Here is a 144179-nt window from a genome sequence, read left to right as displayed (position 1 = left end):
CTTTCCTTCTTTCATTGCATTTAGTGATTATGCATTTTACCTGCTTGATTATTTGATTAATGTCTGCCTGCCCTCTGAGGCTATAATCTCAATGACTACCTGATGGGCACAAGGAAAATGCCTGCTTTGATCCTAAGTGTGTGTGTTTGTGTGTGTGTGTGTGAGAGAGAGAGAGATAGAAAGAGATGTATCTTGCACATAGTAGATGCTCAAGAAATAGTTGAAGCATGAAGGCACAAGAAAACAACTTGTTGCATGACTGAATAACTAAAGGTAGCTTACAATCTAGCAGAGAACAAAAATAAGTAGATAAATAATCGGCATACAGTTGGATTAGTGCCGTGAGAAGACAAGTCCAGTGTGCTATGGACAAACATAAGACGGGGCCTAATTTCAATTTTGAAGGGCTACCATAGTAGACATGAGAAGGAATCATAAAATCAGAATTGCAGTAGGCACATGCACAGAAATGGAGCAATTTGACATTTCCAGCCCTTGCAGGGCTATGCATAGTAGTAAATAAGAACAGAAATACAAGCCGGGAAAGTTCAGCTGAAACAAAGGGGTAAATTTTAAAGTCTGAACTCTAAAAATTGCAAACAGAGAGATGAAGAATTCTTCAATTAGCACATTTGCCCATATTTGTGGAAGTGACTACACTGAGGCTGCTCAACATAAAAAAAAGCACAGAGCAAGTCGGCCAATGATGACTTATTTATATTTAATTGTATTAAGTTTCATCATTTTCATAATGAAAATCTCCATACTCAGAGAATAAGAGAACAGGGGTCAATGCTGGTGTAGGTTTTTCCCTTTAATTGGTCATTGCTGGAAAGGAGGGGAGGAAGCACAAGGATTTCACTTTTGTTACAGCTGAGCTCTGTTTCTAGGCACTTCATATGTGGATGCATAGGTACAATTTATACACACATTATAGTAAATTAAATAAATTAAATACAAACAAGTTAAATAATTTATTTAAATTATATATCTAAGAAAATTAAATATGTAATAAGTTATACACACAATACAATAAATATACACACAATATAACAATTTAAATTTATACACACAATAAAATAAATTAAATACATCGAGCTCCTGATAGCTTAGCCTACCAGCCCACCTGTTAGACGGCCAGATGATTGTGCTGGATGAAGATGTATTCTGATGGAAGATGGGCCACATTGTACTCACGAGCAAACATCCCCTCAAACAGCTTTGCTGCGGATTTGCCGTGTAGCTTCCAGGGCTGGAGAAGTGAAGGGAAGATCGCTTGAGAGTCTTTTGATGACACAGCCCAGCAGCACCAGGGCAGAATGTAAATGTAAAGTCACAGAACCCATTTTTCCCTCACTGTGATCAACCAGATTTTGCTGTAGGGCAGCAAATAACTTTGGGGTCCGGTGGGAGAAGCCACACAGCTGTCACTACCTTGAAAAAAATGGAAATCAGAAAAAGCATTCAGCAATGTCACACTGCCGTAGGCATGTCAGAAGCTGCCCTAGGGACCTCATCCTCCTCCTCATTCTCAGTAAAGGAAATTAAATATCATTGGTGAGCGTGGAACTTCCCTGATTTCACCATTACCTTCTCATTTCCAAGGTGCTTTGTGTCTTCTTAAAGTACTAAAACAGTGTCTAATGAAATCTAGAAATAGTGTTTCATTCTTGCACAAAGAATTTTGCTCTTTGGGAAACTTCACTCATTCTTTCTGAATTAATATTTTCAGGGCAATGTGACACTTTAGTATGAAAATCAGATTATATATCAAGGTTAGTCTTCCTGAAATTATCTTAATACTTGTAAGAAGTGTGTGTCTTTGGTTAAAAGCATGATAATAATTAATGATAAATATAATGTGCTTTTTTAACATTTGGTATGTAATTGAAGAACGCCATAGGTAAGTACAGAAGATAAAAAGAAATAGACTTGTGTTCAGAATTACTGGCTCTAATTCATCTAGCGAGGTGTCCTTAAATAAATCACTTAATTGTCTGTGCCACAGGTACCTTACATGTAAAACATTAGTAGTAGCCAGAGTCTTAACTCCTTAAAGGGATAATATATTTAAAATATTGTGAGTATAAGTTTGGGAAACTTTAAGGCACTAATATGTTACTTATTATTATTATTATTATTATTATTATTATTATTATTATTATTATCATCATCATCATCATCATCATCATCATCATCATCATTAGAAGTTAGATAAATAATTGAGATTGTCTTTAGATACATCTTTAGACTTTATACAGTCATTCTTTTTCTTGGTTTGGAGTACACGGTGTTTTTCTAAAATGAGTTTTGCGGTGCATTGGTCCTCAGGAATGACAGCTTACTGGAGTATTGTTTTTGCTTTATTTTACATTAAAATAAACTTCTCAGACTTCATACATTTATGAGTTCACCGGGTCACCACGACTTTTGCAAGATGGTGTTGCGTTTGTATCAGATGGTCTCAGCGCTTTTCTGCATGAAATACTTTCCCACTGTTGTTAGTTTTCAGCACTTACACACAGGCCCTGGGCGTCTCTCTGACCATCCCCGCTCATCCCAGGTGAGCCCTGGTCTTTGCATAGGTACACCGACGCCCTCTGCTGGATTGACTGCGCAGGTAGCCTCGGAGTCCCTGCTCAAGCATGCATTTCCTCTCCTGCTTTATCAGAGCTGGGTGTACATGTACAATCCTCATTAGGGGCTTGGTGAAGTTGGTAATTACAGAAGTTTGGGTATGTCAGAAAGACGCTTTGAGTAACCCAATAAACAAGCAATCTGACTTTTTTAACTCGGGAGTAAGTTTCAACAACACTTAGCAGAAATTGACTCATGTTCACATTTTGGAACGCCCGTGCCTTTGGTTGATTCAGCGTACTTTGTTGGTGCATCCGCACATCCTGCAGACGGAGAGCTATTTTACCTCATGTGCATTAGAAGAGATGGTCCCTAACAGTGTAGGATGATCTACCAGTGAGATACATCTTCTCCTTCTGCGTTAGTTAGACACCGGTAAGCTATACTTCAGTTATTCTGTTATCAAATATTTATTGAAAACCTACTATGTACCTAGAAATGTTTTAAGACAGGGATACAACAATCTATAAAATATTTTTATGAAATTATTACCAGTAACCTTGTGTCTATTTCTGACCTGCTGAAACAGAAGTTCTAATAGGAACACAACTAGGGTGACCGGCTATACCGGTTCGCCAGGACCAAAGGCTGTCTGAGGATGCAGGAAATTTAGTGCTTAAAAACAAGTCGTAGGCAAACTGGAATGAGTTGGCCACTCTGAATACTTTTCCCATGATAGAAGATTGTAACGTATGGCAGTATTTATCGAAAAATAACCTTTCAATAGCATTAGGTTTATCACTAATACTATGATCCTGAACAGTTTCTTCTCATTTAAAACTTGTTGTCAGTTCTGTACACACTGCTTATGAATCAATCTATTGAATTGCCATTTACAAAGCATTTTCTTCTATAGAAAAGATGCTGAGCAAACCTAAAATCACAGATACAAATTTTCCCTGTGAAAGCCAAGGAAAATGAACACTAGAAAAGCCAAGTTCAACCTCATAAGATGCAAAAAGAGCTTCGGTCACGGAGGATGAAAGACCTTAGAAAGGGAAATTAAAACCAGAAAGATATTTATTAATGTATCTATGAGAAAGACAAGCAGTATTCATTAAACAGGTAATAAAAAAAAAAACCCACTGAAACTAAAAAGCTTAAAACTGAAAAGATCCAAAAAGCACCCAGCTCTTTCTGCCCAAACAAAATAGTTTCCCCTTGGATTTGGATGTCATTTATCTTCTGACATGTTATTCCAAAAAATTAGTCTATGTTTCTCATTGATAAAAGTTCCTCGCATTCTATTTAAATATGATCCTCTTAATTCTCATCATTTTGCTTTAGAAAAAGAAAATCTTCATAGATCCATGGACTGTCAGGACTGAAGATCTGGTTCAATATTATTTGCTGCTTGACGGCTGCTAAAATTAGGAGAGCCTTGAATGGCCGATTCCCAACTTCCCCTTTGCTCTCTGCTCCTGTGAATGAGGTCCCCCAGTCAAACCACCCTTCCTATTGAGGGGACCAGGGGCAGCTCCTGCTTATCCCTGATCCCAGCTTTCAGCTCCTTGCCAGACTGCATTATTCCAACAAGGCAATTACATCCTTCCGGGGGAAACAGAGTACCTCACTCTCGATACTACGAAGCTTGCCTCTCACAGCTTCTGTTGTTCACTCTGCTCCCACGTGGAACCCCCACATGTCCACCCACGGCATCTAGTGTCCTCCTCTCCCAGCCTGTGAGTATAGGTGACTGATAAACCGCTGACTGTCTCCTCTGTCCAGTGTCAGGTGCTGTGTGTTTGGCCATCCCCATAACCCTAGGGTTGGAACCCCTCAGTCACCAATGGGGTGAAGAAGAGGCAATTAAAACAATCCACATTTATGAATTCTTATCCAGTGCTACATAATTTTTCTTGGTCTTCTTTTCTTCAGTGATTTCCACCTTTATCCCACAAAAATCACTGCTTGGGTGAAGCCAGCAAATCGTTCCAGTATAATAAGACACTGGAATTGATGTGCTTTTAAATGGGTGTAAATGTGGATGTCATAATCACAGTCAAGGGGTAAATGAACAGAAAACTTTTAAGCAGCTAGTTGCTTCACAAGAACTAGAAGGAGTGATGACTACGTGGACAGTACCCAAATTACTGTAGTCAAAGAAGAAAGAAAAATATGCATCTGTTTAGCAACAATTCGATGAAAAAGACTATCCAATTCTACATTTCCCATAAAAACTTAGAAGATGCCATGTAAATTCACAAATCCACGGATAATTGCCTTTTCTATTTTCATTAATGGTTTAACTTTTCTTTCAAATCTTACCTCACATGCCAGACATTAGAAGGAAAAAAAACATGACCAGCTGAATTCTTTGTACCTTTACTTCACATCTGCTCCCTCCAGACATTGATAAGCAAGTGCATTGGATATAGGTGGACATTAAAGATGATTCACAGGGTGTGAGCAATGGAAAGGATTTAAGAAACTCCCTAATCCAACCGTCCACTTCTCACTGAATAAAGGGATGTGAAAATGAGGTTCAGTAAACTGTCTGCGGTGAGTGTCAGATGTCAGTGTTGGGCTTTCTAACACTCAGCCCAGTTCTCTTTCAGCCCACTGCCTCCCACCAAATTGACTGAAAATGGACTCGATAATTTGGCCAGATTCCTAATATGGTAGCCTAGCATATTCACTGAATGACAATGTAGTGCATTAAGAAAACAATTTCCTTTTTACCCTGAGTCAGACAACATTTTTTGGAGAATCTGGAAAACACATATTATAAGTATTAAGGAGACTCTAGAACTCATAAATGAACTGATCAGTAATATTATTTGGTGTCCTTTAAAGTTAACAAAATGTGAAATGATCTTACAGTTAAATATTAGGGAGACATAATTACACAAATAGCAAACTTCTGTAGGATCAGCGGAGACCAGGGTTTTCCCCCTGTTTGACCTGTATGCATGTGCTAGTGCAAACTACACAAGAGAATAAAGTCAACCAGCAGCAGCATGAGCTACAGGCCAAAACTGAACTAAAAATGGAGCCCTAGGAAACAGAGCCCTGAGAGGTAAGAAGAGATTCTAGAGGAATGATCTGAAGTTGAGAAGGGAGTTCTTTGCAAAGCCAGACTAGACCAGACCAAACAGCACAAAGAAACTGAATAAAAGGAGGGCATACTAAATAGCAAGGAAAATTTCAAACACACACATACACACACACACACACACACACACACACACACACACACACCTCTCTTCTAAAAATATGTGACCCAATCAATAGATTTCTAAATTTTAGGGACAGAAGAGGAAGAAGATACAGGTTTTGAGTATCCTCTTGCCACCTCAAGAAAATGTTAAGAAATGAAGTTGAGAAGTTCAGTTATTTTCTACCATGTAGATCTTTTTTTTTTTTTTTCAAAATTCATGTTGTATCATGAAATTCTGTTCTTTGCAGGGTTTTCCTGAAAAAAAATCACATTAGCATTTAAGTGTATTAAAACTTCTAAAATGTCTAAAATAAAGTAGTTAATAATTCTTCTAATAGATATAAGTCTACATGAAGGGTTGACAAGGTCAAGAAGTTTTTGCTGGGATTCTAGTTAAGAAAATGAGAGTAATCTCATATATCCCTTCAACTCCGATGAAGTCTCACCTTGAAAAACTAAGAACAGCAGAAAAAATGATTGAGCAGACAGGCCTCCACAAGTGGCAGACTTTTGCAGCCAAATATCAGTGACAGCCAAAAAGACGAGGCCATTTCCAAAAACCTAACTCACAAATTAATGGTGATTTATTACTCAGAGACCTGACATTAATTAAAGCAAATTTAGCAATATCCTTATCACTTCAGGCTGATGTTACTGCACTTGGCTGGAAAGAGAATACAAATTACTCAGGCAAGTGCTGCCAATCATGTCCTCCTAAAATGCCTCTCTACCCAAGTCGAGAGGCTTCTGGAACTCTAGAGCCCCCAAATTAAATTATGTTGGAAGGACCCTAGCCTAACAGTCCTCATAATCTTGGCTTTCTATACTCCTCCCAAATGCATGACTTGGCTTTTTAAAAAATTCCACAAGAAAATGCATATTGAAAAGAGAAATGGCCAGAAAAAGGATTTGAGGGCGGGAGCGTATTCAGATTGTGTAGCTGAACTTAACAAGAGTACCACAGACTTGATTTAATACTTACTGAGTGGTAATTATAGATACAAACTTTTAGTAGGCTATATTTTAATTAATTATTAGAGGAAGGTGATAATCTGATAACTACAATAAACTTATGTTATTTGCTTTTGTGACAAACATCAATCCTAATTCACAATTCTTGGCTGCCTAAAGAGTCTCTTGGTATTTAGGTTCTAGCCTTGTCACAGAAAGAATTCAGAGATGAGACATGGAGATTGAGAAAGTAAAGTGAGGATTTATTAAAGGATGGATAGTACACTCTCAAGGGGAAAGCGGGCAGGCTCAGGTTAGCCCTGAGTTTCTTTGGCAAGTGGGTTATATAGGATGTAAAAATAAATGGGTAGAACAGTCATTGGAGAAGGAGGGGTTTGGGGTCATATTCCCTAGTTTTCTTCCCAGTTCCACCTTCCTGAGGGGAGGAGGGATTTTGTCCTTATTTAGTCTGGATCAGAAGTGTCATGGCGTCGGTGCATGATGGGTACTTCTAATCTGCAAGGCTAATTTTATTGAAATGAGGGCATAATGAGCAAAAGGTTACATTTGGACACTGGAGATTCCTGTCTTTTCTCACCTTTGTTTTTTTGGCCTCCAGGCCACTTGTCACCCCAAAATGTGTGATTTTTTATCAGTTCTGAGGTTTCTGCTTTTCTCTTCTGTCCAAGGACTCCCTTGGTTTACATGATGTATGTTTTCCGGCCATTTGGTTTCTGTCCCCGTTTCTCTGCTCATATCTAGCTATCTGCCTGCTCTATCAAGTCCACAGGGCAAAACTAACGATAGGGGAAAATATTAAGTTCCTTTTATACAGTTTCTAATTATCACCAATATGGGCTTCCAGCTTCTGCCTACCTTCAAAGTGGGATGCCTACACCTTAAGAGCATAGTGTATCTGTCAGGTTTTACAATTATACTTTAAGCATTTTGGTTCTAAACAGGAAACTGAGCACTCAATTGCAGCATATTCTTTTTGTTTGTTTAAATTTTCTGATTTAATCTTTCAGAAACTATCGCATTCAGCTGGTAGTTACGTCAGAGGCCATCACTAAAGAAGTGATTCAGTCTCAGCTTGGTAAACCCTCCTGCCACAGCCTCTGCCAGGAGCTGTCACTTCAGTTCCCACACTGTTCCTAGGCCAAAGTCAATAAGAGTTAAGATGCCCTGAGCTCCTGCTGTGTGGTCCTACTATGGGTTAATTCACTGTATTTGTTTTCACAATCACTTTGTAAGGTAGGTGCTACTATTATCCTAAAGTTTACAAGTAACTAAATCAAGGCATAAAAAGCTGCAGTAATTTACAAACAATCACACTGCTACAAAGGCATGAAGCTGAGATTTAAGCCCAGGTGTATTAATGATCTATTGCTACATGAGAAGTTATCCTAAAACATAGCAGCATAAAACACTGATCTCGCAGTTTCTGAGGGAGGCTTCCTTGTGGTTTCTGGGTCTTCTGGCTCTGGTTTCTCATAAGGAGGGAATCACAGGAAATCCTCAATGTTCAACTGAGGGTGGACCTACTTGGGTGTTGGCAGGATTCCGTTCCTCACTGGTTATTGATCTGAAAGACTCAGTTCCTTGCAGGCTGTTGCCTGGAGGCTGCCCTGTGGGCCTTCCAGGATGAGCAAACAAGAGAGCCCCAGAAAGAATGTAGCAAAATGGAAGTCACGGCCCTTGAGAACCTAATCTTGGAGATGACGTCCCTGAGAAGCAAGGCATTAGGTCCAGCGCCCACTCGGGGGAGGAAATTGAACAAGATGTGAATAACTAGGGAGCAGCGATCATTGGGAACCCACTCAGGAACTGTCTACCATACCATGCATCCTTTTTACAAATGATTCTTTAAAATTTATCTTAAACCTTAGAATGATATGATTTACAAGTCTGTGCAGATGGTACATCTCTTCTACTTTAGTCCTTCTAATGAATTTGTAAAACCACCATTGCCAATCGTGTATATACAACCTTCCCACAATTTTATGCATTCTTGAATAGCTATTAAAGAACAACTCTGAATTACAACTTACTGTGACTTGGATAGTAAATAAGTCAAAAGTAGATTTTAACTCATGTCTTGTCTCTCTTCCTTGAAAAGCATCTAACTTAATAGGTATCTGTAAAATGTGGGAAGTGTTAATACTCTTTATCTGAGATTATATAAACCATATTAAAAAGCAACATTTTAGATACAGGGAATTTTAATGAGCTTAACATAGGAAAGACAAAAAAAATTTAAAAATACAGTGGCCTTTGCTATCTCATCTCCAGCCTTTGTCTTTAGACAGACTGATGAACACAAATTCAACACAGGTAAGTTTTAATCTGCTCTAAGAAACTGTGAAGGGATTTCTTCTGTGTTTAAATATACTCATATAACCAGTTACATACATCTAACTGTAAAACCAACCTTCCCTGCGTTGTGAGATGGTAATCAACACCTTTGTGAAAAATTGGACATAACTAATCCAAGCTAGCCTCAATTTCAATTCTGTCTTTAGAAGGGGAAATAGTGATAGCAGTTACTGAACCAGAATTACTATCAAAAACCAAAAAGCATGATTATATTTATTTAACCACCAGACAATTTTATTTAAATCGGGAATGTTCTACAAGAATATGCTATCAGTCATTCATGACCTGAATTCTGGTTCATCAGATCAATTGCAATATAGCACCTGGTTTAAAAATGTCATGAGACATTTCTATCTTGCAATAAATAAGGTAGTGGCCATTACTTGTTAGTAGCATTTTTTAAATTAGCTATCAAGTCTGCCCTTTCTCCTTTTTAATTAATGCCAGCTGGAAGGTTCAGAAGTCCCCATGACCATTTTCATTTCTAACACCAACTACAAGTTCGGGGGTCTCAGGTTTGCTAATTAGCTGGAAGGACTCCTGAAACTCAGAAAAGCCATTTTACTCACAATTCTGGATTATCACAACAAAAGGATTCAGACTAAAATCAACAGAGGGAAGAGTCACATGAAGCAGGGCCAGGAGACACCAAGGTGCAGAGCTTCTGGTTGTCCCCACCAGGGGGAGTGGTGTCCACAGGGCCTATTTCTCTATTTCTCTTAGCAATGATGTGTGACAATACACATGGTGTACTGCCAACTGGAGCAGCTCATCCAAGCCTTGGTGTCCTGAGTTTTGCTGGGGTTTTGACACATCGACGTGATTGACTTTCCACATGGTTAACCTTAGCATCCAGCCCCTCCAAGCGTTGGAGTGATACCATATTACCTAAGCCCCTCCACCATAAATCACATTGTTAGCCTAGACTATCTGGCATGGCCCAGGGCCTCCAGGTGAAAAAATACACTTTTTTTTTTTCATTGAAGTACAGTTGATTTACAATATTAGTTCAGGTGTACAGCAGAGTGATTCAATTATAAATATATAGTTTGTTTTCAGATTATTTTCCACTATATGGTACTACAAGAAATTGAATATAGTTCCCTGTGCTATACAGTGGGTCCATGTTGTGTGTCTATTTTGCATATAGTAATATGTGTCTGTTAATCCCCAACCCCTAATTTATCCCTCCCCACCCTTTCCCCTTTGGTAACCATAATTTGTCTTTTCCATGTCCATGAGCCTGATTTTGATTTGTAAACAGAGTTTGTATCGCTTTTTTTTAGATTCAACATTTAAGTGATAACATATATTTGTCTTTCTCTGTCTGACTTAACTTCACTCAATATAACAGCAAATACACTCTTATGAGGCAGACATTCCAAAGGATTGGAGATTACTTCCCAAAATTGAGGACAAAGGTCAAATCTCTCTTTGGGCAAGGTTAATTCTTTACTGCACACTGGCCAGGATAGTTTCTGTTCCAGGGACATACTTTCTGGGATTCTCCAAGTACTCCAGCTATGTCTCCTATTCCTAGGCGATGCCTTTGCCCTTGTTGGCATCTACATGAGAGAATCCAGGGCCAACCTGTCTGTCATTCCAACAGACCATGCAGACTCGGCTCAGTTTTGTGCTTGCCTCTTTTTTCCATGGTGTGGCACTAGGCACACTCCTGAACAAACAACCCCCTGCCCTTCTCAACATCACCCATTTTTAATTCACTCTCTGTTGCATGAACTATAAGGTTTCCACTTGGAAGCTAGACACACTGTTCTCTCCTGAGCATTTTTGGCCACGGCATTATTGCCTTAGCCTAAGTTGCCCCAAAAGTAGCACCTGAGCTAAGCACCTGCCTGCAAATGTTCATCTGGAAGATGATTCCAGGAAACAAGAGTGAAGTTGCAGGAAATGCAGGATGTATAAAGGGATAAAACCAATATGAGAGAGTGATTTTGAGGTTGCTGCTGTGGAGAATGGTGTCTTATTCCACTGGGACCTCCTGAGAAGCCAGAGAATGCCTCAGAATTTTCCACCCCAGTATGAAGAATATTGATCCATTGGCTTATATTCCCATTGGTCAAGCACCACCCTGCTGAAACTCACTCTGGCCACAGTCTTTGGCACTGGAGGAGACCTGGGGCAGAAGCCAAAGACTTTACTGTTAGATAACTGGAGTGCACTCTGGAACTCTACTCCAGAAGTGTCTGGAGCCAGAGGATAAATTTCAGCCACATCTACCACAACCACGTTACCTAGCAGTGGTTCACAAATGTTAAAGTTTATCCGAATATCTGGAGAGCTAACAAGGAACACAGATGCCCACATTCATAGAAGACAGATAGGATGTGGGCCTTTGTCTGCTTACCGAGTTCCCTGGGTGGTTTTACTACTCACACTGATATTTGATCACCATTTATGGTACTCTGTAGGACCCTACAGGGATAAGGCAGCCTTACCAGGAACTGACGAACTTAATCTTTCTACTCTTAACCTGAACTCTTGGCAGGGCCAGAGTGTGTTCCCTCACATCCTCCCTATCCCCAGTCATGTTGCCTCAGTCCTCGTAATGTGGTTCCTACCTGCTCAGCTAGTACCTTAACACTCTGATTCTCATCAACTCTCATCCTCAAAGGAAGGGAAAATTACATTTAATGAACATCTGCTGTGAAGCAGCCTATCTGATAGACATTTTAGAGACATGGCTCCCTTTCATCCTCATAGCCACCCTGGGAAGCAGGCGGTATTATCCCTATATTTCAGATGAAATTAATTAATTAATTTAAAAAAACTCAAAGAGATGTGAAGTCATACATCTACTATGGACTGAGTTAGAAAACAGGTCTACTCAACTGCAAATCTCTCACACGCTTGTCACTGTCAAGAATGAGTAACAAAATTCTGCATTAGCCTCACCCAGAACACATCTATGCTCTCCTGAACTTTGAAGAAGCAAACGTTTTAAGTTCTAGAGGTCAGACCAATTGTCCTATGTTAAAAGCAAACCTGATCACACTTTGAACGGGTTTAGATAATGGAAAGGGATGTGTTGAGAACCTGCTATGCACAGGCACAGCAATAGGAGCTTTGCACACAATGCATCTTTCCTTTACCGTTCAGAGTAACAGGGCATCACCATCTGCTTCCTGATCTCACAGGACAACATAGGTAACTCCCTGCAGCAAGTAAGTCCCAGCCATTTTATTAATCATCTTCGGGGAACCAGAATAAGACAACACTTATTTTTGAAGTTTGAAAATGAGGACTGAGCTTCATTTATTCATTATTCACATGCTTTGAAAGATTTTTTTAAATGTAAGTTTAAATACGTTTTGACAGTGTTTTTAAGATTTTTTAATTGTAAGTTTAAATACATGTTTACAGTGTTTTTAAGAGGGAGTTAAAATTTATGTTAGTATTTAATGGCAATTTGGGCTACATCTTCTAATATTTATTGTTGTTCTGTATATTCTGATTGGTTCTTTCTCATTTTCCATTAGTGCTTACTAGCAAAGGACATTCTTATGAACATCATGTAGCACGTCCACATTTAGCGCTTCCTGTCTCAAAAACAGCAATTCCATCCATTCCAGCATTCATATGTCCACACGAAATTGTTAATGTTTTTCAGAGCTGTTTCAGACAGTCTTCCAAGCAAATGTATTTGGTTTATTACTTCGAATTCCTTGAACAGACAGCAGCATAGTTTTTGACAGCTTATTTTCAACAGCTAAGCATGAAATCATTGTAAAACAGTCTAGAGGCATTTAGTCTGGTGTTAATGATCTGTTTTGACTCCTTCTTGTCTACGTGTCTGATATTTCTTTTTCAACTTCTGCCGCTGAAGATAAGATGACATTTGATAGTTGGGTTCATCCCATGAAAAGTTTAATTTAATTACAGAAGGGCCTGATTTGCTAGATTAAAAGGTCAAATATTATAAAATTCATTTGGGGGGTGGCAGAGATTTGAGAGGGCAGCACAGTGCAAAGTTCAGACAGTCAGATGGGAGCAAAGCACTGAAGAAATGAGGCAAAGTGAGAAACCAGTGACTTCTCATTGGAGAAGGAGAGACACATTAAAATACAAACGAAGGGTTACACATAATACTTAGAATCCTTTCCTGACAGTGCTGCTTTTTAGCTTTTTGAGAGTTTGCATCAGAGTGATTTGCAGGGGGGAAAAAATTGGCAGATTCAGAGAGTTAGACTAGAACTGTTTTTGTTTTAAAATAGCACAAGACTCTGAGAACTATTAAAATGATAATACTCTTAGATAGCCCAGGCAAGAACTCCATGTTTCCCCCTGCCCACCGTTTTGCCTCGACCACCAATACACAAAAGCCGCTCGATTTTTATTGAGATTAAATGTCTTAAGACCTGAAAAAGTGGCAGCAAATTCCAGACAGCTGCCTCTGCTCCCAGCCCTCTGAAGATGGGGGACCACAGGAGCCAAGGCTTCTGAACAACTTTAAGAAGGCGAGGTGCCTGAGTAATGAGGCTGGTGCACTAGGGTCGACTTGACCAGCTGACTTTTAAAACAATTTGAAACAGCTCAGTGGCCACCTTCTACCAAAGAACAAAGAAGTGCAGAGGTACAGCTGGTTGGAAAGGAGTCCAGGGCTATGGGAGCGTTAATAGCCTGGTGCAGGAAGAAGACAGGGAAGCAGGGCGCCAGGGAGAGGGACTTTGATGGACTCTCACAATTTGGCTTCGTTCCACAGATCAAATGTTGATCAAAGGATAAAAGAGGATCAAAAATGACTCAAAGATTCCTGGCTGGAACTGCTGAAAAGGGGGCCGCCTCGTTAGACAATCCAGTGCGAGGAATGTGAGGAGCAGCTGGCATTTCAGTCCCATTAAAAAAAAAAAATCCTCACTTCATCACCGATATTAAACTCGCGCCTTCGTCAATGCCTCCAGCCATGAATATTCACCAGGCACTGCCACAGCGCTGGAAGATCGCGCCGAAACGCGATCGCCTCCCCATCCTCACTTAAAAAAAATAAAATAAATCCAATTACAAAATCACTGTATGCAGGGAACAGATAGGTGTAATATGCTTGGACCTCCCTAATCCATCGGATGCAGCGCCTTGCGAAATCTGACTCGAAAAATTAATACAAATGGATTTGGACAGAAGTGCTATCGCATGGATTGAAAACTGGCTCAAGGACTGTAAACAAAGAATAGTGACAAATGGCAGCGCAATCAAGGAGCCGGAGCCGAGTTTTCCATAGGAGAGTGTCCGGGGGGCCTCCATGAGTCAGGATTTGAGCTCATTTTTGGTCAGTACGGGTATTATCTACAAAGAAATGAAAAAGCTCATGAACGAAATCGCGGCAGACTCAGTAGGAAGGAGGGTAAACATTAATAAAAGAGAAATCACATTGGGTCAACGGAATGCTGGAGCTATGGAAGGAGGAAACCAACTACAAATTATCATAAAGATGAGAAAGCAACAGGGAGACATTCTTCCCAAACTGAAAGATTTGGAGCACTCGTGCAGATAAATTCAAACGATTTAGTTTCCCTGACACTTTATCATCTCTCAAGTTTTCTATGGCTACTCCCGTGTTTATTTGAACACAGTACTGATAGACTTCAGGATAATAAATATTCTTCAATTTGAAGAGCTTTGTAAAAATATTTTTCTCCCCAGGCCTCCCGCTTTCAGGACCGAGATCTTTGGGTGTAGCTTAATTTGCATGCAGCTTTACCAGCTGAAAAATCAGAAAGGACAAAAACTTGGAAGCATTTGTAGTCAGACAGCTGAAGTAAAACACAAAGAGAACAAAATGATAATGCAAATACGATTTATATGATTTGCACCTGGACCTTACTTATAAAAACTGGTTACCTTCTAATGTGAAGAATAGAAATTTCCTGCCAATATGGCATGAATCAATTGATTACACATTGTTGCACTGTGTTGAGTCCTTTACTAAAAGGTTTCATTTTGTTTTTGAGAAAAGAGTTGTTCCAAAGTAAAATTAGAAAAACAAGGAAAGCATATTTCCTGATCTCAAGTTTTGTTCACAAGCAAGATTCTTAGAATTTCAGGGACAGAAGTGACCTAAGGGCTCATTGACTCTCACTCCTTTCATTTTGGACAAGATCGGGACCTTACAGGAAACTGACTCCCTTGCCCATGGTGATGTCGCCTGATAGAGGACCTGTGGGAGGATCTACCCAGATGCTTCCACATACTGTTCATCCATGGCCATAGAGGAGTCCTTCACTTGCCATACGATCTCATCATGTCTAAGAACTTACTTCACCACTGTCCCTCCAGCCAAGCTGGGCCAAGCTCAGCAGAAGCACGGAGCACTTTCCCAAGGCTTCCATTTTGGAACTCTGACCATGCCTGCTGACTGGGCTGGGCCACTGACTACATCACCGGTCATGACTCTCTTCGTGCCAGGGTGAACAGCACTCTAAGCCAGAGTCTTTCAGAACCTTGGGGCCACTTAATCCCACAAAGCTCTTCATTCCTGCCATCCTTGGCCTCCACCCAAAGTGCACGCTCCAACAGGCATCTGTCCTCTCACATCCTGATGCTCACCCTCTTTGTTCCTCTCTGATGAGTCATCCTCCTATTCCCACTCCATTTTCCGGTCAAACTCCTAGCCTTTGCTCACGGCGCTCCCTCTGCCTGTTCTGCCTTTCCCTACGTGTTTCATCTGGTGAATATCCATTCTTCTTTTAAGACTCATCTCAATCATCATCCCGTTCTTTGCAAAGGAGAATCTCCACCTGCATTTTCCTGGCTGCCTTGCTCCATAGAACTGACAAGTCCCTCCATTTTTGCTTCCTATGTAGGGTTTAATAGGAGCAAAGGTGGAGAAAATTGTCAATTCTAAGGGGCAAGGCAGCTATCATAGCTCTTTACATGGTTAAGGACTTTCTTTACATGTCTGCCTCCACTGGAATACAATCTTTCTGAGGGCCTAGGCCTTGCTTTGTGTCCCCTACTCTATCCTCAGTGCCTGGAACAGTGTGTCTTAGCACACAGTAGCCTGTTATTAAATATTTGTTAACTAGATGAGTATCTCTACCAGCCATTAGCTTCGTGGATGCTGGAACAATGTCTTCTTTCCCTACCACCCCCAGTTCCTAGCACATATGGCTAGAGAATCATATTAAAGTATTTCTGCGGTGCCATATGGAACCCTCATTCTACTATAAATAAATCCCCCCTTTCATTCAAGTGCTCCATCCACCAGCTTTCCCTCCATCCACCTGCTGTGTCTTAACCCTGGTTCTCCTTTACGATAAGACTTCTTTTTTGGTCTTCTTGAAGATAGGTTTCTCATCCACAGCCCCTTTTACCTAAAACTAAGGCCAGCCTACTTTCTAGATTCCCATTTCAGCACAGTATCTTTCCTCATTGACAACAGTATTGAAAGAATAGTCTATCCCTCTGTTACTAATCAGCCTACCATCCTCATCTCCACTGAAATAGCTCCTTACTAGGGTCAAATGCAATGCACAATTCTTAAGACTCTTTCTGCTATTTCCACTTCTTAGCACGTTTGGTTCTCAACCCCTCTGTAATGTCTGACACTTTCTACATGAAGCGTTTTCCTTCGTCACCTGCTTCTTCTCCACCCACTTCTCTGTTCTAACTTTTGCAGTCTTTCGGAAACTCTTGGTCTTCTGTCTCATTCTTTATCTTCCACTTTCTCCTCAGCTTTCTGAGTCCTATTCTCTGGTTGAACCATCATGTTTACGCTGATGAATCTCAAGTCCACTGTTCTAAGGCGCAGTCTCATTTATCCATCTGTCCTTGGAGAGCTCCTCTTAGGTAACCAAAAACATTTTAAAATCAACCTTTACAAAGATGATTTCATTATGCTTCCACTAACTCTTCTTCTTCTGTGGCATTCTCATGCTTAGTCAAAAGTACCCCTCAATGATCCCATTTCCTAGCTAGAAACATGGAGAATATTTCTAGCCAACCTCCACTTTTTCCACTTAGTATCCAATTTCTGTCATTCTATGCTGAAAGCCCACTTTCTGTGACTCTCTTTCCGATGTTACTTTCACATCCATCCCTCCTCTCTATCCCTATGACCACCATGTGATAATAGTCTCTAATTGCATTTCTCCTTTTTATCAAAGATAAAAATTATTCATGTATGAGTATTTGCAATATGTCCTCCTCCCCTTTGCAAGAAATACTTAAGAACAATCTACCATCCCCCTAGTGATAAGGGGTCAAAATAACTGAGAATTGGAAATAACCACAAACAGAGAAAAGGTAGTGGGGAGAAAGAACACATCTAGGAAGGCAAGGAGAAGTCTGCCCTTCCATCCCATGACCATCATCCTTTCCTCCTTCTCCAGAAAGCCAACATTACCAGTTTGATGGTTGCTTGCAAGATTTTTTTCAGAGCATTTATAAACCCTGTATGCCATGTATACATAAAATATGCATGTATATTTTATAAAATTGAATTACATATATTATAAAGTTGATCAAGAAGAATATAGATAGGATAAAAATCCGGATTCTTTTGAATGAAAAGGTAAATGAAGAAGACTTGCTATAACAGATAGTGAATTATACTTCTCATAATGGAAACAGTATTGTGGACATATATAAGGTTTCATACAGACCAGTGGATCTGTGTCAAGTCCATGAATGATACAAGGAATTAGAAATGCTCAAGTCAGTACTTGAAATCAGCAAATAAGAATGAGATAAAGGATCAGAAAAGCTAGTAAATATTTGAAAAATAAAAGTCAGACAAAGGAAATCTCATATGGTTTAAACGCTAGAAAGTAAAAATATTTAAGAACATAGGAAATTGTTTTTATTACTTTAGAGTAAAAGAAAAAACCCTCTTAGTGTAACCTGAATATTAGATGATCTAAAGGAAAATACTAAAGAATTTGCTTATATAACAGTATTTTTTCATGGTAGTTTTTTTTTTTTTTAATGTTGTGAAATACAGCTTTTCTGTTTTGCCTCCAGCCTTTTCTCAGTAAAAATAATGTGAGAGCTATTGCTTCAATCATAAAATTTGAGGACATTTTATAAGTCACCAACATTGTCCCCTGATTTTAAGCTTCAGTGTTTATTCTATATCCCAAGATATTGAGATCTATCTTGTTTACAGAATTTTTCCACCTTGCAATTTTATTATTCTTGGCAAATTTTTTTCGTACTGTTTTATCCCAATCCTCATGTTTACCAAATTTGTTCACACCTATCTTTCTGTGAATATACAAAATAATTGATTCCCTTTCCCCATATGGAACCTAGTTGAGGAACTTCAGAATTTAGCAGTCTTAATTTTCTATTTGCCCTTTCTTCTTAAGAATAAGTAATTTTAGTTCCTGTGATTTTCCTCTGATGACCTGTTAATACTATCTAATACTCACTGTCTCTTGTTTGATCAGGGAACAGAACAGGAAGAGCAGCCTGCGATCAGAATCTAAGAATCAGAAACTGAGGATCTACTGTATTGCACAGGGAACTATATTCAATTTCTCATGATAAGCTATAATGGAAAAGAATCTGAAAAATTATATATATGCATGTATATGTATAACTGAATTTCTTTGCTGTACACCTGAAACTAACACTGTAAGTCAACTACACTTCATTAAAAAATAAAATAGGAATCAGACACTAAACATGTAATTGAAATTTAAGGCTTAAGAATCAAGACTAAGAGTCAGAATCTCGGCACCCAGCAATGAGGGGCAAAGTAGCCCACGGAATCATAGGACACATCTAGGTCAAACCAGTGGACAAGTGCACCCAACTACACTTGGGTGAGAGAGATCACTTTAGGAAAGGAAGAAAGTCAGAAGGTCATGATGGAAAGAAATATTTTTGTTAAAGATAAGAGCTCATGAAGACTCATGTGTCTTAGGCACACAGTGGGAGGACTTAACAGAGGACAGAGGGAGAATATGGGGACGTGAAAGTGGCCAGCCTCAGAAGCTGATGTGGGCCAATATTCTTTCTGTCTTTTCCTGGTCAATTCTTACCAACTACTCACAGCCAGAAAACTCCGAAATTTTTCCAAGTTCTCCTTCCCTCTTTAGTGATAGAAGGGAATCTGAGGTTAACTTCAGTGTAAAGAAATATAAAAAGCTGCCCCAGTTTTTTATTTGTCTAAAACAAGGGGTCAGCAATTTTTTTTTTTCCTGTAAAGGGCTAGATAGTACATATTTTAGGTTTGTAGACCATACAATCTCTGTCACAGCTATTGAACTCTGCTGTTGTAGCACAAAAGAGCTACAGACAGTATGAAAAAGAATGGACACACATATGTTCCCCAAAATTTTATTTACCAAAAGAGGCAATAAATTTGCTAACTCCTGGTCTAGAATTTGGTTGCATTAGATATCATTACTTACAATTATTAGATCACAAGCCAAGGTTTGGAAATGTTTTTATTATATATACCTTTTTATTATAAAGATATTTTAGAAAGGATTCAATCTATAATGTTTCAATAAGGCTTTACCTAAGATGAAACACAAAGGAATTTGGTTTTGATTTTTATAATCTACTTTCTCATTTAAAACTTAGAGACTAATGTGTCTTTTTCTTTCTTTCTTCTTCATTATCATCATGGCTTTGTTTTACTATAACTTATTATGAGATCTCTGAAGGTCAACCTACATAGGTTAAAATAGGAGGATTTTGTTTAACGGAAAATATGATGAAAAATAATATGTACATGGGAAATATTTCATCTCAAGTTGATACCTAACAGTGGTTTCTATTATAATGTGAAATCTAACTACACTGTTAATAATTTCAAGATGAAGCCCAGAGGTTAAAAAAAGATGTCTTTAGCAGTGGATTTACTTACTGTAGTAATCATTTCACAGTATATACATACACCAAATCATTACCGTGTACACCTAAAACTAACACAGTGTTGTATGTGAATTATATCTCAATGGTAAAAAAAAATTCACCAATGTGCCTTTTTCTATTCCAAATCTATGATTTGATATTAATGCTGATATGAACAGCAACAGGAAGGATGAGAGGAAAAGCATCTTTCCTCCCAAGACAATGAAGACCAGTAAAATATATTTTTTAAAAAGGATGTTGGAAAGTGCCTTTTGCTGGTCAAATCAGTTTCATTTTGCACTGCGGCCAAAATAAGAAGCATTTACTCTTTTTTTTCTTTACATGGTTTCCAGTAAGAAATCTCTCTCTAATTTCATCACCCCATTCAGGATGCTAAGTAAACCTGTGAAGACATGCTCCGTGAAGGAGTTCAAGAGGCCAAATGATCAATTATTTGCTAGAGGAGTAGAATATTGCTTACTTGCCTACAGTCCTTTAAAGAAAACAAGAAAAATGAACGAGAGAAGAACAGTCAAGAAATTGAAAAGGTCCCAGAGTGTATCAAGCACCTACAAAATGGTTTAATTTTCTCAGTCAAGATGCTGCAAATGGTAATGAATAAATCATGGCCCTATTTGTTAATATGCTCATCAGTTTCCTTGTTTTGAGGGGAAATAAGGACTCTGCGGCTAGAGTGTTTTCCTTTATTCAGTAGTAAAACTTCTCAGCATTTTTACTTACTTATCATCAATATTTTGTTACCATTTTTCATATTTCAAGAGCTAAAGGGAAAATCAATTCAAGTTGTTCGCAGTTTAGTGCAGTGAATATTTACTGAGCACCTACTATATGCCTAGTAATGGTCAAGGTGATGGAGATACCACAGTGAACAAAGCAGAGATCCCTTCCTTATGGACCTTACAGTCCAATGGCAAAAGAAAACAAACCATAAATGCAACAAATAATAAGTCAGTTTTTTGTAGATCAGAAGATGATGACAAGTGATGTGAATTCTGAAGTCTGGGGCAGGGCATAGGGACTTACAATAAAGATCAAAGTGAGTCTCTTTGAGAAGCTGAATTGTGAATGAAGACTTGAAAGAGGTAACAAGTTAACCAAGAGCATATTTAAGCAAAGAACCCTTCAGGCAAATGGCTATCACCAGAGCAAAAGCCCTAAAGTGGGAGTGTCCCTGGAAAATGGGAGCAAAGATAAGGATGTAGCTGGAGGGAGATGAGGCCTGGTGATATAGACAAGAAGTTCATGGTTATAAGATTAAAAGATTGGACTTACATGTGATATCTAAAAAAAAGTGAAAAAAAAAAAAAAACCAATAGACTGACGGAAAGTAAGAGTAGAAAGATGAAGGCCAATTAGGAGGCTACTGGCATAATCTTGGTAAGTGATAATAGTGATTCTGGATGATGAGAAACAAATTCTCAATATAAACCAAAGGATTCGCTGTATTGCTGACTGATGCTTTTGAGGACCCAGCCACATATGAATTGTCCTAATTAACTACATCACCTAAGCACCCCTTAGCTCATAAATAGGTACTATTTTTTCCTGGCATTCTTAAATAATTGGAAGCAGACAGGAAAAAATATATATGTATTCTAATTCAGATTGGGAAGAGAGAAAAAGAGATTATTAAGAACATTGAAAAGATTATAAACAAGGCTAGAATAATGGGCCAATTAAATCAGGCTAACCATGTATGATCCAAGCATCAGAAGCTAGACCAACCTAATAGTGTAGGACTGGGGACAAGGAAGGGGAATAGAAACTAGGACAAGGATGTATACATGTATGTGTGTAGCTTTACCTAAAAATGTATGAAAATTATATGCAAACATTACTTTTAAAAGTTTATTATATTTGAAACATTTGGTAATGTATTTGTTATTTATCACTGTATAACATATTAGCCCCTAGTTTACCAGCTTTAAACAGGAGAGATTTATTATCTCATAGCTTCTGTAGGTCAGAAATGTCGGCACAGCTTAGCCAGGTGCCTGAGTCAGGATCTCTCTAAGACGTAGTCAGTGGGTGGCTGGGACTACACTCATCTCTACTCAGGGAGGATCCACTTCTGAGCTCATTGGTGTGGCTTTTGGCATGCCTTAGATCCTCAGGAGTTGTTACCTCCAAATACTACTTTCTTGCCACGTGGGCTTCTCCACAGGGTACTCACAGTACTACAGCTTGTTTCCCAGAGAAAGGCAGAGAGAGGGAAAGAGAGAGACAGATAGAGAGAGACAGAGAGACAGAGAAGGAAGCTATCCAAGATGGAAGCCAGTTTTCTTTTGCATAATCTAGGAAGCGACATCTTATCACTTCTACTATATTCTATTCATCAGAAGCCCACACTCAAGGGGAGAAGATTATACATGGACATGAAAAGCAGGAGACCAAGAGCACTGGGGCCATCGTGGGACTGCCTACTATAGGACATTCTACAGCACAAGAATTAAGGTGATGAGCACCTGTATAGTAGCTACAGTGACTCATGCAAATCTTAGGTAATTTATATTCTCTGACAGCTAAGTGAATCTTAAATTTCACTCTACCTACTTGGTTGACTAGTCAATTCCCATAATTGTTCTGAGTGTACTCATGCATTCATTGCTAAAATATGATTATAGTAGAATTCCATAATTCCTAAAAAACAAATATTGGAGTAAATATGGCTATGTTACTGAGAAAAATTATACACAATGCATCTTAAATAACATTCTACATTTATTTTCTGAATACCCTAAGGGAATAGTATCACAATCTTTTGTATCACTTATGGTAGATGTATACTAGTGCCCTTTAAATTTTTTCCTTTTTAGAAAATGATAAATCAATTAAGTTACTTACTTACTGAAGACCTGTAAGAAGAAGCAAAGGATATTTTTTTCTCCTAAAAATTCTATATTTTTTTATGGTGCAGTGGACACCAGGAATTTTTAATTTATTTTTAGTATCACCATACAATTCTTTGATATCTACATGTAATGTTTATCTTTAATAGGAAGACATGTTGATTACCATTCTGGGAATCCATAAAATATTTTTAATTATGTAATTTAATTTTTATTTAAGTAAAAACATATAACAGAAAATTTCCCATCAAACCTATTTTTAAGTATACAGTTCAATACATTCACATTGTTGTGCAGCCAATCTCCAGAACTCTTCATTTTGCAAAACTGATCCTCTGTATCCATTTAACAACAAATGCCCATTTCTCTTTCGCCCCCATGCCTCCCACCAACCCTTGGTAATCACCATTCTACTTTCTCTGTCTATGAATTTAACTATTCTAGGTCCACTTCATACAAGGGGACTCATCTAGTATTTGTCTTTTTGTGACTGGATTATTTCACTTAGCATAATGTCTTCACAGTTAATTCATATTGTAGCATATGTCAGAATCCCCATCTTATTCAAGGCTGAATAATACTCATTGTATGTATATACCTCACCCATAGATGAACAATTGGGTTGCTCCACCTTTTGACTATTGTAAATAATGCTGCTTTGAACATGGATGTTCAAATATGTCTTTGAAATCTTGCTTTCAATTCTTTTGGATCACATGATAATTGTATTTTTAATTTTTAAGCAAATGTTGAACTGTTTTTCATATTAGGTATACCATTTTACATTCCCATCAACTGCATGTGTATAATTTAGCCAGAGAAAGCATGTAATAGAGTGAGTGTGTGTGTGTGTGTGTGAGAGAGAGAGAGAAAGAGACAGTGTGTGAAAGTGTGTGTGTGTGCACCTGTGTAGTGAAAAATTCAACACAAAAGGAAGAGGCTGTACAAAGACCTGGAGGAGAGAAAGAGGAGAAGAAGGGTGGAAGGAGAAGAAAGAAGAGAGGAGAGGAGAGAAGAAGGAAGCTATTTTAAATTCTAAATGGTCGGAATATTAAAAAGCAAGAGGAAGAATGGTGAAGAGGGTCTGGAAGATAAGGGATCATGTGGGGCCTGTTCAAAAATTTTGATTTTACCTTCTGTGTAATAAAGAGTCATTAATTTGACTTCTGGGTATTTCTCTAAGACAATGAAACCACAAACTCAAAAAGTTATACACACCCGTATGTTCACTGCAGCACTATTTATGATAGCCAAGTTATGGAAGCAGCCTAAGTGTCCATCAGTGGATAAACAGATAAAGAAAATATGGTGTATATATACAATAGAATATTACACAATTATAAAAAATAATGAAATCTTGCCATTTGTGACCACATGGAGGGACTTTGAGGGTATTATGCTAAGTGAAATAAGTCAGACAGGGAAAGACAAATATCATATAATCTCAACTTATATGAGGAATCTAGAAAAAAATAAGCTCATAGATAGATACTGAGAGAAGAGTGGTTGCCAGAGGCAAGAGGTGAGGATGGGTAAAATGGGTGAAGAGGATCAAAAGGTATAAATTTCCAGTTATAAAATAAACAAATCATGGGTTGTAATATACAGCATGGAGACTAGTTATTTTAAAAAAAGAGAGTGAGCATTTTTGAACATAGTAGCAATACATGCTTAAGATTTGCATTTTGGAAAAATCATTGTCTGCAGTGTGGAGAGTAAGTTGAAAGGAGATCTGACTAGGGAAAGAAGATCCCTTTTGAGGCTACTAAAAATAAGATGATGGACTGAATTAGGTGAGTCACAGCATGGATAAAGAAAGAAGTAATGGTTTGATTAATACCTCGGAATTCTGAAGTAAAGGAAAAGGAGCAGACTGGGCAGAAATTCTCAGATTTCCAGTTTTAACCAGTGGGTGGAAGGAGAGATAGAGCAGGTTTATAGAAAAGGTGAGCTCAGATTTGCAACTGTTGATTTTGATGAGGTCATGGAACATCCAAGAGACATCTTGCAGGAAGGAGGAGTTTTAAGCCAAAAATTTAGGAGAGAGGTTTCCTCTAGAAAGACGAACTTGGGGGTCATCAACATAGAGACAGAGGATTAGTAAAGCCACAACAGGAAATGATGGAGACTTTTCCTAGAAAGTGTGCAAATTGAAATGAGAAGACAATCTAAGATAGAATCGTGAGAAATACCAAAGTTTGGGGATTATGCAGAGAAATCTGAGATTTCAATCAATGAGATGAAGTGCAACAAGTGTAGGGTTAAGGAACAAAAGAGGATGGTCAGCAGTGGGAAGAGGACCTCTCTGCAGAGGTCAGACAAGGGAAGACTGCAGTGATTTAGCAACAAGGAAGCCAGTCATTGCTGGCTTTGGCAAGGATGGTTTCTACGGATGGCAAGAGCAAAAGCCAAATTTAAGAGGTTTGGAGGATGGGTGAAGTTGAAACAAGAGGCAGCAAATATGGACAACTCCTTCAGTAGATTTAATTGTGAGGCGGTGGTTGTAAAGGACAGTGCCTGGTGAAAGGTACGAGGCAAAGTTTTAGAATGTGAGAACATTTAATTGTTTATTGAGTGATGACAAAGAGAAGAAAGGAAAGGGAAGCTTGAAGATAAAGGACAGGTTATTACCTTAGTCAGCTCAGGCTGCTGTAACAAAATATTGTGGACAGGGGTAGATTATAAACAAACATTTATTTCTCAGGGTTCTGGAGGCTGGGAAGGCAAGATCACAGTGCTGGCAGATTTGGTGCCCGGCCTCCTTCCTGGCTTGCAGACAGCAGCCTCCTTGTTGTGTTCTCACATGAGAGAAGAGGGGCGTTATAAGAGCATTAATCTCATCATGGGGGCTCTGGTCTCATGACCTCATTCAAACCTAATTACCTTCTAAAGGCTGTACCTCCTAAAACCAACACACTGGGAGTTATTTCCTCAACATATGATTTGGGAGGGACACAAACATTCAGGTCATATCAAGTATCCTAGGAAGCAGGAGATAGGATTACATGTACAGATACAGGAATTAATCTTCAACCAGGGACATAACTTCTCTTTCCTGGGACACCCGTTTGTAGGTTTGGTGGTAGGAAGTTGGAATTATGCTTTGTCTCTGAACAAATTGGCAAGATTATCAGCCAATGGTGAGTACAACAGAATGAAATATCTGTGGAGAAAGTGGAAAAAGCTCACTAGGGAAATAGAAAAGGTATTAAAGGCCAAGTTGAGTTTGGGCATCAGCGTGTATAGCTGTGGGATCATCTTCAATAAAGCTCAGCCGTCTGGGATAAGATGTAGAGAAATGGAGTGCTTGGACCGGGCATTTGCCAGAAGAATGAACAGAAAGGCAATGGGACTAGGGTGTAAAAAAAAATGACAAAAGATTGTTGAAATGAGATCCCATGATAGCAAAGCAAGACAGAAAAGGAAAAGATGACCAGAAGGAACCAACAGAGCAAGGGAGACGGATCACGGACTGCCAGCCCCAGGTAGTCAGAGAGGGATGCTGAGAATGACTAAGTGAGAGAGCTTGTGGGTGGAGAACTGTGGTCAGACCGGGGCATTCAGGTTTAATGTTTCAGAAGTGGTACAGTTCCAAGTGATGACAACATCTAGGTGTATTGGATTACGAGAGAGAGGTGTAGATGAACATGGCTGGAAATGAAGTAATCAAGGAATAGAGCAATTAAGGGTCAAACACAGTGTGAAGCAGAGAGTATAAAAAATGAGTTGGATGCTAAATCATCGAAGGCATGAGAGTAAGTGCCCAGAAGTTGGTACATGATGGTCACAATCAAGGTTAGAGGATGATGTTACCTGATGGAATAATCTCAAAGTCGTGGGAGTTTCTACATAAGGCTTATGCAATGCTGTTTAAAAGCAGAGAACTGAGAATAGAGGAAGATGGTCGGCATAAGTGGAATCTGGGAAAAAGCAAGCCTGACCTGAAAAGTCACGTTTATATGGAAGAGTTGGGTTTCTGTTGAAGCAGGGTAAAGAGGCCTAATGAGGAATTTGAGGGTGAAAAGAGAGATTTCTGTTTATGCTGGATAGGACACAGTAAAAGTGAGTTTATACAACAGAATTTGGGTCGGGGAGAAAAATGAGCCAAAAATAGGAAGAGGGGAACAGGAAAAATAGGAATAGGAAGATACATGATGAAGGACAACAAGGGTGGCAGGAAGGATGCAGGGTTTTCAAAAACATATTCTAGCAGTTTCGGGTGATCTGCTACCTGGTCTCTCAAGCCTGAGTCTGGCTGGGACGGAGGTCCCGGGACTAGACAGTTAATCTGTAGATACTGAAGGCTTCTCAAACTTCCTGTTAAAATGTATCCATTCCCTCATCACCTGGTATACGATGATGAGCTACTGAAATTTTTCCTTCTGCTCAAATACCCATATTTCTGGCTTAAACTTGATTAAGTCACTTTAGTTTCCAACTATTTGCAGTTTTGTTTGCTTCTCTTGACACAATACTCACTCCAATGACTAAGCATGCTGAGCTTTTTCTTGACATACTCTGTTGATATTTGTCCATGAGCTAATCTATGACCAAGTCATCTACTAAGAATAGTATAAATGTCTTCCATTCTTCTATTACCATCTCCAGCAACAATAGCCTACAAAAGTTTATTACTACAAAAGTGAAATGTTGCCTTCAGGCTAAGTTCCAATTCTGAACTTCATAAGATTAATTTTTTTTTAATTTTTCCAAAATATATGAAGGCATTTCAGACATAAAATATATTTATTTTTTTTAAAACAGCAGAGAAGACACAAAAATTTTTTTCAGAGATTCTAATTTTCCCTCCGGCTTTACTGATGTATAATTGACATCATGTAAGTTAAGGTGTACAACACGTTGACTTGATACATTCCTATATTGCAAAATGATTACCACCAGAGAATTACCTCACACCTCCATTACTTCATATAATTACCATTTTTTGTAGTAAGAGTATTTTAGATCTACTTTCTCACTAACTTTCAAGTATATAATACAGTATTGTTAACTAGAGTCATCATGCATTAGATCCCCAGAATTTATTCATCTACAATTGAAAGTTTTCACCTTTTGACCAACACCTCCCCATTTCCCCTAAACCCTAGGCCCATGTAACCACCATTATACTTACTGAAGAAATAGAAATTTATAATACTCAAAGCCTTAAGTATTTAGAAGTGTTCAGATGAAATTTGAAGAATTATATAAGCACTTTTTCCCCCAAAGTAGTTTAGTTGAGTATCTATGAAACTATCCATGGCAAAAGATTTATTTCTAATTTCTTACCCATCAAAGACCAGTACTTATGCAAAAAAAAAAAAAAAAAACTTGAAAAAAAATGAAATAAAAGACATCCATGAAAAATTGTCAAATTTTTATCACTAAATTCAACAGGCAAAAAAATTTTACTTTTTCAAATTGCTACGAACATTTCTAAATGTTGATTCTCAGTACTTATCTCACTGCAACTCAGTAACAGCTGAGGGACAGGCACCAGGCTGTGAATCACACTCTGAACCGCCCTGGCTTAGTGGTCTTCCTCCAACATACTTCTAGAATTTCACTCTTAATTCCTATGGAGACCTTTGTTTTGCAGCAGGAATAATAAAACTAAAGTGTAGATGAAAATCAATACTTCCCTTCCAAAGTAGAAATTTTGTTTATATGCCTCTCGCCTTTATATTTGTATCTTCCTGTACCAGGTAATTTTTCTGGGTCTCCAGGAGAAGAAAGTACAAGGAATGACAAAATGAAAAAGAAGGGCGTCCTAGGAATTATGCTGTATCATTGATTTATAGTCACATGTAATATCTGCATCCCATTTTCTGTCTGTTCATTCTAAGCAAGCACGATTCTTGCTAGTAATCAGCATCCTGATAGTCAAAACGGTCGGTAATATTTCCTTTGGAGCAGGAGTGTTCTTTTTCCCCAATTTCAAATGACAGACCTTTCGTTCTCTAAGGGATGCCATGCCTAGATTTTAAGACTAAACCAACAGTGTTGACAAACAGTGTAAGATTATTTTAGTGATTGATTCTAAAATTTGAGATAACCTGATTTTCTTCTAAAACTTGAAAGAGGCTAAATTGTCTTAATACCATATCTCACAGCAGAGGTCCCCTGGTACCTTAACATTCTAGGCTGTGCTTCTTCACTGAGATCACTGTCACCTCCTTTCATTCCTACTTGTAAGGTCATGCAGCTCTCTAGCCTTTCCCACAAGACTTCCCTCACTTGGCAGCTGTCCCTCCATGTATAGATATGGGATGGTTTGGAATCTTTCCCTTTTCTCTCATCCTCTGAATCAATTATCATCTTCCTAATTAAAGCACCTCTTTCATTAGCTTATGATGAACTGTACAGAGTAGTGTAGGGCACTTTGCATGAAAAGGCCCGTTAATGGCAATCTTATTAACATAGGCAGGACTCTCTCCAGGATTGGTCCATCTCCTTCTGCCTCTGTCTCTCTGTCTCTAATGGCCTAGCTCACTCTTTCTCTCTTTTTTTCTTTTTAGGATCCATTCTTACATGGAGCTGGGGAGTGGCTGCAGTTTACAGCTTTTCCATATTTACAGTCAACTTGAACCAGGGGAATAAGGTACAGAAAATAATGAAACCATGAAATTGTTAATATTTTTCTATGCTAGGCTTCATGCAGCTGGAATATAATGAGATGATCAAGCCGAAATCTTTTTCAATCTTATTTCTTACCTTATGCTACGTAGTTTTTATTTTATATCAACAAAGGAAAAAAAAAATCAAAGTTGAAAAAGGATGTACAATGTGTGATGAAGAAAATACTCTAACAGAAAAAGAAGTGCTCCAGTAGAAATAGTCATAGATAATGTTGTATTTGTTCACTTAAAAATATTTATTGAGCGCTCCCCGTGTTCTAAGCTGGGGATACAGTAGTTAAGAAAACAGATAAACGTATATTCTAGAAAATTGGTGCAGAGGGTACTATTAAATAATTCAGCATAGCATATAAAGTTTAAAAATATAATTTCAGGCCCAACATATTAAAAACAGAGTGATTTTGTAAAATATCATTAACATTATTTGACTACTCAGTAAATTGGAGTGTTTCCACTTGAAATATAAGAAAGTTACGGCATCCTGGAGTATGCTAGCTAGCTTCCTATTGGGGGAAAAAGTATAATTCAACAATTTTGTGCTTAATATTTTTAGGAATATACATTCTCTTTAATTCTCTCAGTGTGCTTCTAGGTGCTTAGGACTGTAAATCATCATAATAAAATGCCAGAATATGAGCATGGCATAATCATAATCATTACTTTTGGTCTAAATTGTTATGGAGTTAAAGGACTTATTCCTTAAGCAAGTATTTATTAAGGAAGACTTTTTTGTAAGTGAAATATAACCACAAATTAAGACACAGTGATTTTAATCATGTATGAGGTTATTTTCTAATGCCTATTAGATAATCACTACACCATATTTCACCAGCAGAAATTCAAGAACATTATGCAGTTGAGAGCATCACTTCTGATCAGATATGTATGTGAAGCCCAGCAGATTTTTAAATCAGGGATTGTATTCTTCTGGCCACCTGGGGAAATAAGCAGCCAGGAAAATCTGGCTTGAGCTGGAAGAAGACTAATGCACTAATATTATTTATGAAAGCATCATATATTCTGCTCTTCCAGGAATGATTGCAGTAAAGGTTTCACTGTGGTGTACATGAGAGGAAAATAGAACCTGGATTGTCTGACTCTGTGAAATTGCACAACCTACTCCTGAATAAACGTTAAAGACTTTGTCTCTAATTTTAAAAACAAACTTAAAAACAAATTATGATCTCACTAATTTTTGAGTTAAGATGGGGGCCTTTTCACAAGGTAATATGGTGTTACACAAGCAGATTTCTTAATATGCTATAGGACGGTTTGCTGAAGTTTTCTGAAAATTAATCAAGACTCCAGACAGACACTAGGTTAACAGTCTTCATATCCACTACAAAGGAAAGGGCTCGGCTAGTTTGACTGAACACTTTTCATCTTCCAATGGAGAGTAGTCATGTGAACATCCTTGGTGACCTCATTGTTGTCTGCACTGGAAGGTCTACATTTTCTTTTAGAGCTGTATAATCAAATGGCCCATCAAATTAATTAATAAGATTTTAATCTAATGCAGCTATCATGCTAATTAACTTGTCAAGTATGTACACAAATTTCCACACAAGTTATTTCTAAAATTCTTCGCAAGTGGGTATTTACAACCGTAAGTGCAGAGAGTACTCTGCAGCAATGCACAAGAGCCTCGGGTGGAACAATGGCTGCTCCCTCGAGGGAGGAGAAACGGGCAGTGAGGAGCAAGGGATGCAGAAGAGAGACATTTTTTATTATGTACTTTTTGCGTTTTGAGTCCTATGTCATGAGCATATATTAACTCTTCAAAACAACTTTTTTTAATTAAATCTTTGCACAAGATCCAACAAAGGAAAGTCAGTAAGGAGAAGGTAAGAGAGGGACAGGAAAAGGAAGGGGAAAAAAAGAGGATTTGAGAAGGAAGGATAAGAGAAGTAGGAGAAGATAAACATTCTACCACTGTCTTATTGCTACGAAATTACTCTGGTCTGAAATCGCCTTTTCTTCCCATCCCCACCCCCCGCCCCCAACAAAGTCTGGATCTAGTTCAAGTCCCTGTTGTCTCTCACCTGACTGACAACCAAGGCATCTCTCAGTCTTCTCTGATTCCAGTGTTATCTGCTCAAACCTATCCTCCACCCAACTGCCGCTCCTTAAAACCCATCCACAGAATTCAGTTCCCTGCCTGCTTCTCCACCACTGGCTCTCATTTCCTCCCACATTGCACTTGAAACTCTAGCAGCACTCAACCACTTGTTTTTCCTTTAACGCTATATTCTATTTCTTGTTCATTATACTATTGCTCGTGTCATTCACAGTATCTAAAAAAATGCTACAGCCTCCCCTCCTGTTAGTGACATTACTTTATAAGTAGCTGTTTGTGTAAGTGGTTTCCACCCTGGACTGCAACATGCCCTATTCACATTGGTATGATCAGGACCCACTATTTGACCTGGCACATTGAAGATGCTCAGTATATATTGGCTGAAATTTAAAAAGAGAATGCCCTTGACCCCACTTTCTGTGATCCTAAGAAAGGCATTTCACCTGCTACTTCTCTATTTGTTAAATGGAAGAGCATAATATACCTAAAGAATTCCTCTCTTCTGAGATTATCCATCCATTATGGTTTGCATTGTATCTAGAACCCAAAGGTGATAGTATCCACGTCATTGTATGTATCATAATCATCAACTTCCTCACATTTTTATTATGGAAATTTTCAAACATACTCAAAAGTAGAGAGAATACTTCAGGTGTCAACATCTTGTCAATTTTATTTCATCTATCTCCCGAGTCACACATGTTTAAAGCAAATCTCAATCATTGTAACATTTCACCTATAAATACTTCATGCTTCTCCAATACATACAGGCTTTTTTTTAACATAACAACCATAACAACCATGACGATGAGTGGCATTTATCTATGATAAGTATGATCTATCTTAACATTTTAAATAATTTTATGAGGAAGTCAAAATTCTAAAATCATTTTCAATATGTTTAAATAATTGAGGCATAACTCTACTTTGTGGACATTTCTCCTGACAGCAACTGGCAAAGATTTAGTGAAGATTAACAGTCTGCATTCTTGCAGAAAGCCAAGGACTGGGTGTTCAGGCCAGGCCTGAAGGGCATTAAAAGAAGTCAGGGCAGGAAGATCCAAACAGCCTAGCTATGACACTCAAACTAATGCTACTAACTCCAACTCTCATATGCACTAAATTTAGATCTAAATTTTTTTAGGAAATATTAGTCTTTCTACTTAAATTATCAAAGATAACCCTAGAGTAACAAAACAGCTTTGCTTCAAAACTATCATCTTTACATGATTGTCACAATAATCCTTTCCTATGTAAGTTGTAAGTTGTAATTTGGTGCGAATGTTTTCAGTACACTTAGCGTCAATATTTGTTCAATCCCGGAGCTCTGAAAAAAGGAAAGCTGATGTCAATAAATCTAATCATGAGCAACCTGATTCCCCGGGTGAGCCAGGGACACAGCAGTTTCACTCTTGGAGTTACCTGCAGCTACCTGCTGAAAAATGTATGACTGTCCCAGGAACATTAGCTAAAACTGCCATTTGGTGAAATGCTTTGTTGAGGCTGAACAGACAATTTTCCATACAGAGCAGTAAAATAATGGATCGCTGTAAAGGAGATAAACTCATTTCCTTAAAAAAAATTAGTGGGTTTGTTTATTTATACAGTTGATCCTTGAATAACATAGGTTTGAACTATGCTGGTTCACTTATACACAAATTTTTTCAATAAATGTATTGGAAAAAATTTTGGAGCTTTGCAACAATTTGAAAAAACTAGCAGATGAACTGGGGAGCCTAGAAATATCAAAAAACAAATTCAGAAAAAGGTAGGTATGTCATGAATTCATAAAAAGTATATATATTTATATACTTACACAAAGTATGTATTAATTGATTGTTATCAGTGAGGCTTCCAGTCAACAGCAGGCTATTAGCAGTTAAGTTTTGGGGAGTCAAAACTTACAGGTAGATTTTCACCTCTGGAGAGGGTAGGGAGGGGGTGGGTTCCCCAACCTCTGCGTTGTTCAAGGGTCAACTGTATATGTGTAAGACTGAGTACACGCAAGAAGAGAATGCATGCCAATAGTCCAATTAAATCCATCAATCTTCAAAACAATTGTACAGTTTTCCAACCTGCTGACTTGTTCTGTTTACTCAGATTTTCTTTAAGAATCCTAAAAATAAAATGTGATAATGATGACAATTAACCCTAGTTTAAAAAACAAAAACTAAAAAAATACCCCAGTACTATGCTAATAATCCTTAAAGAAAATAGCAACAACTGACTTGTCTTTGTTTTGTTTTTACTTTAAATTATGTCAATTTCATTAACCGCACAAGTCTACTGCTTGGTTTGTCACTGGTGGATGTTAATCATTTTTCATACTTTAGCAATGTTTTTTGTACACATCCAAACATGTATGCAAGTTGGCATGAGAAGAGAGGCAGTAATTAAATACTTTTAACAGCTTACACTTTATAGATGAAAGGCTAATGAACTATGCCTGTGGTAATAATCTGACTGCTTCTACATAATTTTCAAATTTGTTATTTTTGAAAATCTAGTTTTGAAAGATCCGATCTACTCGGGGTTAAACTATGAGGCTTTGCAAGTTTATATGTAATAAAAAAGACAATGTGTGAAAGAATGATCTTTGGATTGGGGGAAATCTTTCACAACTATTACTACTGCTACTGCAAACCTTTCTCTTTTGGCAGGATTTTGTAATTTTCCAATGACATTTTAACTTCAATTTCATTTGACTTCACAATTACCTATGAGTTAGAAAAAGCCCATTATCACTCATTGTTCTCCAAAGTTCAGAGGAATTGCAAAATAGGCAACTTTCTGGGTTGCTGGAAATGTTACATACCTCGATCAGACTTGTGGTTACATGAATGTATACATATGTAAAGTTCTGTCAAGCTATACACTTACAAATTCATGCAAGTTATATACTTCAATAACAGTATTAAAAAAGAATATGGTCAAAGTGACAAATTGGGTGTAAACTAGAGAGGTTTTCGTGTATTACAATATTTAAGCCCTCTTAAGAAATGGTCAGTAGACCTTTCTTGCTGAAATAATACGACTATTCAGTTAGATAAACAAACACTCACTGAAGTGGCAAGAAATTTTGTTTACACCTTAGTAAGCAAAATGCAAAATCATTTCCTAGTCTAGTAGTCAATGTCTACACCGCTTTTAGAAGTAAGATAATACATAAGGTGATTTCACTGACTACTTAGTGCAATATCCAATTACATAAGTAGCCGCTTAATTAATAAATAGAAGCAAACTAGATGTTCCCTTTGTTTTTTCAGGATTCAGCCATTCCAACTCCTGCTCCAATGGACCACTAAGTTGATCTTGAATCATCACAATTATTTTACTTACTTAAGTTGTGTGAATTTACCCCTCAGTTATCCAGCACTGACCTGGAGAAATTTGTGGGGTATGTTGGATCACAGTATAATGAGGCATCGCAGCTTTATGGTAACAGGATAAAGTAGAAAGGGTTGATGGACATTTCAACATTGACTTGGCTATTGCCTTACAAGCAGAGGATACTGAAAACTCAAATCAATTGTCTAGTGACAATATATAGCGCTCAATGTTTTCTACAGCTCTCTAATTTGCAAAACATTACGTGAGTAACTTGTGCATACAGAAAGATTTCAGAGCAATTACAGCAGTCCTGGCTATGGCTGACACAGGTTATCATATCTAAGTGTGTTCCAGCCACACCTAAGGAATAGAAGAGCCACATAAAAACATGCTTCATATGTACCAATGCTTACAGATCTCAAAGGACTTAGGCACAGGAACTAATGTATTTCCACCAGACTTAGCAATACTCTAAGACAGAAAGGTACAAATGTTTATAAATTGCATCTTATTATGCATAGCATCACTTAAATAGTACTGATGGTATATTCAGGAACAAAATGCTTCTCTGTCCCAAGAGAATAAAGGAAGAAGGAGCCTGCTTTGGGATTTTAAAAGTAACCTTAATCCAAATGACTTATGATCTTTTTTTATGGCTCACGCATGCTGTCAGTTTAATGTTGGTTAGTGTGATTTAAAATAATTTTAATGAAATAAATCAGGCTGTCTTGCAGTTCTTTTGCTTCTTGTAACAACAAAAATAAATGAAAAACGTTTGTATTAGTTATTCCTTTGTAGAATGAATAAGATATTAGAATGCATAGAATTTTGTGCTAAGAGAGGAAGCAGGACAAAATGACAGTCACTTACAAGCTATAAGTCATTGCCAAGATCACAGTCACCCAACCACGCTGATTTCTATTTACTCTGTGTGTGTGTGCACATGCATGCACACACAATATAGTTTTGTTTCATTACGATCCTATCAGATAGCCTCTTTTGAGTCTCACTGAATTTTTGTTGAAACGTCCACACATTTCTAGGGGAAATCAACTAAAAGAGGATTAAATGGCAACCTTGAGTTGAATTAAATATGGATTGTACACAGTATTGGCATCTGAATTAACTCTCTTGGGCATTTATTTTTAATGCAATACTGTAATTGTAACCTCTCTGCTTAGCTTTTCATTTCACATATGCTTATGTAAAATTTAGTAAGAATAAGATGATTGTTTTTAACTTAGAGATATCAGAATGATACAAACGGTAATATACAGCTAGAAATATTATTTTCTCTGAGGCAGAAAAATCTTTCTGGCACAAAACCAGAAGCTGCATTTTCTTGGCTTTTGTCTTAAAGTACAACTGACAGCCATGAGTTAAGGAAATAATTACGGGAAAGGATGCAGAGGAATATAAACCAAGGGAGAAGAGACATGTAATACCTCTGAATTACAACTTTGTATGGTCAGCATTTTTATTTGTAGAGATAGTCTGACTATGTATTATCTGTACATAAATAAACATGCTCCCAATACATGTAAAATATTTATAAATTATCTGTCAGGTGCAAGTACTTATGTATACTTGATGTTTATTGCTACTATCACTACACAATCGAGGCACTTTAAGGAAATTAAAAACACAAGTTAGTTTTAGCTGTATCTGTAATAAATTCAACTTCATAAAAATAATTAATCCTACAACCCAAGTATAATTTTGGTAGATGGACTTCCTTTTTAAATAATGAGTAAAAGTAATCAGTGAAATATTGTTTACAAGGATTTGGATTAAGATGGTGCATTACAATTGCATTGTTTAATTTTCCTCCCATAAAATTAAACAGAATGAGCAAAAAAAAAAAAAACCCACAAATAAAAGCAAATCAAAAAATGTTCACCAACAGTCGTGAAACAAGAACAAGAGAATAATAATATAACGCAAATTAATACACTAGTCCAAAGAAAGAAACGAATGTTTCTGGAGGAGAGGGAAGAAGTGAATGAAGGGCTCTCATTTATGCCCTCAGCCTCAGAAAGAGCTTGTCAGTGCGCCCTAATATAGTATAAATGGTGCAAAGACAATCCAATTGTTATCTTTTTCTTCTGACTGAGCACTAATGGAAGGTACTCCAGGAGAAAAGTGGGTGAAGTCAGGGAAAATGAACAACAGGATACCTCTGCCCTATTCCAGGGTTTCACAGTTACTAGGTGGAGTGACCCTGGAATAGGGCAGAGGGCTCAGGGCACAGGACAGAGGGCAGAGCCCTGAGTTCTAAAAAGGATTATGTGCCACTTTCTCTGAGCTCTCCCGTGTGCATAATCACCTTCACTCCTCCCAACTGCCTCACTACAGAAAATTAGCTAGAACATAAAATATTCACCTTTCAGACTCTAGCTTGGAGGTGCAGAAAAATGGATCGGGAAAGTGTAGTGTAGTGCCAGCCACTTGAATTTTTAAAGGAAATTAAAAATTTGAACCCAGCCACTCGCATTTAAGCAAGATGAAAAGATAAGACTTCATCTTAGAGGAAAAGATGAATATACCACTTAAAAGCAGAAGAAAATTCCTGCCCTCTGTAAAATAACTCCATAAGAAAACAAATTCAGTAAATCGGGCACTCAAAGGCAAGCCTCCTTTTCAGCACTAAGCCCCACCATCACACTGGAGCTGAGTGCGCACGTGGACCAGCTCAGCTCCAGTCCTCCCCCGTACATTTCTCTGCTGAATCACCACCCACCTCCAGATTCTTATGTTTTAATATCATATTTCAGCTCACAACAAGCACATCCATCCAGAGGTCACAGTCCCTTACTCCCACTGTCAGTCTTGCTTCTCCACATGACCTCCAGTCACTCAGCCTCTGCAGTCTCTCTAATCTCTCATCCCTTCTTGTTACAACTTACTTCCCCATCCAGTTTAGGTTCTATGAACTACAATTCTAATTAGCTCTTACCAATAACCCCATTCTAGAAATATTTTCTCTCTTGGTTTCTGTGAATCCACTTTTTCTTGGTTTTGCTCTGGTATCTTCTGCACTAGAACATTCTCCTACTATTATTTCTGGAGGCGAGTCCTCCCTCTGGGTTTATCTCTGCCCTCTTCTGTCCTTTCCACAAGTATCAGTTTCCTTTTATCACTGTAACAAGTAACCACAAACTTTAAAAAAAAATCATAAATTTATTCATTTATAGCTCTAGAGGTTCAAACTCCAAAATGAGTTTCACTGGGTGGAGGTCAGGAGGTCAGCAGGGCTGGTTTCTTCTGGATTTTCTGAGGGGAGAATCAGTTTTCTTTCCTTTCCAGCTTCTATCGTGCATCCACAATTTTTTAGCTTGTGGCCCCTTCCTCTGTCTACAAAGAGTAGCACCCAGGCTCTGCTTCTGTCATTGCACTGCCTTCTCCGCTGACTTTAATCTCTCCTGGGTCTCCCCTGTAAGGAGCGTGACATTACATTACATCAGACCTGCCCACATAACCCAGGATAATCTTAATCTTTTCTTAAAAATTCTTAATTTAATTACATCTAAAAAGGCCTTTTTGCATATAAAACAGCAGTTTATATGCTGTTTCAAGGATTAAATTCCACGGATTAAAATAGACACATATTGGGGGTGAGGAGAGGCATTATCCAGCCTTCCATACTATACATTGTTTCTAAGGTTTCAATTCCAAAGTCCTTAACTATAACTTATATATTAAAGATTCTTCTGTTGGGACTCTCCATGGAACATGCATACATGGCATGGCCTTAGATTGAGTATGACAATCTTTGCTCCTGGACCAACACTTCCATATTTTGAGGAGAAAATGACATCAAAAACAATGCCTTTACAGTAAACATTGCTTTTTGATAATTTATGGAATCTTTTTTTTTTTCACACTTTAAAATTTATTTAAAATCTATCAGGTAGTACCTTGCGTGTGTCACTTGACTATTTCAGTTACCATTTCTTTTGAATTACCTCTTATTATCGTTTGTCCACTGGGTTCTTTTCTTTTTCTTATTTTTTTTAACATTTTTTATTGATTTATAATCATTTTACAATGTTGTGTCAAATTCCAGTGTTCAGCACAATTTTTCAGTTATTCATGGACATATACACACTCATTGTCACATTTTTTTCTCTGTGAATTATCATAACATTTTGTGTATATTTCCCTGTGCTATACAGTGTAGTCTATTCTACAATTTTGAAATCCCAGTCTATCCCTTCCCACCCTCCACCCCCCTGGTAACCACAAGTCTGTATTCTCTGTCTGTGAGTCTATTTCTGTCCTTTATTTACGCTTTGTTTTTGTTTGTTTGTTTGTTTTTGTTTTTGTTTTTTAGATTCCACATATGAGCGATCTCATATGGTATTTTTCTTTCTCTTTCTGGCTTACTTCACTTAGAATGACATTCTCCAGGAGCATCCATGTTATGGAATCTTTAATCTCAATTCTTCAAGGTTTCCCAGAGCTAGAGTTGTGATTAGCAATAGTCTAGATATTTTTTGATGATATCCTGACTTTGTGATGGGGAACCAGGAAGAAAAATGTGGTCCTCGTTATCACTCCACCTTCTGGTAACCCCACAAACGTGACACAGGGTCTTCTAATTTGATTATGTAAATAACATGAAGAGAAAGAAAAGTTACTGCCCCTTTACCTGAATAGCTTCAGTTCAAATAATGTTCAAGATCATTAAAAAAAATAGAAAGCTACAGAACACCATCATAGTCTTTAATAAGAATGCTTGCTAATAAATTTGATTTCCTATCTCCATTCAGCCTTCTGAATAATTGAATAATTAAAAAATACAATCTGGAATCTAAAAAAAAAAACAAAAACAAACAAACAAAGCATAAATACAAAACAGAAACAGACTCATAGACATAGAATACAAACTTGTGGTTGCCAAGGGGCCAGAGGGTGGGAAGAGATAGACGGGATTTCAAAATTGCAGAATAGATAAACAAGATTATACTGTATAGCACAGGGAAATATACACAAGATCTTATGGTAACTCACAGAGAAAAAAATGTGACAATGAATATATATATGTTCATGTATAACTGAAAAATTGTGCTCTACACTGGAATTTGACACAATATTGTAAAATGATTATAAATCAATAAAAAGTGTTAAAAAAAATAATAAAAAAATACAATCTGAAAATTTCATCTGTTATGTTTTTATTGAAAAATTGTTAGCAACAGATAAGTTAGAAAAGAGTCCAGCAGTTAAGATGGGAAATAGAATGTAGACCATCAAAAAACTTACAGAGAAAGTTAATAAAAATACATTTCTTAAGTCAGATTTCATCTTATAAAAATACTCTACATTATAAACAGGGTTGTTTCTAATAATAAATCTGTTCATAATAATTTGAGAAATCTTTATTTGCCTATTTTATACATAACAACTTCTTGACTTAAGGCATTCATTTTCCTAATGGGAAAATGAATCTAATCTATAGATTTATAGTATGTTTTCTGTTTATGGGTGCAATACATTCTCAACTTCTGTAGTATCTGAGATACAATTCACAATCCTGAGCAGTTGGTGGCAGGTAACATGTAAGAATTCCATCTGGAAACGTCTATGTTCTCTGAATGGGGACTTTGTCAACAGCTGATAGAACTTTAGGCAGCTGACAGAACTCAGCCAGCTATGGGACGCCCCCATCTACAAGGCTTCCTACTTTTTAACATCTAAGATTGTATATCTGGGGCTTCTTCATCTTTTCATTACTGCTTGGTACTTGAAGAACACAGTCAAGATATACTCTTGACTGGAAATGTGAAGCTGCTTGACTTTGACAGTAATACAGGGTTTACTTTCCTCTTCCTACCTACTACACTAATTAAGAGTTCAACAAACAGCCATTGTGTCCTTGCTGCAAGTCTGGTCCAACCCTCTTCATTCTATAGTTAGGCAGTGAGATTTCACTCTGAGCATTTTTGTAGCTTCCCATTGATAAATTCTGTTCTTTGAACCTGAAGAAATTCACAAGGCAGAGAGCCACCTTTTGTTTTCAATTTCTAACCAATATGAACATTTGAAGAGGTTTGATGAAAGATAATAAGGTTACATCTTTTTCCCGGCATTTCGAACTGGAATTAATAAATGATGTCTTTACTTGATTAAATCTTAAAACCAATTAATAGCAAATAGTTCCTGTGAAACTAGTCAGATTCAATAATTTGAAAGAAACTTGTACATGTGATAGCACAATTCAATATTTATGAAGATTTTTTTGTATAACTAAAGAGATACCTGTTAATGGGTTTCTAGAAAGAAGGAGATTCAGTAATTACCACTTTAAAAACTCATTATCTGTTTCAGAATTTAACCAGTCAAGCTCTTTATCATTTCTAATTCAGAAGCAGAGGAGGGTGGAGAGAGTCTGTAGTCACTTTTCTTTTCATAAAATGGTCCACTACCTTGTGTCAGTTTTCCAAAGGTACGATGGAGTAAGGATGTGTTTGCTTTTGCAAAAAAGCCTTCATTTAAATTACCTAAGCCAGAACCAAATTTTTTTCAACTCTATTTTAGTCCTTTCCCCTGCTGCCACCTCACTGTTTTACAAGTAATGATAAATGTGATAATGAGTAATGACATCTATTCGTGGAAAATGTGAAAGGTCTGAAGTTACAGTACTTTTCATTAGGAAAATGTCTCTAGCAGAGGCAGGCACCTTGACTTAATCAACCCAGCTCCAATTCTGTAAAAGAAATAAATTTCCCTTAAATTTTATAGAGTCCCCATTTCTTATTCCCCTCCCCACCACTTCAGTCCTATTAACTACACATGATTTTTCATGGTAGTTTAAGTGTAAAGAAATGTTTCAACTCTTATTTTTATCCATTAAAATGCAAATGATGTGGGGCTTTCTGATTATTTAATCCCCTGGGAGTGTTTGGATATGGAACATTGAGTACATGTTTTCAAAGTGAATTCTTCTATATCCTTCATCTTCTCCCTTCCAATATGCAGAACACAACGAACGATTAGTGTTGAGCCAGGAAAGCAAGATGCATGTAGAGATTAAAAATGACCTTGCTTTCTTGGTCTCCATTTGAAACTAGCACAGAGGCCATTTTAAAAACTTGAGGTTGCACATGTCGTTTCTACAGATCTTCTACATCGAGATTTTAAGGCCATTTATCTATAAACTGACATTGGTTATGTGTCTGTCACTTAAACTCCAACTAAGAAGCTATAACCTGTGTAATTAATGTAAGAAAAATGATCCATCATAAGTCTGTTTGTTTTAGAAATATAAAAATATAGTTTTGTGAAATAAAATTCACATTTTATGGCAAGACAAAACATTCAACATAAAAAAAATTTTCTCTGCCCTTTGACCTCCTCTCTCCCCCTGCTGTGCATTATGCATTGACCAACCCTCCCCATTGGCAGAAATACCTACTCAACCATAAAGAGCAACATTTCCTTAGCATCAACACGACAACTCCTTAAACATAACAGTGCCTCTTGATCTTGTAAGGAGCCATTATGACTTTTAGATCTGAATTGTGTAAACTGCCAATAATACATCATTTAACATATAGCCCTCTGTCTCAAAAAACTTCTATAACTGTGCTGTGACTTCAAATGAGAGGAACAGTTCTCAGAGCTATCTGAGATGCTGTTCCTGAGTTATAATCCTCAATCTGGCTCAAATAAAATTTTTCATATCTTTCTTAGGTCAAGTAATTTTTTGTTGGCATTTTTTTATCAGGGGTTTACTTGAAAAAAAAGCTGTGAAACATTTGAATGTCAAGCACTTGTTCTCACAAATAACTATATGATACCAAAATTACACCAAAATATACAACATATATAACACTGATAATATCAAAATAAAATTTAAATTGCGACAAAAGGGATGGAATGAACTTCTGTATAGCAGAGATGTTGGTAGCCATTTTTTTAAACTTTGGGGGTTTTTTTTTAATTTTTTGAGGGAGGAGGTAATTAGATTAGTTTATTAATTGATTTATCTTTTTTTTTTCTCTAATGAAGGTACTGGGGATTGAACTCAAGAGCTCACGCATACTAGGCAGGCACTCTACCATTAAGCTATAACCTCCCCCCTAACAATTTTTTTTAAATATAAATATATATGTATATGTATTTTTCAATGAATTTTCTAACTTTCACTGAGTGACATTAGCATGATTTTTTTTTAAAAAAACACGTTTATTGTGGTATGGTTCCTGTACAGTAAACTATATATATTTTAGATGTACAATTTGATGAATTTTGATAGACGTATACAACAATAAAACTACTGCCGCAATCAAGATAGCTAATATTTTCATTACTCCTGAAGAGGTGCAATTATTGAATTCCCAATTTATCCCTTCCCATCCCTTTTACCCCGTGGTAACCATAAGTTTGTTCTCTATATCTGTGAGTCTGTTTTTGTTTTATAGATAAGTTCATTTGTGTTTTTTTTTCAGATTCCACATAAAAGAGATATCATATAGCATTTTTCTTTCTTTTTCTGGCTTACTTCACTTAGAACGACGACCTCCAGGTCCATCCATGTTGCTGCAAATGGCATTATTTTATTTTATTTTTTATGGCTGAGTATTATTCCATTATTCCACACACACATATATACATGTATGTGTATATATATATATACATATATACATACATATATATATGTACACACACACATGCACACACACCGTATCTTCTTTATCCAGTCATCTGTTGGAAATTTGGATTATTTCCATGTATTGACTATTGTAACTAGTGCTGCTTTGAACATTGGGGTGCATATATCTTTTTGAATTATATTTTTCTGCAGATTTATGCCCAGGAATGGGATTGCTGTATCATATGGTAAGTCTATTTTTAGTTTTTTAAGGAACCTCCATACTGTTCTCCATAATGGCTGTGCAATTTATGTTCCCACCAACAGTGTAGGAGGGTTCCTTTTTCTCCACACCCTCTCCAGCATTTATCATTTGTAGACTTTTTAATGATGGCCATTTCTGACTGGTGTGAGGTGATACCTCATTGTAGTTTTGATTTGCATTTCTCTAACAATTAGTGATGTTGAGTATCTTTCCATGTGCTTATTGGTCATCTGTATGTCTTCTTTGGAGAAATGTCTATTCAGGTCTTCTGACTCAATCAGCTTGTCTTTTTTAAGTGACTTATCTTTATCCAAATATCCCTTTCTGCAGACTCAAGGCAAAACAGTGTGCCCATCCATCATTAGTATCTTCCCTTTCTCCTCTTTCTTCCAGGAACAATTATCACCCAGGCCACACTGTGCCATCTAGACTTGACTCATTTCATATTTCATCAAAATTTCCCTGTTTTGTATCTCACTTCATCAAGTCCCCAGTCAGTATAATAAACTAAACTACCTCCCAAATTAATATTTGCACAGATAAACAGATTATTCCTTGTAACATCTGGGGGGAAGATGGTTAAAAACCACAAATCCACGGTCATGGTAAGAACGTCAGGGAGGCCAGTGGGGAAGGTATTGATACTTAGTACCTTAATGAACTCTTTCTGCTTCTTGAATTATGTAATGTAGTTAGCTTTCTACTCTCCCAGAAAGTAAGACTCACTTTGAAATGTGGATATTTAAGAACCACATTCCCAAACCAATGGCCACAAGACAAACCAATAGGCATATTATCAATTATGGGTCTTTTTGTGAAGATTATATCAAACATGGGTTCTTGCATCTGCATGAGATATTTCCTTTTCCTGGATATTGTTTTCATTTTACCTATTAACTGTCAAAAACATCATCAACCTCCTTTTTTCTGAGCTCTGGACGTGATTACAAGAAAGTTTCTTCTCTTCAGACCCATGTGACCACCATAATCTCTTTACTTCCCAGTCAATAGACATTAATTTCAGTTAGTGTTTACCTAAATAAGTTTGTGGCCACTTGCAGAATTTATTATGTAAAGATCTCCACAATTCTCTGCTTGCCTAAAAATTACACTTCAAAGAAGGTTTTTGGCTCAATCTATCAGACCCAAAACATTATTTCTAGCTTCAAAATTCTTCCCTTCATTTTGGAGGGAGAAGATGGTAAGATAGGTTCTTTCCATTTCTGTGAGTCAAAAGATTTATTTGACCACTTGACAAAAAAATGCTGCCTGCTTGACATCTATCTGAAAGTAGGGAGAAATTTTGCAAAAGCATTGGAAAATTTAATTCTTAACCTATAAAGATTTTAATTTAAATAAAATAATTCATTAAATAACACGAATTTAATTGCTCCTAGAGTTTGAAAAGCACTATTTTATAATATGCTAATTACTTTAAACCAGTTCACATTAAAAGGCATTCAAAGGCCTTAAGCAAAAACTAAATGGAGCATATCTGTAAAAATAGCAACTGGCCTTGAATATAAATTTGGTCTTAAATAAAATTACGTTACATGCTGCAAATTAACAAATATTAAACATTTACATAAAATTATATTTTTTTACTTATCTTTTTCCTTACATAATTTATCAATTTAGATTTTTTTAGTAGCCCAATTAAATTCTATGTCTATGCCATTTCATTATGAAAAGGAGGTTACATGAAATGGATAAGTAAAACAAGTTTCCATTCTTCATACACAAACAAGAGCATTCATAATACACTGGAATCCTCTAGAAACAAATTATGCCTTTCTTACTAATAGATACAAAGGTCCAAGGATGAAGAGAAAACTGAAGTTTCCTGAAAATTAATCCTTATATCTTATATACCTAGAAATGGGATCCAGTGTCCTACCACAAGAGATTTGTAGAGGATTCACAATAGAGAGAGACACAGAAAGCTACGCACTTAAAAAAAATTAACTTGGCTAAGTTTCAGAAGCCTTTACTGTTAGGAGCATTTACTGTTATTGTACATTCAGAGTCTGAAGAAATTCAGTAATACTACACAGATTTTTGATTATTAAAATTTTCCCTTTGCTGGGGCTTTAAGGCTAATTAATGCACGTTAGGTTTGTTGCCTGAGCTTGTCGCCCTGTTGCTCTCCCGGCTATGTTTAGTTAGACTTTGAACTAGAAGCTATGCTGGCTTTGTAATCGTTCACAGTTTGCTTTACTGTGTGTATTTGATCTCCCTAAAAAAGATATGAGTGCACTGAGGGCTGGAATGATATCTTTTGGTTTTTTTTGCACCGCCCAATTGCACTAGAACCATAGGCATCAGGGCAATTCGTCAAGACAAAATCAGGAAACCAAGCCATTAACTGGCTCTGTGACCCTGGACCACTCACCTTACTTTTCAAGGCTTCTGGTGCTTCTAACATAAAATGACGTGATGACACTCTTTCTAAGATCCTTTCCAGGTATATACTTACCATGATGTTAAATTGAGGAAAGAAGTAGAGTTAGGGAGTAATATGAATGTGTGGGAAGGAGCTTCTAGTTCCAAATTTGAGAGTGATGCCCTAATTCAAAGGATAAACTGCCAAATCCTTGGCAAAATTATTCAAGAATTTGAAAACCAGAGGGAGGATTATGAAAAAGCACGCAGAAAGCAGAGAGGAATCTCCTTCCTGTAGACAGAATGATGTGGATCCAGGTGTGTGAGTTGGATGCTTTTCTTTAGCGAATGCGTTCTCCAACCATGTGTAGTCTGGGTGGGAAAAAGCTTGAAGTGTCTAATATTAAGGTAAATTTTACAGAACAGCTGAAAATTAGGAAAATCCCTAAAACTAGGAAAACAAGAGAGAGATGATCCTAACCTCTGCCCCGATCCTCAACCTGCCCAAATTTGGCAGACATAGAGGAAACCAAGAGGAAAACAGGCTGAAAAAGCAACAGTGGGAAGACAAGAGAACAGTGTTGGTAGATAAGCAGCTGTGCATCATGGGGAATGGGAGGTGGGAAGACTCTGCGGATTGATCCAGGCAACCAAACACCATAGCATAACAAAACTCCAAATTCAGAAGAATGTGATGAATCTAAAGTTACTACAATGTATTGTCTATAAGATGCATATTTAAACCTCAAATTAATCTATATACAAAAAAGGGAGGCATGAAGCTATACTCAGGAAAAGAAGGCAGTCAATGAAACAGGTCTTAGATATTGGGTTGACAGGCAGATTTCAAAGTAGCTGTTATAAATACATTCAACAATGCTTAAATAATTGAAGAAAAATGATATCAATGACTCAACAGATAATCTAGAGGAAGTATAGAACTGAAAATTATTGTTACTAAAATAAAAATTTTACATAGACCCAATAGCAAATTAGAGCAAAATAACTAGTGGACATGAGAATAGATCAATATAAACTATCCACTTCGAAGAACAGAAAGAAAAAAAGACTAAGGAAAAATGAACAGAATCTCAGAATACCATCTATCCTGGAAAATGTTCTGTGAGCACTTCAGAAGAATGAATAGTTTGCTGCTGCTAAATAGAAAATACTGTATATGTCTATTAAGTTCATTTGATCTAAAGTCTGGTTGAAATACAAGCCCAATGTTTAGTTGTTGTTTTTCTGTTTGGTTGATCTACTCATTGCCAAATGTGAGGCATTGAGGTTCTCTAGTTATGCTAGTGTTGTATATTTCTCCTTTCAAATCTGTGTGCATTTGATTAATAGACTTATGTGTTCCAGTTTATAACTGTTACATCCTTTTGAATGAATTGACAATTTTATCATTATATAATGACTCTCTTTTTCACTCGTTACTATTTTTGGCTTAAAGTCTGTATTGTCTGATGTGAGTGTAACTGCCTTTGCTCTCTTTGTTTCCCCTTACATAAGACTATCGTTTCCTTTCCCTTAATTTTGAGCTAACTGTACCCTTAAAGCTTGAGCTTCTTGTAGGTAGCATATGGTCAGGTCTTGCTTTTTACCCATCCAGCCATTCTATGTCATTTGATTGGAGAGTTGAATCTATTTACATTTAGAGAATTATTGATAGGAACGAACTTGCTAATGTCATCTTATTAATTGTTTTCTGGCTGTTCTGTAGTTTCTCTGTTTCTCCTTCCTCTCTTGCTCCCTCCCTCTGTGAATTGGTGATTTTCTGTAGTTGTGTGCTTTGACACCCTTCTGTTTATCTTTTGTGAATCTGTTGTAGGTGTTTGCTTTGTGGTTACCACAAGGCTTACATCTTATAATGCAGTCTATTTTACGCTGAACTTCGATTCCATACAAAAACTTCACATTTTTGCCTCCTTTATGTTTTTGATGCCACAATTTACCTTTTTTCATTACTGGTATTCATTAATAAATTACTGTAGCAAATTATTTTTAATCTCACCCTTTAACCTTTATACTAGAGTTAAGTGTTTTACTTGTTATCGTATTATAATGTTAGAGTATTCTGAACTTGCCTATAAACTTACCTTTACCAGGGTGTTGTTTATCTTCATGTGACTAATTTGAGGGGATCCGTGGATGAAGTGTTCCCAGTGGCTCATGGGTGGACTTCCTGGTGGAATCTATGATGCAGTTAGTAGGATTCATGTTCTTTTAAAGCTCTCCAAGAGTCTTATCTGCTGCTCTCCAAGCCTTTTCCTGCCCGCCAATCATGCAGCTCATAATTTAGTAATGTGGATGGGGAGAGGGAGAAATGAGCTCCTTTGGCAACATCTGGTGCAGCTGAGGAAGCCGGGTGCTCTCTCACATGCTCCCTCTGTCCCTTGTGGGAGAAAACATGGGCCAAGAAGCTCTTGGCATGAGCTGTGTTGTCTTGGAGAAAGGGGGATGTGAGTAAAGTCAAACTGTTCCTCTTACCCAATCCTTGTGTCCAGACTTAGAATTTTTTGTTCCAACAATGTGCTGGAACTTCTCCTCTGGAAAGCTGAGCCTCTACAAAGGATGTCTTGTCTGTGGGTGACTGTCTCAGACAGTGCTTTCCAGGGACTCTCAGACCACAGCTGAGGGGTTGGAGCTGGTTCAAATGTCACTGCAGGATCCAAAACCAGGCCCAAGATCTATCTGTGTATCGGCCAATGCATGGGTAGTCAAGACTCTGCCCAGTTCCCTTGGCATATGGTGTTGGATCCCAGAGGTCTCACAGAGGCACTTTTGTCAATGGATAGAGGCCAGATTTTTGTTGTTGAGTTAGGGGACAAAAATGAGAGATGTCTTGTGCCTCCAGGATGTTGATGTCACTCTGAGTCCAGGGTTTTCACTGAGGGCTGGTTACATCGGCACTTTCCCCTACATAACCAGCCTTGATTTCCAAAGTTCCAGACCCCATGATGTTAAAGCACGTATTTACCATTAATCACATTGTTTGCACAAACAACCTAGGTAGACTGGTACAGCAGGGTGTAGTGGCCAAGCCACATAAAATAGCCTTATTATTTAGTAATATACGGAAAATTCCAAAGTCAAGTTTTTAAGTGCCAGCCCCAGGAGCTCGTCCTTCAAAGAGCAAGATCAGACCTTCTGTATTAACTCATTCCTACACAGTCACTCCGGCACTGCTTCTAAACCCCAGCTGAGGCATTTTCTTTCCACAGCTGCAGTTACTTCTTGTTTGGATTTTCCCCACTCAAACTTGCAGAAATAGCCTCATTACAACCTTTGAAGAGAAACCAGGCACCATGCAACCAGCTCTATCTCCCCAGATGTGTGAGTTTCACCTCCGCAAGTCTTCCCCTTAAAGCTTTTAAGTTTTAGTAATTCTATCCTCTTCTTTGTCCACCTAGGATCTAGGAGTGGTCACTGCTTCCTGAAATTGTTATTTCCATAACTTCTACTTTTAGTGGTTTCTTTTTTTCTTTTGAATGAATTAACAACTGTACACTTAACTTAAACATCTTTATATTAAATTATATCTGTTCAGATACCTACTGTGGCTTTTGCTAGACCCTGACTGACACAAGAGGAGATCATCTTCCTTTGGCAGAGGTGGTTGACAAGCAAGAACCAACATGGTTTGTTGATTCATTATTCATTATTTTTCTTTTTTGGTACCAGGTGTGTGGTTTGAGAAAGCTGTGGCAATGGTAGCAAATTTACTGACCTCTGATTACACCTGTGGTGAGCAACCTTGAAACCAAATTTCAGCATCAACACTCACCCCGCCCCCATCATGCTGTCCTTCAGTCCTTCCAATAATTTTTCAAGTGCCTGTTAGATTTCTTCCTCCTTGTAATATCTAAAATGATTTCTGATTTCTGCACTAAATTCTGATAGATATATGGGTAAATAGGCTTTTTATCAAAAGATTATAGGAAACAATACATTAAATAGTGAAACTTTAAAAATACTCCCCATAAAATCAAATATGAGATGAGTACTCTCGCTCTCACCGTTCTGATTCAATATTGCATTGGAGGTACTAGACCCAAAGAATTATGTGGAAAATAATTAGCAGGAACAAAACAAAACTGTGATTATTTGCAATCCGTATGATTATTTATGTAAAGTCCTCAAATCTAGCTTATATGGAAACTTTAAATTTACCAAAAGTGTTACTGCAGCCATCCATCTTGCACTTGATGCTACATTATATATACTTTTATGGGAAAAAAATGATTTTGAAATATGTTGGTGACTTTTTTTCAGAACTAGATGAAATTATATTCATAATGATCAATAACTTAGAAAATCTGATAGAGTTTACTTTCAGATGGTTACAGTTGACCGGATAGAGCTTTGAACTAATTGCACAAAAGGAATTGTACCTATAAATTTGTCAACCAGCTTGTTTCACTAGAACATAGTTAAAAAACAGCTTTCCAACCACTTTGAATTTCGGAACAACTATGATCTTGGCCCTCAAGACTTATTTAACCTAGTTGAGCTTGAATGGATAACTTGAAATTGTAGAACCATGAAATTTTATAGGAAATGAGGATCAAAAGAGAAGAATCTGTTATGACCACAGTTACTGCACATAGGAATTCTATCTCAATGCTGAAATCTTTCTCTCAACCACAGCTTAAACATACGGCAATTTCAAAGGTGCACCTCCATGACATTTCCCTGAATTCCCCCAAACAGGAGTTTCTACAATTATTCTCTTTAGGTAATTGCAGCTTCTAGAATAGCCTCAGGTCACTGAAACACCCCAGTTCTGCAAACTACCCATTATTAGCCAGACCCCATCATTAAAATCCATCCTTGGGAGATGTGACTTCGTGACATTGGAGGAAAAAATGCAAGGAGCTCTCCAGTGGCTCTCCGCGGTGGAAGCAGTAGTGTACGGGCATGTTTTATAAGCCACACTTGTTAACAATTTGCTTCACCTGTTGGTTCTCTTCATCCTCTTCTGTCTCATGAATTTCTTCTAGGGAGTCACATATGTGCTGGGTGACTATAGCAGATAACCTTTGTTCTTAAAAAAATTTAACTCTTGGTTTCACTGTATACTTGGTACAAAACTTCAGAGAGAATTTAATATTAGAAATCATCTACTAGATGTAAAGTTGTGAACTAAGTAACTGCAAAACAAAAAGAAAACCTTAATGTAGCACAGAGGCAGCAACTGCAGGAAGTAGATACTAACCCCTTGGTTGAAAGAATAAAGGGAGAAGGCTGGAATTATTAGAACTTAGAAACTTGGGAAGGGGCGGGGGGGACCAGTTCTAAAGAACTGAAACTCAGGTCTTTGAGGAGAGGGTACTGGTTTAGTGTTCAGTGGGTGTGTAGTGTCTCTGAGCTTGAAGGAGAGACCCCAAGGTGCTGGGACTCAGACCTCAGAGGCTGGGACACTGCTGGGTGATGTCGGTGACTGTAAAATTGACACAGTGAGGCTTATTCCACAAGTGTTGGAAAGCTGCAAACTGAACTCCGCGGCTGCTACCCAGGGGAGAACTGCTGCTGCGGGGATGAAGAAGCGTTGCCAAGGTGACGCTCACTGGATCTGCGAGCAGACAGGAAGCCGACAGGAGCACACAGCAGGGCAGAGTCCCTGCTTTCTTCTCCAGCTTTACAGTCTCCTTTCTCCGCCCCCTGTGGCAGAGTCTAACAGTGAGTCAGCTGGAAAATAGAAATAAGGTTAGCAGAGTCCCGGCTTCAGCATCACAAAGCAGCTATAGAAGCGTGGTTTGGAGCTGAGAGACATTTGCTTAGTTACTGGCACAGCCATCCACAGAAAACTCTTCTGAATAACTGAAAATTGACACTGTGGTAAACAGCCAAACTGCTTATATAGTTTAGTAGCTTACTAAGAAGCTACATGACTCAACATAGCCTCACAGTTTTAACAGCAGAGACAGCGAGAAGAATTCAAATCCAATCCTTGTTCATTATGTAACACAAGATAGATTACACTATGCATCTGGATGTCTATTTCTGACATCTGAGCTTAAGGAATATTGAAACAGCCTATAACTTTCAAGAGTGAAAAGCAGTAAACTAAATTTGACAAATACTTACCAGGCATTTAGAAAAAAAAAAAAAAACCCAAGGAGTTCTGATCCTTTAAACCGGACCAAAGAAAGCTAGTCTCAAATGATGTTTGTTAAAAACCCACTCACACCCAGCTCTTCCCTCACCCAACATAAACTAAATAACAACTAAAATTCCTCACTTCTGCCTACATCAAAACATCAAAACCTGGTTTTGGCCAGTTTGTGAAAATATATGTTGCTTTATCCTGTTGGTGAGAATTTCTTTCACATTTCTATTAAGGGGATGGTATTTGGCCATATATATGCATCACAATTCTCTAAAATATGCTTATTCTTTCGACAGAATACTCATTTCTAAAAAATTAATCACATGGATATAATATAGATTTAGCCCAAGGCTGTTCTTATCAGTGTTGTTTAAAACAAAATAGAACTGAACATAAGCCTAAATGTTTATCCATAAAAGCTCAGTTCAGTAAATTATACAAGTAATGAAATATTATGCAATCTGTAAACATGACTAGCTGGATAGGTATGTCTTTATTAACATAGAAAGAACAAGTTATAAAACATTCATTCATTCAATACCTGAGTACATGCACTGGCCAATAAAACAAACATTAAGCTCCTTGCCCATAAAAAGCCCCCATTTATGTAAAACTATTTGTATATATTCATATGGACACACACATGTATATGCATACACATACACAGATACTAGATGGGGTCTCCTTAAAAATACTGAGTCATTAGTTAACCCACGTGTTTTTCTCTTAGTGATGGGACTGTAGCTCATTTCTGCTTCTGTCTTTGTACTTTTCTGTACTTTAAAAAAAATCCTACACTTACTCAAAATCTAGGGCACTAAACCTCAGCAGAGTTCCCAGTTGAATGTGAATTCTTTTTTGCTCAGAATTAATTGTATCATTTGGTTTATGTCATTCTTGGGGACTTTATATTCCATTCTGAATTAATTAGTGTTGTACTTGTTGTCTCCCTTTATAAGATGAAAAGTATCTTGAGGACAGTGACACCACCTTGTGTAACTTTCTGGCCCTTGTACCATCTAAAATAGAGCTTGGCTTCCAGTGAGTGCTCAATAAATATTGTGTTTCATTCCTAATTTCACTCGCCATCAAATTGCACTGGACATTAATCAGAGTAACTGCTCTGCTCATATAGTTTATAGGTAATCATGTGCTACTTATAGCCCATGCTGAGGAGCAGCCTTAGTGAGCTATGATTTGTAATGTATCACCTCAATCCTCCAGACACAGCTGATTGTGCTAAGGCTGGACAATTGACCTAAAGACAGCCAGTCCAAAGCCTGGCCATGGGCATGACCTAGAATGAAAATTTGATTAATAGGAGATTCACAAGATTAAAAAAAACCAAATGGTTATAAACCTATGAAATGGTTCTCAGCTTTATTAATAATCATGAAAACATATACTAAAACAAAACAGAGACATGATTTTTTTTACCCACTGGATTATTTAAAATAAGAAGGCAATGTCCTGTGTTGAAAAGAATAAACAGAAATGATCACTTCCATGCAGCATGGGTGGGAATGTAAATTTAGCCTTTTTTGGAAGGCAGTTTGACAGCATCTATCAAAATTTACATTGTGCTCATCTTTTGAGGTAGTTATTCTGCTCCAGGAATATAACTTGTAGAAATATTCTCACGTGCACAGAGATGAGGCAACGATGGTCTTTTTAAAAAAAATTTATTGAAGCAGAGTTGATTTACAATGTTGTATTAGTTTCAGGTATACAGCAAAGTGATTCAGTTATACATATATACATATATATATAATCTTTTTCAGCTTCTTTTTCATTGTAAGTTATTACAAGATATTGAATATAGTTTCCTGTGCTAAACAGTAGGTCCTTGTTGTTTATCTATTTTATATATAGTTGTGTTCATATGTTAATCCCAAACTCCTAATCTATCCCTCTCCCCAACTCTACCCTTTTCCCTTTTGGTAACCACAGTTTGTTTTCTATGTCTGTGAGTCTATTTCTGGTTGGTATTTATAGTCATAAGAGAAACACTTAAAACATTTTCTTCATTAAGGAAGAAGGGTTGAGTAAACAGAGTTACATCCATACTGCAGAAAAAGAGACAGGGAATCAGTAAAGTTAATACAGTCAGATTCAACATTCTTACCAAGACCCACAGTCCCATGTTTTGGCCTCTGCCTCTGTGAACTCAACCCCTCCCACTTCCACTATCATTACCCTGTTTCAAAGTCATGAGCATTTATTTGCACTTGCTTATTCCTTTACCTGTATTCGTCTTTCCCCAGACATTCTCTTGGCTTGTCCATTCATTCTCTTCAGGAGCTCCACTTGAATGTCATCCTCACAGGGTGACATTCTTTCCTGGCCAGCCTGGCTTCAATCATCTCTACATTTTACCCTTCTTTATTTTTCTTCATACAAGTTACCAGCTCTTGACACTAAACAGTGAGCTGCATGTTAATTATCCATCTCCTTCACTAGAACCAAAACGTCTATGGGCAAAGAATTTATCTATTGGTTACTATCAAATCACCAGTGCCTAGAATCATATCTTGTAATGAATGAATATGTTAATTAACTAATTATTTAAAAGGCATGTGGTAGAACTATATGCTTTAATGTGGAAAGATACCCAAGATACGTTGACGTTGCTGAAAAAACACAAATACTATGATCCCATTGATGTAAAGAATATGTATACATATATCTGTTTACATATAGGTGTATGTGTGAAAGTGTGTATGTATGTGTATTTGATGGACAAATGCATGCAGGTATTTAGACAAAGAATTAAACTTTTACACATAAAATTGTTACCTCTGACAAGGAGTGTATCAGTGGGAGGCAAGGAAAAGAATCTTTCATATTTTACTCTTTATAACTCTAGTTAATTTAATATTTTCATGAGGATAGACTTATGTACTTTTCATAAAAGAAACACAAAAAAAGGAAGAACAAGGATTAATAGTAATAGAAGAAAAAATAACATTTTTAAGCTCCTATAACAGGCAACGTTCTGAACACTATAGACAGATTAACTCATTTAATCATCAAAACAACCCTAGAGAATTTATTATTATTATTATTATTCCCATCAGAAAAGAAGCTAAAACATAGAAGAATTAAGTAACTTCCTTAAGATTAGTAACCTATAAGTGGTAGAATCAGGAAAGAAATAAGGAAGAAAGGAAGGAAAGGAGAGAGGAAGAGAGGAACAGAGTGAAGGATTCATTCATCGGTTGATGTACAGAAGTCTAAATCTGGCAAAAGTGGTTCAATATGTCAATATCTGCTATGCAAAATTGCAAGTTATTTGAAAGAGAATGAAAGAAGAGGAAGATATTTAGCTCCTGTCTTGTGGTGTTCAGCTTTTCCAGAGTTCCTGAAATTCCCTAACCAGATTATTTAGTTTTTTCTGGATTCCTATGTGTGTAACCAAACACAAACCCTGTGGCGCACAGTGACTTGAGTGACATCTTGCTCTTGGCTTTAATCACATAAATTCCATCTAAGAACATATGTTTTTAACCCAGAGAAATAGTGCCATGTGTCAGAAAAGCATCATGTAATAAACTCCCTTAGTCTTTTAAAGAGGAGAAATAATCAAATTAATTTCAATAGAGCAATAAAGCATGGACATTTTCCAAGCGATCATCAAGACAATCTATGTTTTCTGCCTATGTTTTTTGTTGTTGTTTTAGTTTTTATTTCATAATCACAAACTAACTTTGCAATCCAGCAAAACTTGGATGGGGATGATGAAAATATGGAACCCAAAGAATTGCAGTGAAAACACAAAGATTAGAGGATAGTTTGAGCAGATGGGGCTGGTAGGGTGCCCTCCTGAGCTACAGAAGGAATGGTCTGGTGGTTAAGATAAAACACATGTCAGATTTACTAGATTTGTCACAGTCAGCAATGGTGACCTTGCTATTCCTGAACTCAAAGTGTTTCATGGCTTCCACAATATTCATGCCTCTGTCATTCTGCCAAAGACCACATGTTTGCCATTCAACCACTCAGCCTTAGCAGTGCGGATGAAAACCTGGGAACCGTTTGTATTGGGGCCAGCACTCGCCGTGGACAAGAGGCCAGGAGCCATATGCTTCAGGACGAAATTCTCACCATCAAATTTTCCCCATGGTTGGACTTGCCACCAGTGCCATTATGGCATATGAAATCACCACCTTGGCCCATAAATCATAGAATTATTCTGTGGAAGCAGGGAACTCTGTAACCAAATCCTTTCTCCTCAGCACTCAGAACATGAAAGTTTTCTGTGTCTTTGGAACTTTGTCGGCAAACAGCTCGAAGGAAGGAGATGCGGCCCAAGGGCATTACCGTGGAGCACTGTGGAGATGGCCCTGTCGGGCGGCGTGGGAGACGCTGGGCAGTCACATCTGCAAGGCTGTGTGTGTTTATTTTTATCACTGACCTTTTCTTTTTCTCCCTTCCTTCTTTCCTTCCCTCTCTCCTTCCTTCCTTCCTTCCTTTTTCTTTTATTTGCTTATTTGGCCATTTGTTGTTTTTATTCTTCCAATTGGTGTAAGCTAACTGCATGAATTTAAAGGAAATTATATATATATTTTTAAAAAGGCACAAAGGAAAAAGAACAATATATACAAACAATATAACAAGAGAAAATGTTATAAAAACAGATATGTGTCATGTTAAATTAAAATGCTTCTTCCTTCTGAATTTTCTTACTCAGCACGTCAGTGTATCATGACAGATTACATTATGCACGGCACTTTATTTTACCTAGAGCTTCTCCATGTGCTGAAAGAGAGATTATGAGTAAGCATTTCAGAGAGACATGGCGCTGGTCTCCTTCTATCTCTTTATTCATGAAAATAATAGATCACTTGTTTCTATTAAATGAATATGAAGTCATACTTGTAGTCTTCCTATCATGGGATTTTACCATCTTAAAGGTTTTATGTGGGATCAAAATGAGATTGATCATTATAGTCATTATAATCTTCTAATTTAAAAAATTTTTACGAACTACTATATACAGAATAGATAAACAACAAGGTACTACTGTATGGCACAGGGAACTATATTCAATAACTTGTAATAATCTATGACAAAAAAGAATATGAAAAAGAATATATATATATATATATATATATATATATATCTGAATCACTTTGCTGTATGCCAGAAACTAACACAACATCATAAATCAACTATACTTCAATAAAAAAAAAATCATGTTAAGTTTATTTATAAATGACCCCTGAACATGTTCATGCAGTCCAACCACTGGTGTTACATTACAGAGAATACCAGTTTACTAACAATTTCAAGATTGCCCTGTGGTTTTTCTGCTTCAGAGCATGACGTTTATTCATTGTGAATCAGGATTAAAGCCGAGCATATATGATTACAAATGCACACTTGGCAAATCTCGGCTTTCACAATTCAAAGTGTCTACAAATAAAGAACTGCTCTTTTAAGCACAAACTGAAAAAACAAAAAAAATACGGTATCACATCTCATTTGCGGATTGTGTTCCTCTGAAAGAGACTGAAAGATGAGGTCACACTGTGCTGTTAAAGCATATTCCCTTTTACACTGAGGCAAAGATATGATTTAAGAGTGTGCTCATCACTATAGCCATGCTTTTTATGCTGTGAGCTATTGAAACATAAATACACCACTAATTCTTCACAGCTACTAGACTATAAATCAAATATGTCACTTAGTGAATGACCTTTATTCTTCATTTCAGTTTCTTACTAAAGATTACTGGCTATTTGTGAGTACTACAAGAAAACATAGACAGTTTTGAGGAAAATGCTCTAGCCTATCATTTCCCTAAGGCAACTTGCATCACTTGACGCTCTCTCTGAGTAATGAAACAAACAGCTAGTTGAAAGGTGAAAATTTTACTCAAACAATTTTTATAGGGTTTATATTTTCATTCCTCCTATAAGATGCTAAGTAATGGATGTGAATTTTTTTTTCCCACTGAATTCGCCGATTATTTTGATGGTAAGTAATTAGAGACACAAGTTCATTAAGAAATGAAATGGTCAGACAAAATGAGGATTTGTTGAGATAATTCCTCTTGGGAAAAAAATTCAGCAGTAACAATTTAAAAAATTACCTCAGCTCAACCATAATAATAACAGCTCCCATTTACTGAAAATTTGCTGTATACTGGCCACTCACCAGAATGTATCACCTCTGGCCAGTTCAGATCTGAGAGCCCATTGGGTTTATCAATAAGCAAGGTCACTGTTATGTTTACCAAGAGTAGTTTCTGAACCAGGTTCAGTGATGATGGAGGCCAGGTTTCAATGGATTGAGAAAGAGTGGGCAGGGAGAAAGTGGAAACAGCTACCATGGAAACACAATCACTCATAAAAGGAAAAAGATAGAGAGAAAAAAAAGCTGGTTGGAAACATGGACTTTAAGAAAAGTTTGTTTCTTTCTTTCTTTCTTTTTAAAAGATATATAAATGAAGCCTGGAATCGCACTTTGAAGTTACCGAAAAGAGAAGCAGTAATCTGAGCAAACCAACGGAAAGGTCAGAAAGAGGAGGAAGGTTTCAGGAGATGAGATCTCTTCTGTGTTGATTCTGTACATCGTACCGGACACTCATCCTTGGGTACCCCAGGAGCACCTTAGAGTCGGCACTTCCTCCACACCCCCACATTTGTTCTTCTGCTTCCTCTCTGAATGAATGGCACCATTATCCACCTACGTTCCCAAATCAAAAATCTGGACATGATGCAGAATCATGCCTTTTCTTTATCCTGTTATCCTATTGCCAAGTTCTGTTCATTTTCTCTTTTAAAAATAAGATTTTACATTTCTCTTGAGAATCTTTCCCTGAGAAGCCAAGTCCAGGTTAGGTGCCCTATTATAAGAGTCAGGATCCCATCAGAAAAACAGAAATTATGGCAGATATTACAGCAGAGGGCTTTTAATACAAGGAGTTACAAGGAGTTAATAACCCAGAGAAAGAGTTAACAAGTTGAGGCAAATGAAAGAATAACAACAGAAAGCCAACCCCACCTCTGGGGACTGAGGGACAACTCAAAGAGATGATGTTACTAGAACCAGCAGTGTCCTGGTTAATGTTTAACATCCAGCTCTCTGCGGAATAACAAAGCCCGTTTGCTAATTGCTGTGGTGTAAATATCCGACCATGGCTGATTTCAAGCTACCAACTCATCACTAAGTAAGGAGTTGGGAAGAGATGAACAGATTCAGCTCTTATAAGGTGACATACCAGAAAGCACAGGCTGAGCTAGTCAAGCAGAATATAGAGCCATGGAGGTGAGGCAGCTGTTTCCAAAGATGCTGACTAATTAGGGCAAGGGGATAGATAACTTGGCTTCTCCAGTCCACCTCTTCCATTTTCTCTCAGTGCCTCTCTGTTGCCAAACCCCACCAAATTCTAGCTTACCCTGGGAAATTCACCCTGAAATTTCAGATCTCCTCAGTTACAGAGCAGAGCTGAGAAAGACAAGAACTGGATACAGGAACAGATGAGTAAAAGACTCCTGGAATACTTCTACCTCCATTAGAACTGGTCTGCAAGCTCTCTGAGGACAGGGACCACTGCATAGCTCAGAGTCTGGCATTCAGTAAGCATCAAATGTTTTACAGAATAAGTGAATGTTGATTAGCAAATGTAATGGCATTTAATAAGCAGAAAATCTATGTCTATTTGTGTATACATGACTTGCTGTCAAATAGCCACATTCACTGATATAGTGGAGCTATAACTTGGCAAAATTGCATACACAGGTGTTATACTGCTTCACTTTTTAAAAACTCCCATTAGTGCCTTAGCCCTTTGATCACATCTCATACAGTTTGCTGGAAAACCGAAAGCTCGTGTTTGATCTAATGATCCTTGTAATTTAAAAATCTCTAAATTATTTACAAATCTATGTTTTAGCAATTATCATTAGCCTAGTGTATTGTGTAAGTTTCCCTCTCCATCTAGCTCCAGCAACTCCAAAGCCCTTAGTTAAAAATCTTCATCTCTATTGCTGGTTCCTGCCAATGGAAACTGTTTCAGTTTCTACCAGTCTTCTACCTGGTCCAACTTCTATTTCTAACACATTCAACAGAGTCAAATGTGTTTCATTTGAAGGATTATCTATGCTAGAATTTTCCTGCTGATCTTTTCCCATGGTGCTTCTGCTTCATGGGGCTGCTTTTGTTCAAATATGTATTTAGAATGATTTGTAAGTCTTGGCAAAGGTAAACAAATCTGGACACTGGATAAAGAGATAAAGACAATTCTCTTTTTAAAATTTTTTTAATTGATGTATAGTTGATTTACAAAGTTGTGTCAATTTCTGGTGTGCAGCATAATGTTTCAGTCTTACATATACATACATATATATTCCTTTTCATACTCTATTTCATTATAGGTTACTGTAAGATATTAAGTATATTTCCCTGTGCTATACAGTAGAAACTTGTCATTTATCTATTTTATATACAGTGGTTAGTAATTGGTAATATATTGTTGTAATAGAAAAAGAGTCTGGAGTAAACTGAACTCAACTCTGATTTGTACAGAAGGGACTGGACATTTTAGAAGAATGAGGGAGAGGGGTGAGCAGGGGCTCAATAGAGTGAAGGAAGAGCAAAATTGCAAAAAAGCAGGAAAAAGAAGTTGGTGCATGTGAAACTCACCTGGGTTTATTAACTGGTGTTTACAGAATTTAGCTCCTACACACTCTCCGAGGATGGAAGACAGAGGCCCCATCCTCAGGTGTTGGTTGGAACAGACAGGAAAGTCTTAGGGCAGCCTTGAGTTCTCCCGGGCAGGCACTATCAGGGTCATTGAGCTGTTAGAAACAACGTTAATGTTTTGTTCAAGTCTTAAAAGCCAAAGTTGGGCCTAACCCAGAAGAGTGCTCAGAGGTGCCTGCCTAGAGTTTGGCCAAGGAGAGCATCTTTGTCGGTCTTAAGCCAAAGTGCGTTCTCAGCTATTCACTCTCACCAGATAGCCTCCCTGTCAGAAACGTAAGAGAAGGTCATTACAATCAGTTACGTGCCTTCCCTTCCCCACCTCCCACAGCATAAGCTCTCTCAGAGCAGGAGCTAGGTGTGGTTCCCTTTTGAACTACTTCCTCTGTGTATTTATCCATTTTTCTCCACATTCACTGCCACCCAAGGTGGCAAGTTGTGGGTGAGGGCTTCCTCAGGTGCAGGCAATAAAGAGATGTCTATCATCTAGAGAGATTTTTAAACCATCTGCTTTTCATTGTCACCATTCTTGAGAGGGTCAGTGACAAAAGTACTCCTCTTCCCTCCAATCTTCCATTGATCCAAATTCTGGATAATTTCTCTTGCTCCTGTTAGTTCTAATAATAATACATGTAAGCTTCAAATTAGCACAATTTTATCCCTTATCTTTTAATAAATATTGTATTTTTACAAGAGGTTCATTTGGAGAATTCCCAGTTGTACAATCAGCTTTTAACACTTGTGGACTCAGAATATGGTTTCATTTCAAAATAACTTTGGAATGGTTCAGAAATCAGTTCAGCTCTCTTTGGGTGCTGTATGCATCTTTCATTCTTTCATTTAAACAGTAGAGTCAAAATATATAATGAAAGCACATTGTAAAAGAAAAAGAAGCAGAACTTGAGTTCCTTCAATTCTGTCATTCTGTGTGACCACTGGAGTGTATATTTGTGTGAAAAACATTAAAAAATTAAAACAGAATGTGAACCAGGAGGTACAATATTCCACTTGCTAAATGCAAGTTTTAATTTATACATACTGAATAGTATTTAAATTGAAATTTATTTAATTAGTACTAGTTTTAAAACTAAAAAATGAATTAGGAAGACAAAACATTCCATGAGTTTTGTCACCAAGTTGTTGCTTAAATTCACTTAGTAATTGCCAGAAAAATATTTACGTAGGACATTATGAAAGAATTATAACAGATGATTAAAGTTTAAACTGTTAAAGAAATATAAAAACAACTGAGTGACTAGCTGTACATTTATCCGTTTGGGGTGCGACATTATTTATTTTATCCTTCATTTTTTTTAATTGCCATGTTACAAAATTCAGTGAAGAAAGTCTTCCTTGCCTGTATTTCTTTTCTATCCTTTATCACTCTAATAATTTTGTGACATGGGGAGGTATTAAAAAATGAGACATTACAGTGTTAAATGCACTAGGTACCTCCCTCATCGCCACTGTCCTCTCTCAAACCACAGCACCTGCTTCCTATCTGGGCTTCTTCCCACTCACACACCCTTATGATCAGTTTCTCACATAGGAATCACAGAATGATCTTTTCAAAATACAGATCTAATCATACCCACTCCCTTCGCTTTAAATCCTTCTATGGCTTTGAAATGCTCTTAGGCTGAAGACACAGCTCCTTGTCATGGCCCCATAAGTTCTGCCCCTGACCCATTCATTACCTTCACCCCTACATCATCTTCACCCTTTCCTGTGCTCCAGGCTCTCATCACGCTCTCTGCTCCACTCACGCTGGCCTCACTCAGTCTCTTCTACTTCCCCACTCCCTCTCTCCACAAAGCTTTGCAAATGCTGTTCCCTTTCCCAAAAAGGCTAGGCCTTTTGCTTTTTTTCTAGTTAATTCTTACTTATCCTTCAGAGTTTCATTTCATTGTTAGCTCTTCAAAGATGTCTTCTTCTTTGGCTAGATGAAAACCCAACAATTATAGCCTCACATAGCATCATCTGCCTCTCCTTCCAGCACATGTCAGACCTGCAGTTTTACTGGTGTTGCTTATTGAGTAATGTTTGTTCTGCTATTAGACTCTCCTGTCTGCTCATCATAATATGCCTAGGGCCTGACACATTGCCTGGCAAATTAAAGAAAGAAAAGAATGAAAAAAAAAAGGAAGGAAGGAAAGAAGGAAGGGAGAGAGAGAGAGAGAGAGAGAAAGGAAAGGAAAGAAAAAAAGGAAAGAAAAGAAAAGAGAAAAGAAAAGAAAAGAAAAGAAAAGAAAAGAAAAGAAAAGAAAAGAAAAGAAAAGAAAAGAAAAGGAAAGGAAAAAGAAAGACAAGGATGGAGGGAGAAATTGAAAAACCCAGAGAGAGGAAGGGAGAAAAGTGTGACAAAGAATTAAAAAGACCTAATAAATTAGACGAAATGATAACTATTCAGTGTTGGAATGGTATGAGTCATAAACTTTAAACTTTTACTGTAAATCTTTCATAAAATATTTAGGGAAGGTTAATTTACTCTCAATAATCATTTAGTATAATCTCTCACACAAAACTCTTCTCTATTAATTATTTTGTAAGGTCATCATTTTATTAAAATATGGGCAAAAGAAATGCAAGGAAGCACCAAAAACAAATTAAAATGGCAAAAACTGAAAAAAAAATCTCAAATTACATCACAAATAAAGTGTTAGTTTTCCTAATAAGGAGACTTCCTGAAAAATGAGAAGAAAAAAGACTCACAGCCCTTTAGACAGACAAAAGACATGAAAAAACAATTCACAAATAAACACGAAAATTTGCTCAATCTTGCTCACGTAAGAGAATGTAATTGAAACGACACAAGTGAGATTGGCAGAAATCCAAAAGTTTGACAGCATATTTTATTGAGGTGGCTCTAGGGAAATGAGCAGTCTTGTATTTTCTTGGTAAGAAGGGTCTACAAGGATATAATCCTTACAGAGGAGAATTTGGTACTAACTAGCAAAATTACATCTGCATTTACCTTTTAATCACCCTCCAATAAAAACTTTGTCTGGGAATCTATTTCAAAGCTACTCTGGGGATTGGGTATATGGGGTGAAGTGTTCATGTGGTTCCATTTTATTCCTCTCTCTACTTTTGTGATTATTTGTAAATATCCTTAATGAAAAGGATTTAAAAACTAGCATATGCTGGTGTTTTCTTTTCACTGCAGAATTCTAATGCCTTTGCTTGAGTTTCTCCAGAAAAACAAAGCCTAAGATAAAAGTTGCTGCATGAATGGACTATTCAGAAATGTGAGGGAGGGGGGATGGAAAACAGGGAAGAAGGGGGATTCATTACAAAGGTGCATTGTTGAGTTGGCCACCACAAGAGGTTGCTCAAACGGAGGGACTTTCTGAGAAAGCCTAATGGAATGAACCTCAGAAGCAGACACTCTCAGCCTCAGGGAGGCCCCGGGGCGGAAGGTGAGCAGTAACGCACCTGCATCACCTGGGTGCGCGCCCTGTTAGGTCATCGCAGTGACAGGAAGTCCGGAAAGGAGTTCTGTGTAGAAATAGTTCCTGCGTCTGTGACTGGACAAAGAGAATTCAATATGGTGCACAGGAGTCCCAGGAAAAGGGACTATTCCCACCTGTGGTGAGTTTTAAAACCTGACTTTGAACTATGTTCAATGGCTTGTAGTAACCTATGATGGAAAAGAATATATATATTTAAATATTGTATATATGTATATACAATATATATATGTATAACTGAATCACTATACTGTATACCAGAAACTAATGCAGAATTGTAAATCAGCTATATTTCAATAAAGAAAAAAAGTTGAGTTTGTTTTAGTAGAATGAAATTAATAATGTGCTTACTTTCAAAAATTTGGGTATTAAACAGTCAAAACACTAATTTTATTATTACCAACTTTACCAAGATACGCAGCTTCCTCAGGAAGAAATAATACAGATTAAAGTTATAAAAGTATATTATAGATGTTAAGAGTTCAAACATGTACCAACCAATAAGAATAAGCCAGTTGTAAATGGTTTTCAGTGAAGCAGGCCTAAATATTTAGCATACTTAGCATAATAAATATGCTAATGGGGGTAAGAAAATATATATACCATGTGTCTATACATTGATTTTGAAGAGTTTGGTGATAAAAAGAGAGGGAACGTAAGCTGGCGTACCGTATGCCCCATAAGCAGTTATCGAGGCAATGACAGAACAGCCAAGGGCTCATTTTGAAATGCTGATTATTCCTCTATGCCAGACAGCAGTGGGAATCAAAATGATTTACTCTAAGAACTTTGACTGTATTGCTGTGAAATCATTTATACACTGTTAAGTGATTTGAATACCCGTGAAGTCTGTAAGTCCCCCAAGCTTGTTCCTTCACATTTCCCAGCATTTCTCCCACCACCCAGATATTATGTGAAGTAATAAGTCTGGAATTCATAAGCAGATAACATTTCTACTGGCTTCAATCATATGGGCCAGTGAAAAGGTTGCTATGTTCTCAATATGGTCTTCCCATTTGTATTCATTTCCCATGGCTGTTGTAAGAGATTAACACAAGTTGGGTGACTGAAAACAACAGAAATTTATTTTCTCAGCATTCTGGAAGCCAGAAGTTCAAAACCAAGGTGTCAGCAGAGCTGTGCTTCCTGCTGAGGCGCTTGGAGAGAATCCATCCCTTGCCTCGTCTAGCTTCTCCGGTGGCTGCCGACATTCCTTGGTGTTCCTAGGCTTGTGGGCTCTGTCACTCCAATCTCTGCCTCTGTCTTCACATCGCCTTCTCCGCTGTGTGTTTCAAGTCCCCCTCCACCTCTTTCTTATAAGAACACCTGTGACGTCATTTAGGGCCCATCAGGATAAGCCAAGATTATCGCTTCATCTCAATTCTTTTTTTTTTTTTTAATAGCTAGTTTTTTGGGGGGAGGGGGTGAAGTACTTAGGTTTATTTATTTATTTATTTATTTAATGGAGGTACAGGGAATTGAACCCAGGACCTTGTGCATGCTAAGCACACGCTCTGCCACTGAGCTCTACACTCTCCTCTCAATTATTCTTAAATTATTCACATCTGCAAAGACAGTTTTTTCAAACAAGGTAACATTTACACGTTTGAGAGACAGAACCTGGTATCTTTGGGGCCACCATTCAGCCCTTTCCACCAACCTTGAGTTCATCTCCTGGTGCTAATTTCTGCTGCACTCACTGCTGCTGTAGAGCGACAACTGAAAAGGAAATTCTGCCTCCCTCGCGCCACACCTGTTCACGTCCCCGCCCGAAGGTTAGCCACATTCTAAGTTGGAGGTCAGCACACTTTTTTTTTGCAAAGTCCCAAATAATAAATATTTAACGATTTGCAGGCCATGTGGTCTCTGTCACAACGATTTAACTTTGCCTTCATAGTGAGAAAGCAGCCGTAAACAATACGTAAATATACGTGTTCCAAAAAAGCTTTCTTTTCAAAACTAGGCCGTGGATCAGATTTGGCCTGTGGACTGAGGTTTGCTGACTCTTACAAGGTCTAGGCTTCTCCTGGGGAAAGTGAAAATATTTCTGTATTTCAGGGTCTGTACAGAAATCTCCCTGTGTTTCTGGAATTGCCTTGAAAGAGAGAAGGGTGAATATGCTAAAACTGAGAAAGGAGGAGGACAGACTCCATCAGGGATGCAGGTGTGAGTGAGGCAACCCACGTCTAGAGGAAGAGATGTGACAGCTCGGGGAGTGTATCCATTTCCTATTGCTGCTGTCAGAAATTACCACGAACCTAGGGTTTAAAACTACAAATGTGTCATCTTACAGTTCTATAGGTTGGAAGCCCAACAGAGATCTCACCGGATTAAAACCAAGACATCAGCAGGACTACACTTCTTCTGGAGGCTCTAGAGCAGAGTCCATGTCCCTGCCTTCACCAGTCTCCAGACGCTGCCCACATTCCTGGCCCATGGTCCTCTTTCTCCATCTTCAAAGCCAGCAGCAGCAGTAGGTTGAGTGATCCTTCTCACATCAGGATCACTCCAACCTTCTTTTCTGCCTCCTTCTTCCACTTTTAAAGACCCTTATGATTACATTGGACCTACCCAGGAAATCCAGGACAATATCCTTATTTTAAGTCAGTTGATTAGCAATGTTAATCATTTCTGCCACCTTCATTCCCCTTTTCCATATAATGCAACATATTCCCAGTTCTGGGAACAAGGATGTGATGTCTTTAGGGGACCATCATTCTGTCCACCACAGGCACGTGCAGAACATGTGTTCTACTCCAAGCGAAGCTGAGAAGGGGGCCGAACTTCTGATGGGGGATAAATGTAGAGATCTAAAGAGGGTGAAAAGCAAACACCCGGCCCTGAGAGCAACTACAAATTTCTTGTGGCAAAGAGAACTATGTGAAAAGGCAGCCCTGGAACCCAACCAGAGCATCTCTGCAGCTCTCAACAAGTTGCCCAGCATCAAAATGAACAAAACAATTGTGGGTAAGGACCAGGGACCTCTTCCATTTTTATGGGATAATGTGAGCCTTAGCTTCTTAGATGAAAACAAAGAGTAAGTTCTAGTAATTACTGATACTGGATGGCCTGCCAGTCAGATGATTGGGAACTCAAAGCAGTTTAAATCTGGTTAGAAAAATAGAACATTGTGACATCCCTGTTATCACTGGGGTAACATAGAATCTACTCACACTCACATTATCTTCCCAAGTATAGATGTTCAATAAGATGTTTCCTTTCTTCCCCTAATCTCCTAGCATTTCAACCCAGCTACTCAAAAGCCTTTAAAGGTTCAGCAATTCTGAGCCTGGCATTAAAGATCTCCCCACTAAGGTCTGACACAATGCTACTTTTGCAAATTCATTACCAAATAATAACATTTACACATCATGATTTCCAACATAATTACAATATTTTGTGTTTCCTGTTAATGAGTGTTTTATAAAAAAAAGTGCTTTCATGCCTTGAAAGGCTTTTTCCATCCCATCTTTACACTTCTAGATCCTACCTGTATTCAAGGTCATTTGCAAATGCTACTTTTTACCATAGATCCTTCCTTGATCTTCTCAAACGAATTACTGAAGATCCTAACTCTCTTTGCCTAGATCTTTAACCGCTGGAGTCTCCCAGCAGTGTGTCAGTCACATGCCATTGGAAAATAGTATTTCAGCAAGAAGATTCAGTTTTGGGACTGGTTATTTAGGTGTTAGAGGGCTGAAAGCGCAACAGAGAACACTAAAGCTTACCCAGAGATAAATGCAAGCTGCTCCCCAGAAAGCTTGGGAATTAAAAGAAGCAGTTAAATTATTAGAATTTAGGACCTGAGAGTAGGCTCTTGAAGAACTGGGACTCAGACCTCTAAGGAGGAGGCAATGCCTGGTCACAGTAGGTACTTATGGAGAGAGCAATTAACTACTTTCAGAATTCAAAGAAGCTGGAGACTGAAACCAGCTGCCATGGTTATGACGAACTTTTCCTAGAGGGGTGAGTGTCACAGCTGCAGCGAACTGTCACTGCCCAGGTGACAGGAGTAGCAATATTAAATAGGAGCAAAGAAGTCCTTCCCTCCCTCTTCTTGTGTCCCCATCACTCCAGTGCTTCTTGGCAGAACCTAACGTGAAGCCAGCCGGCAACTGAGTCTTAGAAGCACAGTTTGCTGTGTCTTAGCCCCAGATTGGTAAGGCAGACACACAAAGGTGGGATTGAAATCAGACAAAGCCGCCATTCTGGAAGACTACTGAGAGAGACACTCTGCAGCAGCAATTCTTTCAATACCTTTAAATTGTACTTTTTAAAGACTGATCATGTGGCCCACGCATTGAGTTGGTCCAAATTCCGGTAATAACTTTTACCTTCCTACCACAAAGCTTCCTTTTATAGTGATCCGTTTCCACTGATGCCACTAAGAAGATCTCCAGACACACAAACCAAAGATCTTGTAGTCCATCAGTTTTTCCTCCCTACCACATAATGTTCATCTACTACCAAATCCTATTCACTTTCTTCATAATGTTGTTACACATTGCCACTACCATCATGCATTCCCCATCACTTCATATTTGGATGGCTGCAAATTATCCGGCTAGTCTTTTTTCTCCCAATCTCAGCAAGTCTTTGTGGAACAAGCACTATGCAAAACAATATGGTAGTCACAGAAATAATTATATTGGAATGATGATACTAATATATGTTTTTAAATTATACAATCAATGACATAATACTACCAGTGAATGTTTTGGAATTCGTAAAGCATTGAGGCTAGAGGAATCAGAGCAAGACAATAGAGGGACACTGAGGAATGGTACAAATCGTTTAGGCAGAGGAGACAGGAGAAAAATTAAGGGAAGAGGACACTCCAAACTGAAGGACAAGATAAGAAAAAGAGAGGCAAAAATGATCACGTTGATCTTAGGAAGGACACTACGGAGACAGGACTAATCAGACCTCAGGATGCATGCAGGAAGTACCAGAAGGTCCTTGCTGGGATGGCAGCCACTTTGTGCATGAGCACAAGTGAGCTGTTGAGGACACACATTCCAAGTTACCAGTAAATATATTCCCATTTCTTGGAGTCTAACCATGACAGGTGGATCAGTATCTCCATTGTTCTGAGCACTGACTCTGATTGCAGACTGGTAGCAATAACTTCTTTAATGCCTAAATAATTTTGTTTATTTCTGTTTACTCTAGTTTGCTTTATTCTTTATTAAAACACTAAGTATTTTTATATCACCTTTGTTCATCATGTCTTTCTCATTTCGTACAGGATGTTTCTTTTCTAAAGTACAATGATCACTTGAGTATCAGTGAGGATGCTTTTGTTGGCAAAAGAGAGAAAACTCAAAAGATGGCTGGAACAAATTAGGAAAATACACTCTGTGCATTATGAGAAGACCTAAGGAGGTATTTCCATGGTTAATTATTTCAGGCACGAAACTACATCATCAAGACTGAGTGGGCTACTCCTGTAATGATTTTGAATGACTGTAGACACTCCAGGCATCCCATGTTTAGCAACAGTATGTAAAGTCCAGAAGAGAGGAAGAAGGCATCTCCTTTCTCTGTGTCTCTTTTCAAAAGGGGACCATCCCCAGGAACCCCCTAAACAAAACTTTCCCCTCATGTCTCTTTGGCCAAAATGATGTCATGAACCCACCCTTAAACCAATCCCTTAAAAGTAAATGGAATTACTGGGGTAAGTTTAGAGTAATCAGGATTCAACTCTCAGTGTACAGAAAAAGTCTACTCTCTCTTGAAGTCAAAACCACCCAATCCTTGAAAAAATCAGGGTTCTATTAGTACGGAGCAGGAGTGGAGGGGGGCTGGAGGATGACTGTTGAACAGGCAATAATAGCACCTGCTCAGTCTTTCCTGGGTTTGAATACCTCCTTAATAATAGTGGTGTCACCCTTTTCAAGTTTTTTTTTTTAAGTTTCCAAATTTGATCTGTTTTTCTGATAGAACATTCAATACATAAAAAAGATTGATAATGTATAGAAAAATAAGTATTGATCTGCTTACTCTTTTCATCCGCTGTATCCTTATCCAATCTGCCCCACATACCGAGTTTACTGCTCCTTCATTTTCCTCTTCATCTAGCCTCAACACTGTGCCGTCTTAAGCAGTGCTCAAGGGCTCCTATTAGATACTCAGCTACATCGCATGCCCTCCATGGACCTGCTCCACTCTTCGGCGCGGTCCTTAGTGATCTGCGGCCCCCGCTGTCTTTCTCACGTTATCTTGTAAAATCTGAGGTCCCCCGAGACCTTTCTATGTCGCTCTACACCGACCCCTTTAGATGTGCCTCTCTTTTTCCCTCACTGGAATTTTGTGACTGTTTTGTCAAAATTGCACTTCTTTGATTCTTCTAGCCTTTTCCAGAGACCTTTCCTTTCAAATCTCTCTGTATAACATTATTAAATGTTTTCTCTGGACTCCCTTACATCTGTTTTTCAAAATTGTATATTATATGGCTGATGATCTTCTGTATTATATTCCTTAGCTATCAGATCCTTAAAATAGGACAGTCACTTTCTTTCAAAATTCTGATTATTTCCACAGGAAACTTAAGAAAAAGAAAAAGTACCTGAACTGAATTAAAATGTTGGCTTTTCTACTTAGTAGCTGAAGGAATGACTTAACTTCCCCAAATCTGATTCCATGTATATAAAATGAGAATACAAATATCTCCTTCACAAATTGTGAGTATTAAGTGATGATGTGTGTATGTCTGTGTCTGTGTGTCGGTGTGTCTGTGTGTCTCTGTGAGAGTGTTGCCTGGCTCTCATTCTTTTCAAACGCCTAGGGGTTGAAATGTCAAAACTCGAGGTTCTTCAAAACTACCGTTAGAGTCGGATTACAAATTCCATAGGAGCTTGTGGCCAGTGGCCTTCGTGATCTGGACTGTCACTGTCCTTTCTCCAGCCTGGGGCCGTCTTTCTTCCAGCTATCATTGAAGCCCACTCGAGCAGTTCAAAGCATGCTTATGTGACAGAGTCCACATTTGCCACATCACTCTCAGGCCCTTGGAAAGGTCAGGCTCCCCAGGGGCACGGCCCTTCTGCAGACACCGAAACATCTTTGAAAACTGCAATAGTTAATTTGCGGTCCTGCTTGGCTTTTTCCTGTGTCACTCCAAGTTTACAATTTATTATACAGATTTTTTTTTTTCCTTTCCAAAGAAAAGAGATCCCTCTAGTGGCTTCAGTGAGTTTCTCTTTTTCAATGACCAAATGAGAACAGGGAGAGAGAGCTCCTTTAATTTCTAAGAGATGTGAGAGTTGATGAGCTGGGAGGAGAGAGAGGTGAGCTGTAACGCTGGGAGACCCAAAGATGCATGACTTGACGGGACACCTTTCTTTGCCATGCTGGTGGCAAGCAAGGAGTTTTATGGACCTTTAGAGACTTATTAGATCCTTGCCAGTGGTTTATCAGGATCTCGCTGAGTATCATTTATGATTTATTACCATTTTCTCATTCTTGTTATTTCAGCTTATTTCTCTCCTATCTGCACTGATTTTAGAGGATGCAAATTCACCGCATGTAACTGCCAAGTCCACCTGCAGCGCCCTGTGCATAACTCCACATGGAAGTAGTTGAAAGCAAAGGGTTGGTTATCGTTCTTAGGATTGTACTAAAAGAAATAGTCAAGAAAATCCATGTGCATTTCTGGTTTTGTGACTTTTTAACCTCGTTAGAATGAGAGAGGAGGGTCATGGGGGTCATTTTTCCTTTCTTCAATTCTGGTGAAGCATCTAGATAGATTTTTTAAAAAATCGTTCTGCATAGTCAAAGCCAATTAAAAGAGAAATGCTAGCAACCCGCAATTAGGCACATTAAAAAAAAACAATGCCTGAGATTTAATTGGATAAATAAAATCTCACTGTATTACAATAATATTTTACCCAATTATCCCACTGCAGACATTTTGCCAAAGTAATCTATGTGTTGAGTCTTCAGCCTTTGAATGGTCCTTTGGTTAAGCCTGAGCATGCACTTCTGTCCCCTCCAACAGTGGCCAAGTGGAAGATGTAAGAATGAATGACAGATCCACTATCCTGGAGTTGGTTCCTGAAGTGACTCTAGTAAGTAGAAAAGAAAAATCTCCTGTGTTCATGAAATTTTTGTGTCCAGAGATAAAGGGACTGAACAGTACTCATAAAAATTCTTTCTTGTCTAAAAACTATAGTCATTGGTTACAGAGCATTGTTTAGGTGCTATGGCAATAAATTATTTTTGTGAGTTAATGTGTTGAAACATATATTGTCCTTCAATATAAGTAATCAATGGCAATGGTGTTTTCTGTTCCACTTCAAACTACTGGTCCCTGGGAAACTGAGAGAACGAAATGTTTCAATGTCACAGTATGTTATGTGTTTCAGACACTTCCACTACTCCTTCTTCGGTACATGTTGAATGAGTGAAAAGGCAGTCAGCAGGTCGAAGAGGCAAAGTCAAAAACAGAAAAAGCAAACTGGCTAATTTCACAGACCAGGTCACTTGTAATTACATTCCCATCAGGATGTGTGTGAAACAAGGACCACGACTTGATATTCATTGTCGATCAGCTATGTTTTAGCTACTTTATAAATTAATCTATAGCTAGTTCTCATGATCCAATCTTCTTTTTGAAGCATTATATCTATTATTTTTAATCCACCCCCTTATTTTAATAGTAAAACGCTGACTTCATCATAAAAATGTTAATACCCTCAAAGACCTCGAAGGAAGACTGACACCTGAAGCTCCTGGACAAGACGCTAGGTGGGTTCTCTGTGTCCTTTCCACTCTCGGAGAAGGCCATGAGGCTGTGAGGACGTCACTAGCTTCAGTATCACTTATTTATCTTACAAACAGTACAAAGCCAGTAGTGGATTCATATCGTGTCAACTTAGTTAAGGGAGAACCACGTTTCCCAGAATTCTCTTCACTGTGTAATTACAAATTAGTCTGGACCACAGGTGATGTTTGCATAATATCTGAGAAGTGGAAGTGAAACAGCAGCCTTTTTTTTCTTTAATACTTGGAAGATCTGTGCACGTTGTCTACTAGGCACTGTTGCAACACATGCCACATTGTGCCACCTGCTGCCTCACCTTGATCCCTGTCCGTCACTCCTCCTGTTCCCATCGTGCTCCCTCCTGCTCCTCTCAGCTTCTCCAACTCTTGGGGCAGGGGAATGCTTAGTTCTGTGATATAGGACTCAAGCTTCCATTACAGGTCACCTGCAACACTGACATTGGAGAGTTGGCCAGACCAACAGGGCTTCTAGTCCATTCTTATGAGTTCCGGCCTCATCCTCAGGGGTTCTACTTCTTTCTTGGTCTTCACTTCACCTCCATCTTAGTCCCCCCATGTCTCCCTTCCTAATTCACACATAAAGACAACAGACTCTGATAGACTATTTAACCAGCTCCCACATTACATAAGGTCAACTCTCCATAATAATTTCCCTGTTATTTATCAGTCCTAGTGGTTCTGTTTCTCTCACTGAACCCTGATGATACAGTGCCCACCATGAACATACCACTATAACTGGTAGTAGGGATTTCAAAAAGGAGTGAGTCAATGTAGTGAAGAAGACTGCTAGTTTTCTAGGGCCACCAAAAAAAAAAAAAAAGACCACAGATTAAGTGGCTTAAACAACAGAAATTTATTTTCTCGCAGTTCAAAGATGCTAGAAATCCAAGATCAAGATGCCAGCAGGTTTAGCTTCTCCTGAGGCTTCCCTCCTTGGCTTACGGATGGCCCTTTTCACTGTGTCTTCATCTGGCCTTTCCTTTGTGTGCATGCGTCTCTAGTGTCTTCCTCTTTCTCATAAGGACGCCAGTGCTATTGGATGAGAACCCACCCTTGCAACCTCATTCACCTTAATTCCCACTTTAAAGACCCTATCTCCAAATACAGTCACATCGGGGGTTAGGGCTTCAATATATAAATTTGGAGGGAACACAGTTCAGTCCACAACAAAGATAAACAAGTAAATAGGATACTGTAATTTGCATGTGGAAAATGCTAGGTGCAATTATAGAATGCCATGGAAAGCCACAAGAGAGGTACATAACACAGACCTGGAATTGTGGGTTCAGAGATAGGATGGTTATATAATGTATGCGACCCTTATGAGAGTAAAAGGGGGTGTTAAAAAATAAACAGACATTAATTGACAGGTCTTCATCAGGCATAATCTAGAACTGTCCCAGGGAAACTAGGAGAATATGCACCCTGTTCAGAGAAGATCCTATGGAGAAAATAACCTCTGAGGTAAGAACTAAGGACACTGGAAGTCAAGGAGACAAGGTGAGAGGTACAGAGAGCTCTAGGTGATCAGACAGAAAAGCATAATGAGCAAAACACAGTAAGCTGGAGAAACAGTGGCAAGTTTGGGAAACTACAAGAGATTCCACGTGGCTGAAGTTCAGCAAGAGCAAGAGGCCAGACAGGAGTAAGGTAAGCAAGATTCAGAGGATAAAGTCACCTTTTAAGGAGTTTGGAATTGGTTCTGATGGGAGACATGGGCCCCTGTGAGTTTCAGTCACAGAAGAGGCATAATTTGATTTCCATTTTAGAAACATCTCTCAGAAATTAGGTCAGATGTGATAACTCAAGTTAACAACACTATTGTATAACTGAAATCTGCTAAGAGAGTAAAACTTAAATGTTCTCAACAACAACAAAAAGATAAAAATGAGAGGTCATGGATGTGTCAGTTAACTAGATGGGGAAATCCAGTGTTTAGGTATTGATTATATCACCACAGTGCACCCTTTAAAATCTTACAGTTTTGTCAATTATACCTCAATCAAACTGAAATTTTAAGAAAAAGGAGAGGAATTAGACCAAGAGAGGAGACTCTCAGGAAGAGCCCTTCCTGACTCTTCCTCACTATCTCTTTTTCCCCTGGGACAAAGGGCTATTGTTTTAAAGACCAGATAAGCAACCACCTTGGGAATAAGTAAGATATTTCATCCACAAAACATAAATATGGAAGATCTGCAAAAGGTAGAAATCAAACAGGATCAGACATAGAAACCACAGTCCAATGTATGGACCCCCAACATCTGGGGAACTAAGGAGCCAAGTTCAAAAGGCTGTCACTCACCAACGAGAGGACAATTTGAGTTCAATAATGATAATAACCACAATGGATTGAAAGACACCAAATACGTTTCAGTCTTAAGTCTATAATGATATTGGAATAAAACTAATTGGTTGCCACTTTAGGATATCAGTCAATTATTTTGAAAATGGTTAGATATAGAGAAAGAATAAAGCATTTTTCTTACCTTTCCTATGTGAACTGCACCAAGGGGTCGCCAATATAGATGAGAGAAAATTTCTCTTTACAGAAATGAACCAGCTAACAAATGAGGAAAGAATTAATTAGTACCTCACCATTTGCATCAACAGTGGTAGGTATTGATCAGAAATAGCTGCTAAAACCACAAAGAAAAAGAAAAAAACTTTAACTCCGTCTTGATAGAACATAACACATCCTCTGAATTAATTTTGCGGAAAAAGTTGAACTTGAACCTAATCTAACCTCTAATCAAACCTTCAGAACAATTACTCGCATACAAGAAATTCAGAACAACACAGTTACGATCAGCAAAATCGACCTAAATTTAAAAAGAAATGGAAGAAGACAGTAGATTGGAAGAGTATTCAGGAACAGGGAGAAGGAAGTCTTGAGGACTCCAAAAGGCCTGTGATTAAATGACATCTCCACCATCACTGTGGCCATCCTTCCAGGCCTTACTAGTCTCATCCTTAAAGTGAGAGTGACATTGTCCAGTTCACCAGGTAAGTGTGGCAGTTATTTAATGTGGAGAACACTTTATAATGAGAATATACATGACACACCTCCCTTCATATGTGTCCATTGCTATTGGCTTCCTTTCCTTTTCTTTGTCCCTCAACGTTCTTGGTCCAGTTTAGCTCCACAAGACTCCAGAACACGACTTTTCCTTTTCTTATGGCCAAGAAACCTGCAGTTTGACTTTGTAGCCACTGTGAAGCTGCTTAACGATCCCGCGGAAACCGACCATAAACATCCACCTTCAGCCACTCCCCAGCCCTCCACATGAAGGCCTTTGCAGTAGGAGAAAGAAGTAACCTCAGACAGCAAAGATGAGTTACTGTCCAAGATCAGAGCTCACGCATGCGCCTCCCAGAGAGCTCTCTTAACCTGACTAAGAGACAACATAGACTCAGTAAAGCTCTTCAGATCAAAAACTATTGAAAAATGTGTGTTTTTCATGAATGAAAAAGATTCAGCCAGAGGCAGGTTGCTTGTCATATCTGAGGCTCCGCCTCTTTGGCTTGGAAGAAAGGGTCTGAAGTTCATGTTTTACCTCCGGTTACCCAACATGATTTCCTTTTAGCAGTTATTAACTCTTGTTATTAACAACTTTACTGAAATACCATACCATACAGTTCACATACCATACAATTCACTCATTTAAAATACATGATGCAATGGTTTTCAGTATGTCTACAGATACATACAACCACCACCCCAGCTACTTTAGAACATTTTTAAATCACCACAAAGAGAAATCCCATATCATTTAGCTGTCACCTCCCTACCCAATTCCCTTAACCCTAAACGACAGTTTTCTATTTTATTTATTTATTTCGGTAATCTATTTCTGTCTCTGTAAGTTTGCTTGTTCTGGGTATTTCATATAAATGGAATCATGCAGCCTGTAGTCTTCTGTACTTCTTTCAATTATAAAATTGTGAAAAAATATAATATTTTCAAGATTCATCCATGTTGTAGCTTATTTCAGAATTTCAGTCATTCCTTTTTAAGGTGGAATAATATTCCATTCTATAAACATAACACGTTCTGTGTTTGCGTTCGTGAGTTCATAACCATTTGGGCTGTTTCCACCTTTTGGCTATTGGGAATAATGCTGCAGTAAATATTCACATACAAATTTTTGTTTGAGCACCGGTTTGCAATTCTTTTGGATATATACCTGAGTGGAATTGCTGAGCCATGTGATGAACAGCAAAACTGACTTCCACATCAGTTAACTCTTACCCCCAAAAAGTAATTTTAGAAAGTAGGACAACATTTTACACTCCAAAACAGGACCTCCCTGCTCAGTTTGGTTGAGGACCTAGGTCAGGTCTCCAAAGAGAAGAGATGGTAGACATGTGATATGGACACGCAGTCATTTTGAACTCTTCTGCATTTATGCCATCTTCTCATCTGTTTTCTTTGTTAAAGAGTTTGTAGTAACCAAAACATTGTCTAAAACAAGGTGTCTAGGGAGAAATGTATTCTGAGTTAAAATACGTGTTCTAGGAAAATGCCCATTCTAGGTGGCACACAGTCCCTGGGGCCACCTGACCTGAAAGACTCACCCTCCCTAGCTCACCCAGCAGCTTCAAAGCACATTTAACACCTAACAAGGGACTCTACCAATCCCGGAACTACAAGGCTGACTAGGCAGAAGGGACTCTTCCCATCTTCCTCACAATCTACAGCCTCTGGCTGCACATCAGTCGGGTGTGTGGAAGTTCATACACATACCTCTGGTTCTGGAGGGATTTCCATTGCTCCTCCCTCTCCCTCTTGCTTCAGATCACAGACCTTGCACACATCTGAGCTATTCATCAAGCAAGTGTTCAACAATCAGGGAGCATCTTGACTCCAGGTGAATTCTTTGGCTTGAGTTTATTCTCAAGGGGAAACTGGCCAAGTACAAAAGGCCATGTAAGGTCTCCAACCAAAACAACTGACAGCAGCCCGGGCCTTGAGGGATCACAAGCAGTGACAAAGGATTAGGAGTATAGTGGAACCATAATTTACAAAAAGGCTTTGAATTTGTAAAGATCAAACATAGGTTGTGCATTTGAATGCAAAGTGGGTCAGGGTATATGGATTTAGACAGAGCTTATAAATACTAGGGGCCTGTGGTAGGCAGCATTCTAAGACAGTTCCCCCAAATCCTTGTCCCCTGGTTTACATGCCTTGTTGAATTTTCTCCTGGAGTGCCGTCAAAATCTGTGATTATGATAAACTGCTAATCTTATGATTAGGTTACATTGTTTGGCAAAGTGAAGAGATTTTACAGATATAATTAAAGTCCCTAATCAGTTGGCTCTTAGTTAATTAAAAGGGAAATGATCATGGTGGGCCTGACCTAGTCAAGTGAAGACTTTAGGGAAGTAAGCTGTCATGTTGTGGAAGGCCTGTGGAAGGAGCCCTCTGGGTGAAGGAAAGCTCTCTGGGTGACGGAGCTGATAGTGACCCCTGGCCAACAGCTTGAAAGAAAATAGGGGCCTCAGTTACACAGCTGCAAGCATGAATTCCACCAACAACCTGAGGGAGCTTGGAAGTGGATTTCCCCATTTTACCCTCCAGATGAGGATGCAGCCAGCTGAGACCTTCGTTTCAGTCACAGGAGGCACTGAACATGGAACCAAACTAAAACATGCCAGATTCCTGACCCATAGAAACTGTGAGATAATAAATGAATGTTGTGGTAAGCTGCTCAATTTGTGGCAATTTGTTATGTAGCAATAGAAAGCTAGTACAGTGCAAAGGCCACAGTGTGTGTGTGCATGGACACTTTGTGCCCTAGGAGGACCTAGTGGCTTTGAAACACAGGGCAGGTCCTCATACGTATTCTTACTATTGTTTTAAATGCCTTTCGTGCAGTCATCCTTGACTTATGTTTTATGCCTAAATTGCTCTTTTCCTACCTATTTTGTATGCACACCTTCTATAATTAAATTTAATAAATGCTTTTTTGTTCTCATCTTGATGATGCAATGATCTACACAAAGGATTTGCATGTTAACTCATTTTCTTAGGTGGAGTTCTGAACCTCTAAACTTTGCAAATGCTTTTTTGCTTTCAATCCCAAGTTTCACTTAGAATAAGAAGGTGAAGGAATTAGAGACCAGCAACAATGAGATTTAAAGTTCCTAGGGGAGTGGTAAACCTAACAGAAAACCTGCAATTTGTGTGTGTAATCACACAAACCACTGAGATGTGGGTGTTATTGTTTTGTTAGCCCAGAATTATAAAGAGGCCTTAAGCAATTTTATTTTGGTGATTTCAGACCACAGAGTGATATATATCTGCATCGTGGGATTGCAGCTTGAATAAAAATACACTAAAAGATAGACTCAGACCCTCTACTGCACTGTGGTGCTAGCACCGAAGTCTCCCATTTCATACAAAGACAGATGGACAACAAATGTCCTTCTGTTCTTGGTACAGAGCTCAAACTGAATGGGATTTACCAGGATTTTACATCTAATCCCTCTTCTTAAGGGGCTCTGGCTGTTAGTTTTGGCTGGCAAGAAAGGGAAACCAGATGCTTAAACGCCGGAGGGCAGAGTTCCTAGGTTAAAAGGGTTGTTAAATGTGTTCTATTTTCTTGTATTTGCATAGGTCATTTTAAGCATAAACATTTCTAATCAATTTCAGTGGATTTGAATTATGAACTAGTCTAAATAGCCAACCCCTCTTTCTCCAAATAAAACCAGAAAGTGTCAACTAAATCTTTAGTAATAGGTGTATCTATGCTTGTTGCCCCAGAAGATAAACTCAATCAGTATTGAAGTGTCTAAATAACACTGATAAAAATGTATTCATGAAGCAGAACATTTTTTATTTTAAAATTCTTATAAAATGCATTCCCTCCTGGCATGGAACATTCTGCTCATGAAAGTACTTGCAAAGCCTCCAGCTGTTCCTCTTCATTTTCCCTCCAACAGTTCCAACTATCATCTTAAAAAGACACAATAGGATTTTCCCGAATAATCACCAACAAATGATGAAATTACTTTTCCAGATCTAAGGACTCCAGTGAAGACTTTGTAGGGGATTACTATTTCATTTTCAAATAGTGTCCTATTCAGATGTAGCTACACCCACCCTACAGTTAGAGCAGTAATTTCTTGTTGCCACACTTCAGGGGGTCTCTAGTTATCTTAATAACTGTCATGAAAGTCTAAAAGAAAAATTAATTTACATTTGCTCTCATAAAGAAAAGACTAAAATGTACTCTGTTAGAATCTTTGAGGTGGGATTTGAGAATCCCCAGGTCATAAAGCAATCCCCAATGCAGCTGGTCTGTAGACCAGAGTTTAGGACCACAAGAATTAGGAGATATGTCAACAACTCTTACTGATTTGATAAAGTGCTCATTGTGACATAATGCTCGAAAATAAGCTATTCTAACTTAAAAAGACGGACTTTTGAATCCTTGCATTTAACTTCTCATTCTCCCAAATTCCCAATGGAATGTCCAAAGGAATTCAAAAAGTGTGGAGAATCTGAATCAGCTCTGAAAATCAGGGAAGGAAACCAAACTATTGTGGGAAAAGTCAAGAAATATCTGCAGAATATATTGCTATATTGGCACTGTATTGGGGGAATTGCTGGCCAATTCACAGTTCATGACCCCGAGTACAGAGCAGCAGAGCCTGGGGTGAAAATTGTCATTATGACAATGGTAGGGAGTTTGGGGAGGGGGCTGAAAATCTAGAGCTAACAAGGGTGAGATTACTCTGCATAGTTTGCTCCCGGTTACACTTAAACAGTTTACACTTGAAATATAGAGCAAGCCAAATAGAATGGGGGCAGTGCCATACCTGGCCTCTTAAGAGAAAAGCCTTACCAGTTAGAAAATAAAGACATTATCCCAGAAAACAAAGAAGGAATAGACTCTCTTTGGCACAGGGGCAAAACTCCCCGGTGTGGCTGCCCCTGGCTTTAATTCACACCATCCTCTTCAGAGGTAATGGCCCATAACTTGGCGGTATAAAACTACAGAGCTAATTCTATCTTCCTTTTTTTCTTCTCCTTTTTCTTTCCTTCTTTTCTTCCTCTTTCTCTTCTCTTTCCTTTCTTCCCTCTATTCTCTCCTCTTTGTCCTCCTTTTCTTTTTGGTTTAATCAAAACAACCTTTGAACGAAATCACATAAATCTCCAAATATGGACAAGCTTACAATTTCCTTCATCAATTACTCATCTAATCAATCTCTCTCGTTTTCCATCTCACCCACACATGCTTATTTGTAAGGATAAACAAAGAGAAAATTATAAAGATTTAGTAGTTCAAAAAAAGGCAATTAAGCTGAGCAGGTAGAAAAAACATCCCCTTAAAAGTGGCTTTATTAGTAAAAGCGGGAAAAAAACTATAGAAAATCTCCATCATGTATTTTCTAAAAGATTCAAGAGGACATTTTGTCTATTGAGTAGAAAAGCGTGAAATCAGAAAAAAAGGTATAATCTGAGAGCATGAAAAGTTGCTTTGAGATGAGAAAAATATGACCATTAAATTTTCTAATGCAATGGAATTCATAAACACAAGATAAGATTCTGTAGAATTAGAATCAATGGATTAGAAAAATAAGCTCTAGAGAAATTCTTCCAGAACTTCCAAAGAAAGTAGAAAATGTTACCAGCAAAGTTAAAAAAAATTGGAAGACAAGTTCAGGAAATCTAAAATAAGTTTTATAAGAAGTCTAGAAGAGCTGAAACAAAAAATGTTAAAATTTGTATGGAAACACAAAAGAACAAGACTCAGCCATAAAAAAGAATAAAATAATGCCATCTGCAGCAATATGGATGGACCTGAAGATCGTCATTCTAAGTGAAGTGGGCTGGGAAAAACAAAACAAAACAAAAATGACATAAGACATCACTTATATGAGGAATCTAAAATAATAATAATAATAATAACACAAATGAACTACTTATTATTTATAACTTAGATGACTGATTTCTTGAATTATGTGTAAGCACATGTGACTGTCCTTTATGGTTGGATTACCGCATTCTGTTGATGCTTATTTTGTAGTTGGCTTTATTCCTTTGATAACTATGTAAAGTTTAAAAAGCTAAAGCTCTAATCTCTTTTTAGAAACAATGATTAGTACATATATGCAAACTAAAAAAATGTGCAGTATACTGTATATATGTATTTACATGCAATATAATGTATACGTGCAGTCGAACTGTAATAATCCTACCTAATAAAACTGAAAAAAATAAAAGCAGAATGAAAGCAAACAAAAAAGAAGTCTAGAAAGACTCAGCAGATGGAACAGCAAAAAAGAAAAAGAAGAAAGAAAGAGATGGCTGAATGTGGTAAAGAAGTACAAACTTTCAGTTATAAAATAAGTAAGTTCTGGTAGTGTAATGTACAGCATAGTAACTATACTGAATAGTATTATATTATAATACGCTCAAAATACTTGAAAGTTGTCAAGAGAATGGATCTTAAAAGTTCTCATCACCAAAAAACAATTGACACTATGTGTGGTAATGTTAAGTAGACTTACTGTGGTGATCATTTTACAATATACGTATATTACAAATTATTATATTGTACACCTAAAACCAATATATTTTTACCTATTAAAAAGAAAAAAATATTAGAAAATAAAATTTATCTGTACTGGAGCAAGTCATGTACTTAGAAATATAAATGACATTTAATTAAAACAGATTTAAGCCTGATATAGCTGGTTGACGTATTTAAATTTCAGGCCTAGACAAAATAAGTTTCATAGGCATTAACATGGTTGGGGTGCAGACAAGTGATGTATAAAGGAAAGTTGGCATCAAACTTTTCTGCAATACTAAATGTCAGAGGATCATGGAGCAATACCTTCAGAGTTCATGAAAATCACTCTATGATCCAAGAATTCCATATCCAGTCAAGCTAACACATGTATAAGAAAAAATAAATGCAGAAATAAATACCTAAGTAGACTTCCATAAAAAGTGCAAGAAGAAAGTAACAGCTCATGGACACCCAATCAAGATCGGAAATCTAAGAAGGGAGAAAACAGAAGTAGTGTTTTCAGCATGGTTACAATGTACGAAGCAAGCACTGTTTCAAATACCTTACACCTGTTAACCCGGTCAATCTTTTGCAGGCAAAATCCATAATAAATTTGTAAAAGGTATGAACTTTTATGTTCTATACACCATGGCACTGCAAAAACAACAAAATCTAATGGAACCATGTAAAATCTAATGGAACCGTGTAAAATTGAGAAAATGTAATCATGGTAAGAAATATTTAAAGTTTTCAGCCTTTGGTCATTCAAGACAAAAGTTTAGTATATAAAACCATTGATATCATATTTAATATGTTAATTTAGAAAATAGAAAATATAAAAACAATAATTTAGTGATAAAGAAATATGTATAAAGTGGTTAAGGACATTGCCTAAAGAATGATACAACCTGGGTACCAAATGTGTTTCCCCCATTTACTAGCAGGGTTTGGGGCAATATGTAAGTACTCATTCAATATTAATAGCTATAACTATAACTAATAATGTTATATACAGAATTTCGAACTTCATCAACAGAAAATAATCTTTCTTTCTAAATGTCTTAGGGATATTTACAAAAAAATAATAACATACTATGTCTGAGAAACTCAATAAATTATCAAAGGTAGAAATTGTATGAACCATATGGATGCACACAAAAAAATTCAAAATTACTAGTAAAAGATAAACAAGCCAAAAAAAAAAAATCAGACTACAGGGAAACTTTAAAACACTGTCCTAATTAACTCATGAAAGAAGAAATTGAGTGCACTTTTAAATTCTCCTGAATATAAACAGTGATACGTCTATTCATGAAACCTAAGTGATCATGGTAAAACAATAAAACTTAACAAATACAACAATGAAGAACATCTTTATGGCTTTAGAATAAACAAAGATGTTTTAAACAAGAAATAAAAACACCTCTTCAAAGGAAACAAAGTGATACACTGAACGATATTAAAATTAAAAACTATGTTTATCAAAAAGAGATCATTGAGAGGGTGAAAGAAAACCTACAGAGAAGAAGAAGATACTGATAATACAGATAGGTAACAAAAATCTCATAAGCAGAAAGAAACTTTAAAAAAAATCTTTAAGAGAATACGATCAAAACGTGGACAAAAATTTGAAGTCACTTCAAAAAGAAAATACCTAAATGGCCAATAAACTAGGAAAAATACTAACTTTGCTAGACAACAGAAAAATACAAATTAAATCTATAATGTGAAATCACTGCACACTCACAGAATGGCTAAAATTAAAAAGAACATCAATATCAAATTTTGGCAAGGATACGGAGTAACCAAATGTCTCATCCTTGCTGATAAGCATGAAACGTAACAACCAGTTTGGAAAACCGGCAGTATCAACTAATGCTGAATACGTATATTCCAGGTATATTCCCAACAGAAATGCATCTGTATGTTCACCGAAACATAGCTACTAGAATGTTCATAGCGACGCTATATATGATACTGTATAAGTAGAAAGGATCCAAATGTCCAGAATGGATAAACTAATTGTGATGTGGTCACAGAATGAAATACTGTCTAGCAATGAGAATGTAGCTCATAAATAACGTTAAGCCAAAGATGTCACGTGGAAGACTACAAACTGCATTTTCCCTTTATATAAAGTACAAAAAAAAGGAAAACTTAATCTATGCTGTTGAGTTCCTTGTAAGAGGGCTGTGACTAGAAGGGAGGGTTCTGGGAAGCTGGTGTATTCTGTTTCTTGATCCAAGTGCAGGTCACGCAGGTTTGCTCACTTGGGACGGCTTATATGAACATATTCAGTCTGAAAACATTCATTAAGCTTTATACCCATGGTATGTGTACTTTTCTCCATGTATATTAGTTATCATTCAACAAAATATTTTAAATATCTTATGGGACCAGGTAAAAAATGCACTCATAGGAAAATGAAGAGCATTTTATGCTTAACAAAGGAATATCACTTAAGAATATAAAAAAGAACAACATGAAACTAGGAAGTAGGCACAGAAAGGAGAATTAATAGAGATGAAGAACTGTAATTAAACGAATTATAAAATATTAAAATGCAAAAATGATAAATCCAAGCACTAGTTTGCTAAAAAGACCTACAGGATAAGCAAAGCTCTAGAAGAGCTAAATGGGGTGAAAAAGAAAGGAAAAGAGGCAAAAACCTAAATTTGAAACACACCAAAGGAGACTGAGGATATTATTATAGATCAGATTTTCTCAACAATATTACTGCTGACATTTGGGCCAGAAAATTCCTTGCTATACAGGGGGCTGCTTTCTGCATTGTAAAATGTTTATCAGCATCCCTGAAGTCCACCAGCTAGATGCCAGAAGCACTCCCACCCATCTCTGAGCTACAAAAATATCTCCATACAGTGCCAAATGTCCCCAGGAGAGGCCAATCACCCCCTGTTGGGAACATCACCATAGATAGCAAGGCTAAAGAATGTATAACTCTATGCTAAAATCTTTGAAAATCTGAGTGAAAAATAATTTTCTAGGAAAATATGAGCTATTAAAAATTGAAAACGTGGCAGAAAGTTTCCACAAACAAAAATACGTTAAAATTGTTGTTGAAGTATCATTATCCTAAAAACATGCAAATTATGCACTTTCAATGCTGTTACATGAATTTGTCTGTCTGTTCATGCCCTGGTAATACTCTTCTTTAGTTACTGTGACAGATGATTCCTTTCAAATTTCTAAGAACTAAATCATTCATTTCCTATTTAGACTATTACAAAGAGGAGCCATACAATAGAAATATAATAAGGCATAAGAGATAAAAACTGGGTAAACTGAATTTTGTAAAAGTATATCATTGTAATAATATATTAACTGTAATAATTAGGTTTTATAAAAGCAGATACACTCAAAATATTATTCCAATATATAATCAATATAAAAATGAGATATTTGTATTTTTTTTCAGATTAAGTCTTTGAAATCTGACATGTATGTACCACTTACGGAACACCTCAATTCAGATGAGCCATATTCAATTCCTCAGTGTGTATTGGACAGCATGGTTATAGAGCATATTTAAAGATGGAAATTTCGTAGAGTTATTTTCTAAAGACAGTAAAAACATAGCCTTTAAAAAATAAATAAAAGCAAAGAAATCATAGACAAATCTCATTTAAGAATTTAGGTATAAAAATTACAAACAAAATATTAGCAAAACACTGAGAATTACCTTAAAATGGTAATATGCCATTCATGACCCAGTATGGTTATTCTAGGAATACAAGATATAATTCAAAATTAGACCCTATTAATATTATTTATCATATACTACATAAAGGAAGAAAAATTATATGATCAGCTTGATACCAGAAATGTATTTTGTTAATAAAATTTAGCTTTTATTCTTGATTTTTTTAAAAATCTTAGTTTTTAGATGGCTTAATATCTGACAGGCTACATATTAGAATTCAAAACCTGGTATCAAAGGTAAAAGTAAAAGTGTCATTTTAAATAAAGCCAAGAGTGAACTAAGAATAGGACTATCTTAATGTTTAGAAGATTCACTATGTATATTTAAAATGTCAATTCTCCTCTAATTTATGAATGTTTTGCAAGTCCAATAGATGTCAAAATTCTTAAAAATACTAGTTGGAAGAAGATATAAGAGAGAATTGCCCAGAGTTTGTTTTTTTTTAATGAAGTGTGATTTTCTCTATGAGATGTTAATAGAAATAACAGAAAAATTTAAAATAGTGTGAAAGGAAAAGCAGGCAGAACAATGAAACAACATAAAGTCCAGAAAGAGACTCAAATATTTATAGAAATTTAATACATAGTAAAATTATCTTTCAATTCCAGTAGAGGAAAGACAGATTTTTTATAAATATTTGAAAACCGAGATACAATATATGTTTATTGAAATACTATTCACATGTGAAAAATAGGAAGCAACTAAAATGCCTAAGATTTTGAAATTTGTTATATAAATTATGATATATTTATGCAATTAAATGCATTCAGCCATTTTAAACTACATTGTAGAAAAGTATTTAAATCTATAGCAAGATGCTTATTATATGGTGTTAATCAAAAATGAAACATTTTACCCAGTACACCACACCATTCCTACCCATCCCAGAAAACACAGGATTTTTAGAAGTCTTTCTGTTGAAACTGTTTAAACACCATGGACACTTGCCAGTTTTTTTGGTATCACCGCAAATTTTGCAAAGATAGTACGTTTTCTAATCATTTGTTTTTTACCCAACTATTTCTGACCTTTTTAAGTAATGGCAAATTTTTCCACCGCGATTTCTTCTTCAGCACCAAGGAGTATTAAATCTCCTTCACGCAAACATGTTACCACCTTTGTAACTTGTGTGGCCCTTACCCCATCCTTATCCTTTTGAGGAGAAACTTGTGGTTTCACTCCTCTTTCATTTATTTAAAATGCCCCACACTGTTAAAACAGAGTTATTCTTCCAAATGATCTATATTCTTTCATACTTTTTTTTCGCTTATGATGTTATCTCGACTTGAAAATTCCTTGATATTGTTCTCCACCTAAGTAAATCCTATAGTTTATTCATGGTGAAAAATACCAGAATATCCCATCTCAAAATATGCCTCTTCGGCAGAAGGATTATTTAGAACTAAAGGCAACTGAGAACCAGCAGGCACAGAGAAAGCTCTCTGCCTCCCCCTAACTTCCAAAATATGCAAAGTATGAATTTCCCTTTTTGTAAAGGAAATTTACATTTATAAAGAAATTTCTGTAACAAAAAGAAGACCCAAAGTAACAGACCTGAGCATTTGATGCTAGGTTTTATGAGAAGTAGACGGTCATAGAGGAAACTGACGGGCTACCAGAGGTCAGATGACCTGCCTGCTCTCTTGTTTTCTCAAACTCCTTCAGCTTAACGTCTTCACTATTCCAGAGTGCCATATTTTGGGTTAGTGTGTCCTGAACCCTATCAAAATCATTCTATTAAAGTTTCAAAATGGTCTGTCCACCTAGACTTTAAGTCAAGGGGATGAATGAGCAAAAAGGAAAAAAGGCAATCCGGATATCTTAAAGCTAAAAGTGAACTTGTAAAGATGGACGTGTATAATCAAACTTCCACCACCCCCCCACCCCCCCAGATAAACACCGGAATCCTTCTTTCTCTTTCTTTCTCTTACAATAAGCTTCTGTTGGTTACACTGCTGCTCCTCAAACACTGGTCTGTAGTTTCTCTTTCTTTTTTTTTTCTAAAACATCAGCTCTGTAAATTTTTGTAGGAGCTTAATGAACAAGCACTAAGTTGTGAGCTCCCGGAGGACACCTGTGTCTTATTCAGTGATATTTCCCGAGAACCTCATGAATACCAGGCAGGCAAGATGGCCTATATTTAGTTGAGAATATATTGTTATTAATTCTCTTAGGACCAATGGAACACTTGTTCTCCCAATATCCATCCACATGGCAAAACTGTGTGAAGAATAACAATCAGAGAGATCTCCAAATTGCTCCTTTGATGTATTTTATTGATACATGAAAGGACAAAAGCTCAGGAAAGCACTTTCTCCTCTGAATCCTATTTGCCTTAGATCAATAACATGCAGAAAATAACAATCACAGGACAAATGAGAATCATCTTGCCTACAACACAGCACAAACGGAAGAAGAGTATAATGAGAGAACTCTGTCAGTTACAATGTGTTGCGTTCAGAGGCTTTTTTGGTGCCTCCTCAGTTGTTCCTATTATGTTCCAGCAATGCTAAGACTGAGATGTACTAAAGTTAGATAGAATGTCTAGGAAATAGGGACCTAGATGGCCTTATGATTTGTTAACTTATTAGAAGGCATTGTATTTCCTAGACAAATGAAATACAACACTGACATGCTTCTAATGTTTTTAAAGTTCTGTGGTTCATTTATCAAATTGTAGAACATACCAGCCTCAGAGCCTCCCTCACTGCTTGCTTTCCCTAAGCATAGCTTTAATCTCAGATTTAAGTTTAAATGGTGAATTGCCTTAGAAAGCTGGTCAATTATTTTTAAATGTTTATTAAACACCAAATACAAGTGAATCATTCTGCCGGATGTTTTACATAATTCTACCCAAAATTTAACCATTAAACAGCTCTTCTGAGGCTTACATTTTTGTTGCTATTTGTGCTTGAGGAAACTAAAGAGTTAAGAGAGCCGTGACTGCCCCCGCCTCACCACCTAAACAAATCTGTGGTTGCATACTGGAAGCCCCAACGGTGAGTTCATGATCTTTTCATTGTACCAGACCTAGCTCTATGTTGATCCAACCCATGGTAGTTTCAAAAGCCATCTTCTTTATAAAACAGGGTCAAACTAGATATTCTCCACCCACCAGCCCACCTGTATCTCCAACAAAAATTCTGCCCTGTAAGAGCAATTTGCCTTATTCCTTCCACCTGCCAGATGAACCAACCTCAGAATAGGTTCAACAAAGAACAACTGGGTATCACGGAAGCTCGGTGCCAGCTGAGGAATTACAGGACCTGGATTCCCTCCACCCCTGATTCTTACTGGCTGTGGGATCTGTACCCAATTGCTCAACTTCTCTCAGCCTACATTCCTCATCTTTAAATAAGAAGGTTAACCATCCAGTTCCATAGGATATTTTAGTCTGATTTGTAGTGGAATTTCTAAGAGAGTAAGTATATTTTATGTCTCCTTTAAATTAGCATTTAATCAGCAAATTGCAAAGTAGGGACGTTGCCTACAACCTTAAAAAGAGAAAGCATCGCCTCTCAACCACACTCTACTGTCATTTGGATTCTATTCCCCCCATATCACCCTCTTTTAAAGAATGCAATTATTTTTTTAAAAAAAATCTCATTAACATGTTTTTGTTTATTACTTGGCATTTAAAATGTGCTCCTCCTATACTGAAATACTGAAATCCAAACCCTACCAAAAGAGAGTGGATTCCTTAAGATGTTGTAAGGCCAGCAGCACTCTAGCTATCAGACAGTAATAAATCGGGATGACAGGTAGTGCTGCCTGCGGTGCATTTCATGGTGAGAATGGTAAGGGCTTAGCAGTTTCCCATTAAATTAATGAGAAGCCCTGGCCTCTTTGGCCAGAGGGAGTGAGCAACATAATGCAGCCCTCCAAACACCCTTCTACCACCCTGGGAATGAAAGGCGAGATTGAAAGGACAACCAATTCAGTTAAGTGTTTGGCTTTCCATGCTGTTTATTCCCTAGATCAAACTGTTATTCCATTATTCTCTCAGTTTGGTGTTCAAGATCAGCAGTCGCTAAACTGGCCTTTTTAAGGTATTTTAGGTTGTTTACACTCTTGCACCCTGAATAAATAAGAAATGCAAGGATCAGGAATCCCTCCAGATTTCTGAAAATATCCAGTAGAGGGATCTTTTGAATTGGGGTTTACGAAGCGGCCTTCATTTGATAAGTCTGTTTTTACCATTGGCAACTCTTTGGTCTGCTATGTAAAGGAAGGCAGCCCAATTAGTTAAAGGTAAATAAAGAATTAAGTGGGAATCTAATTTATCTTGAGGCAGAGTGCAAAGATGGGAGGAGTATTGGTTTGGAAATTAGGCAAATTGTGCTACGAAGAACCTGTGCAGCCAGGAACAACTCATGGCATCTCTCAAGATCTCAGTCTCTTCGTTGGTAAAAGAACTGGTTTGACAATATGAGGGATGAATTTTTCCAACATTTTGAAATATCCTGATCTCTTTGAAAACAAAGAGAAATATGATCAACGAGTAGGTAGCTGATGCTGTTGCTGAAAATTAATATTCTAGGATTTACCTTGTCTTGGGCAAGATCCTCTTCTCTAAATAGGGCTAGTGTTCTCTATGATCTAGTTTCCTCTTAGTGAACATGCAGACTCGAGTCCATGGAACTTTTACTTATGTATTGAAGAGTAGGCACACAGAACGATTTCCTCACACTGCCACTATCAGTGTTGTTTACCCTGACTCGCATCAACTGTTTAGACAACATTGATCAACCAGTCTCAATACAATCTGTTTGTTTTTCTACTTCCTTTACTCCATAATTTAATTCTCTTAACCGCCAGGGAAAAATCCTTAGACATCACTTTGAAAGAGTTCATTTCTTATAATCTTTTAAAACATAGATCATGCAGTGACTGTGTTTCCATTTAGTGGATTAATTCTCTGTCTTTTCTGATTCTTTGTCTTGTCATCCCAATACTCATTAACATCTCAGCCAGAGAATGGAAGCTTAAAGAAAGCTGCTGAAGATTGAAGGTAATTTATAGGTTTGGATAAAAGTTTTTTAGATTATGAAAACCTGTAACATTAACATTTACATGAAGAAACGTAGGGGTTTGCTAGATCTGTATGCTCTATGGACTTCTGAGACAGCTCGAGCCCCACAAAAATAGTAAAATTAAAATTTAATATGCAGTTTCTTTGTTAATTTTTATAAAAGACTACAAAGAAAAATAGCAACCTTGAATGTTTACTGTTTGTCAAGCACTTTACGTGTATTAGCTTGTTTTATCTCATATTAGCCCTAAAAGAGTTATGAGTTCTGATTTACAAATTAAAACACTGAGATTAAGTGAAGTAAAGTACTGAATGCATGGTCCTAAACAGCAGTTAGTATCACCAACTCTGGTCCTGATGGCTCTGAAAGTGATGTTCTTTTTTTACCGTATATCAGCGTTTCTCTTGCAAAACCTGTTAGATAGTACCCCCTCCCCCCTTTTTTATCTTTGTACTTTTCTTTCTCCTTTCTTAAGCTCAAGGTAAAGGCTTTTTATTTCAACTATTACCAATCTGCCAAGATTTTGAATCTAATAATAAAATATTATTTATTCATTTATTTTTATTAAAGTATAGTTGATTACTACTATTAATACTAGCATTTATTGAGAACTATGTGGCCTGAGCACTTTGCAAACATCCTCTTACCTAATATGGGATGGGGTGGGTGTTGTAAATGTTTACACTTGAAAACAAAGGTTTGAGGAGATTTAGAAACTTACCTAAGATAAAAATTCTTGGTTGTTTCTAAAGAAAAAAAACTCGATCCTATATCTGTCTAATTATAAAGCTTGTGTTCTTGGCCACTATGAAGAAATCTAGGGCTGAGAATGAACATATATGGTAATTTTTCTTTTTTTTTTTTTTAATTTCAAGCAGAAGGGATTAAATTAAATTCAATTTTTTACATATATATATATATTTTTTTTAATTTGGTTGATCTATATTCTAAAAAGTCCCATTAACTTTTTGGCTATTCAAAAAACAACTTGTTGGGATTTCCAGTCAAGATGGCAGAGCAGTAGAACCACAAGCTCACCTCTCCTTGCAACTACAACAAAACCGCAACTGACTGCTAAACAACCATTGGAAAAAAAGACTGGAGTCTAGCAAAAAAGATCTTCAACTGGAAACATGAAGAGGGAACCACAGTGGGATGGTAGGAGGGGTGTGCTAGAGATATAATCGGACTCCATTACCCCCCGGGTGGGAGACCCACAAGCTGAAGAATAATTAATTCACAGAGGCTCTCCCCCAGGAGTGAGAGTTCTGAGCCCCACATCAGGCTCCCCAGCCCAGGGTTCTGGCAGTGGGAGATGGAGACCCCAGGACATCTGGCTTTGAAAGCCAGTGGGGATTAACTCCAGGAGCTCCATGGGACTGGGGTGGGGGGTGGGGTACAGAGATTTTGTTCTCTTGGGAAGTGCACACAGAACCTGGCACTTGCCAGATTCAAGGACAGAGGCAGTGATTTCATAGGAACTTGGGCCAGATCTGCCTGCTGGTTTTGGATTTGGAAGTTCTCCTGGGAAGCTGGGGGATAGCTGCAGCTCACCCAGGGGACATAAAAGCTAGGGGTGGACCATTCTGGAAGTGTTCATCTACATGAGCTTTCATGGAGTCTGATATTTTGATTGGCTCATTAGCACCAAGATTTAGCCCCACCCAAGAGCCTGTAGGCTTGGGGCTGGGAAGCCTCAGGCCAAACAACATACTGGGTGAGGACACAGCCCCACCCATCAGCAGACCTCCTGAGCCACGAACACCTCTAGACACGGCCCTACCCAGCTGAGGTCCAGGACCAAGCTTTACCCAGATGTGGGCAGGTACTGACTCCTCCTGCCAGGAAAACTGCATAAGCCTCTAGTCCAGCCTCATCCACCGAGGGCAGATACCAGAAATAAGAAAATAATAATCCCAAAGCCTGTGGAAGGAATCCACAAACAGAAGCCAAACTCTACACTGGGACAGGCTGGATCCTGGCCTTTGGGTGACAAGAAAGGATTGCACTGCTGGGATGCACAGGACGTCTCCCATAGAAGGCCACTTCTCCAAGGTGAAGAAGTTAACTAACCTCCCTAAAAATACAATAGAAAGATAGACAACATGAGGTGGCAGAGGAATATCTTCCAGGCCAATGCACAAGATAAAATCCCAGAAGAAGAAATAAGTGGTAAGGAGATAGGCAATTTATCTGAGAAAGATTTTAAAGTAATGATGGCAAAGATGTTCAGAGAACTCAAGAGGAGTATAGATGCACAGAGCAAAGTTTTTAGTAAAGAGTTGGAAAATATAAAAAATACTCAGAGTTGAATAAAATTACTGAAGTGAATAACACACTAAAAGGAACCAAGAATAGACTAAATGAGGCAGAAAGGATCAGTAAGCTAGAAGACAGATTAGTGGAAATACTACTGCAGAACAGAAAAAAAGGAAAAAGAATGAAAAGAAATGAGGATAATTAAAGAGAACTCTGAGACAACATGAAGCGCACTAATATTTGCATTATAGGGTCCCAGAAAGAGGAGAGAGAGTGAAAGGATCTGAGGAAATATGTGAAGAGTTAATAACCAAAAACTTCCCCAACTTGGGAAAGGAAACAGTCACCCAAGTCCAGGAAGCACAGAAGGTACCACACAGGATCAACCCAAAGAGGAACATACCAAGACACATAGGAATCAAACTGACAAAAATTAAGGATAAGGAGAAAATATTAAAATCAGCAAGAGAAAAGCAACAAATAACATACAAGGGAACTCCCATAAGGTTATCGGCTGATTTTTCAGCAGAAACTCTACAGGCCAGAAGGGAGTGGCAAGATATATTTAAAGTAATAAAAGGGAAAAACTTACAACCAACAATACTCTATCCAGCAAGGCTCTGGTTCATATTTGACGGAGAAATCAAAAGCTTCACAGATAAACAAAAGCTAAAAGATTTCAGCACCACCAAACCAGCTTTACAGTAATGTGAAAGGAATTTCTCTAGTCATCAAACCGCAAGAAAAGAGAACAAAAAGAAGAAAGAGCAAAAAAAAAAAAAAAAAACTAAAGACCTACAAAAGATTGCTTTGGCGTCTCAGGGTCTTTTATGGTTCCATATTAATTTTGGAATTGCTTGTTCTAGTTCTGTGAGAAATGTTGGTATTTTGACAGGGGTTGCATAGGATCTGTGGATTGCTTTGGGTACTGTGGCCATTTTGATAGTGTTGTTTCTTCCAGTGCAAGAGCACAAGATGTCTTCCCATTTCTTTGTATCATATTCAATTTCCTTCATCAATGTTTTACAGTTTCCAGAGTACAGGTAACCTCCTTGGTTAGGTTTATTTCTAGGCATTCTGTTGTTTTTGATGCAATGGAAATGTTTATGCCAGTTACAAAATTCCGGTTTTTGAAGTGGGGGAAAAAAAGTGAATGGAGAGCCACAAATAGCAAAATATCCTTCTTTTTTGTGACTGAGTTGTATTCCATTACATATGTGTGCTATATCTTCTTTATCCATTCATCTATCGATGTGCACTTGAGATGCTTCCATGTCTTGGCAATTGTAAGAGGTGCTGTTGTTAATAGCAGGGTGTATGTATCTTTTTAAAGAATCAATGTTTTTGTTTTTCTCAGGTATATATGCTCAGAAGTGGAATTGTTGGGCCATGTGGTGGTTCTGGTTTTGGGTTTTTAAGAAAGCTCCATATTGTTTTCCATGGTAGCTGCACCAATTTACATTCCCACCAACAGTGTACAAGGGTTCCCTTTTCTCCATATCCTTGCCAATATTTGTTATTTGTGTTCTATTTGATGATGGCCATTCTGACAGGTGTGGGATGGAGTCTCAATGTGGTTTTGATTTGCATTTCCCTGATATTGGCAATGTTGAGCAAATTTTCATTTTCCTGTTGGCCACCTGCATTTCTTCTTTTGGAAAAATATTCAGCTCTTCTGTCCATATTTAAAATGGGTTGTTTGTTTGCTTTTTAATTGAAGTACAGTTGATTTAAAATTTTGTATTAGTTTCTGGTGTACAGCATAGATGGACTTGGAGGCCATATGCAGAGAAGGACAAATATTGAAGGATTTCACTTATATGTGGAATCTAAAAAAAATACAACAAACTAGTGAATATAACAGAAAAGAAACAGACTCACAGATGTAGAGAAGGAACTAGTGGTTACAAGAGGAGAGAAGGAAGGGAGAGGGGCAAGATGGAGGTGGAGGATTAAGAGATACAAACTGTCAGGTATAAAATAAGCTACAAGGATGTATTGTACAACATGGGGAATATAGCCAATATTTTATAATAACTATAAATGGAGTATAACCTTTAAAAATTGTGAATCACTGTATCACATACCTGTAACATATAATATTATACATAAACTATACTTCAGTTTAAAAATATGATATTGTGAAATAAATACATAAAGTTTAAAAAAACCACTTGTTCTACACTTTGGAAAAACAGAAGACTCACAGAACAAAATAAAATGCTGTTGATGTTATGATATTGCACTGCCACCTGGTGGCCATTGAGGGAAATACATAGCAAATGCTTTGTGACTGCAAATCACCATTAGTGCAATTATTTAAAAATGAAATGAAATGCTGATATTGAAGAGAAATGTTTGAGCAATAAAGTTCAATTTTATTATTTATTCTGGACCTGAGCCATCTCAAACTGAATAAACTAACCCTGTCTGTGTCATGATATAAGCGTTAATGTGAGAAGGCTTTAAACAATTTTAAAACATGGATAAAAGAAAATGAAGACACATGCAACGGGGAATGCTACTTTAAACTTTGTAAACTTTTTAACTCAACATAATTTTTATTAGCGTATATGTTTCAAGAACGTGTTGAAACCGCCTGTGTGAATGCAGTGCTGGACTTGGTGTTTGATGTGCATGCTGAGCAAAACCAAACTGGTTGTTGGTTTTGGGGGCATGCATGCTACTATTAAACATGGTCTTTGAATTTTTTTTTATTGCGTGTAGATTAATGTGCACAGTTTATTTTTCATTATTTGTTGGCTTTGTCTTGTTTCTTTATTTATTTCTGTATTCTGTCTTTATTTGTTGGTTTATTTAAACCACTGGTGGCAAAGACATATGGCCATCATGAAGGGCAAAAGCCAGAGCTTTTGGATTCAAAAATGCTTAGAATCATGTGTTGGAAGAAGATTTGATCACTCATTTAGAAACTATTTGTTAAGATTCAGTGAGGCGCTGCATGTAAAGTAAATACGGCATAATCTGGTCTTCAAAGTAATTAGTGTTTGTTTTAGAAAAGAAAAACACAAGTAGATACAAAGCAACATTCACACCCTGAGGCATAGACATGGAGCAGATTGAGTGTGTCAAGAAGCCATAAGTGCTTCACACATGGTAGAGACCTAATTGCTGCTGGATGAATGACTGGAGTAGTGTAGTTGAGGTAAGCACAAGGTGTTACAAGACAACTACTCACAATCTGACAGGTTGCAGGAGGCTGATTGGAGCAGGAAACTGGGCTAAAATGTGATTGAGTGAACAGTCAAGAGAGGAGGACAGAGCAATGTATTTCAGGCAGAGATCACTGGGTGGAGGTGACCCTGGAATTGCTTAGTTCAACTCAGTTGATAAGTTGGGAAAGTACAGGTAAATGACTTGCTGAGTGTCGTACCATGGCCAGTGTCACAACCAAGTTGAGACTGGATCTTCTGATTCTCTCTCTAATCTACTTTGATTTATTAGTGCAACTGGGAATGAATTTTTCTAAGGGGAAAAAAAGAATGGGCTTCATAAGTGATGGCAGTGAGAAAGGAAATCAAGGAGCTAATAGGAAAGACATCTTGAAGGCAGCATCTGCAGTACCCGACTAATGCTTGGACACAGATATGTTGCCTGTAGGTGTAGCTGGTGTCCAGGTTCTCGTCCTGTCCCAGAAAGAATTCGGTGGTTAAAAAGTACAGTGAGGATTTATCAAGGGATGGATAGTACACTCTTCAAGGGGAGAGCAGGCAGGCTCAGGTGAGCGGCTGCCCTGGGTTTCTTTGGAGAGTTGGTTACATAGAGTGTAAACATGAATGGGAAGAATAGTCATTGGGGAGGGAAGAGTTTGGGGTCTTATTTCCTGATTTTTATCCCAACTCCACTTTCCTGCAGGAAGGAGGGATTTTTGTCCTTATTTAGTCTGGATCAGAAGTGTCATGGCATCAGTGCATGATGGGTACTTCTCATCTGCAAGGCTAATTTTATTATAATGAGGGCATAATAAGCAAAAAGTTACAGTCAAACACTGGAGATTCCTGCCTTTTCCTACCTTTCTTTGTCAGCCTCCAGGCCACTTGTCACTTCAAAATGTGTGATCACTTATGGCCCAGAGGTTCCTGCTTTTCTTTCTCTGTCCAGGGACCCTGGTGCTTACATGATGTGTGGTTTCCTGTGTTTGGTCTGTGCCCCTCCTTCCTGCCCAATTCCTGCCATTTAGTCTGAGTCTCCTTTTCTCTGCTCATATCTAGCTTATCTGCCTGATCTAACAGATGGGCACTGAGGATGGTCAGCTTACAAAGGACAAGAAAAATGAGAAGCAAAAGGGAGCCATCCACTGAGCCTTAAGAGTGTTTTGTCTGTTAGCTACACACCAATTCATTAAGGCTGCTGCCGTTAGTAAGAAAAAGAATCCTGCAGAAAGGGAACATCCCCGCAGGGTGATGTTGCCAGACAATTGAGAAGCAATCCTGGGGCCTAATACATTGTAGGTGGTATTTACATAAGATACATTTCCTGAGGGCCCACAGCAGAACGCCACTCTGGGGGAGCCAAAGGAAATACAAGAAACGATGACACCTATTTCAAGCAACTTATACTCAGTTGGAGGGCTTTTTAAGAAACCTTGCAGAAATGGGCTATAAAGAAATCCCCGGGCAGGAGCAGCCCCATGGGGAGACATCATGGTGCTCGAGCACCAGTCTTAATCTAAAGAAGCCCATGTTCTAGTCCCTGCTCTGCAGATCAGGGCTGCTGCGGAACTGTGTTGTGCATCGTATGGTTGTTACGAAAATTTCTGGCTCATGGAAGTAAAGGATCTGGAGTAAGATAGGTCTTTTTAAAATTCTCACAAAATAGCCAATTTGGCCAGTGGGAGTGTTACAGCAGGCAGATAGCTGGACATGAGCAGAAAAGTCCGGCACGAGCCAAATGGCAGGAAACCACACATCTTGTGAACAATAGGGATCCTTGGGCAGACAGAGAAAAGCAGGAACCTCCAGACTGATAAGAAATCACACATTTTGAGGTGAGAAGTATCCTAGAAGCAGGCAAAGAAAGGTGGGAAGATGCAGGAAATCTCTAGGGTCTGAGTATAACCTTTTGCTCATTATGCCCTCATAATAAAATTTGCCTTGCAGATTAGAAGTGCCCATCATGCACCAACACCATGACATTTCTGATCCAGACTAAATAAGGACGAAATTCCTTCTCCTCTTGGGAAGGCGGAGCTCGGATGGAAATCAGGGAATATATTCTCAAACTCTTCCCACCCCAATAAATACTCTGCCCATTCATTTTTCCACCCCATGTAACCAACTTGCCAAAGAAACTCAGCTCAGCACCTCACCTGAGTCTGCCCGCGCCCCCCTTGAGAGGTTACTATCTATAGCTTAGTAAATCCTCACTTTACTTTCCTGACCTTCGTGCCTCATCTCTGAATTCTTCCTGTGATGAGTCAAGAACCTAATTGCCAGCAACAGGAGGGCTCCCATCTCTTGATCTCTCCACATTTTATGTCTCTCCCCTCTAAAATCCAGTGAGTTGGTCTTTCAATGACCCCTGTCAGTCCTCTTCCTATTTACTATGTTAATGTAGCACTTGGCTCTTTATTTAGCTGTTGAGAGAAGTGAAAATGGAGAAAATGATCAGCATGCTTTTTGTAGCCCCCCTTGATCAGACCACATGTTGGTCCTGGAATCCCCTCCCTCAGGCAGATGCAGCCACTTGTCATCTGCACTCACCTCTCAGAGCCAGTCTCTGCCTTGAGCCCTGGTGATTGGTTAAACAAAGCACTTCAGAGGTTGGTCCTCCTTGATCCATGATGTAATCAGCATCTAAATCCTAATTTATGATTTGGCTTTCACTCTGTATGTCCTTTCTCTGACATTGCTAGCCTGCTCTCTCTAAGAAAGGCATACTATGAAGACACCATCTTCAATGTTAGCGAAGGCTTCAAGTGAGTGGTGTGAGGCCCTGAAGAAACTACTGGACTTAGACTGGTTGAGAGAAGAGCTTGTTCACGTATGGCACAAGGAGGTCTTCTTGGCTGAAAGTAGGACATTTTAGAAAAAAATAATACAGATATTAAATAGAGGCCAAAGAGTTAAAATGTACTTAATATATAGTCGACCCTCAGCAGATAGTTTTAGTAGAGTCACACCCTAGAAATATTGCAAGTTTGGTTCCAGATCACTGCAGTAAAGCAAATATGGCAATAAGGTGAGTCATACATATTTTCGGTTACCAGTGCCTATAAAACGTTCTTTTTGTTGAAGTATGTTCAGTTTACAATGTGTCAATTTCTGGTGTACAGCATAATGTTTCAGTCATACATATACATACATATATCCGATTTCATATTCTTTTTCATTATTGGTTACTACAAGACATTGAACATAGTTCCCTGTGCTATACAGTATAAACTTGTTGTTTATCTATTTTATATATAGTAGCTAATATTTGCAAATCTTGAACTCCCAATGTATCCCCTCCCACCCCATTTCCCCAGGTAACCATAAGTTTGTTTACTATGTCTGTGAGTCTGTTTCTGTTTTTTAGATAAAGTTCATTAGTGTCTTCTTTTCTTAGATTCCACATATGAGTGATATCACATGGTATTTTTCTTTCTCTCTCTGGCTTACTTCATTTAGAATGACAATCTCTAGGTCCATCCATGTTGCTGCAAATGGCATTATTTTATTCTTTTTCATCACTGGGTAGTATTCCATTGTGTAAATATACCACAGCTTCTTTACCCAGTCATCTGTTGGTGGACATTAAGGTTGTTTCCATGTCTTGGCTATTGTAAATAGTGCTGCTATGAACATTGGGGTGTATGTATCTTTTAGATTTAGAGTTCCCTCTGGATACATGCCCAGGAGTGGAATTGCTGGATCATATGAAAACTTATGTTAACACTATACTGTAGTCTATTAAGTATGCAATAGCATTTTATCTAAAAAACCCAATGTACATACCTTAATTTAAATATAATTTATTGTTAAACAATGCTAACCATCATCTGAGATGTCATCAAGTCATAATCTTTTTGCTGTTGGAAGGTCTTGCCTCAACGTTGGGGTCTGATGATTGATCAGGATGATGGTTGCTGAAGGCTGACGTGGCTTGGGCAATTTCTTAAAATAAGACAACAGTGAAGTTTGCTGCATTGATTGGCTCTGCCTTTCAGGAATGATTTCTCTGAGGCATGCACTGCTGTTTGATGGCATTTACCCATAATAGAATTTCTTTTAAAATTGGAGTCAATCCTCTCAAATGCTGCCTTTGCTGTATCAACTAAGTTTACATAATATTCTAAATCCTTTGTTGTCATTTCAATAAGTGATTAAGTTCACCCTCTTATATGGGCACAGTTCATGTCACCCCAAAACAATTATAATAATAGCCCAAATGTCGATTGATCACAGATCACCATAACAAATGCAATAATGATGAAAATGTTTAAAATATTGCTAAAAACACCAAAATGTAACACAGAGACACAAAGTGAGAAAATGCTGTGGAAAAAAATGGCACAAATTGGCTTACTCGATGCAGGGTTGCCACAAACCTTCAATTTGTAAAAAAATCAAATGATCTGCGATAAAACCAAGCAGAATAAAACAAGGTATGCCTGTGATGACCAAGGGATTCTGCAATGACCACACACCTATTTATGATGGTGTAGACAAGAGGCACTAAAATTTAAAGATGCTGTACAACAGGGAAACCCATTGAAGGCCATAGCTCTGAAATTTTCCAACATGATGGTCAGTAATAACTGAACATCAGTAGGGCTCTATACAGTAAGCAGTAAATCAGACTTGATAACTTTATGTAGGCAAGAAGAATTTGAAACAACTCCAAGACTGTAAATCTGAACACCTGGAAATGAGCATATGAGTAACAAACAAAAAGGCTCTTTTAGAAATGATGATGGTTGTCCCAGTGTTAGACTTAAGAAAGTTTCAAGTGAAAGACAGGCAATATCCTATCCTGGAATCTGAGCTCAGAAAGGGCTTAGGTGTCAAATATAGCAGGAACTAAAAGGTTCAAGGCAAAATATATATATATATAATTGTGTATAACTCTGGAGAGGTGTCACATCCATTTTTGGTGACCACAGAAAACAAGTCTTCTACACAGTGGAGCATCCTAGAGACAGACTCAAGACAAACTAGTTAGAAGAAAGTTCCCACGGGAGAACTTCAAAGGTAAAACAGAGGGGTTAGATTTGAAGGTAGAAACCATCCCATCATCATCAGATACTTAAAAAGGCATCTACTGTGTGCTGGACCATGTCCTGAGCACCGGGAAGAGACAAACACTAACTACGACCCACCCTTGACTGCTAACATCTGCTTCTGGTGGCTGGGTGTCTTCTTCAACACAAATTATATCAACTTCAGGTAACATTTCTTAAGGGATTATTCTAAGTCAGTCAAAGTTGTACATGTTTTACATATATTATCTCATGTAATCTTTATATAAACCATATAAAATAGGTCCTCATGACCATTTCACAGATACAGGAAACAGAAGGGAGGTGTGTAGGAAACAGTTGACAGCTATTCTCTGAACAGTCTGTTTACACAGTCAGCCCTTAGCTGGCAGCTGGAAACATGGCTTTTGGGAGGGTTCCCACCATCCCCAGAACTGATAAGAGTGGCCCAATATATACCCAACTGCTTATACCAACAATGTGGTTTATTGTGAACACCTGCTTTCCTTCTGGGAGCCTGGAATTTTGGTAGACACTGAGCAGAGGATGCCTACATGATCTGCCCCAAACAAAAACCCAGAGCAACAGGTCTCTAATGAGCTTCGCGGCTGATAACATTTTACATGTGTTGTCACAACTAGATGCTGCAGGAATGAAGTGCGATCTGTGTGACTCCTGGGGAGAGAACCTCTGGAGGTTTGCACCTGGTTTCCTCCAGACTTTGCCCAGATGCCTTTTCTCATTGCTTTTTGTGCTTCACATCCTTTCACTGCAATACAGCATAACTGTGAGTACAATTATATACTTAATCTTGTAAGCCCTTCAGGAGAGATGACATCACAGTAGTTCATCATCCATCACATCTGGGGTGCTAAAATTAGAATGGCTTGTTTGGTTGGAAGAGAGAAAGAGCTAGTGGTAAGGGATTAGCTGAAGGTGTGCAACCTAACTCCTCACTGAAGTGGAACGCTCCTTCCCTCACAAATGCAGTTTTGCTCTCAGTGTTGCCTGATGAGAGGGGATGTTGGTCTTAACAAAGAAAAAGTATTATCTAGTGCAGGGCTTCTCAAATGTTAGAACGCACCAGAATCACCCGGGGTGGGGGAGCATTAAGACACTGCTGGGCGCCACCCCTAGGGTCTCTGATTCAGTAGGTCTGAGGTGGGGCCACGAATTCACATCTAATAAGAACTTGCTGATACTGGTGGCTGGTGGGTCCACAGATCTACTAATTCACTGGTGAACTAGTGGCTTTTCTAAGCACATGAGGGCAAGGAGACGATACCCTGCTTTGGGAGGAGAGATGTTCCTATCACAGGAGGTTTCTTGGAATACAAACACCCAGAACAATGGATTCTCTCCATAGTTAAATAAGAATGTGTTGATTTGGGGGGTTTTGTTCGTTTGTTTGTTTGTTTGTTTTACTCTGACTTCTAGCCCTTTCAATGCAGAAAAACCTCTTCCAGAATTATTTCCAGATTGCAGCATTTGTGTGTAGGAAGAACTTCTAGGGATGAAAAGAATAAAAGAATCAAGAAAATCCTGTGAGTCTTTATCTGATGTGGATTATTTTAAAATTTGTATATCAAATTGTGAATGAGTGGGCCATTTAATCATTTAAACCTCAAGCATCAATAGGTTCTCAAACCTGTAACTTTCAGTGTGGGTCTAGTGATTTAGAGTTTGAGCAAAAGCAGTTTAAAATGGAATATTTAAAACTGGAATACTTTCCCCAGTTTTTAGTTCTGATGTCTTAAAATTTATAATTATAAGTAAGCTGTTTTGTGCCTATTTCCTGATAGTTAAGCTAGAGGCCATGAGAACTGGTCTGCTTCCCTCAAAGAAGCTGCGAAATCCCCCTCTCCAGGGCCCATGGACCCAACTGGATCCTATCTGACTGAATCTGGGGGGTGCTGTGTTAAGTCGCACCTACAAAGACTGAATCTGCTTCTTGTAAAGGCTGAGAGAATGACTCCAAGTATAGCTGCTTTCTTCGTTTTGCTCCCTGGGTGCAGGGAGTTGCTTCAATTACACTGCTCAGGTCAAGGCACATTTCAATTTTGCAAAACCCCTCTAGCTTTTTCATTCTTTCTTCCTTCCCATCACCACCCCCATTTCCACCATGGCAATTGGCAAGTGCTACAAACCAGGCCTTTCTTCCCCTACCTTCTTTTTTTTCCCTCTTGGAGATCTGGTTCTTAAGCATTTATTGGCATTATCAGTGGTTCCAATCTTATGTGTCATTATTTGCACCTTGAGAAGATCTCTATACCTCACTAGGCCTCAGATCTTCACCTGAAGAACTAGGAATGTGATGATTAATTTTGCATGTCAACTTGACTGGGCCACAGGGGTCACATACTTGGGCAAACATTATGCTGGGTGTTTGTTTCAGTGGGGGTGTTTCAGATGAGCTTAACTTTTACATTGGCAGACTGAGTAAAGCAGATTACTCTTCATAATGTGGGTGGGCCTCATACAGTCAGTTGAAGGCCTGAATAAAACAAAATACTGACCCTTCCCCAAGGAAGAGAGAACTCTCCTGCCTTCACACTGGCCCATCCATCGGCTCTTCCTGCCTGACGGGCTCCTAATTGGGACATCATTTCTGCAGATTTTGCACCCATCAATGTCCATAATTGTGTGAACCAATTCCTTATAACATCCATTTATACTGCTTTTGTTTCTCTGGAGAACCTTGCCTAATAAAAGGAGTCTGAGCTTAGGGGATCTAAAATCTTTGAATAATGTGGTTCTAAATAATTCTGATCAGACAAGAATGTACTAATTGTCCTTTCAAGATCCATTTCAGTCTGGGGGTTCTAGTTTGTATTGATATTCAAGTTTACAGTCTTGAAATGCAACATACTTCTAGTAAAACTTTGGTGAGGAGGAACACAAGATGGTTTGGGGAAAACATAGCTGCAGTTTGAAAAAACAATGGGAGCAATTATTTTAAAAATTAAAAGGAAAAGAAAACCATCTTGGGAAGATTACTATGTTTAACCTAGCTTCAACACCTAGGGAAATACTGGAAAAAATATTGGAAAAATTCAATAAAATGAGTAGTGCAGAGCAACTGAACTTGGTTCAACAAGTGTAAATTGACGTAGCTGTAGCCGAAGTCAAGGCTCTGTCCCCAGTTTCATAAAAGTGACTTTGGAAGAGGAGAGTTCAGATTGGTTTAACCTCATTATGTTAATGAAGTTATGTTAGAGAATGTTTATGTCCTCCTCCAAATTCATATGTTGAAATATCCTAATCCCCAGGGTAGTGGTGATAGGAGGTGGGGCACTGGAAGGTAATTAAGTCGTGAGGATGGAACCCTCATGAATGTGATAAGTGCTCTTATAAAAGACCCCAGGGAGCTCTCTGGCCCTCTTTCCACCATGTGAGGATACAGCAAGAGGACGGCCATGTACACCCAGGGAAAGGGACTTCACCAGAACCTCTCCATTGTGGCACCCTAATCTCAGACTTCCAGCCTCCAGAACTGTGAGAAATAAATTTCTGTTGAGTATAAGCCACCCAGTCTATGGCGTATTGTTACAGCAGCACAAATGGACGATGATAGGATGATTGGAGAAATGTGCCCAATCAGTCAAGAATATGAGACCTGAAGGTTCTCGATGTCTAAGAAGCAATGAGCTGCCTGGGTGGCAGTAACCGCTATTTTTTAATATGAGTATTGATACCAGATACTTTATGTACAGTATCTTAAATCTCTTTTTTAAAAAAAAATAATTCTTGTTTTTTAAGAGGAAGAAACTGAGACTCACAAATAAAGTAACTCACCCAAGGCCACAGAGACAAAGGTGAAGCCAGAACCACCCATCTCCAAACTCAATCTTCCTCCCTTTCCATAGCATCCTGAAAGAATAGACATAGGCCCTCCTTCAGGAAAGTTGCTCTGTTTAAAGAGAGAAACAATAGTTCAGATCTTCAAGGTCATAGAGTATCAGGCTACAAGCCAATCATAGTTGGAGTTAAAACTTGTCAGCAATTACAGAGGTTAATGAATATTTATTAAAGCAATTATGACTGGAATGCTTCCCCCTCCTTTGATGACCTCTTTGACACCTCATTCACTATCCTCCACCTACCCACTGCTTTAGAATCTAGAGTAATAATAAGAAAGGTATTTGGAAGAGGACTCCACAGGGAAGAAAAATAGAGCAAATTCTGAGTTTACTTATTTGAATAACAATGGGAAAAAAGAATGCTTCAACCTGTTTTTCTCCCATGGCCTGCTCTGGAATTGATGTTGAAGCATGCCCTATTACGGAATACATATCAAAAATCAGACAATAATTAGGAAAGTACATCAACCAATGTTTCTCAGATTTTGGTCATTCTTGGTATTTACTATCCATTGTCAACATAATACTACTGAGAAAAACCTCAGTGGCTTATGATAATAAATATTTCTTTTGCCTCTGAATCTGTGGGTCAGCTGGATGGCTTTGTTGATTTGAGCCAGCTGTAGCTGATCTTGGCTGGCTCACTTGTGCTCTTGCAGATGGCTGGGGGATGCGTGGGAGCTGGTTGACCTAGGAGGTCCACAGACAGGAGGACCCAGCTCTGCTTCATTGATTCCCTCATCCTCTAGCCGACCAGCCCATGCTCTGCTCGTTCTAACTGCTCAGCAAGGTGGTGAGGAAGCAGAAATGTACAAGGCTTTTGAAACCTAATCTTTGAATTAGCAGTTGGCCACATTCTGTGGTCCAAAACAAGTTAAAAGGCAAGCCCATAGTCAAAAGGTGGGAAAATGGACACCTCCTCTTGAGGGAGGAGCTGCCAAGTCATATTATGAACAGATGGGTACTGTTGATGCAATCAGTCTACCATATTTACCTACCAACTTCCTGAACTTTGCAAAATCCCTTTATCTGCTTATTAACATACCTATAAAATGTCCACGTTACCACAAGCATATTTATGAAATTATGAGTTTCAAGTTTTACTTTGTATATGCATTAGAAGTCATATATATATGTGTGTGTGTGTGTATATATATATATATATATATATATATATATATATATATATATATATATATTTATATATGTATACTTACCACATGCCATTTGAAATTCTCTCAGTGAAACACATTGAATCAAGGTAATGTTCAGAATCTTCTATGGGACCCAAAGGGAGATAGAAAATCTTTAACTTGCAGTGAGATAGTCAAAATGATCTCTCTAACAAGTGCTAGCCTCCCTGTTGTAGCCGAAGCACTCAAATAAATTTGGTGGAAGATGCTAAGAGCTTAACCCCTGTCTCAGGAGAGTTTGCAATCTAGGGTCGCAAAGATCATCTTGCCAGGCTAACTTGCTAATCTTCAATGAGTAGAAACACTATGTGTATCACACAGAGTAAGTAAAGTGATATTTCAAACTAGGAAGTAATCAAGTAGACAAGAGGGGTAGAACAAAGCATGGACTGAATCGACTTTGAGCTGGACCTTCTAATACGGGTAGAAGAATAGGCAACCTTTAGGTAGGGAGGCTTTTTAAATTGAAAGGAAGCCCAGCCAGAGGCTCAAAGGCAATCAAGAAATAAGCAGAATTAGGACTCAGCAAAATTAGATAAGTAATGTTAAATCCAACATTACAGTATTTAAATTAGATGATGTAACACTTAGTTTTGGAATTCAATATGGTGGTCATTGTGCACATCTGAATTTAAGAGAGACAAGGAAGAGTATAAAAGAGTTAAGAAATGGGATGCAGTCTACTTCTGGTAAGGTAGGGCTGCATATTTTGAATCAACATGGCTACTAAAGGACAAAAGCTGTACACAATGTAAAAGCCATTAGCTAGATGACACTGGAAGGCTCACAAAACAGGGAAGGTCAATACCCAACAGAAGATAAAAAGTCCAGAAAGTTGGCCCCAGCTTTGGGAACAGATTTTCCTCTGGAGACATTAGCAACTGAGAGCCTGACCAGCACTTCTGACAGCCTCCCAAGAGTAAAGTCACCAAAGGTGGAGGCCAGGCCAACCTTTTAGCATGTGGCCCTGATGACTACGTTCTGGGTCAAGTTCAGATAAAACTGCCCATGCACAGACTACAGCTCAGCTTCAGAGCAGCCAAATCTTTCAAACAGAGCTGTGTCTCAGGGCTGCTAGCACTTTAGCAATTTTGTTTTTTAAGTCTATTTCATTTTTTCTTTTTTTTTTTTTTCCAGCTGAGTGCTCCTTCTACCGGACACAGACAGAATCTTGAAGAGAAAAGAATCTTGAAGAGAAAAGACACTCATGAAACCACTAAGAAAATTTTAAAATGAAGTGTGATGCAAAAAGGAAATTTAGTTATCCCACAAAAGAATTCACAGCAAAACACTGCATCTTTGTTCATTACCCAAACAAAAACAAACAAACAAAAAACCTTTTTTTATCGGAAACCAAACATGAGTCATATGTCTGGCTTTCCTTGGCTATCTTCTTTACTTAGCAATCTGTTGAGATGACTTTTCTATTGTATTGTATGTAGTGATTAATTGCAAGATGCAGAGCAAAAGTAATTGTGAGGGGCATGGATTATCAAGTCATATCAGAGAGAAGCAGACCCAATTTCTGCTTCAATAACAGTTAGTGTTGTGCCATTAGCTTTGGTGGCATTTGATTTTTTTTTTTCTTTATGAGCAAGGGATGTTTTCAGAAGTTCTTTATAGAAAGCCTCCAGATATAACCAAGAGTAGGCTCTGCCAAGCAACAGAAGTGAATTGTAACACATGACAGTGAGTATGTAGGTTTATAATCTGCTACTCCACTTAAAATACCCTGGTATGTGCTCCTGTTTAATTCATTTTTCTGATTCTCAATATGTCAGGACAAAATGTTCATTTTTGAAGACATAATTCTTATTTGTGTAATTTTAAATAGCCCTTGTCTACTCTGTTCTTTACACTGTTTTTGTATGTGGGCTGCTGTGTTAAGTGACTAAGGAAAGCATGGGCCACCAGATGCTGACTTGCAGAAAGGAACAGACCTAATGTATTCGCATATATTCAGCGGTGAAATTTGCCATGGCTGAACATTCTAGTACAATGCACTACTCGAGAATCTATATTTAAGATAGTAAAAGTTATTTCAAATTATTTAGCAAAATCAAGTGCAAATAATGACCATAAAAGACTGCAAGCAATTGTAAGTAGGTTAGCTACAAAGTATCCTTCTATGATGGTTAGTTTTAAGTGTCAACTTGGCTAGACCATGGTGTCCAGTTGTTTGGTCAAACTATAGTTTAGATGTTGCTATAAAAGTACCTTTTAGATATAATCAGCATTTGAGTTAGTAGATTTGAGTAAAGTAGTTTATCCTCCAGAATGTGGGTGAACTTCATCGAATCAGTTGAAGACCTTAAAAGCAAAGACTGAGGTTGCCCAAAGTAGAAGGAATTCTCCAAACTGCAATATAGAAATTCCATCTGAATTTCCAGCCTTCAGACTCAAGATTGCAACACCAACTCTTAACTGAATTTGTAGCTTTTCAATCTGCCTTACGGATTTTGGTCTTGGCAGTTCCCACAATCATATGAGTCAATTCCTAAAAATAAATCTTTCCCTCTGTATAGGTATGTATATAACCTACTGCTTCTGTTTCTCTGGAAAACTCTAACTAATGCACCTTCTAAATTATAGAATGAAGCTGCGTTCAATACATTTCCCACAGTTATTTGTAACACTTCGGATACTTATCAAATGTATCTAGCATGTATTCTTAGAGTGATATTTTGATATTGTGTCTCTGTATTTCTTAAAACAAGTGAATAGCAGCCACTTAGCACAACCCATTTATCATGTATAATTTTGTTAGATGGTCCAGGAGTATATTTTCTTTTGATTCCCTTGGTTTCCTTCCTCAGTCTTATTCTACTGTTGCTTTCATACTAATTCTTAAAGAGCATTAAACTTATTTTCTTCTACCATGAGTAAATTAAAAAAGTATAATTATGTACTTTTTGGCCCTTTGTAGATTCCATACCAATGGTTTTTCTTCTTTTTTTGTGAAAACAACTACTGCTATTATTTTTTTTTCTCTTTTGCAAAACATTAAATTGCATTATATTTAAATCTACAGAAAGAAAGGCTGCTTATCCCTAAAATAGTTCCCAGAGAATTATTCTCAAGGGCAGTTTATCAAAAGCATGAGTGTTAGGGCCATCACAAGGGCAACTTCTAGTGGGGGGGGGGGGACAAATATAATCTATTGGAAAAGAAAAGTGAGTGAGGAATGGAGAAGTCTAGAAGAGAAGTGTTTAATGAGTGTATGAAGACAGGTTTTGACATTTTCATTCTCAGCTCTCTCTTCCTGCTATAACTAAGTGGAGGAAAAGATTTGGGTTTCAGAGAATAGGATGGAAGAATTCTGAAAGGTATATGTAAGATGTTTCTTAATCTTTTCTCATAACCTAGTGAGACTGAATGTATCACTGATGGTTGTGACAGAAAATAAAACCAAGTGTAGGCAGCTAAGGGGACAATACAGAGGGACTGAAAAGAGAAGAGTTGACAAAATGTCCAAAATTACAAAATCCATCAAACTAGCAATTTTTCAAATGTGTTTCTTTTTATAATCACTTGGAGATAATGATTAACTATATTAGTTTCTTCAAAACATGCATGAGTAAGTTTTAACAAAGTTATGTAAGTACTCATGCTCAGAGTACAAGAGAGAATTTTATCTGAGCAAACTGTTTCAGGCTTGTTTGAGCACCCTAAAATCTGTTTTTATACATATCCTCCAGGTTTTTTCCAGTATAAATGGACAAGTCTTTCATTCCTTGTCATGTATGTGACATCAATCAAACTTGCAAGGTTTCATCTGTAGTTTATCCCCTATGCTCTACTAACACCTAATTCTAGTAGCAGGTCTGAATGAGGTAGGGATGGGGAGAGACATGCAGGCAGTAGACTTCCTCTCCAAGGAAATCACTAAGGTAACATGACAACAGAGTAATTTTTTTTTAATTGAACTGTAGTCAGTCTACAATGTTGTGTCAATTTCCAGTGTATAGTGCAGTGTTTCAACTGTACAGATATATTCCTTCTTATATTCTTTTTCATGATAGGTTATTACAAGATATTGAGTATAGTTCCCTCTGCAATACAGTAGGTCCTTGTTGTTTATCTATTTCATATATAGTAGTAAATTGGGAGTCTGGGATTTGCAGAATAATCTTTAAACAACTGAGAAAGAATTATCAGATAAGAAAAGTGAATCTGCTTCCAAGGACAGGGGATGCCTAGTGGAAGATGGGCAAGAAAACACCTAAATATCCTATTTCCAGTTCTCAGATTTAGGTATATGAATTTGTAATTCCCTTTCTTAAACCATCTAAGTCTATCAGAAGGATCCATGCCACCACACAGCCTTGAATTCCTGCTACCATAGTCTGGTGGCAGCAATGCTGTCTCCCAAAGCTTGTTCCCAAATGGACACAGGATGATGGAATTAGCAGTTTCACAGCTCTTGGCCATGGATTACTAAATTCCTAAACCAGAATATTATAGAACGTTCAACTGTGCACATCCAGACCAGATAATCAATTCCATTTCTCCATATCTCCCCAGGGGAGTTTTGCATGTGTTGATCTACACTCTGTATATTAAGACACTGTTTTACAACAAGTAACAGAAATATGTTATGGCTAGCTTAAGGCGATAGATCAGATAGATAAAGATTTAGATATATTTAAGGATACATATGTATTTAAGGATATATATATTAAATGATATGTATATTTAAGGAGATACATACATATAATACCAGGAGCTAACCACAGTGATAGAAGGCTCTTCTGAAGGTTTATCTCTCAGCGTCTCACTTATCTGGCTTAGGCATGGGCACTGATGCTCAGAATAAATTGCTTCTATCCTTGTTTGTATCACAGAATAAAGATTCCAGGTCATGTATGAAAAATCCAATTGAAGGGCTTAAATCATTACCACTAACCTGACTACCAGGGTGTACCCTGTCCTCTTTACTCCATGTAGCAGGAAATAAGATACCGCCTCCCAACAAGATTACACACCGTGGGAAATTACCCCTAAATAGGAAGCCAGACAGCCTTACAATGCAAGTGGGTACTAAAACTTAAGTATGTCTTTGCTCAGCGGAGTCCCCACATTGACTAAAATGCACTCTAGTGTAGCTAACTTTTTATGCTTCCGAGAGAACCCTGAATTACTTCCACCCTGGACATGTCTTGAATGTTTTCCCACCTAGGAAGGATCAAAAGCAAGTTTTCGGGGTTTTTTTTTTTTTTTTCCATTGTAATTGTTCAGTCATCATGAACATATTAACTTGTGTTGATTTGCAAGGGAGCAGTCAAGTGACTGTCACATAGCAAAGCCCAGTCTCCTTTGATCATAGAAACATCAATAATATTTATTCACTTCTCTGGCATGTGACAATTACTTTTCTAACGCAGAAAGGCCATCTTAATTGAACTTGCATTTCCGGTTTCCCAGGCATTTTGAGTAGGAGGAGGCAGACCTTCTGTACCATCTATTGTAATGGTTTGCATCATCTTAATTTGGTTGGAGTCTTACTTAAACACCCTAAACCCTGATTGTCTACATTCCAAGCTGTGGGGTGTGGCAAACAGCCCAGCTGTTTAATTCCAGAAACTGCTTCGTGGAGTTTTGTTAAACCTCTTTTCTTTATCCACCTTCATAAAGGGTGGGAAAGTTTTGAACACTCTGCTTCAGTTCATGTGTTAAATTTATTGAATACTTAAGTAATTGAAGCACATTTGTTTACTTTGTTTTGACATTTCTAGCCACTTAGTGATAGTTTAATCAACACACACAGATAGTAAATCTTATTCATTGCTTATTCATTGCTTATGCCCACTAAATTTGAAGAAATGAACATTTGAGACATTAAGGATAATAAAAGATCGTATGACAAGCACCAAATGAGCAGTACAGGTGGCAATAGGAGTAAGGACGAATTTTGGTGGCGGTAGTGGCGGCAGTAATGGTGAGTTAGCCCCCTCCCCCAAGTTCTGCTTCAAAAAGAACAGGTTTAATTTATTTTCTTATGTGTTCAGGTATAAATTAACCAAAACTTATTTTGATTCATAATACTTCTAGATGATGTTTCTGCCTTCATTACCAAGAGGAAAGATACTTACCTGTAAATGTATTCTGCTGTTACCAGAAATATCTGTTCAAATCCAATGTTGAGTCAAGACTTAGCCCTGACGCTGTTGCATGTGGTCCCTTGGTTACCAGCCTTCAATATGTATAACTTGGCATTGAAACTCAGGTTAAGACTGTGGAAAAGAAAATCCCTGAATTTCTGTATCCAGATTAAAAAAAAGTCTGAAAATGTGATACAGGGCAATTAAGAAGTTTTTTGCCCAAAGCCTGAGAGGCACTGCATCTGTTTTCAGTTCATACCTCCATCTAGGAGTTAGTAAATTTCATAAAATGGATAATTTCATGGGGCTATCTGTGTCCATGGCTTAGGCTGAACTGTAGAGTTATAGAAACAGAAAAAGAAACTTTTTTTTTAATGAACTGGTGATACAGAATTTTCCAGTATGAACTTCCAGGTACTCTCCCTAGAGCCCTCTGAGTTAGCTTTATGAGTGTAAAAGAATCAACAAGAGAGTCCTGTTGGATTGTCAAGGTCATTGTCTAGGACCTAATACATTGTCTGATACACACTAACATTTGAGGATTCCACACCAAACAGATTACGGGGGCATGGATATGGAAAGAGGAATGGGAATACTTCAACATATCTTTGCAAACCCTGGCTGCCTCTAATGGGGCTGGGAATTCCTTTGTTAAATCACAACTTTACAAAAGTCTTCGAGAACCCTGAAATACAGTGTCACAACTACTTTTTTTTCTTTTAAGTCCACAGTACCCTGAACTACATAGTACTTGTCCTTAAACTACAAAATACCAGGTGAATAACAGAGTGGAGAAAACTAAATTCTCCAGAGTTGTTGGTGCTGTTCCTTATGGAGACAGCAGTGAGAAGAGAAGCCTACACTGTCTTTCCAAGGAAAGGTCCCCGGATAGCAGAGTGATATTCTGGAAGAACATGAAGGGAGAAGTCAGTAAAAGCAATAAAAGAGCTACGGTCAGTGATACGATCTCATCCCTCTCAAATAATTAGGAATTTGAAGAGGCTTAGGAATGTCAAATGACACTGAATTTTACAGATATTTCTAGTTATATCCTCTTAAGACATTGCTTAGTAAGATTCACTGAAAAAAAAAAAATCTGTGATCAGAGACTTCCAGCTTCTGGTCTGGCATGTAAAAAGCTTCCAAGTTGCTCTACCCTCTATCCTAACAACAAGTAAAAGCTGAACAAACTGAAAAATCAACAACTATTCTTCGATCCCTGAGAGAAGTAAGGCCACAGAACAAACTGTTTCCAACACTGGAGAGACAGGCAGACAAATACAGAAAATCACAGCTTACCGGAGCCGAGACGCCCATGGGAAGCCACGCTCCAGGGTAGGAAAACCGGAACTGTAAGTGGTAAATTGCTAGAGGGTTAGAGTGGACAGTTCTGAAAGGTAGAAACTCCAGAGGGACCCAGTCTTCAGTGGGCCCCCACACTTTTGTGAGTTTCACCTCCTGGAACTCCACAGGTTTTTTAGAGTAAGTAGAGGAGAAAAATCTCCTTGTGCTTCCAGAAGGGTAAGGGGAAAAGGAACCATCAATGAAATAAAGGACATCATCCTTTTCCTCTTAATAAGGTTTGCCCTCAGGAGAAACTAGTTAACCAGAGCCTACCTGCTTTGGTTTTGTGAGGCCCTAATTGACCTGGGAGAAAGGCAATACCCAATTTCAGTCCACTCCAGCTCTCCTGTCACACCTAAGGGGTGTGAGGGGGGTGGGTACTGAGAAGCAGTGATGAAGCTCATGGTCCAGTGCGTAGGCTCACTGAGACCTAATCCTAGGACTGTGGAACATTTCTACTCCCCCAACACGTTCCCAGCACAGTCCTAAAGTCTGGTTCGCAGCAGTCTCTTTAACCTCATACATGGTATCCAGCTATTGAGAAAACTTACAAGGCATATCAGAAAAAACAAAAAACAAAAAACTAAAAGACAGAACAAGCATCAGGACCAGACTCAAATATGGCAGGAATGTTGGAATTATCAGACCAAGAATTTAAAACAACTGCGATTATTATTAAAGGCTCTAATGGATAAAGTAGGCAGCATTCAAGAACAGATAGACAATGTAAGCAGAGAGAAATAAATTATAAGAAAGAACCAAAAAAAAAAAATTAGAGATCAAAAACACTGAGATAGAAATGAAGAACAGCTTTGATGGGCTTTTTCAGAAACTGGACGTGGCTGAAGAAAGAATCTCTAAGCTTAAGGACATCTTCATAGAAACCTCCAAACCTGAAAAGCAAGAGGGAAAAAGACAGAAACACAGAACAGAATATCTAAGAACTGTGCGACAGCTACAAAAACACATTTGTAATGAGAACACCGGAAGGAGAAGAGAGAGGAAACGGAACAGAAGTACTTGCGGAAGTAAGGACAGAATTTTCCCCAATTAATATCAGACACAAAACCACGGCTCCAGGAAGTTGAGAGGACTTCTGAGAGGATAGGAGAAAAGCAAACAAAATGAAACAAAAAACACTATATCTAGGCATACCATATATCTACATTTAAACTACAGAAACCAAAGATAAAGAAAAGACTCTAATAGAAGCTAGAGTTTAAAAACACCTAACCTATGAAGGAACGAAGTTAGGAATTACATTTGACTCCTCCTCAGAAATCATGGAAGTAGAGTGAATATGTAGATATATATTTTTTAACTTTATCAATTACTCTTTTTTAATTTGTATTTTTAATAGACTCTTTCTTTTTGAGCAGTTTTAAATTTACAGAAAAACTGAACAGAGTATAGAGAGCTCCCATAACGTCCCACCCCTGATCCCCTATTATTAACATCTTGCATTGGTATGGTATATTTGTTACAATTTATGAACCAATATTGATACATTTATTATATTAACTAAAGTCTGTCATTTATATCAGGATGCTCTCTGTGTTGCACTCCATGGTTTTGAAAAATGTATGATGTCATGTGTTCAGCGTTACAGTATCATATGGATCAGTTTCACTGCCCTAAAAATCCGCCATCTATTCATCCCTCCCCCTCTTCCCACTGATCTTTTTACTGTTTCTATAGATTTATCTTTTCCAGAATGTCATATAGTTGGAATTATACAGCATGAAGCCTTTCAAACTTGCTTCTTTCACTTAGTAATATGTTTTTAAGTTTCTCCATGTCTTTTTGTGGCTCATTTCTTTCTATTTCTGAATAATATTCCATTGTCTAGACGCACCACTGTTTATTTATCCATTCACCCACTGAAAGACATCTTGGTTATTTTCAATTTAGGGCAATTAATGGGGACATAAGTTTTACACTCCTTTGAATAAATACTAAGGAGTCCAGTTGCTGAATTATATGGTAAGAATATGTTTAGTTCTGTGAGAAACCACCGAACTGTCTTCAAAGGAGCTATACTATTTTGCTTTCCCACCAGAAATGCATGAACATTCCTGTTGCTCCACATCCTTGTCAGCATTTGGTGGTGTCAGTGTTGCAGATCTGATCATTCTAATAGGTGTGTAGTGATATCTCATTGATGTTTTAATTTGCATTTCCCTGATGACATGTAACATGGAGCATCTTCCCTTATGATTTTTTTCCATTTATCTATCTTCTTTGGTAATGTCTCTGTTAATGTCTTTGGCCCATTTTTTACATTAGGTTGTTTTCTTATCATTGATTTCTAAGAGGTCTCTGTATATTTTGGATAACAGTCCTTTGTCAGATATGTCTTCTGCAAATATTTAATTGTAGTCTGTGACTGTCTTTTCATTCTCTTGACAGTGTCTTTAACAAAGAGAAAATTTTAATTTTATGAAGTCCAACTTGTCATTTCTTTCTGTTATGAATAATGCTTTTAATGTTGAATCTAAAAAGTCATCACCAAACCCAAGGTCATCTAGATTTTCTCCTATATCATCTTCAAGATGCTTTAGATTTGTATTTCATATTTAGGTCTGCAATCCATTTTGAGTTAATTTTTGTGAAGAGTATGAAGTCTGTGTCTATATTTATTTTTTGGCATGTGAATGTCCAGGTGTTCCAGTACCATTTGTTGAAAAGACCATCTTTTCTTCATTGTATTGTCTTTGCTCCTTTATCAAAGATGAGTTTACCATATTTATATGAGTATATTTCTGGTCTTTAATCTATTGATCTATTTGTCTATTCATTTACCAATATTGCAGTGTCTTGATTACCAAAGCTTTATAGCTTTATAGTAAGTCTTAAAGTTGGGTAGCATCATTCCTCCAACTTTATTCTTCTCCTTCAATATTGAGTTGGCTTTTTTGTGTCTTTTGCATCTTCACATAAATTTTGAATCTATGTGTCAATATTCATGATGCAAGATATTAGTAATAGAGAGGCGTCTGGGGACAAAGAAGGGGTATTTGGAAACTTTCTCAGTGTCTGCTCAATTTTTCTGTAAACCTAAAATTGCTCTTAAAAGTCAAATGTATCAGTAATACTTTATAATATTTGATAAATTAAAAAATACTTTGTGCCCTGTCAGGGTTGTTGAAACCAGCTCATTGATATGATCTCATTACTATATTCTCATGAGACCAACCTGTCACAAGAACTCTTTCCAAGAAGACTCTCCTAAATGTGCTGAGGCTGGAATTAGACTAGCAGTCACAGGTGTCCCTGCTGGCTTCTGTGCAGCTTTCCCTTGTTTAGTTGCAGTAGTAGGTGCAGGTTCAGAAGATGCCAGCCTTGATGCTGGAGCCTTGGGTACAGGTGCAGAAGTGGGAGCCAAAGCCAGGATAGAGGCTGGTACTTGAGTCACAGCTGCTGCTGGGGATGAACCAACCACAGCAGTGGTGGCTGGACTTGATCACTGGGTGGCATGTAGCTGGGGCTGGTGTTGTCAGTGCTTTGGGATTTGTCACCATAACTATTGTGAACTTTCCCTCATCATGACTACATTCTTTGAGGGCCATATCATCATAAAGAGTTTTGTCTGCAAAAATTAAGTGTTATCTCACTACTCAAAATGCATCACTCCCCTTCAGTGCTTTAACTACAAAGCTGCAGCCAGACTCCAGAAGGCCTAGTCACCTGCACCAAGTTGAATTCTGGTGCTGTGGTACAGCCCGACAATGGAATACTACTCTGTGCTGAAAAGAAATGAGTTATCAAGTCATGAAAGGATATGGAAGAACCCAATGAAAACTACTGACCGTCTCTCCAGAAAGAGGCACTTGCATATTTTACACATTCACTGAACTCCATCAAGGAGCCCGAGGTTGAAAATCTTCATATAAAGTTTAAAATAGTGCTTCTCAATCCTTTTTCACATTATGAAATTCATAGAAATGATGATATTCTTAGAGCACACTGGGATAAGTTAAACGAGATGCGAAGGCAACTGCATGGGGCTTAGTGAAAAAAACACGTTGGTTTTTAAATACCCTATCGTGATAATGAGAAAAATAAAATAAGCATATGAAGGATGATATAAAATATTGTGTTTGTATAAGCTTTCAAATAAAGTCTTCTCAAAAATAAATCTAACAAAAGACACAAATGCATATTACTAAGTAAAATAAGCCAATCTGAAAATGCCACATGCTGTATGACTCCAACTATATGACATTCTAGAATAGAGACAGTAGAACAATCAGTGGTTGTCAGGAGGGATGAATAAGCAGAGCACAGCCGAATTATGTGACAGTGACACTACTCTGTATGATACTTACAATTGTGGATAAATGTCGTTACACATTTGTTCAAACCCAGAGGATGTACAACACCAGAAGCAAATCCTAATGTAAACCATGAACTTTGGAAGAAAAGATGCACTAATGTAGAGTCAACAACTGCAACAAATGTACCACTCGGTGAGGGATGCTGATGATGGAGGAGGCCATGCGTGTATGCGGGCACCAGGTACATGGGAAGTCTATACACCTTCCACTCAATTTTACTGTGAACCTGAAAACGCACTAAAAGTAAAACCTAAAATGAAAATGAAAATGAAAAATCTATCTTCTACTATGAACCACAAATCTGGGCCCCGGGGACCATGGATAAAGATTTTTTTTTAATTAAGTGCATTTGTACACTAGCTTTACGATAAAACTCAATTATTGAAACTACTTTCCTATCCTCATATCTACCCTTCTTACAGGAATGCTTTTAAAGTTTCATGCAGTAACTGCAATGTGAAGAGAATTAAAAGAAGAGGGGAAAAGATATGAGTCAAAGTGTTGGTAGCATAAGCTGTCTGGAGAAGCAGAGAAGGATCCTCTTCACTTCTTAGTGTGTTTTTACATAAAAGGACTGTAGACTGAGCCAGTGTTGCTCCTGAGTGGCTTAAGCTTCTTGGAAAAGATTTCACAATATGAGACAGAAGAGCTTTACAGCCCTGGGCTGTAGGCAGAAGCCTGTGGAGGGTTATACAGGTGAGTTGTCTCAAAAAGTTTGATTCCTACTTCTAAGCTGTCCAATTTGTTGCCATATAGTTGTTCATAGTATTCCTTTATGACTTTTTGTCTTTCTGTGGCATTCGTTGTCTGACTGAAGCATTATGCTGTACACCAGAAATTGACACAATATTGTAAACTGACTATACTGTAATAAATATGTATATATTAGTCTCGTGTGTGTATATATATACACACACACACACTAAAAAAAACCACTTTGATTCCTGAGCTTGACTTCCACTTGAAAGAGCATCTCAGGCAGACAATGAGATACACTGGTGACTGGACCGAGTCAGACAGTAGCATCTGAATTCACAAGAAACTTACGGGAGCCTTAGAGGTCTGCTGGGCATTGAAAGGATAAAGAGCCTTGGCTGGTAAGGGGAATAAAGATGAGCCAAGAAAGCTACCAAAATCATGCTTGCTGTTATTTTACCCTCTGACAATAGTTAGTCAAAAGGCAAAGTGGACTTAGTCTCCACCTCAATTGTGTCTTGTCTTTTTTGCCCAAATGTTTTGAAACAGCCTCTAGTCTTTTCCGTTTTTGGTCTATCTTCTATATTGTTGCCTGAAATTATTCTAATTTATGAAGAGGATTCGTGCCTGGAAATAATAAGCTCTCAAATATTTGTTAAGTAAATGACATTTCCTCTCGTGATTAAAATCCTCCCATGGCTTCTAATTGCCTGTAGTATGGAGTCCAAATGCCTCAGCGTGATCTCTGAGACTTTAAGACTCCAGGCACCCTCTTCTCTTCTAGGATCTCATCACACGTACCTCCTTGTGATTTCCTGACTTCGAGATCTTCTCTTTTGTTTCTAATGATTTACTTATGCTATTTCCTCTTGCTGTCATGCCCATCTTCCCATTTTGTCTTGAATGTTTCTATTCCCCCTCAGTCCTGTTCGTCAAAAAATATTCCCTGAGGTTTCAAGACCAAGTTGATCGCATCAAAAAGTTCCCATGATACAAACTTGCAGTTAAAAGATGAAAAAGTCCTGAAGAGCTAGCACACAGCATAGTAATTATAGTCAACAGTGCTCTGTTCCATACTTCAAAGTTGCTAAGACACTAGATCTGAAGGGTTCTCACCACAAAAAAGAAATATTTATGTGATGTGATAGAAGTGTTACCTAACATGACAGTGGCAATCATGTTGCAATATGTACAGGTATCAAATGAACAGGTTGTACACCTTAAACTTACACAATGTTTTATGTCAATCACAGCTCAATTAGAAACAAGGTTTTTAAAAGTTCCCGTGAAACTGAGTAAAACTTATCCTGCTTTTCAAGTGTATTATAAATGGTTGTTTACATACTTATTTCTCCCTTTAGACAGTTTTTCAGGGCAGAGATCTCAAGTTAACTGTCTGTGTCAAGGCATGAAACAGGGTAGAACAAATAAAGCAGTGGTATTAGGCAAACCTAGATGAGACAGCTGACTTCTCTTGTCAAGTTGTGTGACCTTAGTAAAATTAATTAATTTCTCAGAAGTTCAGTTTTCCTCTCTAAGAACACAAAAGAAGGCAACCTTGGCTGGGTCAGCAGCAGTAGGCAAAACTTCTACTTCTGAAATAAATGTAGTGAGATAGAAGCAATGTGTGTACATGAGTGTTTTCTAAACCATTATTTTAATTTTAATGATTTTTAATTTTTCTTTTTTGTCAAAGCTCTTAGCCCTATTCAAAGCTTGTAGCAAATGCTGCCTTGACAGAGTCTACAGTAATTAATGGTATCTGAAGTAGCTGTAATTTTCTGTGGAAATGAAAAGCTGAGATTTATGAAATTTGCTTTTAGTTTGCTTTCAAAATAGCATTTCTGAAGTGTTTTCCTTTTATCATCTGACTTAGGTCATTTGCTTAACTTGAATTTTAGACTCAATAGTTCTTATTCAGAGAACCGATTAGTACATTGTAGCATCAGAGTAAGTGAATACACTAAGATGGTAACATAGGTATGAATTAACCAAAGAATGTTAAAATATAAAACTATACTCTGGTCAGAAGTTAGAACTGTAGATCTGACATGTAATGTAATGTAATGTAAAAGCTCTTCCCCTCCCCAGGACTTCGTATTTATTCCAAGTCATCCTGGTATATTGCTGTTTGCTTTTTTGATTCTTAAGTGTGGAAGTGAGGATAACTGGAGAGAAACTAAGATGAGTAAGCTATTGTTATCAAAGATTTAAAACTAAGAATTACATGAAAGGCCATGAAAATCCAAAGCCATTCTCAAAGAGGAAATGTATTGCCAGGCCCACGGAAAGGTCTATTTCCACCTGAATTCAGTATGTGGTATCTCTTTGTTAGGAAGTAATTGCAAATCAATACACACTGAGTATGATGTTTTAAAAATATACCTTGGATCAAAATGCAAAATTTATCCTCATTAAATGCTTTACCTCTAAAGATTTGGATTTCCTTTTACTCTAAGCATGCAGGAAAAAAAAAGTAATAAAACCAAAGCTCTCATCTAAAAAAAAAAAAAAAAGAAAAAGAAAAAGAAAAAAAGAAAGAAAACACCTCCACAATTTGAAATTTGGTTGTTCTCAAAGGGTAAAATTTCTGCCAAATGGATGGCAAGCTGTTGTCAAGGCATAATGGAAGCTTCTGTGGGAGTCTGAGAGCGATTAATGCACAGAAGTTGTGTCACAGTTTGAGCTCACATACTCTTTGAAACAGAAAGAATCTAAATTTCAAAGCTTTTACTAATATTTCTCAATAGCTGTAGCATTTATTCATAGATATCCGGTATAACCTTGTAGCATTAACCCTAGAAATAAAAATATTAACTTTAAAAAAAAAGTAAAATTATTTCCAATGCCTTTTCACTTTATTACTATTTCAGAAATCTAAAATAACTCAATATGTCAAAGAAATGAAACACTCTTATTATATAGATTAATAAAATACGAGTTCCCAAATATTAAGATAATAGGAAGAATATAAGTCCAGACTTACTCAGCAGACTGTGACCCATGACGAAGATCCTTTGCTTGACCAAACTTCAGTCAGGCTCCTGAACCTTCTCCTAAGCCCACCTGTGCACTTCTTTGTAAAAATCCCACTTTAGCAAGACCCCTGATAGATCAGTTTCATTAAGAGTCCCTCATCCTCTAAATCTGTCCAGCCTCGATATCTCATTGGGGTTCTCATTCTCCACCATCCTACAGGTGATGTCTGACCACCACGGTCTGTCTTCAGCAAAGATCCCGTCGTGTCAGTCTAGCTAGAATCTCCCTTACCTCTGAGGTTTCTTCTCAGTTATTTTCCATCCACTTACCCTACCCTACTTCTTGGCTATAAATTCCCATTTGCCCATACTGTACTTGGAATTGCACCCAGTTCTATAGTGAGGACTCTTTTCCCTTACTGCAATAGTTCTGAATAAAATCTGTTTACCATTTTAACTACTGTCCAGCTCTGTATTTGTCTGTTTGTTTGTTGACACCAGGAGATGTTAGGTCCTTTTGCATACTTTTATCATTGAATCTTTAACAGCATGTTTTGTTACTCTCATTTCAAGTTAAGAAACTGAAAGGTAGAGAAATTATCATTTGTTGAAGAGCAAATAACTAGTTAATGGTAGAGACAGAACTTAAACAACCCAGGGTTTTTGTGGATTTTTTTAAAGTCCTACTTATTCCAAAAGTTGTATCGTTTCTAATTTTTACCTAATGTTTCAAAATTTTCTCTAAATATAGAAAACATAAGAGCAGTTAACTTAAACAGACAGTTTTTACAACATGGAAGATGGAAACAGCTTCCTCTTCTAAGATATAGTAAATTTATCTTAGCATCAACATAGTTTGGAAAGAAGCCATTATCATTACACAAGGGAGTTCCCAGAAGTGAGCCAAAACAGAGCCTTTGGAAGTAGAATCATATGAACCTTTCATTTCAGATCCTCTGGGGAAGTAAATGAAGACTCTTTATCCCACATGGTAATGCTCCTGCGGACCATCTCATCTTTGGGAAGGGTCATACTGCATTCCTGGAATGTTTGAGGTCACTTTGAGAGATTGGCTGCATTCCCATCCACACCCATCATTAGGGAAAATAGTGTCCAAATTCAGCTAGCTGATGATTACAAACTCTTTATAACATAGAGCTCCCATCTTGAACTTACAAAATAGCCTTCAAGGTTACTTTATAGCAATAACCTATTAGTGATTTCTAAGTAAACTCATCTGACTTATAGTTAATAATGATTATTTACTATCTGTTAACCTCATAATTGCCAGGTAAAATAAAGAAATTATTTGACCCCCAGGCTTAAGAGTGAGATATTTTACCTTCAATCTGAGGAGGAAGAATGCCTTGGATATGGAAACACAGCCCTGCAGAGAGCACATACTGACATAAGGTTGTAAGCGGGATGGCTCATTTGTGTCTTTCTGGTTTGTTGGGACTTCTGTTTGAGAAATCAAGAGAACGCATTCCATATACTTTGTTAATTAAGGACAGTAATTAGGGATAGATGTCACATTCTAGCTGTTAACTCCTTAAACACATAATTCCCATCTCATATTTAAATAAATGGACATGATAATTGGCTTGAACCATGGCCAGTACAGGAAAGGAAAACAATCTTCCTCTACCCTCAGGCTCTGCCCTGAGCCTGAGAATTAACTGGAAGTAAGAAAAACAGGAGAAAAGCATACAATTTTATTTAATATTTTTGTATGCACCCAGGAGCCATCATAGGAAAAAATTAAGACTCAAAGAAGCAATTAGGACTGAGAGTTTATATACTTTTTTGACAGAAAATCACAAATTTGCGGAGAAATGACAAGACAAAGGCAGAGGACTTAAGCTTTTAGGGATAGGATATTATGGGAAAGTGACTAAGAAATCCATGGGGGAAATTCATGGAAGGTTAGGGTTACTTTAGTAGGTTTGTTTGTACAGATTCATTTAGGCATTCATTCCCAGTCTCCACTAATAAGAATGTCCTTCTCTTACTGGTACAGGGAGGGTAACTTTCTCTGGGGAACTATGTGTGACCTGATTTTAGGTAGAAAGGTAGTAGGGGCGGGGAGTCAGAGAGCCCTTCCTACATCCAATGTCTCTTAAGTGCCTTTATCTCAAAATAATCAATATGCCAAAGAGGCATGTTTTGGGCTGGTGTGTTCTGAACACCTTCACCATCATTATCAGTAGAGGAAATATGTACTTTTAGCTCTTGGAACCTAAGGAAATATAACACCGAAAGGAATTCTGGTGAGTCCGTTTAATTCATGTGCACCATCAGGTAACATAAAAGTCACTATAAGAAAAGCTGGGGAAAACACTAACCTCCAATTTAATAGTAGTTTAGTTCAAACAAGTAAACTGCAGTACATGGAACTGACAAAAGAGAACTTTCTAGAGAAAAGACATGTCCAACAGCAAAAAGAAAAAGAGTTTGTTTTCACATGATTCCCAACACTCATATGAACTATTTTATACCACAGCTTTAAATTTTCTGAAATAACTAGGCAATTGCCATATTCTAGACCCGTTTGCTGGTTGACTTGCGGGCATGTGAGCAACCTCTACCAAAGCAGGAGTAAACTGATGTGGGAAGCTTGGCTCTCTCGCACCAACACTAGGACTGCCAGTACAGAGCACTATCAAGTACCTATTTTGTCAAAGGCCCACAGAAGAAATGAAAAGATGACAAGATGCTCTGGAGAACTGTATTTCATATGGAAAAATGAGCACAGCTGGAGAAATGAATGTGGTAGATGCTGTAACAAGTACAGTTGGGATGTTACATTGATTCTAACAAGCAGGATTGGGGAAGAAGACACGTGGAGACAGACCACTATACACTGAAGTCTTCTTGAATCCCAATTTCAAAATGAGACCACAATGTGAACCTTGAGTACTTGCCAATACATCATCTGTTAAGTGGTCAAAGCACACAATTTGTTGCGTTATAAATACAAAGTTCTTTTTTCCTCTGTAAGAATCTAATTTTAGAAATGCCAGGAATACATTTTCAGGGGGAGAAATTCGATGGGCAGATAAAGCTTTTGAATACTTAATGGAATACTGTAAAGAAGACAACACTATTAAGTAAGTTGTTCATAAAATACGCTATACAACTCTGGAAAAAATACAGCCAGGAAAATGGCTCGAGTCAGAGGCTACTTTTCTGACACTTGATTCAAATACAGGTGTTTCCCAGTCAATGAACTCAAATGTGAAGAAGGCCTAAAGCTAAAAATTAAGATGACTGTCTTGAATGATCATTGATTCATATAAACATTACTGTGAATTATCTGCATGATCATCTTTTAAGGGGGCAATAGACCAACAGAAGTTGAGTTAAAGGAGCCCAGAAAATTCTTTTCACCAAAAACAGAAGTATCCCCCACCCCTGTACCTCAATTTTCTCCAGTGATAGAGATCTATCCACACATTGTGAATGAACTTCTAACATGCTGTTTTCCCAAGTGTCTAAGCCTTCACTTGACCCCATTATGGTTGAAGAAGCATCCATATGACCATATGGAGCCAAGGACAGGCCATGGCCCACCATCTGTCCATGAGAAAAGGACTGGGAGGTTTTCCTTCACTGATCACGCATGTCTTGGCACTAAGTGCAGAAACTGGTCGTCTTCTGGATCAAGGCAGTTTATGTTAAATGCAGGAAGTTATTTTCACTTTCGTGTATAATAGGTCATCTACAGGGGACCATTTTGAATAGAAATTGCCACTTCTTGATCGTGTAGTGCTTATTACAGACTCCGCAGGGTGATTGTCATTAAATCAGCAACACGTTTGACTTCATCTTCGGGCCCTGAAGCTCATTCCTGCCTTTCACTACAGGTCCTGGAGCCTCTCTGCTTTGCATGAGAGAAAAATCTTTATATAAATTAACCAAATTCAAAGAAATCTGGTGTGTATTCTAGATGATAATATAGTAAACTTGATTTTAACAAGGCCTATATATCAACAGTTTAGAAAACCCCAAACACAGATAAATACATATTTATACATTCTCTTAGCTTTCTCAGAAATCGCGTTTTCCTCAATAATCATGGCATTTTTGATTATTTTAATATCTACTTTGTATTCAAGTTTTAACTTTCCCATGAAGGCTATATTTCAAAGCATCAACAATATGTGGTCCTCCTTAAATGTTACTGCAAGAAGTAGAAAGTAGGAAAGACAAAGAGAAGGAGAGATGGGAGTGCTGGGTGGTGACCTAGAATCACCCACCAGGTAAGGGACTGTCTCAGCTCACCTTGTGTGATCAAACGCAGGCCTCCAAATTAAATATGACTGTGTCCAGTTATGTGTGGAGCAGTCAAAATCACCTCAACTTCTGAGACTCCACCTGACATTCATCTGCATTGGGAAACAGATAAGATATTCTTGTCTCTTTACATGCTGGCCTGAGATCAATATGAAGCTTTATCAAAGAGTGTCTTCTTCCATGTTATTTGAATCCTATTTGTTCCAAGTGACCCTTCTCCCACCCTTGGTGAACACAACCTTTTTCTACACCCTTGATCCAATGTTCTCAAAATTAGTATCTTTATTTTAGTTCTCTCTACCAACTTAGGCCAACAGTGTTTATTGTGCACACTGTATCTCCCAATCTCCCAACATGAATGTCTACCTGCCTGTATCTTCTCCTCGCCACTGCTGTCTATGGCCCTTCGAGATGACAATGAATTGGCTCAGTAAGCCCGAGACAATATGCACTAGGGTTTGTGAGGTCTTCATTTATCACATTTCCTACTGTGTGCCACTGGACAGGTCCTTAAATACTCTGGGACTCACTTAGCTCAGTCATGGAATGGACAGAAACATCATTCCAGATGATCAGGAAGGTCTGATGAGAAAAGATTCTCTTTGCTCAAAATTACAAGATTTGATTTAAGACAACAGCAGAATACCAGGATTCAGTGAGTAACAGTGGAAATGATACCCATCCCATTTACTATGGAGAAGAGAGGTGGGCAGGATGGGATGATATTAATATTCATGAAATCTAAGCGAAGGCATTTATCAGGAAAAGAAGACTGTAGTTATTTTCTCAAATTAAACATTAATTCTTTTTTTTTTTTTTTGGTGGAGGAGGTAATTAGTTTTGTTTGTTTACTTATTTACTTAACGGAGGTACTGGGGATTGAACCCGGGACCTTGTGTATGCTAGGCACACACTCTACCACTGAGCTATACCCTCCCCCTAAACATTAATTCTTATTACTTCCCTATGTATCCCAGCTAGCACACTTCCTTCCTGTTGTAAGCACAGCAGAAAAGGTAATCGTTAGAGAAGCCCAGTTTAAGAAAGAAAATAATAGTTTTTTAAAAGATACTGCATTTGCTCTGACAGAACTTAATTCAGAATAATTCTTCTGATTTGGTCACACTCATTCACCAATGCTAAACCACCTCTGACAATTATCTTGATTTTACTTTCTCTATGTCCCTTGTTGGGAATAAAGTTAATTTTTAATGTTGCTCTTATGAACCGCAAACTTAAATAAATACCTGGTTCACATTCACTCTCTTTCCTCTGATTTCCCATTTCCACTTCTACATCATTAATGTCTTTGCTGGCTTCCAAAAGGGTTTGGTATCCCCTTATGTTCATTAGCATTTTGTCCAGATGAAAGAACAGGGCACAGAGGAAGAGGCTTTATTTGTGAACTTGCTGTTCTCTCGTGAATAACCAAAGCTCTTTCTCCTGGTATCTCTGGGGGAAAAAATACTCTAAAGTATAAAGGAGAATTGGAGCACAGTTACGCTCTTTGGTTGGTTAGACTTCATTTGCAAGAGTATTTTATGGGATTCGGATTAGAGCCTTCAGGTGGGATGAGTCAAGTGTGCACTGACACAGCACATACTCCTCCAAATTTTATGCAAATAATGGCATCATTTTAGAGATTCCTGTTACTTGTGGACCAGAAAAAAAATTGATTGACTCACCACATGGTAAGTAGTCAGGCACTGGAAGTCCCCAGATGACATTTAGGGGGCCTGTGTAAACAAATAGAGAGGTCCATGGATTCAAAACAATGTCAGATAAACCAGGTTACAAACAACAAAAAAATAAATAAATAAAAGCAGCAGTGCTGTGAGAACCTGTTCCTCCCAGCGTGTTTCTCATGACAATTGCTTTATATTTTAGACAAGACTCATTTTCATATTTGCTTTTGGACACCATTATGTAGCATAATATGATACTAGTAGCCTCCATTTTTTAAAATGCCTACCATGTGCTGAACACTGTTTGTCCCTTTTTTTTAATATCAGTTTGGCAAAGAAACCATTATTATTCCTATTTTACAGGTGAGAAATCTAAAGATCAGAGAGGTTAAAAGACTTGCTTAAGGTCTCAGAAACCATAAGGGATTGGAGATGGGTTATGAACCCAAGTTCAAATCCAAATCCTGTGTTTCTTCCTCTATAATCGACTTTCTGTCCACATTGTTTGCTGTTATGCAATGGAAAACATTATGTAAAATACCAATGTCAATATTTTTCCAAATAAATAATTTATTTCAGCAAATAATTACCTTATTTGCCAGATTTTGCTCAGCAAGCTTTAGCTTTGCTGTTTGTCTAAACGTGGTCAAATGGAAAGTGCTTCTCCCACTCACCTCTTACCCTGTTCTCCTGTCTCACCTTCCACTTATACATGGACACAGATCCTGATGTTGGTAAATAAGGCAAAATATTTAAGCAAGAGTTTCTATAATTATTCCCATGTATTCATTTTGTGACATTTCCTTGAGCCCCAAGACAGTTCTGCCCTTTCCAAAGGAAACAGCAAGCTTTCAAGCCACGATCTTGATACATAACCATGCACAGCCCATTCGATGTTGTGGAAAAGATGCTTTGTGTTGCCTCCTTTCTATTCCACTAGTAACACTGATAAATGGTTTCTTTTATTAACAAATTCAATAAAATATTTTAGGGAGGTGCAAACACTTACAGATGCACAATAATCTAGATGGAATGGCCATGATAACCACGGAAAATATAATCTGATATGTTTCCAAAGGAAAAGCTTCAGACTAAAATCTTTAGATAGTTTTTTCTCCTTTCCCAAGCCATCTAATTCCATGGTAAATTTTCAGTTAATATTCTGTCCTTAGGATTAAAATTCATCAAAAGAGTAAGGTAACAGGAAAATAGCATCAGTTGCCTAGACAGAAGATTTCTTTAGCACTCATGTATTGAATATTTAACATGCCCCAATCTTGGTGATAATACTGTAGCTGCAAATATGATTTTAAAAGAACTAAAAAGATACTCATATTTCAAATGATTTGGGAAGGGTTAAATAAATGATGGTATATTTACTTGATGGAATAGTATGTAGACATTACAACTGATGGTTTTAAAGACATGAAATTATGAGGAACCGTTTGATACCATGTTAAGGTGGAAAGGAACAGAAAGTACTTACAATAAGATTAACAGTAAGCAAACATCAGTAATGATTTTTTATGAGTAATGGAATGATGGGTGATTTTATTTCTCTTTCTTTTATATTTATCAACTTTATGAAAACACCACAAGCAAGGAAAAATAGATTCTTGGACGCATGGAATAAATGCTTAGCAAGAGCATGGGATAGGGTTGTCAACCCCACCTAAGGAATTTAGCCAGATATCACAAGAATATTGGGCTAGTATTTAAGGAGAGGTTCACTGGGCAAAGAGGGAGGAAAGACATGAAATAGTAAAAGTGTCTGGTGTTTTCATGAGCAATGGTAGTGTGCCCTGGACTTGGTCTAACCATATCATGACTAAAACATCTGAAGCATTATTAGGTCATAACCAAGGCAAGTCTCTACACCTGTGAACCTTAAGTAATCAAATAGGAATTTAGGTAAGAACACAAAGACCTGCATGAAATATTACTATGTATGAAACCAACTTCAAATAATATTGGCAATTCTATTATGCTTCAATAGCCATAACCTCCTGTCATTCCCTTACTTGGGATATTGTAGAGTTACTTGTCCTTAGTCCCACGCCATATTTAGTGATTGTAAAGAAGGGTGGGTGGTACAAGATGAGGATGGAGAGAGATAGGTGAAGCCAGATGACATTTTGTCCTACAGTCAGTTCAGAGCAATGGCTCTTTATGAGTCCAGGAATAAATCAACACATACACAGTCAACTGATCTTTGACAAGATAGAAAGAATACACAAAGGAAAAAAGATAGTCTCCAACAAATGGTGTCGGAAAAACTGAATATGCATATGCCAGAAAATCAAACTAGATCCTTATCTTACACCATATGAAAAATAAACTCAAAATGGACTAAAGATTTATTTGGAAGAACCAAAACTATAAAACTCCTAAAAGAAATCATAGGGACAAGATCATTGACATTGGTCTTGGTAATGATTTTGATGAAATAGAATTTATATTTTAAGGCAGGACAAGAAAAATTAAGCATAGGATTATCTCTCTGTGTCCGTTTGGGCCTCCTCTCTCCCTCCCTAATGTGCAGTGTGCATCTGCATTGCACATTAAGCCAAGCTCCTCAAAGATGAGGATGCCTGCTTGACCATAAATATTATTTTGTCCCCCTTCTTCTGATGCCAGCAATGTAACTTCTTAAATGAACAGTGTTCATTCACAGCTCTGTAAGTGTTCATGGTGACCTGCTGATTATTTTTTACTTGCTTACCTGGACTATGTATCCTTGATGAACTTATGTAAAATGTCTGTATGTCTTTTTGATGTATTATCCTTTGTTTCTATTTCTAACTGATGGAACAGTTCTCAGAACTTTCTGAAAGTCTATCTCTAAGGTTATAATCCTCAGTTTGGCTCAAATAAAATTCCCTTTTTTCTTCTTACTATGACTGTTAATTGAACTTTCATTGACAATTTATTGGACATTACACCAAAAGCACAGGCAACAAAAGTAAAAATAGATAAATGGGACCACATCAAAATTGCACAGCAGAGGGAATAATCAACCAAGTGAAAAAGCAACCTATGGAATGGGAGAAAATATTTGCAAACCCTACTCAATATCCAAAATATATAAGGAACTCCTACAACTCAATAGCAAAAACAAAACCAAAACAAGTGATTCAATTTAAAAATGGTCAAAGAACTTGAATAGGTGTTTCTGCAAAGGAGATATGTGATGCTGGATGATAACCAACAAGTACTTGAAAAGGTCCTCAACATCTCTAATCATTAGGGAAATGTAAATTAAAATGGCAATGTGGTATCACCTCACATATGCTAGGATGGCTACTATAAAAAAATAAGATAACAAGTGTTGACAAGGAAGTCGAGAAACTGGAACAATTTTATACTGTTGGAGTGGTGCAGCCACTATGGAAAACAGTATGGAGATTCCACAAAACATTAAAATAAAACTACCATATTATCCAGTCATCTCATTTCTGGGTATATATCCAAAAGAATTAAAATCAGAATCTTGAAGAGATACCTGCACCCCCATGTTCATTGCAGCATTTTTCACAATAGCCAGGACATGAGAACAACCTAAATGTCCATCAACAGATAAACGAATAAAGAAAATGTGGTATGTACATGCAATGGAATATTATTTGGCCTTTAAAAAGAAAGAAATCCTGCTACTGCAACAATAAGGATGGACCTGGAGAACACTATGCTAAGTGAAATAAGCTGGTCCCAGAAGGACAAATCCTGCATGATTCCACTTATACAAAATATCTAAAATAGTCCAAATCACAGAAGCAGAGAATTAGAGTGGTGGCTGCCAGGAGCTGGGGGCATGGGGAAAAGGGGAATTGTTGTTCAACAGGTATAATATTTCAGTTGGTAAGATGATGAAGCTCTAGAGATCCGCTGTACAACATGATGCCTATAGTTAAAATACTGTTATATTCTTAAACATTTGTTAAAAGTATAGATTGCATGTTGAGCTTTCTTACCACACTTTAAAAAAAAAAAGAGGCAGCAGAAGCTGTTTGTGAGAAGGGGCACTACACGAGCAGATTTTTTTCCCTGGAAGTAGCTCATTTTTGTAAGCAGTGTAAAGGATGACATGGATCAGGAGGGAAGCTGGAGACCAGAAGGCCAGAGGGAGAGCTGTAAAATGGTTCCAGGGTACAGAGTGGAGTGAAGAGGCAGTAACTGCAAAAAATTGCCAAATTAAAGTCACCGCAGTTAAATTACCCCTTAACTCTGTGATCTGAGATAAGCCTCTTTACTTCTATTTCTTCACTAGTAAATTGAAAGTGATGGGCCTTCTTCAAAATATCATTGTGGGAATTAATATATGAGAAAGTATTTTACAAGCTGCTAAATCATGTAAAACCATAGATTTTAGTAGTTTTATTGTTCTTAGTAATGGGAATATTAGTACAATTCTATTGCACTATCCTAGCAAGACTTATATTTTGAAAATACATACCAAAGGCAGAAAAGGAAAACAGATGAGAATTTCTGCTTATAACAAAGTTTCTAAGAAGTAAATATGGTGTAGCAGTCATATGGATGCATTAGGTAATGCAAGGCTTTAGCACTCATCTAAAATCAGATATTAAGCTAACATTCCTTATTTGAAAACATGCATTGTAAAAGAGTCACTGGCTTCCCTCATCTACGTTTGTGATTTTGGAAAGTCACCAAATAAAATGTTTACTTTCAAAAATGTATATTTTATCTGGCTAACTCTCTTGTTAATACAGCTTGAATATTTAGGGTGTTTCCATCTTTTCCCAAGGCTTCTTTTTTTTTTTTTTTTTTTCTCTAAGGCTACTTTTGTTTTTGAGTTGAAATTTCTCCTTAATACTTCTTAGAATGAAAGAGAGGAAACATATCCTTTTTGTTTTCTTTGCAAAAGCTTTTTACTCAATCTCAAATAATATTCAGATCCAATTTTAAAAATGCTGACTAAATTCCATTAAATATAATGTTAAATTCAAATAAAACTCAGAATACTTTATATCTATAACATAAGTAAAACCATAAAACCAAACACTATTTTTTTCAAGTTAATTACAGCCAAAGAAAAAATTTATAACATTGAAATTATTGGTTAATAATGATATGATATTGGGTTTAAGAGAAAAATGCAGCCTTGGATCTAATCCTAGATTTGATCTATTTCTGTATTTTTCACATAAATCCTACAAGTGTAAGAATTACATGCTCACATATGCATCTTATATGAACCAAAACAGTTTCAAAACTTTACTAGCTCAAAATAATGACAATTTAGCCAACAATCTTCAGGTGCCATTCTAACACATGATTAATGAACAAAGTTGTTACGTTTACTTAAAGTTCTAGTTAGCAATGTAGTTTGTTGACATCGACATTAAATATTTTCTATTTTATTGATTGCTAAAATTGAAAGCAGCAAATTTCGTCACTGCATGTTTAGTGCCCGCTTAACTGTTGCTGAATTATTGCAGATTAGTATCAGAAATATTTGCATACAGCAGCCATTTGCCAAGTGAATGAGGTGCCAGATGTACCTACTGACTCAAGACTTGTCTATTTCAAGTGCTTTGAAAACTTTGTGCAGTGATTCAGCTTCCCCATTTCAAACACACTATCGTATCCCAATGCAGACCTGGACGCTCATGTGACTGGGTGTTCCATGATAAGGCAGATATCTAGATGATGCAGAATTCCTGGGAAGTGGTTTCGGAACCTTAAGAAACCATTTGCTGACCTCAATCTGAAATTCTGCTGTCTAAAGTCAATTCCAATTTGTGCTTATTTGTGAGAAAAATATACATAGTTCTAAACTGTAGTCTCCTTTTACTCTAAGATTAAAATTATGGCTAAGACAACAGAAAAACAAAGTGGTTCAAAGATTTATTTTGGTAGAAAAAGAGAACACAGTTAATTAACCTTGACTTCCTAGAGTATCAGATTATAGCTGGTGGGTAGACAATATGCAATTTAGATAAATGAGAGAAAACTGACAGGTTCGTCTGTTGCTAGGATGTGGAGTTGAGGCAGAAAGGAAGCTGTAATGAGGTTAATAGAGAGGTTAAAAAGAAGTATACACACATATATTTTGCTAACTCTCCTTGTTTGTGCAGAGCCAAACAAGTTGTTGGGGAAAAGAGCATAGAAAAAGGAAAACAAAAAAGGAAAACAAAAAAGTACTTTCCTTCACCCCTGAGGGAATAAGTCACCTCCTGGGAATTATCTCACAAGAAACACACAGTAATTCAGCAGACAGGGACATGTTCCCTTTAGAATGCATCCCGGTGAAAACTTAATGTGCTGGGTGCTCAGGAAAGTTATGTGTTGTACTGCTACAGACATGACATACCACCGTTAATCACCTTATGTTTACCAACTCAGTCCTAATGGCCTTTGAGAAATGGCTCAGGAATGAGCAGGCACTCTTTTTATTACAACCACCTCTGAGCCAAGTGCCTATTACTGACAGGGAGAATGGTAGGACCCAGAGAATTAACCAGGGCCTCTATATCACATATTTGTTTTTGGGAATCGCTTATTCTCAATGTTGTGCATTTTTTACCACAATTTAAAAATAAATGGTAAAATAATTCAAAATAGAATAGAATATTAGGAGCAAGATTTGGACCTTTTAAAATGCCTGTGTTTCCATGATAGTGGTTCTTGGGGACACAATGTCTTGCCTAGAGAACTCCTTAGCATACTCCTGTTGTGTAGAATGAGATCTTCGTATTTCTGCCATTTCTGCCCCTTCCAAAATTTATGTATTGCATTTGCAATTACTTTCTGTTTCAATTACAGTAAATTATAATTTACTGAACTCTTCCATTTGAGAAGATATCTGTGAGCAGATTTGAGTCTCACCATCTAAAGATGCTTATCATGAAAACTAGTAAGTAATCATAATTAGTATTGTTGCCATTTTAGTCTTCAAAATGTTTATTTCTAGCTCAAAAACTTTTTCATGCAATGCAGGAATTTCATCAGGTGGTAAAATGTCTTTATTACACGTTCTAAAAATCTTTGTGCCATGCCCAATGTGATGGTTCTCTTCCTAAACACTTACAGATTTAATCTTTTCTTTCACTAAAATCGTATTTTCTTTGTCTCAAAGATTGAAATCAAGTAAACATCAAAGGTGACACCCAAATATTCAGGTATTGGTAAAAGCAAAATTAGAAAATACATAGTTACCTCTGTCCATTTTCTACTAATGGTAACAATAACTTCCATTTAATGACTGCTTTCTTATACAAGAGCATGCAAAGCACTTAACCTACATCATTTAACATTTTTATTCCAGCATACAACAGTTTAACAAGTCAGATTATGAGTATTTCATTTTCAGAAATGCATTTTTTGATGCTATTCATAAACTTTGAAGCAAATTCCTTCTATATTTTAAAACCATCCTTATTTCCAGGCAGCCAAACAATAAGATCAAATTAGCATCTTACTCTTGAGAGAGAATTCTTCATAAATATGATGCTTCTGGTAATAAGTTTCTCCATCATTTTGCTCTTTAAAAACAGGTAAAGGAAGTTTCTTGACATCTCAATTGGAAGTCACTAGAGCACTGCGTATAGGGCAGCAGAGAAATGTCCTTCTATGAGGAAGGCCTAGGTGAGGAAGACCTTAAAAGATCTGGGCATCAGTATTAAATGTTCAAGCTGAACAGTTCAAAAAGGAGTGAGTAATCCAAGCTTACCCTCATCATTTTAGTCTGGAAGTTTCTCCTTTATTTCTCTGGGTGATGAATCTTTGGCTAATTATTGCTGCTGCTCAACATTCTTCATTAACCTTTGACTTCAGAATGTTTTATCATTGCCTTTCGTACGTCAGGTCGAATTTAGTATTAGAAATATGTGTTCTTCATTTGGGTTTTTAGAATCTATGGAATCCTAGCTTAATTAGCATTAATGTCCCATTTTTAGGAGGATGTGTCTCTGTGCAATGTTCAAGATACTCAGACTTTGAGAGTGTCTTGTCAAAAATGGAAGTTTTCGGTTACTGATGGTGATGTGTGTTTGACACATAAAGAATCGGGAAATCACCAAACGATATCTCAAAGGTGAATACCAATACCAACTTTTTCGTTTCCTCTGAGAACACTCTAACTACAAACGGGACATGGGTTACGTAAGTGACCAGAAGAGAAACAACCCAGAAGGGAGTTATTTAAGAATTTGCATGGTGGGGAAGTCCTCAGTCTATTTAAGGTTTATAAAAACTCTCTTCTTTGAGATGGACTCAAAGCATAGCCTCCCATGTTTCCTAAACACTGACATGCCTCAGGGGGTCAATAAACTCTTAAACCTACACTGGTCTTTGTTTTCACAGAAGAGTCATGACTACAATAGGGAGAAGATAGTAATACCATAATAACATTTATTAAATTATATATGAATAAGAGAGAATTGTTTTAGATGTAATTCTTTTAATATGATTTAAATGGCAAATGTTTTTGCAAAATGTTTTAACATTATTAAATTTTCTTTTCAGTACATATCCAAAAGTAACACAGCAGAAATTATTGCAGTAAGGCTCATTCTCTGTGTATTGGAGGTCTTAATTCAGAATCACATGGGCCTTTCAAAAGTCGTTAAGTCCAATTTTTCTCTCAGTGTGGACATGTCTTTTTAAGCATCCTCTACAAATGTGATGGGAACTCCACTTGGATATCTACAAAGAAAACAGTATGTAGCCTTCCAAGAAAAGACATTACAGAGAAGTAAAAATGTATAGCCATTGTTTTCAGACATGTTGGATTTTTATATTTACCTATGATATCCATCTTAGGTAAACTTTCCAAGCTTACAAGAAATAGTTCTTGCTAGTGGAGGATCACCACACAATGGTACTATGTCTAAAGAAGCAGAAAAGGAAATAGAGGGGAGACGTGGGGAATCCACTTCTCTAGTTGCTTCTTTTTTTCCCTCCACAAGTGTGCCACCAAGAGTTTAGCAAATGCTTTTATCAATGAAAATAAACCTAATAAACATTTTCCAAAAAGTTTATTGATGTATAATTTACGCATAAAATTCACCCTTTTAAATTATATAGTTCTGTGCTTTTAATATTTTTACCAAGTGTTGCAACCATCCCCACCATCTAATTTAAGAACACTTTTACTGACCCAGCATAAATAATTTTTTAGTTTTTCTGTTCTTAATTTAGGAATTCTATCTTTCTGGATAAACCTAAGAAGTACTTTATTAATTTGGTGATGGCTGTGTCAAATCTAAAATGAAAAAAAAATAGATAAAAATTTAGACAGCTGGCAAGAAGGAGATAATAAGAAGTAATTCTTTTATTTGTTGCCTTTAGAAAAGTAAAGATTTCTGGGAAGAATTTTCAAATCTCAATTTTCAGTAATGGAAATTCTGGAAAGTAAAATATGGCAAACACCAAATGTTATCATTCAAATTTTTTCAAGCAATAATTAGCTGTTTGTAAGGCAAAGTTCTACCTAAGATTACAAAGATGAACTTGTAGACCCTTTTTGAAGAATTTGTACTATTCTAAGGAGAAAAACAAGTTACTCAGATTTAATCCTAACCTCTGGCTCTTTCAGTGCATGATATATTATCGTGTGACTGTGCAGTAGTAGAGTTTTTATAGTGCTTATTCATATAGAAATGTTCTTCATAGTCTCATGCAAATGGTTAAAGACGGGAGAGATGCTATATTACGGCATCTGACTAGAAGAAAACGATGTGCATTCTTTTGATACTTACAATTCTTACTAACTTGCGTGTTTGATTTTAAATTTGCACTGCATGAGTTGGAAGAAAGCTCACTGGTCAAGTTATTTGGGAGGATTAGTCATTTTTCTTATCAAGGTCATTGATGCACTAGGTTAAGTTGTCTTTGATAATTTTCTTCCAAACATGACTTAATGTGCTTACCAAATCAACAATAAAATTTCTTTTTAACTATTTTGTTATTTGAATTTTCAGATATTATAGATTTTTTCTGATTTTCTCATATTGCCTAGCATCCACCACCCAAAAAACCACTTTAAAACGGTCTTTTTTAACACATTTAAAAATTTTTTTTAAATAGTTGAAAAAAACTTTTAAATAGAAATTTCTGGGTCAATAATCCTGTCTACTGAAATAGAACCTCTGGGCGAGAAGACTCAATCTTTTAATAAGCATCCAGGTGATTCTTTAGGAAGTTGTCTTATTCCTTTCTGAGGGAATTTGGGAAATATTGAAAAAATATAGTGCAGCAGAGTTAAGGAAGCAACTTACTCAGAATTGTAGGCTTTGATGTTTCAGGACAAATTCATCAGGAAGAAGGTATCCTGGAGGCAGGCACCTTCGCTGTCTTGTTTTCCACTCTTCATAACAGCTACTGCCACACTGCATACATATAAACATTTGTTAAGTGAAAGAATTTTCTTTGTGGGCAGATCTCAAGTTGAACTTGAAGTCACTTGAGAAAGAAGTCGGCCTGTCGACAAAGGAATCCAGAATAAAATGAATATTTCCTATAACAATGTTAACAAAGACCTCTAGTTATTTTAGAGTCAAGAAAATTCTAGACATTTTGGTGAAAAGTACACTCTGATTAGATTCATCTTTTTGGATGGCCACTAAGTTTAAAAAAAAAAATGAACAAAGAGACTGAAGAGTATGGCCATAGTCTTTCCTACACCGTGAAATTCTTATTTGAAAAATCAATTTTTCTAGAATGTTTAATAAGATGACAGGGGGAGAGTGGTAGAGCTCATGCTTAGCATGCACAAGGTCCTGGGTTCAATCCCCAGTACCTCCACTGAAAAAGTAAATAAATAAACCTAATTACTTCCCCCTGCAAGATAAATAAATAAATACATACATACATAAAACTTTATTTAAAAAAAAAAGTAAGATGACAGAAGGCTAGCCTTTAATCCAGCGCCTCGCCTCTGTTTGTTGTATTTTAGGGGACATCATACAACAGCTTACTCACCAGCAATCGTGCCTGTTGACTCCTAGTTCTCCTGTCACTCTGTCTGCAGAAGAGCAGAGAGAAAATGGAACAGCACAGCTGGCTCCTCAGGCAGCGTGACTGGAATTCTTTCTCAGCTTTTGTGTTCACTTAGAAATGTTATCTTAATCTCAGCTGACAAAAGTGTTCTTAAAACAAAACCCAGAGGTAGAAGGCGAGAGGAAAGCTTCAGAGAGATCCAAGAAGGACAAAATGAATAGGATCTGTACGGCAAGCACATTTAGAAACTGAAACATGTTTCCCACAATCTAGACACCGGATGGAAAGACAAATTGTTCCTTTCTGTTTTGGGGTGAAGATGGTAATAGATCATCATAGTGGCTTTTCACATTAAGTAATGTTTTTCCATCTCTGCAAAAATGCCTTAATGTCAGAAAGGAAGGAAAATCACTTAGTCACACCAGTGGGAAAAAAATAAATCTATGTCGTGACAATCATTCGTTTATTCTTCCATCCCACAGTTACTGAACACCTTTTGTGCACCTGGTTTTGGTCTAAGCAGAGAAAGAGATAATTATCTTAAGGGCTGTAAGAAAGAAAATCTCAGGGTACTTTGAAAACTTTCAACTGGGGGCACCTCCAAACGAAGACCAGGGATGAGGGCAGTCTTCTCAGAAGGGATGAATACTTGTAAGTAGGCGATACGGAGATCTAGAAATTGAAATCTGAAACATTTTAAAGCAACATCATACAATTGTCTTTCTACATAAATTTAGTTAATATTATTATTGAAATCTCTGTGTGTCCTAAGCATATATAATTCATAAAGGGAGAAAAAGCAGCTCGCTGCCGTGTGTAGGAGGGAGATACTAGATGTAAATGGAGACTGATAATCCATTAAAAAGAACTATCAGTCTTCACAGGATTCAGACATTATGCTAAACGATGAAATTAGAAGAAAAGGATAACTTTTTCAGGAGTATCTGGAGTAATGCTTTGGTTTTTTGTTTTTAATTTTTAGTCATTATGGGAAGAAGGATTAATTTTATTCTCTAAGGACCCAAGGGCCCTTTTTTTTTCTCCCTCTCTCTCTCCCACCCTTCCTCTCTTCCTCTCCTCCTTCCTTCCTTCTTTCGTCAACTGAAACACACACAACCCTAAAGTTGAGAGTTATGATTTATTTGAAGACCTTGCTAAGCACTATATAGCCCAAGAGACAGCCTCTTAGATAGCTCTGAGTTACCGTTCCAAAGAGGCAAGGGATGAGCCAGGATACATAGGAGTTTTTGCTGAAAAACAAAAAAAAACCATGTAATCGCACATCAAAAAATAAATAATGCTGGTCACAAAAATCAAATATCCCAAGTTAGTGATTTTAGCTCTTTTCTATATATGAAAAGATACAAGAGTCTGGGCTCATGGAAATTATCCCTTGGACAAGCATCTTAACTCTCTAGGGCCAGTGTCCCGTTCTTTCCATCCTGAATTCCCTCGGGGTGCACCGTTGGGTTGGCTGCAGTGGCTGATGGCTTGATGGAGTGCAATGTCCGTTGTTTACTGAAATGGCAGACAACTTTCTTTGTCCACATCTTTTCTCTTTTCCTCTCGCTTTTCCTTTTTGTAATCCTCAGACCTCCAAGAAAGATGAACTTAACCCAACTCTTTACAGTTGCTTTTTTGCATCCACTCTACAAGTTCCAGGACACTGTAGGAAAAAACACGGTCACTTAGGCCTTCAGTGAGGACCGGGGAGGGGAGGAGATAAGGGCTGTTATGCAGAGAGGACACTGTAGTCCACACAGAAGGGAATCTGAGGAAAGAGACCAGAGTAGAAACAGGATGTATTAAACATCATGTTTTCAGCACTGTTGATGTTGCCTTCTATCCAGTCTGAAGATGCAAGACTTAAAATAATAAATGACAAAAGCTTGATAGTATTTCTAAGCCTTTTGATGCCCATTCACTCACTACTCTCAGTCCTTATGATATTACCAGAATCAGGAGAAATTTTAGGTCACAGCCTAGCGAAAGAGGGTAGTCAGGGAGAAGAATCCAGGTGTGGTGAAAAGGGAAATGTGTCTTCGAAGCAGTGATCGGGACACCGTGCCTTAGAGTCTGGGCCTGGGGAGGAAGAAAGGAGGTAAGACTGCGGCAGATCTGATCACATCACCACCACCCCCCAGCTTTCAACCAATGTTCTCCAACATCAGTGTTTATGGAATGGGAGGGGTGCTTGCTGAAATGCAGAGTACTAAACTCCACCTAAGTGTTTCTGACAGCACACCTCTCTTTGAGGAACACAAGTGCTACAAGTCCCTTGGAACGCAGTGTGAAGTCTGCTGAGGAACTAAAAGAAGCCAAGTTGACCATTTAACAATCATCAGTTTCTTTTGGCAAATACCGACAGCTCCCAGTGATCAGAGGTAGGCGCTGGCTGACCGTCATCGCCACACAACTTTGCTACCCCACGGTATGTTAATGATGAAGACAAGTTTTACATTAAGTCCTGTCTAACATTTACTAACAAGCAAGCACAGCCGCATAAACGGTGCTCATAAGCGTGGGCTGCCCAGGCTGTAAAGACGCTCTGAAAGCAGAGAGCCAACCTCCTGCTTTCAGTGTCCCCTCTGGAACAAAGATGTGTCGCCCAAGTGCAGCTGTGGACCTCGTAAGCTGCTCCAAAGATACTAGCTGCTCACACACTTGCCACACCCTGACTCTGTGTTCACCCGTGGGTGTTGGTGCCCGTTCACTCCTCGTATCCAATCACGTCACTCAAGCACAGCTCATTTTACTAAAGAATTATTTTGATATTCCTTATGCTAATTAAAAACTCTCTGGTATAGATTTCCGTAATGATAGTTGGAGTGTTTACGGTGCTACCTCCGAAGTGTGATTACCTGGTTAAGGTACTGCAAATGTTAAAATGGTCCTAGAGCAATGAACACGTTAAGCACTCAAATGTTAACTATTTTTCTTGCAGTTACCTTGGTTGTCATTTTCATCTCTGTTGCAGCATATGACACGTTCAACTATGTCTCTACATGTCTAACTTATAAAACTAGTGTTTTTCAAACCCATTAGAAGGTTATTAAATCAATTTAATGATTTCCATGTAGCATTTTTTTAATGAAACAGACTAAAAGAAAGAGAATAGTAAATATTAGAGTATATCAACTTTGGTTCAGTCATAGTCATATATACTATGTGGTGGTGATGGAAAATCTGTATTCTACAATGGGTCAAAAAGAAAAGCTCTGTACTAGATTGTATGCCTCAAAATAAGGGAATAAGGGACACTGTCTTATTTTTGTTGCTGTCCCCAGGGTTTAGCATTTGTTTAGCTGCTCAGAAAATGTTTAAAGGCATGGATTCTTGTTTTTCTGCTAAGATGAATTTCACCGTAAAATGGAACCAAAGATATTTAAAACTTTTGCAGAATCTGAACCTAAGAATAAGAAAATAAGCATTTGTAACTGACATTTGTAGAACCAAAGAATAGTATTCTCTACTGTTCTGGCTTGAGGAGAACTGTAGTTATTTCCCTGGAAATCTTTACAGCTCACTTTCTCCTGTATCATCGGGTTCTGCTGTTGTAAAAAATTACTTATTTCCATGAAATACATTTCTGTGCCCTTCATATTAGTTTCCTACTATTGCTGTAACAAATTACCACAAACACAGCGACTTAACACAAATTTATTATCTTACAGTTATATGGAATAGGTATCTGACATGAGTCTCACTGGGCTAAAATCAAGATATCCACAGGGATGCATTTATTTGAGGCCCTAGAGGAGAATCTGTTTCCTCAACTCTTCCAGCTTCTAGAGGCATTCCCAGGCCCATGACTCTTTCCTCCATCTTCAAAGCCAACACTACAGCACAGACTCCTGTTTGGATGGGCACAGTTGCTTCTCTGGCTTTGACACTCCCACCTCCCTCTTCCATTTGTAAGGACCCTTTATTTATGAGAAATACCCCAGGGAGCAACCATTCCCAAAGCATTGTGGATCATTTTTATTCTACTTGATGTATAGACATCACTGTCCAAGTAATTTCCTATAATCTTGTTTTCTGTTTTCATGACTTTGGGGGAAATGGCCTATAAAGTAACACCTTACCATCTGTGATTTTAGCATCCTTGGTTTGATAATTTGCTGAAGGTTGTGTAACAATTCTAATTTTTATGTTGAAAAATTTTAAATATTCTAACTTTTAATGTCTGTATTGTTGGGCTAATAACCTTCAAAGAAAAAAATTAGAGAAAGAGACATACAATGCACAAAATTCTAAGCCAGTGAAGGTAGGTTGCTGGTTCATAAAGGTGCATAAGTTGCATAAATCTGCATAATACAAAACTTTGGGGAAAGAATATGGCTGTCCGGAACAAAGTCATTGCAGTGTTTCTTGAATAACTGAAGAAAGTGATTTATAAAAGCAGCTGCCTATTGGCAGAAAGTTCTAACCCTGTCTACTACGGTTTCTTTGGGGGATCAATGCCTTGTAATACTCTGTTTTGAACTGAAATGTAATTGATTTACCATATTATATTAGTTTCAGGTGTACTGCAGCATGAGACAGTATTTTTGCAAATTATACTCCATTATAGGTTATTACAAGATAATGGCTATAATTCTTTGTGCTGTACATTAAACCCTTTTTGCTTATCTATTTTATACATGATAATTTGTATCTATTAATCCTATACCCCTATTTTGTCCCTCTCACTTTCCTTCTCCCCTTTGGCAACCACAAGTTTTTCTGTATCTGTGAGTCTGCTTCTGTCACATATGCATTCATTTGTATTATTTTTTAGATTCTACATATAAGTGATATCATACAGTA

At 37.6% G+C, this 144179-nt stretch overlaps 1 long non-coding RNA gene and 2 pseudogenes across 2 annotated transcripts; all 3 read right to left on the bottom strand.

The window, feature by feature from the left end:
* Positions 1 to 9503: 9503 nt before the first annotated feature.
* On the bottom strand, positions 9504 to 10838 carry LOC123618492 (cytochrome c-like; annotated as a pseudogene).
* Positions 10839 to 55994: 45156 nt separating this feature from the next.
* Positions 55995 to 57238, bottom strand: LOC105073280 (peptidyl-prolyl cis-trans isomerase A pseudogene; annotated as a pseudogene).
* Positions 57239 to 79901: 22663 nt separating this feature from the next.
* LOC105073068 (uncharacterized) lies at positions 79902 to 140310 on the bottom strand. Of its 2 annotated transcripts, XR_012506157.1 has the most exons (7): positions 139353 to 140310; positions 138650 to 138760; positions 128409 to 128459; positions 126712 to 126815; positions 105714 to 105828; positions 99439 to 99743; positions 88679 to 95544 (listed from the first exon to the last, which is right to left on the bottom strand). It is a non-coding gene; the product is annotated as an uncharacterized LOC105073068 (long non-coding RNA). The 2 variants fall into 2 exon arrangements; XR_012506163.1 differs by lacking the exons at positions 88679 to 95544; positions 99439 to 99743; positions 105714 to 105828 and adding exons at positions 79902 to 82013; positions 83119 to 83188.
* Between the last annotated feature and the right edge of the window lie 3869 nt (positions 140311 to 144179).

This window comes from Camelus bactrianus, chromosome 1 (assembly GCF_048773025.1).
Source record: "Camelus bactrianus isolate YW-2024 breed Bactrian camel chromosome 1, ASM4877302v1, whole genome shotgun sequence".
In the NCBI taxonomy this organism is placed as follows: Eukaryota; Metazoa; Chordata; class Mammalia; order Artiodactyla; family Camelidae; genus Camelus; species Camelus bactrianus.
The sequence above is the reverse complement of the archived record's forward strand: the minus strand, read 5'-3'. Positions and strand labels throughout refer to the sequence as shown.